The sequence below is a fragment of the Amyelois transitella genome, chromosome 20, assembly GCF_032362555.1.
Source record: "Amyelois transitella isolate CPQ chromosome 20, ilAmyTran1.1, whole genome shotgun sequence".
NCBI classification, from domain to species: domain Eukaryota; kingdom Metazoa; phylum Arthropoda; class Insecta; order Lepidoptera; family Pyralidae; genus Amyelois; species Amyelois transitella.
The window spans coordinates 9,253,966-9,375,861 of NC_083523.1; the positions used below are offsets into that span (position 1 = coordinate 9,253,966).

Here is a 121,896-nt window from a genome sequence, read left to right on the forward strand (position 1 = left end):
CAATCATCATTACAGATAAAGAATTGAGCTTGCAAATCAGGATATACCTCGCTTAAATCACTCATCAGTCTTTTAGCGACATATACATACATACAATGACATCTATATCTCTTACGGGGTAGACAGTGCCAACAGTCATGAAAAGACCGAAAGGCCGCGTTCAGCTGCATGGATTTATAATGTAATTGAGATTCAAATAGTGACAGGTTGCTAGCCCATCGCCTACAAGAGGAGGACTTTACAACATCCAAGAGTATCCAAGGTTTTGATTGGTTCCTGTTATTAACTAACTTCTTACTCTCTCATCTCCACAACTATGTTTCGGGGCTTTGGGTCCACTAATAAAACTATTTCTCTTCTTTTAATAGTCATGAATATAGATGAAGCAAAAGAAGTATGCAGGGATTGTTAAAATGGCAAGGTAAAATCTCCGCCTACCTCTTCGGTGAAAAGGGTATGTGTACCAGCAAAACACACAAGATATTATTCAGTAAGATTTTCTTTTTATTATAATACGTTTTAACCCGCGTTATTGATTGAGTGAACGAGCGAACCAACTGCAACGGGGCGCAAATACATTTTTGTGTGTTTGTAACACTATATAGCTTTCGAACCGTTGGTCTGTTAAAAATTCAAAACACTCTGTACATAAATCTATTTAAAATGGGCAATCCATGAAAAAAAAAATTTTTTATTTATTTTTAATATCTCATATAAATAAATTAATCTGAACAATGTATTCTCTCGTCCACATTCTATTCTAAGTTTGGATATTTGTGAAGTTGACGTTGTTGAAGAAAATGCTGCAGTGCAGTTTGTTACCGCTTCTTCTTAACTGACGTCTTGGAAGCAGCGGTAAACTTAGTTTTAAGTAATTTACTTGACGTCAGCCGATGTTGAGAAACCAAAATATTTGACATTTATTAAGCGATATGATAGAAACCTATAATAATGAATTAAAATTTTGAATTTGATACAATTTTGTAACAATCGTAAGTGTACGCGAGATCTAACATCGCGGCGAACTATATAAAAGACTGATACTATATCAAATGATTAAACTGAATGACGACGATCATGTAGGTGACACAGAAGCTAATGATCGAGGCGGGAAGACTGAGGTCGACGTAGAAGAAACGCCACACGCGTTGCTTCAGCGGCCGGGCGTCCATGTACCGGAGGAAACTGACTATTTGCTTCTCCGTGTCAGCATCTGAAGTGATGATAAATGAAATATCAGTATAAAATTACATTACATTGAAACAATAGAGATATTTGAGATATGAATGGAACGTACGACAAACGCAGAAGTATTCTGAGAAAAGAAAAAAACAACTAAGAGCAGGAAAGAGAATGAAAAACCGACGAAATTATCAGACCAGTCTTGATGGAAAATTAATAGAAAGAAAGGCAGACCAAAGAATTCATTTGATCAAATAAAAGTGAAACTAAAAGTACAAACATACCAGCAAACAAAACACAATAGAAGAATAAAGTAAGTGGAGCACGCTCCACCAAACCTACTGACAAGAGCTGGTTCTTAAAAATTAAAGAAAGAAGTTAAAACAAAGTAATTTCAATTTCTAAATATAATCGTATCTCATGATTGATGATTGAATCTCTGATATTAACGCAATGTTTAAAGGCTAATTCAATTTTCTTAACGCATTCTATACCTTTACCTGATATTAAGCTATTATGAAGATGAAGTTTTATAGTTTCCACTTCACTGTCAAGCAATTCTCCAAATATTGACAGCGCTCCCACTTTAACTATTGAGTGACTTACATATACTATATGAGATACGGTTGCTAATGTTTCTATTACCTGTAATTTAAAATTTTATAACACATTATATTTTTGGAGATCATGTTGCCAATATTGTAAGTCAACTTTATTGGTCTTTCTGGTTAAATATAACTGAAGTAAAAAGAAATAACACATTCTTCGTAATATTAAACCATGGAATACTCACATTTGTTTTCAAATACACTAACAAATTTATGATCAACAACATTATTTTACCGACATTTGTCACAATTTGCAGAATTATCTGAAAATGTAAAAAAAATAGATTTAATCACCAAGTGTTCTGATTTTAAGTTAATAATTATTTGTGTTTTTTTTTACAGAATTAAAACTAAATAAATTCCTAAATAATTTTAAATACAACTCACCAATAAATGATATGAAGGTTTAATTCGATCAAAAGATTCAGCCATTTTTACATATTGTTTCTTAGCTGCTATTATATTATTCTGGTCCATCACCATTACTCTTAGTCCTCTTGAACATGAGTACATCAAAAAAGATATAATTATAGTTGCAACACTCAACAAATCAACTCCTGCGCCGGCGATATGATGAACATAGTCCGGTAAAACAGTCAAATTGCAAAGATCTTGATAAATTTCACAAGCACCCACAGCCAAACCAACCTTCATGATAAAATAAACAAAAAAATAAAGGGAACTTAAAATGCCTATGTAATCATATCTGATGTCCCTGTTGAAATTAAAACATTTAATGTCAATCATGAAATTGCAAAGGTTATATTTACAGACACAGCTGTACAAAAAGAAGACTACGTAGCTGATAGCATCGCAACCGAAATATATCGAGTTCGAAAGGAAACCCCTAGCCATGATAGAGAATAAAATGCCAACCATTAACAATAATGCTCCATGACTGATATATCTCAAGATTGGGCGGATTTTTTTGTTACAAAACATCATGAAACCAAAACTGAGTCCAAAACAACATTCAACTATTATGAAAAATATAATTAGAATTTTCGAAATTTCCGCTTTTTTCATTTTGGGCATGTTTGAAGATGATTGAAGTTTAGTAATTACAATCATTTTGGAAATGCTTCGTGTCGTATTAAGAGTGGAGACAATGTGACTTCACTTGTTTCCAAGGAATTTAATTTGTTGAGTCTTATCGATTGTTTAACGTAATAATAGAAGCCATTAACAGATATCCATTACCTTTTAACATAATGAATGGGTAAAATCTTGGTTTAGAAGTACATACTTACATATAATCCCTTGCAGGGTAGACAGAGCCAACAGTCTTGGAAAAACTGATAGGCCACGTTCAGCTGTTTGGCTTAATGATAGAATTGAGATTCAAATAGTGACAGGTTGCTAACCCATCACCTAAAAGAAGAATCCCAAGTCCTATTATTTTTTTTATTGGTACCAGGAACCACACTACTACACACTTCATCTAAATTTAGAAGTACTTTTAAAATTAATGATTTTTTAATTCAGTTTTTTTGAACCTCAAGTGAAAGCATACTAACTTGAGGTTTTACAATTAATAATATTATGAAAAAGGTTTGAAAGTAAGAAATAAAAATATCATAATATTTTCAAACTATAATATAAAGTTCCCACGCATCAATTTTATTTTATTTCATCAATTACTTAAAACGCTGTAACAATGACGCAATACCATCAATATTTATATCTTATCTGACCATCTCAGCCTTTTTCAATACACCGCATGCATTTCATTGCATTATTGTTCAAAGATTCCAATGAAAAAGTTTTAAAAAAATGTGGACGCGCGCTAAGAAATATTATCATTACGAGAACCTCTACAAAATATTTATGTTATTTCGATTGTTTTTAGGATTTTATTACCGTGTGAGCGCTTCAGTCGTAATGCAAATTTGTCTCAAAAGTTATTGCGCTTCAATAGTAATATTATCATTCTATTATGTGTATGACATGAACCCGTACCAGTTTAACATAACGTTCTCGTACTACGAACATATTTGTAATGCAATATTCGCTATCTTTACCACCGGTAATTTAGATATGAAGTTTTTGACAACAATCAAGAAAGCCGAGAAGAAAAATAACATATTCAACGCAAGATTCGACGTTTTAAAAAGACGTTTCATCATTTACTTTATAGTTATTCTTCTGAATAAAACATTAAACACCCTTATTATACAATTTATGCATAAGATTGTTGATAAAAGTATTGTATTTTCTTTAATTGCAAATGATACTAATTGCATAAGGCTATTCTTTTTGTTTTACGTTCTTTATGATCGGGTGAAAAGTATTTCAAGTTTTTTTGATAAATCCATAACGTCGGTTGTAATAATTGGTACAGACCAAACTGTCGCCACGATAAAGAACTACAAAAGATATTTACAGTATTACAATGATTTGCTAAATAGCATTGACTTTTTTGGTAACGAAGTGCCTTTTATGGTAAATATTGCATTGTCTCGTACACATTTCTATTCTAAGTTCGGATAGTTGTGAAGTTGGCGTTGTTGAAGCAAAATGCTGCAGTGCAGTTTGTTACCGTTTCTTCTGCACCGACGCTTTGGAAGCGGCAGTAGACTTTGTTTTAAGTAATTTAGTTGACGTCAACCAATGTTGTTAAACCAAACGATATGGCAATAATTAAGTGATATGTAGTGTCCTATAATAATGAATAAAAAATTTGAATTTTGAATTGTATATATAGAAATTCTTTATGGCTTTTATCAACAGTAATGTTTGTTGTCTATTAAATACTGGTAACATTAATCTCATCTCATGTCTTTTTTCAGCTCTTAGTATCACTTATAAGCAATTTATTGAGGATTTCCATCACTTGCTACAAGCTTAGTAAGGTAAGTTTGAAAAGAGGCTAGCATTTCTAATAAGAGTTCATAAAAACTTTTGTTTACGCAGGTGACAGAACAAACGAAATTAATATGAATACTCTCAAATGTCTTAACGCTGCATGTCATACTATAAATAATATTAATGACAACTGACAACAAACTTAATCTACTTATAAAAAAGATGATGATTACAAACAAATATTTCATTTACAAATCGTATAGTCCTTGCATAGTGTCAAACTGCGCGAGCGCAATTAATTACATTCAAAATCTTACTCCATTACTTGGTCAGTATTTCTTTCATTCTAATTCATAATTTTATCTAGTTTTAACATGTCATTTGCTTTACGTAAGAGATAGATGAAGAATAAGAAGTGATTGAATTCTCCGTCACGCTTTTAAATGCAACTACTCACACGGCGCATTAGTTTCTTATCAATGTTTTCTAAACTATTGTTACAGAACAAAGTGATCGATCTTACCACTTTCCTCATATTATTTGAAGTATTACAATCACTCGCACTCCGATTTTCACTTGGAATTTTGGTGGATTTGATTATAAATGAAGTGGAAAAGATAAAAACGATTCTATCCAAACAATTAGACAAATGTACAGGTAAAACTTGGTGATCTTACAATGAGTTCTCTTACATACATACATACATATAGTTATAGTCACTATTTCCACGACAGTCATCAAAAGACTATAGGCCACGTTCGGCTGTTTGGCTTAATGATAGAATTGAGATTCAAATAGTGACAGGTTATTCGACTACCGTGTGGTTCCCGACACCAATAAAAAAAAATAGGATCTCACTCCATCTCTTTCCCATGGAAGTCGTAAAAGGTGATATACTTGGGATCCTATGAAAATGCTGCAGTGTAGTTTGTTCCGCCGCTTCTTCTACACATGCGCTTTGGAAGCGGTAGTAGTTATAATTAGATTTAAGTTATGTGACGTCAATAAGTGATACCTTGTATCCAATTTTGAAAATAAATCTATTCTATTCTATTCTATTCTATTCTATTCTATTCTATTCTATTCTATTCTATTCCTCTTTTGTCCTCTTTGGGAATCTTGTCACTATTTCAGACTCAATTCCATCATTAAGCCATACACCTGATCGTGGCCTTTCAGTCTTTTCAAGATAAATGGCCCTGTTTACCCCCCAAAGGATATAGACGAGACTATATGTTTTTATGTATGTTACATACATACATACATATAGTCACGTCTATATCCCTTGCAGGTTAGACAGAGCCAACAATCTTGAAAAGACTGAATGGCCACGTTCAGCTATTTGGCTTAATGATAGAATTGAGATTCAAATAGTGACAGGTTGCTAGCCCATCGCCTAAAGAAGAATCCCAAGTTTGTAAGCATATCCCTTAGTCGCCTTTTACGACATCCATGGGAAAGAGATGGAGTGGTTCTATACTTTTTTATATTGGTGCCGGGAATCACAAACACATTTATGTATGTTATATAACAGATTGTACGAATAATCAATTAAAGATGTTTGGTCTTCTTGACTCCATTACAGATCAACGTTTACGCCTACAAATTAGGATCTGTCACACCTTCGTCAGTCACCAGCCCTTCAGCTACAGCATCTGGAGGGTATTTCCTGTCAACGTACACACATCGATGTCAGTCATCACATTCTTCATCACTTATCTTTTTGTCGTCATACATAATCAATACTTTTAACAGTAAGCGTTAAGTGAATGAGTGAAATGTGGAAATTGTTTAGTTAAATTTGTATTTTGTAAAAATTGTGTTTTAAATAAATTTATGTCTATGTGTTGTCATTGCTACGGTGGCTTTAGTTATACCTCCTTATTACTTACTTAAAGAATTGAGACTTTCTTTTTATTTAAAACTTCATTGTACAAAATAAAATGTATTATATATTCTTCTAAGTCCAATAACTGTTTTGTAATTTGTTATAATTATTATTATGTGCAATAAAGAGTTTACAAACAAAATGTTCAAAAATGCTGACTTAATGCCGTTTGGTATTCTCTACCAGTCTTTTTTAACATACTCGTATAAACTGAAAATTTCAGAAAATATACATATGAAACTTGACATTGAGATTAACAAACATTGATTAATTTTTAAGAGTTCCCGATCATCACCGAATTCTCGATCAAAAATCATAAATTATTTTTTTTGAAAATTAATGCCAATGGCCATCTTTTATATTTGTTAGAAATATATTGTTTTAAATTCAATATTTCGTCAATAAGAATCCTTATATAAACCCAATCAGCTAAAAGCAATAAGCTTAAGTGTGCCTTGATGATAATTATTAAAAACATGTTTCTATGTCATTCACACAAAACTTGTTCATGTGCATGGTACCATTTGTTTTTCATGAATTCAGTTAGAAAATCACCACAAAAATTAAAGACAATGAATTTTCAATATAATACAGCAACGCTCCTCAATTTACCAATAATATTCATGGCAGTGGCCTTAGGTTTAGATTTAGGATATATCAGATGGAAATCAAATATAACGAGGTACATAATGAACATGTTTCATCTAATCCAAGTATCCGCTATATCGGTACTGTTATATTTTTATTCTGGTGTTTTAAATGATCGAGGAATACTATCTATTTGTTGGTATGTGACCAATAACATACAATACTTGACTTGTACATTTGTATCGAGATATTCAAACAAACAATATAAATTCGTCACGTTTCAAGAAAATTTGAAATCTTTAGACGAAAAATTGGGTTTGCCCAGCGACGCTTACAATTTGGAATTGAAACTTTTCATCGCTTACATGACAATTTTGTGTTACGAAGTTGGCGTCATCATTTATTTTTGTGTATTTTACACTGATTATTGTGACCTACCTTATTATTATATATTGTTTTTCAACACTCCCATACTGGTAGCGGACGCATTTTTTGTGGTGTTCACTTTTCTATTTTATTCAGTTCATTGTCGCATGAGAACTTTGTCGAATTTGGTTAGAAATTGTTCTAACGACTACACTTTTTGCTTCGATTTGTATCAGAGACTGGCTGATATAACAGACAAGGGGCGAGCTAATTTCAGCTGCATGGTATGTTAATTTGAAAATATTACAACTTTTCATGTTTTCATTTGACGGCCTCAGTGGCGCAGCGGTAGTACGCTTGTCTGTGACACCAGAGGTCCCGGGTTCGAATCCCGGCCAAGGCATGATGAGAAAAGAACTTTCTCTGATTGGTCTGGGTCTTGGATATTTATTTATTTAAGTATTCATTATAAAATATAGTATTGTTGAGTTAGTATCTCGTAACACAAGTCTCGCACTTACTTCGAGGCTAACTCAATCTGTGTAATTTGTCCCGTATATATTTATTTATTTATATTATATATTTAAATTGCTTTTATAGTTGTTACTTGTAAGCATACCTTAACATAACATAACGTTCGCTATTGGACTAAGACCTCCCCAGAAATGGGGGGATTTTACACATAGTCTCCACACTAGACAGACTAGGTTGGTGACCGACTATGTTGTCATATCAGCGTAGAAGGCCCTGCTGCCCACCTCCCACAATCCCTCAATCGCCTCTTACGGTACCCATGGAAAGATACGGTGCTTTTCTACTCCGACGGCACAACGCGGCCAAACTTAATACATTTACTTTAATATTTTTTTTTTAATATGTCATTCGTCATACTTGATTTTATTTATTAAATGTTTTCTATTTCTTTTACAGTTTTTCTGGTGTTTAATGTTTTACATATCAGAAACGATGATATCTGTATTTTATCCACTCATGAAAATGAATTATTTTGTAAGTATATATTATGTTCTTTGTAAAGGCACCAACTAAATATGTCCGTCATCTAAGGAAATTACATAATTTATTTTAGTTCATTATTATCCCAAAGAATATTAATATAAATGCGAAAATAAGTTTGTTTGTTTGTTGTCTCTTCACGCGTTATCTACTGAACATATCATCTTGAAATATTACGTATACTCGTATATAATTAAGAGTCTGAAGAAAGACATAGACTTTTCATCCCGGTCAAAACTGTAGATCCCATGGGACTTGCGAAAGCCCTGTATCCTTTTGTACATACCTACATACATACATACATACATACATATGGTCACGTCTATATCCCTTGCGGAGTATACAGAGCCAACAGTCTTGAAAAGACTGAATGGCCACGTTCAGCTATTTGGCTTAATGATAGAATTGAGATTCAAATAGTGACAGGTTGCCAGCCCATCGCCTAAAAAAGAATCCCACGTTTGTAAGCCTAACCCTTAGTCGCTTTTTACGACATCCATGGGAAAGAGATGGAGTGGTCCTATTCTTTTTTGTATTGGTGCCGGTACCCACACGGCACTTTTTTGTATTGGTGACAGGAACCACACGGCACCTTTTGTATGTGTATGTGTATGTGTATGTGTATGTGTATGTGTATGTGTATGTGTATGTGTATGTGTCAAATTACTGTCAAATGTCCTTACTAGCACTCAACTTGACATAACGATTTGGTGTTGCTATATAAAAATCAGAATTATCACCCTCTATGGCAAGTTTACTATATTTCTACCCGCTAAGTATGGACACGCGGCGCGCGCGCAGAAAACTATCGCTGTCCCGTTTCACATCATAATAAAAAGCGAAACAGCGATAGCTTTTCGCGTAGTAAAAATGGCGTCGCGCGTGTCATGCTAAGGAGGCTGGTCGAGCTTTACATACACCACAGACATTACAATACAATACAAATTATCTTTATAAAAAATACATACGTATGTAGTAGATAGAAACTACATTAGTTCTACATTCATTCATGTTTTTTTTTAATGTAGACAATGTGCATTTAGATTTAAGAGATCTATATTTGTAAATTGACGTCCGATGAAAATGCTGCAGTGTAGTTCGTTCCGCCGCTCCTTCTACACATGCGCTTCGGAAGCGTTAGTAGTTATAATTAGTTTTAAGGGATGTGACGTCAATAAGTGATACCTTGTATCAATTTTTGCAAATAAATCTATTCTATTCGAAACATACATTATAAATATGTTGAGCAAAAGCGGACTTATCGCTAAGCAATCTCTTCCAATCAACCATTGGGTAGTGAAAGGTAAAATTATACTCCACAGAAACATTTCCAAGACTTCATATCATCGAACATCACCGTGATTCCATCACTACTCATCATCTTCGCTCCGGTGTTCACCGCCAGCATGCTGACGTCAAATGTCAATGAGATGAGACTGATGTTGTACGAGAGACTGATTCATGACAGAGGTGGGTTCCAATTTAGTCTCGTTCTGGTGTAAATTCCGAATAACTTAAATCCTTACTCTGGAGAGGAGCCCGGAATCCGCAATTTGACCTTTATTTTTAAAAATCGTAAAGATCAGATCTTTTGTACCTTTACATACATATGATCACGTCTATATCCCTCGCGGGGTAGACAGAGCCAACAGTCTTGAAAAGACTGATATGGCCACGTTCAACTATTTGGCTTAATATTGTTGGCTCTTTCTACCCTACAAGGGATATAGACGTGACCATATGTATGTATGTATGTATGTGTAACTAGTAATAAATAAAAGTGAGATACATATTAAGGGATATATATTAAGGGATATATATTAAGGGATAGGCTTACAAACTTGGGATTCTTTTTAGGCGATGGGCTAGCAACCTGTCACTATTCGAATCTCAATTCTATCATTAAGCCGAACAGCTGAACGTAGCCTATCAGTCTTCTCAAGACTGTTGGCTCTGTCTACCCCACAAGTATAGACGTGACCATATGTATGTGTAACTAGTAAGGAATAAAAGTGAGATACACCTATTTTCAGATAAACCCGTTTGTTTGTATGTACATACATATGTATGTGTAACTATTACTTTTGAGCCGGGTGCAGTGCGGGGTGATATTTTGATTAAATGTATTTGTTTGTTTGGTGATTGTTTCTATTATGTGTAACTAGTAATGAATAAAAGTGAGATACATCTATTTTCAGATAAACCCCACTACGGCTCTCTGAAGAAGCTTATCGGCTACATCGAAGCCCGGCCCTTCAGGTTCACGATCGCTGGCATTATTCCACTAGACTGGTCGCTAGTGGCCATTGTTCTAAATCTTATCATAACTTACATCATTGTACTGCTGCAGATGACTTCGAGAACTTAGTCGTCCAGGAGTTAGTCCCTGGGTCACTTCTCAGGAACCCGGGGTCCGCTTGTGACCACGACTCTGGATTGGCGAAGTCAAGTTGTAACACGAAGCGACTCTGATTTTCTATTTTGATTTGAACTTTTAGGTAGGACTATTAACTTATTAAAAAAACCTGTTAAATTATAATAATTAGTCATTTAACTGAATGTGTAATTTGGAAGGAATAAATAAAAAAAAAATGCTACGATTGCTGTTGAAACTAATTAAAATTTCTTTCTTTTATTCTAAATCGGACAAAAAAAATATTTGAAAAAAAATTAAATAATATTTGTTTACAAAATCATTATCAGTACTTTTATTTGTTTCAATTTTATATAAAGGTAATGACAGGCTTCAATAATTACAATCATTATCAATCAAAATCATGCTTATTAATACAAAGAATATCTATTATAATAAATATGATAAATGTTAAAGTAAGTTTATTTGTTTTTTTTTGTTTCCCTTCACGGGTTATTTACTGAATTATTCTTATTAAAATATCACGCATATATAATTAATTTTTCAACTGCAAAAATTAAGGCAAATCTAAAATTCTTTAAAAATTAAAAAAATAAGATCATAAATTCAAAAGTTTTATTCATTATTATAGGATAATTCATATCGTTTAATAACTATCAAATCATTTGGCTTCACAACATTGGTTGACGTCAAATAAATTACTCGTACTTAAAACTAAGTTTACTGCCGCTTCCAAGGCTTCAGTGCAGAAGAATCGGTAACAAACTGCGCTGCAGCATTTTCTTTAAAACTTTATAACCTATCAGAAACAAGGGCTTTCAGCCTAAAATTTTACAATACGGTTGTTCTAACGGAAGGAAGGTATTTACAATTTTTTTACAGACAAATAGGAAATAAAATAGTTGATCACTCTCCGACCAAAAAGTAGTTTATTTATTATTTCATATCTTTTTATTGTTTCTACTATAATTAAGGTTTTTTTTCATGAAAATAATAAGAATTTAAAATCCACATCATATATCCTCTTTTATACTCATAAACGCTGTAATATTTACAGATTGCAATTCCTAGCCAAGACTGTCTGTAATTTTTCAACGTCGCAACCCGTCAGAGCGTAGTTTAAATGAAAACTAATTTTAATATTAATGCCCTTTTCTTATTAAACAAAATTATTCGTGCAATTTATTCTACGTAGACGACCTTCTTGCAAACTCCTATTTATTTTTTGCACACCACTGCATTTATTTATTTATTCTTTATTATAACAATACAATTTGTAAAATACAATAGGCGGACTTAATGCTAATAGCGTTATCTAACAGTCTATCATTGGGTTAAGCGGAGAACCTTTGTGTGGGTGATAATAATAATGTGTACATTCTGCAGATTGCATTCTGAACTGTTATAAATAATAAAATCAATACAATATTATCCATTCCATATCCATGATAGTGTAGCGGGAGCGATGATTCCACCGCCACCAAAGAGAAGATCTTCCGCCAGGCTAGATGCTATGCCTAAGGAACCGCGGCTCCGACGAAGTTGAGACGGAGGTTGTATTTATGCTTCAATCCATCAAATCTTTGTTTGCGCGATTTAGATTCTTCGCTGCTATTGGCTGAGCGCGTCAATTTCTTCAGTATTATTGACAGTTGTTGTGTGACATTAGCGATGGCGCCACAATAATAATAAAAATGCGAATGTACTTCTGTTACACTTTGACATAACCTGTCTTTGGACCTATTTTAATGAAATTTTGTAATAATGTACATTAACTGGTTAATTGTCCAAATTTGATAATAAGTCAGCCTGTTACAATGAATGGTTCATTCGACCGACCTTCCAGACCCTCGGCCCGTTCAAGTATGTTAATTGAATTTTCAGAATAAACAGTTATTAGTTATTCGAAATTTTCTAAGAAAATGGCGTCTACACACGCGCACTAACTGTACCTAATCCGACATAAATTTGTTTACACACGATTAACCGCTTCAAATATTTAAAGGTGGTTATAAACTGCGCACTAAAACAATCGTAAAAATCCGATTGAAGTCTTTAGTCGTAAAATTTAAAAATTTTCCAACGTGCTTCGTCCTATTCGAAATTTTATGGATATTTATACGTTCCCTTGTTTATTTTATGCGGGTATTGTGAAATTGCTAATGTGTGTTTATAGCTTTAGATGTATAGATTTGAGAGCTATCGATTTTGGTTTATTTACTTACTAGAATTTCCGTGGGCTTCTAACGACGCTCCCAAATGGATGCCTATATCGTTTTCACTATCTATTTAATTTATTTTATTTATTTAACAATTCTATCATTAAGCCAAATAGCTGAATGTGGCCATTCAGTCTTTTCAAGACTGTTGGCTCTGTCCCCGCAAGGGACATAGACGTGACCATATGTATGTATGTATGTTTAATTTATTACAGTAAATTTCCGTGAATTTCCATTCGCGTCTGATTTTCGGGGAATTCTTTCTTAGAACTAGGTTTATACCGAATTTGAAATCTGTCGACTCAGCGGTTCAGACTGTTCCTTGATTGACCCAGCGAATGTGGGTCTACCAATCAAATTGGGGTAAAATGACATATTTTGCATGTATGTTTGTAACACGATAACTTTCAAAGCGTTTGTCTGATTGTAAAAAAAATTTACATGTATGTAGTAAGGGATAGGCTTATAAAATTGCGATCCATTTTTTAGGCGATTAAGCCGAGCAGCTGAACGTGGCCATTCAGTCTTTTCGGGACTACTGGCTCTGTCTACCCCGTAAGGGATATAGACGTGACTATATGTATGTATGTATGTATGTAGTATCTGTCAATATAATTTTCAAGTTCGTGGAGAATGAAAATCGATTAAGTTGTTTTTTGAGATATTTTCAATTTTTTAAAATTGAAAGTTTTTGCGAGGTTAAAATTCTTGGCAAACTGTCAGTTAATTCGGTTTTTTTTTATTTTATAGGTATATTAGGTAAATTAATAAAATATGATTATACAAAAATAACTGATGAATTAACAACGAGCTTTCCGAAACAAAAAATAAATCGCCTATTAAAGTATTTTTTGTGAGAAATTTTTTTATTTTTTTTTTAATTTATCCCCGGAAGCAGGTATGCAAAAGCGCTATAAATAATGTATGTTCCGATGACGTGTCGCATGATATATGTATTTGCGTTCGCTTTGTGCCTTCTACGCGACCTCTCAAACGTGAAACTGAACGCTACAGGATGTATGATTTTGTATATTCATTCTGTATTAATAATACATATATACATATGGTCACGTCTATATCCCTTGCGGGGTAGACAGAGCCAACAGTTTTGAGAAGACTGAATGGCCACGTTCAGCTTTTGGGCTTTACGATAGAATTGAGATTCAAATAGTGACAGGTTGCTAGCCTATTATTAAACAATTGTTAATTATTATTTACTTTAACAAATCTAGACATACTTACTCAGGTCCCATGGCGATTTCTTAATGTAAAAACAGCCTAAAGGTAAACACTAAACCTTTTTTACATACATACACATACATATGATCACGTCTATATCCCCAGCGGGGTAGACAGAGCCACCAGTCTTGAAAAGACTGATAGGCCACGCTCAACTGTTAGGCTTAGTGATAGAACTGAGATTCAAATAGTGACAGGTTGCTAGCCCATCTCCTAAAAGAGGAATCCCAAGTTTATAAGCCTATCCCTTAATCGCCTTTTACGACATCCGTGGGAAAGAGATGGAGTGGTCCTATTCTTTTTTGTAATGGTGCCGGGAACCACACGGCACATAACCTTTTTTCTTTGTAAATTGCATGAATGTAAAGTCACGCTGTATATACAAGGTAGACTTTCGCTGACAAAAAGCTGTGTTCGAATCCACGTCGCCTCGGGCGCCGCCTAATATGCTAATAACGATGACTGTGCTACGTAAATAAACACGATTCGAAGTTAGATATTAATAAAAAAAAAAAACCACTCAACAACAACTCTTTCAAAATTAGCTTAATTTTGAAAGAGATATACTATACTATATTTATTAGGAAAGGGCTCAATTCTGGTCAGTTTGAAATGAATTTCATTAAAAAACTAATTAAAAAAATTATTTCACTTCATCGTCAAAAAATCATATTTCATTGCTAAATCATTGGTCCTTAAATTAATTAGTAGCGAAATATCAACATTGTTAAAAATTGCTAATGAACTACAACTACAATTTATTTATGTAATATAAAAAAAAATATGTAATTTTTAATAGCACAACATAACACAATCTTTTCACTGTAACATTATATTAAAATAACAAAATTCGAGGCCTGCAAATTTACATCCTACGGCCCAGACCCTCCCCTTCAAATCCGCATAACAAAGCGAGATAATGTGGAGCTGCAGATGAAACGCAATACTGAAGCACCCATTGCTACTTAAGTGACAAACGATACGCCTATTTTTATTTTATGTCTATCTAGCTTTTGCCCGCGGCTTCGTCCGCGTGAAAAGCATGCCCTACTTCGTACTTCACACCCTATACATACATACATATGATCACGTCTAGATCCCTTGTGGGATATACAGAGCTAACAGTCTTGAAAAGACTGATAATTCACAGTGATAGAATTGAGATTCAAATAGTGACAGGTTGCTAACCCATCGCCTAAAAAATAATCCCAAGTTTGTAAGCATATCCTTTAGTCGCTTTTACGACATCCATAGGATAGAGATGGAGTGGTCCTATTCTTTATTATATTGGTGCCGGGAACCACACGGCAATACTTTTAAGATTTCGCGTTGCATATATTATTATAAGAGTACCCGAAACCGCCGAGCTTGCATGAAGAGAGTTATGAATGTGGATGAAGCGAAACAAGTATGCAGAGATCGTGGTAAGATGTAGTCTCTAAAACCTAACCCATATTGAGTCCATAGTAACACATCAATTTACCTCATTGTGCAGATTTCTTCACGATGTTTTCGCTCACACTAAAAGCATCGGTTAGCATTCAAACTAATGTACATAACTTTGAAACTAGTCATTGTTATATTGCCGAGCTGGGATTTGAACTTGTCTTTCTGCGCATCACGCATTTTAACCGGGCAACTTACCGATTCTGCCACCGACTCTCAACGACACATATGTATATACAGCCAATTTGACATAACGAGCCGTGTGGTTCCCGGCACCAATACAAAAAAGAATAGGACCACTTCATCTCCTTCCCATGGATGTCGTAAAAGGCGACTAAGGGATAGGCTTACAAACTTGGTATTCTTTTTTAGGCGATGGGCTAGCAACCTGTCACTATTTGAATTTAAAAAAAAAAAAAAAAAAAAAATTCAAAATTTTTTATTCTTTATTATAGGATATTATTATATCGCTTAATAATTGTCGTATGGTTTAACAACTTGGTTGACGTCAAATAAATTACTTAAAAACTAAGTTTACTGCCGCTTCCAAGGCGTCAGTGCAGGAGAAGCGGTAACAAACTGCATCTCAATTCTATCATTAAGCTGAACGTGGCCATTCAGTCTTTTCAAGACTGTTGGCTCTGTCAAGCCCGCAAGGGATATAGAAGTGACCATATGTATATGTATGTATGTAATTTGACATATTTCAATAAGAAAAATTACATCAATGCATCACAACCTACAGGTAAGTTTTATTACATCTAAAACACATAAAAATAAATAAGGCGGTGTCAAAGGCCCCATATCTATTATTTGAGGATCGGCAGTAAAAAAGATATTAATATTGAGTTATTGTCTTACCTATAAGGGTCGTGGACTAAGACCAACAATATTTTATTGTTTTTGCCAGTTTAAGTCTTCCAGTGCACTTTCGCAAAATATATTAGACAATGTTAGTAAGAGAAAGCCGCCTGCGCTGGTACGGCCACGTAATGAGAAGGGATGATGACCATATGACTAAGAAAGTTCTGAGTATGGAGGAAGGCAGAAGACCCCGCGGAAGACCTCCAATGACCTGGATACAGACAATAAAGAATGACCTGAAGAGTACATGCATTAACAAACAGACAACCCACAACCGTGTGGTGTGGCGCAGAAATACTAGGAGGGCTGACCCCAAATAAATTGGGACTATAGCCAGGAGAAAGAAAGAAGATATTAGAGAATGTTAGTGCTGTGTGGTTCACAGAACTTTAGAATAGTACCACTTACAACTTTCCCATGGGTGTCGTACAGACGACTAAGGGAAATGCTACTAAACTTGGAATTTCAGGTTTGGCAACCATTTGAATCTCAATTTCAATAGTAAGCCATGAACATGGCCTTTTAGTCTTATTAAGACTTTTGGCTTTATCTACCCCGCACGAGATATAGACGTGATTTAATGTATCTTTATCACAATATCACAATGTCATAGCCTACCTTAAACCATGCAAGAACTATGGAAATTACTAATTATTTTATTTTATATTTTGTGTAGTTATAAATATATTTATTTAGTTTGACCCCACATAAAGTTCTCTGTCAGACCCAATGGTTGACTGGTAGATAATGCTTCTAGCATTAAGTCGGCCAATTGTGCTAAACATTTGTATTTTGCGCGATGAACTTTAAATAAATTAATTAAATACATACATACATACATAAAATCACGCCTCTTTCCCGGGGGGGTAGGCATAGACTACCTCTTTCCACTTGCCACGATCTCTGCATACTTCCTTCGCTTCATCCACATTCATAACTCTCTTCATACAAGCTCGGCGGTTTCGGGTACTTTTGACCTGACCCTTTACCAGGACGTCCTTAATTTGATCAAGATACGTTCGTCTAGGTCTTCCCACTCCGACCTTTGCCTCCACACTCTCCTTGTATTAATTAAATAATTACAATTAATGTAGCGACCCGTTAAATAACCGGCTGCCTGGGTAATTGGCTTGTAATATCTTTGACTAATTGAGCGAAAGCATATACCTGATCTTGTATATATTAGGATTGAATCACATGCTCAATGATTTGACCTGGTAATACATATGTCACTATAGAAGCTCGTATATAGCTTAATCTTAGGTTAATCCTTCGATTTCTTGTTAATATAAATAAAACATACATACATACATATAATCACGTCTATATACGGGGTAGATAGAGCCAATAGTCGGAAAAGACTGATAGGCCACGTTTAACTGTTTGGCTTAAAGATAAAATTGTGATTCAAATAGTGACAGGTTTCTAGCCCATCGCCTTAAAGAAAATCCCAAGTATAATTTAAATAATACAGGTATTAAACGCGCACGTAACGTGTAGAGTAGATCATGATAACATAATTCGTAACGTCCGAGATAAAAACAGAGGTACATCACGTGCGCGTTTAATACCCGTATTATTTTTAAATAGTAATAATACAGGTATTTATCGCGCGCGTAATCGTATAATACGAAAGAATAGAATAGAATTTATTTTTAAAATTGGATACAAGCTATCACTTTTTGACGTCACTTCACTATATATAAATCTATAACTACTACCGCTTCCAAAGCGCAGTAGTAGAATGCACATTGTCAACATAAAAAAAAACATGAATAAAAGTTAAAATGAATAAAGTTTAAAATCAATTAATTTCTGTAAAATCTAAATAACTAATGGACTAAATACTCGTATATAATGTTTCATACGAACTTAAAGCCACTATATTCATAAAACAAAAAGGAGTACCACGGAGGTCGTAAAACTGTGCAATAGGAGCAATCGGGCTGAAAATCCGCACTTTACGATTTCAACACTCAATAGCGTTTATGGTTCTCGCTTGTTAAGCTCGGCTCGTTATAGATAGGGATTCACTGAGTGCGCGAACCAATCATTTGAAGCTTTTTACTTAAACTAACTAACTAACTAACTAGATGATATAAATTTAACTGTGACTGAAAAGCAATTTAGTAATAATTTGTTTACAAAACCCTCTTAACTAATTTTAATTAAAATAAGGAAATGTTGTGATGTGAATGAAGATGTAGTTACAGGAATAGAAAAGGGTAGGTTAAGATGGTTTGGTCATGTGGAGAGGATGAATGAGAGCAGGTTGACTAAGCAGATATACAAGAAGAGTGTAGAGGGAAAGGTCGGAGTGGGAAGACCTAGACGAACGTATCTTGATCAAATTAAGGACGTCCTGGTAAAGGGTCAGGTCAAGAGTACCCGAAACCGCACTTTACGATTTAAACACTCAACACAACAGCTTTTATGGTTCTCGCTTGTTAAGCTCGGCTCGTTATAGATACGGATTCACTGAGTGCGCGAACCAATCATTTGAAGCTTTTTACTTAAACTAACTAACTAACTAGATGAAATAAATTTAACTGTGACTGAAAAGCAATTTTCAAATTCAAAATTTTTATTCATTATTATAGGATACTTCATATCGCTTAATAATTCAAATCTTTTGGTCTCACAACATTGGTTGAGGTCAAATAAATTACTTAGAAGTAAGTTTACTGCCGCTTCCAAAGCGTCAGTGCAGAAGAAGCGGTAAGTAACAACTCTAGTAGTAATTTGTTTAAAAAACACTCTTAACTAATTTTAATTGCCGTGTGGTTCCCGGCACCAATACAAAAAAGAATAGGACCACTCCATCTCTTTCCCATTTATGTCGTAAAAGGCGACTAAGGAATAGGCTTACAAACTTGGGATTCTTTTTAGGCGATGGGCTAGCAACCTGTCACTATTTGAATCTCAATTCTATCATTAAGCCAAATAGCTGAAAGTGGCCATTCAGTCTTTTCAAGACTATTGGCTCTGTCTACCCCGCATGGGATATAGACGTGACCATATGTATGTATGTATGTACTAATTTTAATTACATTTTCGGTTCGCGTGTAAGGTTGGGATTGCAGATTCGATTCCTAACTACATGTACTATTGTGTTTCTTGTTTATTTTACAAGAAAAACAAAAAAATCCGTTCAACTAGTTTCTTTAATTTTTGATAAGGAATGAATCTAATAATAGCATAATTAAGCATTCTGTGTTCAGACAGACGTCTTGGTAACATTAAAATAATTTACATATCCAAGTAGTGAAACTACATTACCCTCTCGCTACGTAGTCGGGTAACTCGCATGCAAACTACACTTCAATTTGGCTAAGTTAAAATATTACGTTTCCACTTGAACAAGAACAAGCAAGGCATTGTTCACATTGGGCCAGTTGATACAACAAGTCATGTGGCGAGTCGACTATCTTGCTTTTTATGTAGTTACGTTTTTTTCATCGAAAGTAAGAGCACTAGCAGTAGACAAAATTACCTGAATAGACTAGAATAGAAAAGAAAGCAGCAATAACTTCTTAATTTTTAAATTTCTGCCTGTCTATCCAATTCGCGCCGTCCAGTTCAGAAAAACTTGACAATGGAAAGCTCGTTAAACATAAATATAAATACAAAATCTTTTTTTGTTTTATTACGTAAGTAAACTTCTTATAAACCTTAAAAAAGAAATTGAATACTTACCTAAATTAAATAATAAATAAAATACTTTACTACGGTAGCCATTTTTCAAATTAAGTTTTAATTCCTTCTAACAAATCTATTTCTCTGAACGAAATACTACATTTTTATGTACTAAGTTGGATTAAATAAGATCCTGTCTCACCAATACCCAGTGACTTAACCAATGTGAAATGTAAGTCTTAGTTTCAGAGATCAAATGCGAGCCCGGGGCGATAATTCCCGTAATGTTCTGAAAACCGCAACTAATGTAATGGAATAACTTAAAAGGGTCAAATTAATTGAATATCATATTACTATAACGGTTTAGGGGTTTGTGTAAACAATAAATTTATTGAATTACTAGCCGTCCCCGCGACTTCGTCCGCGTGAAATAGTTATTTTGGGCATCATTGAAGCAAGAATGAATAATTTTTCCCGTTTTTTTAAACTCTTTCTTCACTCCTCCCTCACTCACTCTCCGTGTGGTTCCCGTCACCAATACAAAAAAGAATAGGACCACTCCATTTCTTTCCCATGGATGTCGCAAAAGGCGACTAAGGGATAGGCTTACATACTTGTGATTCATTTTTTAGGCGATGGGCTAGCAACCTGTCACTATTTGGTTATTTAATCTCAATTCCATTATTAAGCCGAGCAGCTGAATGTGGCCATTCAGTCCTTTCAAGACCGTTGGCTCTGCCCCGCAAGGGATATAGACGTGAACATATGTATGTATGTATGTATGTATTAATTTATTATTTATTAATATGTAACATGGGACAAATTACACAGATTGAGTTAGCCTCGAAGTATGTTCGAGACTTGTGTTACGAGATACTAACTCAACGATACTATATTTTATAATAAATACTTAAATAGATAAAGACCCAGGATAATCAGAGTGCTTTTCTCATCATGCCTTGGCCGGGATTCGAACCCGGGACCTCCGGTGTCACAGACAAGCGCACTACCGCTGCGCCACAGAAGCCTGAACATATCCATGGTAACCGAGCGACCGAAAAAGTTCGAAATTCAAAAATTCAAAATTCATTTATTCCTTAAAAATATGTGTACATAGAGGTGGTCAATAAAATATGGTGTCAAACATACTTTGCCATCTGAGGCGTAGGAAATAACATTATGTCAAATATAAATTAATAGATTTAGTTCACACATTGTCAATTAATAATATTTTGTACAGTTGGCCTATAGGAACTCCTTAACACTATAATAACATTCCTTCAGTAAATATTCATGAACTGCATTTTTGAATCTTCGGTATGGCAAACATTTTATTGCTTCAGGTAACTTATTATAAAGCTTTATACACATTCCGTAACAATTATTGAAATACATTTTTGCCCGCGGTACGTGACCGTGTACTAGTCTATCTCCACGTCTTGTGTTACGGGGATATATGTCAGATGCCTTCTGAAAAAGTGACAAATTCAGTTTAACAAATTTCACTATCTCTAAAATATATATACATGGCCGTGGAAGTATTTTAAATTTTTGAAAAAGAGGTTTACATGATATAAATGGAGCCACAGTTCGAGTTGAAATAATAGTATTTAGCTTTTGTAAGAATTTTTAAAATCTGGAAAGGCAAGCGAAGCGTAAGGTCACTACCTTTTCTCGAATGGTTTCGTCGTTCTTTTGACAGAAGCCTCTGTTTTGCCCGAGACATAAGATATGAAATATTGTGAAAACGCAAATAAATAACTGTGCTGATGTATCCAGACGGAAATAAATAATTTGGTTACACGTGTGAAATATGAACGGAAATTTGTTTGGTATAAATAGAGTACGTTGATAAAGAAGAAATGGATGTGGCAGTTTAATGTGCAGCTTTGCAGTGAAGTTATCCCGACATTAGTCCCGGCTCCGTTGAGAGACGCCCAAAGTCCTTCTTAGATCTAGAAAGAAGTCAGGAAGGTAAGTCATTTCTGACCTCAAAAGTATATACCTCAAAAGTAAGTAAAGCTGATTGAACTGGATTATACTTAGTAATATTTCCCTATGATTTCAACGTAAAAGTGCGTCCCTACAAAAAGTAGCAATGAAACTTAAATGAAGATATATTCAGACAGTAATATCTTTTTTTTCAATATAACATTACGCTCTTACGGTGCAGGAAAACATCGCAAGAACCTGCACATTCAGGCAACTGGACGTGTAACCATGGTCGATCCAATACAAGCGGTTCCCCTGCAAAATGGCAGTCGCATCGTTAAAAAACCCGACTCACCCAATCCAGGATCCATGGTCAAAAGGCATCACACAGGTTCCTCTCTGGAGTAGCGAGGATGCAACCAGGACAAAAATCCAGGAGGAAGCAGAAGTCATATCTTTTTTTATATAAAAATCTGTTATATATAAAAAGTGTCGTGTGATTTCCAGCACCATTAGAAAAGAAAGAATAGGACCACTCCATCACTTTCCCATGGATGTCGTAAAAGGCGACTAAGGATAGGCGATAGGCTTATTAACTTGGGATTCTTCTTTTAGGCGACAGACTAGCAACCTGTCACTATTTGAATCTCAATTCTATCATTAAGCCAAACAGCTAAACGTGGCCTATCAGTCTTTTTAAGACTGTTGGCTCTGTCTACCCTGCAAGGGATATGGACGTGATTATATGTATATAAAAAGTAATGTTTGAACCAATCTTGATAGTTTGTTAACGAAAATCCTTTTTTGTCTTAATGTGACTTAACTATTTCTGTATTTGTACATCTCTAAATCTCCATTACCTTATTAAGACATCCATTTAATCAAAAACGTAAGGGATAAAGATATAGTTGGCCCGGCAGAGCTGTTTACAAATCATTTTAATGCCACATCTATATATAGTTATTCCATGTCTCAGCGCTGTGGAATGGAATTGAACCCGTGTGCAAATGTGATGATGCACATTAGGCCCTCATTGACAGTGGGGGGTTAGGACTGATCGTGCGCATTTGTCAGACTCCACAGACACTCGTCTCTATCGACTTATTACGAATTTACAACATCTATTTTATTATGATGAATACGCGTTTGCAGAAAGTATTGTGATAATAGAGAAATATATTTTGTTAGATAATAAATTGAAAACGTTTTGCAATTCGCCGGATTATATCGTCAATGTGAAATGTGTCAGCTTGTTATATTTTAATATATTGTTTGAATGCTTACTAAAATGAGTCGATTATCATCTATTTTACTACGAGTTTATTGAATGTGCGTTTGGAAAAAGTATTGCAATTAATTGAGAAAACATTTTGTTAATCAATTGAAGATGTTTTTGTCTCAACCTCACAATGATCCAGAGTGTTAGTCTCGTATTTAGCTATATTTAAAAAAAATGCTTACTATTATATAGGAATAATTTCTGTAGCTCATTCAAGGATATAGATCTAATTTTTAATTTTGAACATTTGCGATGCATTTCAATATTAAATAGAATACTCTGTTAGAACACAGCGAATTAAGAAAAGGAATTCAAGCATTTCCTTAGTACTAGTATTATATTATCTATACTTACTATCTTTTTAAATGGATGTCACATATAATTCACCAACTTAAAGTTTTTCTGTCAGCTCAGTAGGTAGACTCGTAGAAAGTGCCAAACGGCATTAAGTCCGCCTTTTATACAATTTTTTTTTGCATTAAAAGTTTAAATAAATAAATAATTCAGAGATAACAACTTTATTTTAACGCTGTAGAAAACGACCAAGAAAACAAAAACTGAACTTCCAAAACCGTTATATTTAAACTATTATTTAAATGTAAAGCTTCTTAGTCAAATTCAATTTTACCTAGCAAACCTAACATAAAACAAATTAAATCAGATCCTTCACTCAAAACAAAAAGTATACTATGAATTTTAAACCCCCGTTCGGAATTGCACCTGCGCCATTTTGTTTTACCGCCATCTTGTTTAGCATACGTCTGACGGATTACTCTTCGTTGTAATAAAATATTTCCCTGTAGAATTCACGGTCATTAGTTGATGAGGGTAATTAAGCACGGAGGCAGGATTATGTTCTAATTAGGGATATTTTTGTCTATGCCATTTAGCGGAGTAGCTTTTATATTTTCCTTTTTGAGTTGATTACTTAATTTGGATCTGTTGAAATTTTAATTTTTTGCTTGGAACGAAATTATTCTTGCATTTTTTATCGAATGGTCGAACGGTTAAGATATCCAAATAAAAAGCATGATAAACAGGTTCCAATCTTACCTTGGTTTTCATTATATTATATACCTACATAAGTTTGAGCGCAAACCGATGTTCTTTAGCTGAGGAAAAATATCGCTGGGATACCTGCACATTCAGCCAACTGGATGTGTGATGATCCAATAGCTATTGGTTAGTTTCCCCTGCCAAAATGACGTGGTTTCAGAGGTCATAATTATTATAAGAGACTCTTCGTGGAAAAACCCAATCACCAGAAAGGTAAAAACATATTTTTTTGTTAGTTGGCTCTTCTGTTCTGTGGTAAACAAGAATATAAGTTTATTCCCTCACTTGATAAAGTGAGGGAATAAACGCAACAATAAAGGCAACAGTTGATCTGTCATAACTCACTCCGCCCGGGGGCGCCATGAAATCGAGAAACGCTAGATAACAGTTTCAGCTTTCGAGTAAAACTCGAGTTAACTGCTACCATGGAACATATTTTTAGCATTTATTTAGTTTAACTTGATCAAATCGGGAATGTCCTAACGAAAGATTACACTTAACGGACGAGCTTGCGTAGAGAGAGCGTTGAATGTTGATAAAGCGAAAGAAATAAAGATGTGGACTCTGCCTACCCCTACGGGAAAGAGGGAAGATCTAAATTACATTTTAGCATAAATGTGTCCACATGGCATATAAGTAATAGCTTAGTTCAATCATAATAAATGAATATACGTGACAAATTACATAAATTGAGTTAACCTCGACGTAAGTTCGAGAATTCTGTACGAGAAACTAACTCTACCTACGAGAACTATTTCTTTTTTTACATGCAAAAATGATCTACCTGCCAGAAATAAACAAATAATTATTAAAAAAAAAGGTTTTGAAAGTTAGAATTATTTGAAAAAATTAATTTCTTAACACTGGCCACTTATAAGTGTCTATTTAAAGACGAAAAAGACTAATAATTGTCGTTCCATATCTATTTCAAAATTAACATAATGCCCGTCTCTAAAATATATTTTTAACAAATAACACAGTTTGAGTCGCTTCGAAGTAAGTTCGAGACTTGCCTTACGAGATACAAGCATACCCTGTTTTTTCGCTAACCAATTGCGAAATTCAGGTAACTGCAAACAACAGTGACAATGCTTCGAGAATTTTCTAGAACAATAGTAGAACCCAGCGAGCTGCAGGCGGAACATGCATTATGTATAAGTTTTTACAAGGCGCCTCAGAAAATGCAATTTGAAACAAAGTATCAAGTTAATGCGATCCAGATTAAAAGCGGATCCCTAGCTCCGAGCTAGTCATGGCTGGAAATTGCTTTATTGAATCACCTTTACACTAGCGCTTAATCTGTAAATTTCTTTGAGTAATAGTCTATGTTTTCATACATACATACTATCAAGTTTTTATCCCTTGCGGGTCAAACAGAGCCTTCATCAGTCTTGAAAACATAGAAAGGCCGCGTTCAGCTGTATGGCTTAGTGATGGAATTGAGATTCTATTAGTGACAGGTTGCTAGCCCATCGCCCATAAGAATAATCCCTAGTTTACAAGCCTATCCTTATGACTTATGTACCTGTGGAATATTTAACGGGTCAAGTATCAGTAGTACCGTAGTTCCCTCCCCATGTCTTGGGGGCTTGTCTGATAGTATGCCGGAGAGTGTCGGTGTTGATATGTGTAGCCCCCAGAACACAGTCATTTTTTCAGACAGCATAGGACGCAACATGGGTAAACTGTTTAGTGAGAATTTATCAAATATAATAAATTATTGTCTACCCAATTCCAACTACTCACAAATTATTAATTGTATAAAAAACACACAATTGAGCAACACATCTACAATTGTTATAATGGTTGGAAACAGTTTAAATATTAGTAAACAAGACCTTATTCAGGGTCTAGGTACTCTGAATAATTTAAATGTAGGTAAAATAATTTTTTGTGCTTTTCCCTATTTAAGTTGTCAGACGCCAAAGAAGAATAAATTTATTCATTTGATGAACAATATTGTTCATAATATGTCATGTCGTCATGACAAGTTTGTATTTTTTGATACAAATTTGTTCATAAAAAATTGTTTTTTGACTAAAGATAATATTTATCTTTCTAGACTTTATAAAAAAAGAATTGCTACTTTGATAGCAAATAACATAAAAGAATGGACGAGTTTACATTGTGGTAAACTACATTGTTTACAAAATCTGACAAAATCTACAGAATCATCAAATTTTTGTAATGATGATTCTGTGGACGCTTCATGTGGTTTAAACTAAACCACAGGACAAAAGGAAGGACAAATGAATTAAAAATTGTACACCAAAATATACAGGGCCTTCCTGGCAAAGAACTTATTATTGATCTATTTAATGAAAAAATGGATGTTAATATGGTGTGTTTGACTGAGCATTGGATCTTGGAGGGTGAGCTGATGCCCAGTCTTAACAATTTTAATGCGGTGAGCTGCTTCAGGAGAGGGTCTGCAATCAGAGGCGGTTCTGTAATATATGTTAAAAATGGTCATCGCTGTAAGGAGCGCCATGACATAGTCAGACTTTCTCTTGAGCGCTGTGTTGAGGTATCTTGTGCCGAGCTTGAGGAACACATTGTTATTTGTATTTATAGTCCACCCAACAGTAGTATTATGGATTTCCTGAATGTAATGGAGGAAGTTCTAATAGTAGCTACAAAAAGTAATAAGAAAGTAATTGTTTGCGGTGATTTTAACATTGACATATTAGTTAGCTCCACAGTGACAATACAGTTTCTTAACCTATTTAAATGTTTTAACTTAGATAATGCCTTCTTGGAACCAACCCGCTTCACTGCCACATCTGCTAAATGTATTGATAATGTTTTTAGTGAACAAAAACCAAATAATAAAAATGTATTTAGTAAATTACCCTCTGACCACTGCGGTCAATTAGTTACCTTTTCCACTAAACATAGTACATGTGATGGATTAATTATGTGCAGACCTATCACAGCCCATAAAATCAATAAATTTACAAGTTCTTTAGAGAATAAAATTTGCGCAGTAACTTACACGGGCAGCGATCCTAATGGTCATTATAATAAGTTATTTACTACCATTTCAGACGCGTACTCTAAAACATTTATACAAAAGAAACGGAAATGCAATAATAACTTTAAATTCAATGAATGGGCTACTGTTGGCATCTACAAAAGTAGAAAGACTTTGTACGATTTATATGCCCAAAAACAGTATCGATTTGAAAGCGGCTTCGTAGACCATGTTAGGAATTATTCAAAAATTTTCAAAAAAGTATGTCTACATGCAAAATCTTTGTTCATTAAAAACAAAATAAGTAATGCTCCTAACAAAACAAAGGAAACCTGGAGTGTTATAAACAAGGAAACTGGTAGAAGTAATTTTAAAGAAAATATTAATGAAATTAAATTTAATGATAGGAAAATTACCTCTACAACAGAAATAGTAAATTTATTTGAACATTTTTTTTACAAATATACCGTTGGAATTAACTTCTAATATTGACTCATGCCCTAATGAAGCTGAAATACTACTTAAAAATAATGTCAGCATTTGCAGTTCCAAATTTAAATTCTTAAATATTGACCCTACTGACATTATTAATACCTTTAAAGAACTTAATCTGAAAAAGTCTGAGGATTATTGGGGTATGTCGGCTGTTGTGATATGTCATATTATAAATATTATAGCTGGGGACTTAGCATATATATTCAATAATTGTGTTGACCAAGGGATATTTCCAAATTTAATGAAGTATAGTAAACTAATTCCATTATTCAAGAAAGGTGAAAAATCAGATCCTGGTAATTATAGACCAATCTCAATTTTACCAATTTTGAGCAAGGTGTTCGAGAGAATCATGCTTAATCAAATGCAGCGTTACTTTAAGTCTAATAAATTATTTCATAGTCAGCAATACGGCTTTACTGAGGGGAAATGTACAACAGATGCAGGTGTGGCTCTTGTCACTCATATTCTCAATGCATGGGAAGACTCACAGGATGCCATCGGAGTGTTTTGCGATCTGACCAAAGCATTTGATTGCGTAGATCATAGAACTCTTCTGCTCAAGCTCGCTCATTACGGGTTCGATACTGCTGCCGTTGAACTAATTAAATCATATCTTAGTAATAGATTACAGACGGTAGATTTAAATAATACAAAATCGAAAGGAGCGACGGTAAAAATTGGGGTACCGCAAGGTTCCATTTTGGGACCTTTTCTCTTTCTGATATATATCAACGACCTGCCTTGCATGATTGAGAAACAGACTGGCATCGTGTTGTTTGCAGATGATACGTCACTAATTTTTAAAATGAACCGCCGTAGCGAAATCTGTGATGATGTGAATAGCACTTTAGCCGCCATCTCTAACTGGTTTACAATCAACAACTTACTGTTAAATGCAAATAAGACCCAATGCATTAAGTTTACACTTCCCAATGTGCGGCAGGCAAATGTGGATATTAGTATAAGTAGTAAAAGATTAGATTTTGTTGATAGTACTACTTTCTTAGGAATAACATTAGATTCAAATTTGAAATGGCATGCTCACATTTTAAAACTTTCTAAAAGGCTTAGTTCTGCAGCATACGCTATTCGTCGTATTAGGCATTTGACGGATGTGGCAACTGCTAAGCTAGTATATTTTAGTTATTTTCATAGTTTAATGTCATATGGTCTACTGCTTTGGGGATCAGCAGCAGACATACAAACTATTTTCATTTTACAAAAAAGGGCAATTCGATATATCTACGGTCTTAAACAAAGAGATTCCCTTAGAGATTTTTTCAAAAAGCTAAATATTTTAACTTTGCCCTCCCAATACATATTCGATAACATCATGCATGTTAGGAAAAACTTAGACTCTTTCAAAAAAGTAGGTGAATGTACTAGTAGATCACTGCGGAACAATTACAAGTTGTCGATCCCAGCACATCGGCTGGCTAAGGTAGGGAAATCATTTCTGATTAATTGTATAAGATTTTATAATAAATTACCAAAAAGTGTTCTTGAAATGAATGACAGAAAATTCAAACAGTATATTAAAGTTGAGCTTTGTAGGAAAGCCTATTACAGCACGGATGATTATATTAATGATAAACATGTGTGGCCCGAGCTGGACATAATGGCCTCTTAAATGCTTGTGTATTTTTGACATGATCTTGACATAATTTGTACAGTATGTACATATTTTATTTTATATTTATTTTATTTGACGAAATATTCATATTGACATAATCAGTTCTACATTCATACATGTTTTTTAATGTAGACAATGTGCATTCGTCCACGATTTAGATTTAAGAGATCTATATTTGTAAATTGACGTCCTATGAAAATGCTGCAGTGTAGTTTGTTCCGCCGCTTCTTCTACACATGCGCTTTGGAAGCGGTAGTAGTTATAATTAGATTTAAGTTATGTGACGTCAATAAGTGGTACCTTGTATCCAATTTTGAAAATAAATCTATTCTATTCTATTCTATTCTATCCCTTAGTCGCCTTTTACGACATCCTCGGGAAAGATCTGGAACGGTCTTATTCTAAAATGACGGAAACCGCACGGCGTAATTAATGAAACTTCATGCAAATCCCATATTTTTTTAAATTTAGCGCTCTACAGAATTGAAGTAATTAAACACCATCATTAATTAATTCTCCTTGCAAATAAACCTCACATGAATGTAAATCTGGCCTAAGTAAATACTTACCAAAGCACCGAATTATTACTAATTCACGAAAAAGCTGTTAGTCCACTCACATCTGTCGGCGTAATAAAAAGGTTTTAGTTTTAATAAATTATGAATTTTATTCATTTGATAACCATGACACAGGATTTGTTAAATTACCTTTTATCTAAGTATCAAAAATGGATAGTAACTGACTTATTGACGGATATTTATAACAACGAAACAGGGAGAATGTAACCGGAACTATGGTCAGGAGGAAGATTAACTTAAACATTATACATACATACATACATACATATCATCACGTCTATATCCCCTGCGAGGTAGACAGAGCCAACAGTCTTGAAAAGACTGAAAGGCCCCGTTCAGCTGTTTGGCTTATTGACAGAATTGAGATTCAAATAGTGACGGGTATTGCTAGCCCATCGCCTAAAAGAAGAATCCAAAGTTTATAAACCAATCCCTCAGTCGCCTTTTACGACATTCACCATTATAATTATATATGTATATGCACATAGGAAGCGGTAGTAGTTATAATTACATTTCAGTGATGTGACGTCAATAAGTGCTACCTTGTATCCAATTTTGAAAATAATTCTAAAACATACCTATGCATGTTTTAGAATGTAATACCTATCGAATCGAATAAATATCGAAGTTATAGCTAAATAAATAATAAATATCGAACTTATACCTATAACTTCGTCTATTCTATGCAGAATATAATATACCAAACCTATAACTTCGTCCGACATATATTGAGGAATACCATAGCACTTTATTGTCCAATTAAGCATGGACTGTATGTCTGTCTGTGCGTCTGTTGACTGAGTGGCCGTGTAATAATGCCCCCAGGTTATAATCCCGGTAGTTATTACAGACAGACAAACACGCGTTGTATATGTGGAAATGTGATTTCAGGATAGGTATAAATATATATCATTAGCTGTCCCCGCGATTTCGTCCGCGTGGAATAGTTATTTTGGGCATCATTGAAGGTTGCTAGCCCATCGCCTAAAAGAAAGATCCCAAGTTTATAAACAATCCCTCAGTCGCCTTTTACGACATTCACCATTATAATTATATACGTATATGCACATAGGAAGCGGTAGTAGTTATAATTAGATTTAAGTGATGTGACGTCAATAAGTGATACCTTGTATCCAATTTTTTAAAAATAAATCTATTCTATTCTAAAACATACCTATGCATGTTTTAGAATATAATACCTATCGAATCGAATAAATATCGAAGTTATAGCTAAATAAGTAATAAATATCGAAGTTATACCTATAACTTCGTCTATTCTATGCAGAATATAATATACCGAACCTATAACTTCGTCCGACAGATATTGAGGAATACCATAGCACTTTATTGTCCAATTAAGCATGGACTGTATGTCTGTCTGTGCGTCTGTTGTCTGAGTGTCCGTGTAATTATGCCCCCAGGTTATAATCCCGGTAGTTATTACAGACAGACAAACACGCGTTGTATATGTGGGAATGTGATTTCAGGGTAGGTATAAATATATATCACTAGCTGTCCCCGCGATTTCGTCCGCGTGGAATAGTTATTTTAGGCATCATTGAAGCCCTCAAGTATGAATTTTCCCCGTTTTTTTTTCACATTTTCCATTATTTCTTTGCTTATAGTTGCAGCGTGATGTTATATGGCCCAAATTCTTTTCAACGCAAAAGTTTTTCAATTTGAAACAGTAGTTCCTGAGATTAGCGCGTTCAAACAACAAACTCTTCAGCTTTGTAATATTAGTATAGATTTATTTATTTATTTTATTTCATATATTTGGATGACCAACAGCAAGTTATACCTACTAGGGTAGACAGAGCCAACAGTCTTGTAAAAAATGATGAATAGGCCACATTCCGCCGTTTGGCTAAATGATATACTTGTATGATAATTCACAAAACAAACTATATTATTTTAGACGGCTCAAATGGTAGTTCATAAATAAAAATATATCATGAAAGTAGTGGAGTCAGCCATGATAGTAAGTCCGCCAGGTTTTATGGGCCCATCCGTCACAACCCTATGCGATATTAAGCAAATGTTATCGAATCTATCAAATGTTTTGTTATTTTTCAATATTGGTCGCCATTAGTTACCTACTCTCTGTTTTTTTTTCTTCGGTCTTGCAATGAAACTTCTTCATGAGTTTATTTTTGCCAGTGTCGAGTAAAATAGTAATAAGACAGTTCTAAATCATCAAATCTAGTAGTTCTTGATCTCCGTCTGCCCCGCGATTGATAAAAACTTGTTTATATTTAAAGTTTTTCTCCGTCGACATTTGTAGCCGACATTAAAAGTTAAAGTTTTTTATCTTGGATTTATAACATACATACATACATAAAATCACGCCTCTTTCCCGGAGGGGTAGGCAGAGACTACCTCTTTCCACTTGGATTTATAACTCCCAGTCGAAAGCCCAATAAGGGTTGTTTAAACACAGACTCTTAAATATATAAAATACTAATGCAAAATTTCAAAAAGATTGGTTCACTAGATAACAAACAAACTGACTTTCGCATGTATTAGTTGGAATAATTTATTTCTTTTTTAAAAATATAATCACATTATAACACACTCTAATCCCTCTTCGTTTTATTCATATCTTTCTTTGAGTAACACAATTTCACTGCTATCTTCTTTACCACATACAAGACCGATAAGACTAAAGCTATAAGATCCAGGTACAGTTTCTGATAGAGTGGCACGTCCAGGGCTGGTGAGCGGAGGTGGGGGGCGCCTCGTGTCTTCACCACGTGTTCCACCCAATGCACCATCTCCTTGGCCGGGTGGACGGGACGGTCGTGATAGACCAGCGATAGCTCTTTCGCTTTTTCTGCATAACTAAAAACAAAAATTTATAGAGCCAATATTTCGATAAGAAATCATGGGACAAGGCTATAATTATAAATTTATTTATGTAAACTTTATTGTACATACATAAATTTACATACAAATGTATAGCACAACACAGTTGTTTTAATGCTAGAAGCATTATCTTGTCAACCATTAGGGTTTGTCAGAACCTTAGTTGGTGTCAAACTAATTAAATTTATTTATACTCACACAATAACAAAATAATATAATTATAATATAATAAACAGACATATAATTATAATATAAAAACTTTATCTGTATACCTGCGATTTGAAACGACAACGACTTGAGGATGTTCTGATATCACGGGTATATACAGGCTAAATTTAGATATTCCCAAAATAGGTCTGCTAGCTTGCTATTAGATTATTAAGAATTTTTGATTGTATGGTCTATTCAGTAACTCAACTTTTGATTTAATTATCTTACCTTTTATTAATTAGCAAATCATCAATAGCAGCTTTCAATTTATCTTTCATGTCATATGCTAGATTCACTTTCTTGGCGAAACCCTTCTTAACAGCTCTGTAGACGTTATTAAATTGGTCTCCAAAGACCGGGATACCTATAATTGGTTTGCCAAAGTGGACAGCCTCAGTGGTAGACAGTAGACCACCGTGACTAATGAAAAAGATGCAATTAGGATGGGCTGGAAATGATAAATTTTATGTTATGTTGATTCATTATGCGTGGTTCAAATAAAAAATATTTTTATTGATAAATCACGTAATATTTTTATGTTTTAACTACGTTTGTATTTAAATGGGTAAAATGTAAAACAGCTAGCATTATCAGTCTCATTGGCGTAAAAATCATGATGGTATTAAATTGTCAATTATAATATGCATACATACATACATATATTCACGTCTATATCTATGTAGACAGAGCCAAGAGTCTTGAAAAGACTGATAGGCTACGTTCAGCTGTTTGGCTTTATGATGGAATTGGAATTGAGATTCAAATAGTGACAGGTTGCTAGCCAATCGCCTAAAAGAAGAATCTCAAGTTAATAAGCCTATTCCTTAGTCGCCTTTTACGACATCCATGGGAACGAGATGGAGTGGTCCTATGCTTTTTTTTATTTAGCCGGGAATCACACGGCACATGTTTGTACCTAATATACTTTGCTGAGGCGCCCAATGCACAATGTGGACATTTGATGGCAGATTCGGTAGAACCTCTTCGAACTTCCAAAGTACTGTTTGCTTCAAGCTACCAAACAAATCCAGCAAATCTTTCTTGATTGACGCTGGCAGATACTTGCTCTTCAAATTGGAGCCCATGCTGAAGTAAATTAAACCGTCCTTCGCATTGTCTAAGAGGTTCTTCAAATCCTGTAATATAGTGTTGTATTAATCAGTGAGTCTTCATGTTAAACCAACATACATACATACATATGGTCACGTCTATATATCTTGCGGGGTAGACAGAGCCAAGAGTCTTGAAAAGACTAAATGGCCACGTTCAGCTATTTGGCTTAACGATAGAATTGAGATTCAACTAGTGACAGTTTGTAAGCCTATCCCTTCGTCGCCTGTTACGACATCCATGGGAAAGAGATGGAGTGGTCCTATTCTTTCTTGTATTGGTGACCGATCTCGTCAACTTTATTATCAGTAATTCACTTTATTGACCTATTTTGGGAGTACCACAAGGTTGCATTCTTGGACCTCTTCTATATTTTGGAACCAATGGGTTTGACAACCAAGTTTGTAGGCTAGTCGCTAGTCCAAGCCATACGTGAGAATTGTCCCGAACAGACGCTATTGGTTGGAGTACCACAAGGCTGCAACTTAAGACCTATTCTATTATACATACATACATACATTATGGTCACGTCTATATACCTTGTGGGGTAGACAGGGCCAATAGTCTTGAAAAGACTGATAGGCCACGCTCAGCTATTTGGCTTAATGATAGAATTGTGATTCAAACAGTGACAGGTTGCTAGCCCATCGCCTAAAAGAAGAATCCCCCTAGTTTTTCTTGGGAAAGAGATGGAGTGGTCCTATTCTTTTTTGTACTGGTGCCGGGAACCACACGGCATATTCTATTATAATCTTGATAAATTGCAATTTTATATGGTAGTAGTTATAATTAGATTTAAGTTATGTGACGTCAATAAGTGATACCTTGTGTCCAATTTTGAAAATAAATCTATTCTATTCTATTCTTTTAAAGAGTCAACTTACGTCCGGCAGCGGTTTGACCACGGTATCTATATGGTAACCTCCGATGGGTTTGTAGGCTTGTGGCAGCCTGGTCGCAAGTCCTAGTGACACGTGTGAGTTGCCCAGAACTAAAGAAGCATTGTACTTTAATACATCAAGAGGGACCACGTCTCTTCCTCTTTTGATAATGTGAGGAACAAGCAACTCTTCGTAAGCTTTGGTTTGATAACCATTGAGAAAGCTGCAATTTAATGAAAGCTTTTTTAATTCGTTTGCTTCGGACACTAAGTTGTGTTTTCGACAGATGAACAGTCAAATATGGACATATAACTATACATATAATATATAAATATATTGACATTTACATATAATATTTGCTTTGTAAATTAAATTTTAGTTTGCGATCATCTTTTTTTTTCTTTCTTTTTTATATTTCGACGGCCTCTGTGGCGCAGCGGTAGTACGCTTGTCTGTGTCACCGGAGGTCCCGGGTTCGAATCCCGGTCAGGGCATGATGAGAAAAGAACTTTGTCTGATTGGCCTGGGTCTTGGATGTTTATCTATATAAGTATTTATTATAAAATAAAGTATCGATGAGTTAGTATCTCGTAACACAAGTCTCGAACTTACTTCGAGGCTAACTCAATCTGTGTAATTTGTCCTGCATATATTTATTTTATTTATTTATTTATAAGTAGTTTTTAGTTTTACTAAGGCCGTTGGTATTTAAGTTTGTCAATCAATAAAAAAATATATATGGACATATATAAAATATGGACAGTCAAATGTATTCACCTCTTCTTTGGTCACCCTGGTTATATTCTCAGATGACATAATAATTAATTTTATTATTTTTCCGAATATAAACCTGGTAAGTATAATTTGGGTGGGAACAATATAACCTACATATCCTGCAGCCTCTAAATAAGAGTCTTCTTAATTAGTCCAGACTCAATTGAACTCTTAAACTTGAAGTCTTAGGAAACAGAATAATGAAATAAGAGAAGAGAGTCATGAATGTGTATGAAGCCCAAGAAGTATGCAGGGATCGTGACAAGTAAAAAGATATAGCTTAACCCTCCGCGAAGTATGTGTAATTTTAAACATACATACATACATACATATGGTCACGTCCCTTGCGGGGTAGACAGAGCCAACAGTCTTGAAAAGACTGAATGGCCACGTTCAGCTATTTGGCTTGACGATAGAATTGAGATTCAAATAGTGAGGTTGCTAGCCCATCGCCTAAAAAAGAATTCCAAGTTTGTAAGCCTATCCCTTAGTCGCCTTTTACGACATCCATGTGAAAGAGATGGAGTGGTCCTATTCTTTTTTGTGTATTGGTGCCGGGAACCACACGGCATTATGTACATAAGTATGTAATAAATTAAGCATGATAAGCACTTACAAAAATTTCAATGCCATTCCGAAGATTTGCGTGAACAGTTCCTTAATCCGCATGGTGAAGGTAAAAGGCGGTATGTTGGCCGACATCATATCAGGGACGTAGGCGGGGTGGGTGTTCTCATCGATGAGGTTCATCACCATCCAGTGAGGTTCTACGGTGGACAACCAGATGAAGGGACAGTTGAACAAATGCCCCAAGCTGTAATAGGAAATAAGACTGATAAAGATGATAAAGATTGATATATATATGGGACAAAATAAATACACAGACTGAGTTAGCCTCGAAGTAAGTTCGAAACTTGTGTTACGAGAAACTAACTCAACGATACTATATACTTTTGATTTATGTTGTGAAAGGCGTCTAAGAATGGGGATAGGCTTATAAACTTGGATAAAATTATTTATCTTTTAGGCGATGGGCTAGCAACCTTTTACTATTTGAATCTCAACTCCATTCACACAGCTGAACGTATCCTTTCAATTTTCTCGAGACTGTCTACCTATAGATATAGACGTGACTATATGTATACAGATTTTTAAACACACAAGCAGAAACTTGTTCTTTTTGATTCAACACAGTTTCTTAGACCTTACCCAGAATAAATGTCACTAAACATCCACAAGCCTATAACAGCGTCGAAATTCTTCGTCTTATCACCCATCAGCTCAACGAACTGAGGACTCAGGAACACCGCCCTGTTCAGGGATTCTATCATCTCCATGATAGTTTCATATCCAACCTTCGACTTGCCCTCCAACAAGTCTTCAAGGTGTAACAATTTGTCTGGAAAGATGTATTATAACATTATTACGAGTATACAAATCTTTAAGTACTAATATTATAAAGCTGAAGAGTTTGTTTGTTTGAACGCGCTAATCTCAGGAACTACTGGGTCGAATTGAAAAATTCTTTTTGCGTTGAATAGACCGTTTATCGAGGAAGGCTTTAGGCTATATAACATCACGCTGCAACTATTAGGAGCGAAGAAATAATGGATTATGTGAAAAAACTGAGAAAATTATTCATCCTTGAGGGCTTCAATGATGCCCAAAAGAACTATTCCACGCGGACGAAGTCGCGGGCACAGCTAGTCTAGATATTAACTTAATAAAGATACGAGCTTTTACCCGCCACCTCGCGTGGATTAAGCGTCACCTCTAAAAAGTGACGAATTTAACGCCATCTAAAATGAACGATAAAATTTAACGTCACCTACAAAAAGCAATGAATTTAGCGCCACTAACAAAAGAATCAAGGTTCTTCGCAAATCCCACGGGAATTGTAGTTAAGGTACCTTACATCCTTCTCCAGACTCTTAATTATACATACGTGATATTTCGAGAAGATCATAATCATTTATTCCTTGAATATGGTTGCAATGAAGGTCTTAGTATTTAGGTACAGTTTCTGTAAACACATATTCTCTCAAGGCGTCGGAATTATATAAATATATTTTAAATAAGCAGCATACATTCAGTCAGAAAAGTATCGGGAATGGATTATTTATTTATGGTTCCAAATTCAAATTTTTGTTTTTTTTGTTGTTGTTAGATTGGCACAACTGTTTTCCATTTTGGCGCGGAGTTTGAGTTGCATCTGTTGTTTACATTAAATATGTACACATTACACAGCGTTTAAAAAATGTTTTGATGATTGGATTATTCGTTGGCGTAAGTGTATCGTTTCTAAAGGAGCATATTTTGAAGGTGATAAAATAAATTTGGATGAATAACAAACAGTTTGTGTATTATTGATCTTTTCCTGCTACTTTCTTGACAGAGTAGTATATCAATTCAGTAGATAACGCGTGAAGAGGTAACAAACGAACAAATAAACTTACCTTCGCATTTATAGTATTAGTTGAAATTGATAAGATCTTTATTTTTAATTCACGACATTTCTAATCATCAGCAACATCATATTTTTATTTTTCTTCATCACATTTAGACTTTCCAACACCATTGGCTCTGTCTGCCCCGCAAGGAATACATACGTGACTATATGTGTGTTTGTGTATTATTAACTGCATACATACATACATATGGTCACGTCTATATCCCTTGCGGGGTAGACAGAGCCAACAGTCTTGAAAAGACTGAATGGCCACGTTCAGCTATTTGGCTTAACGATAGAATTGAGATTCAACTAGTGACAGGTTGCTAGCCCATCGCCTAAAAAGAATCCCAAGTTTGTAAGCCTATCCCTTAGTCGCCTTTTACGACATCCATGGGAAAGAGATGGAGTGGTCCTATTCTTTTTTGTATTGGTGCCGGGAGCCACACGGCATTATTAACTGACCTCTATTTTTATCTTCATTAGCATTTGAGACATCGACTTGGTGCAAATTAGGCGGCGGATGCTTTTTTAACTTGCCTGTTACGTAGGTTACCTGAAAATTGATTAAAATTTATTAGATAAATACATCTATACTAATATTATAAAGCTGAAGAGTTTGTTTGTTTGAACGCGCTAATCTCAGGAACTACTGGTTCGAATTGAAAAATTATTTTTGTATTATATAGACCATTTATCGGGGAAGGCTTTAGGCTATATAACATCACGCTACAACTTTTAGGAGCGAGGATATAATGGAAAATGTGAAACGGGGAAAATTATTCATCCTTGAGGGCTTCAATGATGCCTTTAATACGTCAATAATTGATACCTTGTATCCAATTTAGGTTTAGGTTCAAAGACCTTTATTCTTATAAAGACATATTTTACATCACTTACATGAGAACATAAAAAACAAAAAAAAAATAAAAAAAATACATAAGTTCATTGTCACACTAATAAACGAAATATAACTGTAAAAGTTCAGTAAATTGAGATTATGTGCTCGGCTAATTGTCTCTTGAATACATCGGACGAGGTAATATTTTTGACTAGCTGTGCCCGCGACTTCGTCCGCGTGGAATAGTTATTTCGAACTTCATTGAAGCCCTCAAGAAAGAATAATTTCCCCCGTTTTTTTCACATTTTCCATTTTATCTTCGCTCCTAAAAGTTGCAGCTTGATGTTATATAAAGCCTAAAGCCTTCCTCGATAAATGGTTTTTTCAACACAAAAATAATTTTTCAATTCGAACCAGTAGTTCCTAAGATTAGCGCGTTCAAATAAGCAAGCAAACAAACTCCTCAGCTTTATAATATTAAGTATAGTTATCAGAGGGTATCTTGTTAAAAATGCGTGCACTTTCGCGTTATTGTCGTTATTGTCGACTGGCAATAATATTTTGAATCTTAATTGAAATCTTAATCAATTTAAAAAAATGAAAATTAATCTATTTTATTCTATCTATTTCATTCTGTCAGGTCAAAAGTACCCGAAACCGCCGACCTTGCATGAAGAGAGTTATGAATGTGGATGAAGCGAAGGAAGTATGCAGAGATCGTGGCAAGTGGAAAGAGGTAGTCTCTGCCTACCCCTCCGTTACGTTATGTTATGTTATGTTACATTACGTTACGTTACGTTATGTTATTCTATCTTACCTCATGGCCTGCCTGTAGCAAATTGTTCACAATCCCATCTCCCAATATTCCCGCGCTGCCCGTTGCTATTGGCATCAGTACCATTATCTTATATCCATCACATAAAGTAGTGAGAAATAAGGCAGCTATCAAGCACACTGTCAGACTAGACATCGTCTGAAATACAAAAAAAAACAATCCCAAGTTTTTAAGTTTATCCCTTAGTCGCATTTTACGACGTCCGTGGGAAAGAGGCGGACCGGTCCTATTCTTTGTCCTAAAGCCGGTAACCACACGGCATATCAGTGAATATTTTATTTATTTACCAATTTATGTACACAGAAAACTTATAAATATAAGAAACGATAGTTCTGCTTATTCTTACAAAAATCTCTTCCAGCAGACTCGAGACAGGAGACATGAAGAAAAGGGTGACAGGCGTGTCCACACAATTCTTTACAAACAAATATATTAATGATATTATTAAATACATATTTATAAATAAACTTACACACAAATAAATACAGTAAGTTATACGCTTATTCGCAAGGCCAAAATAAACTAGATTTAAAAAAAATAATAATTTACACACGTGCATAAAATCACGCGTCTTTTATTACATACTATATTTCCACTTGCCACGATCCTTGCATACTTCTTTCGCTTCATCCACATTCATAACTCTTTTCATGAAAGCTCGCATGTCCGTCTTGTCTAATTCCATCATCGGACGTCATTGTTGAGCAGAGATTCCATCAATATGTAGCCGAAACCTTTCGATTCGCGAAATATTAACTTTTAATAAATAAATATATTCCTACAAATTACACAAATTGAGTTAGCCTTGAAGTAAGTTCGAAAGTTGTGTAAAAATTGAAATGAAAGAATTTTAATAAAATTGAAATGTTATGTCATGGTGGGCGGAGTTGAGTAAAAAGGACTAATGTTGTCCTTGGTGGGCGGAATGTATAAGTTTTAAAAACTGTTCGTTATAAGTTTAGTTCCTTAACCTGTTATTAGATGGCGTTGTTTGTTATTATTTTTAGTTAGATCGCGTTATTGTTTCTCTTTAATTATTTACTACACTTAAGTGTTTTTTCATGCAATAGATTCTCTCAAACCATTATCACTAGTTCTTTTATTTCGACACCAGAGGAACTAGCGTCTCAAAGCTAAGTATTGGATTGTACAAGCAGCTGATAGTATAAATCACTCCATATCGATTATTTGCGATATGTTTCAAGTACAGATATCAGGCACTTACAATTTGATTTGATTTTGGTTTGTCATGTCAATGTCGTGTGGTTCCCGGCACCAATACAAAAAAAGAATAGAACCACTCCATCTCTTTCCCATGGATGTCGTAAAAGGCGACTAAGGGATAGGCTTACAAACTTGGGATTCTTTTTTAGGCGATGGGCTAGCAACCTGTCACTATTTGAATCTCAATTCTATCATTAAGCCAAATAGCTGAACGTGGCCATTCAGTCTTTTCAAGACTGTTGGCTCTGTCTACCCCGCAAGGGATATAGACGTGACCATATGTATGTATGTATGTCAATGTCACCCAATGTCATTAATTGTATAATTGGATCATGTCTAGCTTGCCACTAGAGTCATGAATTTCCGAGACTCTGTTAGCCACGAAGGTTTGCCATTTACTTGGGTGTTGGTTCAGCCAAGCTAAAACTACCACTGAATCGGTCCACGCTCTTATATTAGTTTTGGAAATACCTAACACCTCTGCTACTTCTACTAAAAGCCGAGTAACAAGTACAGCACCACACAGCTCTAGCCTTGGTATGGAGACTTGTTTAATTGGTGCCACTTTAGTTTTGGCAGTGACGAGTGTGACGCATATATTTCCATTACTATCGATCAAACGAATATAAACTGCTGCTACGTTTGCAGTTTTTGATGCATCTGAAAATCCGTGTAATTCTGCATTACATACTTTCATGTTCATACCAAACCACCTAGGTATTTTTATGTCAGCTAGCTTCGGCTTTCTTCGGTAAGTGTTCCATTCTATTATTAAATTGATTTGTACATAGTCATTTCATCCTACGCCTGATATCCAAAGTTTTAGAATTAATCTTTTTGCTATAATTGCACTGCACATTAATGCGGCTAGCCAGCATAAGGGGTCATATAATTTTGCTATTTCGGAAATAATTTTTCTTTTTATAACAGGTCCAGATTTCAGCGGCAGAGCTACAGTGTAACGGAAGACATCCATAGAACGAATCCAAGTAAGTCCTAACAACTTTACTACTTCATCTAATCTTAAGTATAGTTCTTCTTTAACTTCATTCATTTCCTTGTATATAATAATTCCTTCTTTTCCAAAGTCACAAGACGTCAACAAATCATCCATGTAGAAGTTTTTTTTTTACAATTTCAGCTGCTTTAGGAAAATTCTTCCCTTCATCAATAGAAACCTGTTGCAACGTTTTCCATCCATCCATCCATACTTGAACTGTCTAACCAAACCAGACGTTGGAAATCAGTATCTTGATCCGTTACTTTAAACCGTCGATACATACCTACATAAAATCACGCCTCTTTCCCGGAGGGATAGGCAGAGACTTCCTCTTTCCACTTGCCACGATCTCTGCATATTTCCTTCGCTTCATCCACATTCATAACTCTCTTCATGCAAGCTCGGCGGTTTCGGGTACTTTTGACGTGACCCTTTACCAGGACGTCCTTAATTTGATCAAGATATGTTCGTCTGGGTCTTCCCACTCCGATCTTTCCCTCCACACTCTCCTTGTATATCTACTTAGTCAACATGTCGATACATTTTTACGGTATATCAGCAGCTAAACATATTTTAGATACTCTCCATCGCATTAACAAATATCGTAATTCTGATTGAATTGTTGGACCAATCATTAAAGAATCGTTCAAAGACATCCATCCATTTTCATTTTTTGCAGAAGCATGAAATACAACACGAACTTGCGTTGTCTTTCTATCATTTTTCATAACTGCGTGATGAGGTAAGTAACAATTTGTTTTATTATCTATTTCCTCTTTAATTATTAAAGTTAAGCAAGAATAACAAATTGACAAGAGTCCATATAATAAAGTTCAAATTAGCTTGATGATCTAGCACTTTTCAAAGTTTCTTTATTCTTGAACATAAGGTTCAAATTTGCTTGAATACATACTCGTAGTATAAACAAATGTATTCACAGTAAACCGCGGATTCACTCACACCGTGTTACACAACACTTGAAGACACAGATGGAAGGTATTCCACCCTCACACTCCTTGCCTGCACTCCTGACGTCATTGGATTCTCGTTTAAGTCTTCAGGTCTGCTATCTCACTCACTCCTTCTGGGTCAGCAGCACCCTGATGAATACCCGAGCAGCAGCGATCCACTGCCCCTACTGGGTTTTCTTCTTCACCGGCTTGGTAACCACTGAAGATCACTTCGTTCGTCTCGAAAGGACCAAATGTACAATGCAATGCTTAGCTTTGAGACGCTAGTAGCTCTGGTGTCGAAATAAAACAACCAGTGAAATTGGATCGAGTGAATATATTGTATGAAAAAACACTTAAGTATAGTAAATAATTAAAGAGAAGCCATAGCGCAATCTAAATAAAAATAATAACGAACAACGCCATCTAATGACAGGTTGAGAAACTAAACTTATAAGGAACAATTTTTAAAACTTATGCATATATAATTTATTGTCTGTATAATTGTACTAAACGAAAACTCATATACAAATACTCATACTTGCAGTTTCCCAAATAAATTTGGTTCGGTCCAACTCACAAAATTCCAAACTAAAATTTGCAACACAAATGTTTAGTAATCATTTTTACTCACTTGAAATTCGAATAAAGTTATCCCCAATCTATTTAACTTGTATTTATAATTATTAATTAAGCCAAATAAAACTTATATATACTTTCATAAGTTGCATCCACGAAGTACTATACAACACTATTGTATACTCATTATTTGATACTGAATTTAAGCTTCAAATTGTTGATAACATGTTGGTTAACTCATTAGATTGAATGACTGACCAACATCATCATGTCATCATTATAATCCAGTAAAATCTAAAAATAATCGTGTCATTGTTAAAAAAAAATACAAAAATAACAATTCATCGTTTATCAGCAAAAATTGTTATCGTTTTTAGATAAGTGCGTATGTTGTCAAATAATGGTTTAAATGAGATTTCATATCTAATCTGAAGCAGTACATTAAAATCTATCGAGTCATTCTTTACGAGTAAATAAATTAACTTACACAATGCCTGCTTCTTTAGTTTCTAAGCAGGCTTCTTAGAAATACATACATACATAGAATCACGTCTATATACCTTGCCGGGTAGACAGAGACAACAGTTTTGAAAAGACTGATAGGCCACGTTCAGCTATTTGGCTTAATGAAAGAATTGAGATTCAAATAGTGACAGGTTGCTAGCCCATCGCCCAAAAGAATCCCAAGTTAAAATCCTATCCCTCAGTCGCCTTTTACGACATCTATGGGAACGAGATGGAGTGGTCCTATTCTTTTTTTTATATTGGTGCCGGGAACCACACGGCACTTGTAATTTAATTGAAAAATTCTAATGAAAACACTCTCACATAGAGCTTATTACTTTAGTCTTATTATAAAGCTGAAGAGTTTGTTTGTTTGAACGCGCTCTCAGGAACTACTGGTTCGAATTAAAAAAATATTTTTGCGTTAAATAGACAATTTATCGAGGAAGGCTTTAGGTTATATAACATCACGCTGCAACTATAAGGAGCAAAGAAATAATGAATTATGTGAAAAAACAGGAAAAATTATTCATCCTTGAGGGCTTCAATGATGCCCAAAATAACTATTCCACGCGGACGAAGTCGCGGACACACGCTAGTATATTATATATCTCACTCCTTATTGTCGCATTATTAGCTCTGTTTACTTATTAATGCTATTGTCTGTGAAGCAATATGAGGGCAAAGCTTACTTTTTAAGAAGTTGCACAGATGAAATAGCGAAAGATGAACTGAAAGTGGTTACGAAATAAATAAAGCGCGTTATTGTGCTAAGTGTTCGAGGAACAAGCAAGCATGCGTTTCGCGTCAAGTTGATATTCAGACTGGCCGCCGCGCCGGTAGGAATGTGAAAATAATAATCGATTATGGAAATAATCGATAAAAATCGATTTTTTTAAAGTATAAATCGATTTTAATACGTGATTTTTGAAATTAATAATCTGTCAATATAATAAAAATAATAATTTATCAATATAATAAAATCGATTATTTATTAATCGATTTTTCATACTTAAGAAATAAACCGATTAGATAATTATCGATTTTTTATCAGCAATGTCACATCCCTAGCCGCCGGCCGGCCAGAGACGGTTGAGGGGCATGCGTGTGCGCGGGAGCGACTGCCTACCGGTCAAACCGGTAGCGGTTACGCAATCAAATCTCATGTCACAGCTAAACAGAAAATTTCTTATGCTACGGTACAACATGGTCTGTTTGTTTGTCGGTCTGCTTGTTTCTCGATAACACATTTATTAACTTTATATGACAACTATATAACACACTTTATATATTGCATCTTGTGTATAATTTATTAGGCTACTTAAATTAATGTTACATGTAAATATGTATATAAATGTAAGGGTAAATTCATCATAGCACATAGGTAAGTTATATAATGCAATGTATTTATTGACAAGATATTATCAGTTCTAAAATAATAAGTTAGTACAGTTGTATATAAAAATAAACAAGTTTGTAAATAAAACTAAAAACAATATTGTAAACAAAAATAAGACAAGTTTGAACATTAATCTGAACAATTGATGTATCTAAAAATCTATGTAAATATTTATTTTGTAAAAGAAAGTTTTGTATAATAAATGTAAAACTTTTGTTAATAATAAAACCAAATAGATAAAATTAAATCGATAAAATGATTAAAGTCACTACAGCTATATCTTTATATATATATAGCTTATAAACTTGGGATTCTTCTTTTAGGCGATGGGCTAGCAACCTATCACTATTTGAATCTCAATTTTATCTCAAAGCCAAATAGCTGAGCGTGGCTATGAGTTTTTTCAAGACTGTTTGGGTCTGTTTACCCCGCAAGGGATATAGGCGTAATATATGTATATATTACGCCTATATATATTATATGTATGTTTAATTATTACATATAGTATTTAGGTAACAATCAAAGTACGACCTTGGCTTTTTATTCGACTCCATAATTCCGGATTTCAATTAATAAACATAGTATACATAGTAGATGACATGTTATTACTAAATTACATTATTATAATTACTTTCCTCACCAACAACTATTATTGATTTATTAATAAATAGCAATTACCCGCTGCTTCGCTCGCGCGAATTTAGCGACACCTACAAAATAAAAGAGGTTTTTCGCAAATTCCACGCGAAGTGTAGTTATAATTATACATACATACATACATATTGTCACGTCTATATCCCTTGCGGGGTAGACAGAGCCAACAGTCTTGAAAAGACAGAATGGCCACGTTCAGCTATTTGGCTTTATGATAGAACTGAGATTCAAATAGTGGCAGGTTGCTAGCCCATCGCCTAAAAAAAGAATCCCAATTTTGTAAGCCTATCCCTTAGTCGCCTTTTACGACATCCATGGGAAAGAGATGGAGTGGTCCTATTCTTTTTTCATTGGTGCCGGGAACCACACGGCAATAATTATAACCATCATGAAACGTACCCTCTGTCCTTCTCCAGACTCTGAATTATATATACGCAAAATTTCACGAATATTAGTTCAGTAGATAACGCGTGATGAAGTACCAAACAAACAAATAAACTTACTTTTACATATAACATCAGTTGGGATAGTTCTATGCTTTGTCACAATGACAACGTTTAATTATTACATGAAGAGAGTTATGAATGTGGATGAAGCAAAGGAAGTATGCAGAGATCGTAACAAGTGGAAAGATGTAGTCTCTGCCTACCCCTCCGGGAAAAAGGCGTGATTTTATGTATGTACTAGCTATTTATTGCCCGCGACTTCCTTCGCGTAAATTTCGAATTTTTCCACGTAAACTTATTTGCAGGTAAACTCATGCATTAAATTCATTCAAACGACGATAACTTTTTTTAAGTGAACCGATATTGATGAAACAAACTTTAAATGTTTTTCTGAGTTAAAACAAAGCAATCGGTGAAAGTTTTAAGTAAATCGGTTCAGTACTTTCGGAGATAAGCGTGATCATTCATACAGACAGACAGAAAGACAGACAGACAAAAATAAAAAATAAAATTTTTGCTTTCTATTATTCATTCTAAGTGTCCCTCTATCCATTTCAGTCAAAAATACTAAATGTACAGACAAAATATTTTTACTGTTTTATTATATATCTACATGTACCTACCTATAGATGATTAATTATTACATGCTCAAATCGAAGGATTAAACTGTAAAATGACTATCAGATATGTAACAATCACGTTTAATATAACGACGGGGAATGTCCAATCGACTTTCAGAATTTTGCAAATCGTGAATTTGAATGGACGAGCTTCTATGTAGCGAACTAGTTCCGTCATGGCCTGATATTGTGTGTTATCTGAAATTATATTAAAAATATTAATTAAAAATTCAAGCGGCTGGAAAATATAAATAATAAATAAATAAATTTTATTTATTTATTTCAGAAGCTTAATTTTATCTTTACAGTTTGCACCAATGCAATAGAGAAGCAATACATTTTAATTATTATTATTACTGTAGCATACAATAAATAAATACGGGACACAAATTACACAGATCGAGTTTGCCTCGAAGTGAGTTCAAAACTTTTTGTGTTGAATAGACCATTTATCGAGGAAGGCTTTAGGCTATATAACATCACGCTGCGACTTTAAGGAGCAAAGAAATAATGGAATATGTGAAAAAAACGGGGAAAATTATTCATCCTTAAGGTCTTCAATGATGCTCAAAATAAATATTCCACGAGGACGAAGTCACGGGCACAGCTAAAAATAATAAATAAATAAATACGGGACTCAAATTAGGTACACAGATCGAGATAGCCTCGAAGCAAGTTTGAAACTTGTGTTACGAGATAATAACTCAACGATACTATATTTTATAATGAATACTTATATAGATAAACATCCACGATACAGGGCAATTAGTAAAATTTCGTTTCTCATCATGCCCTGACCGGGATTCGAACCCGGGACCTCTGGTGTCACAGACAAGCGCACTACCGCTAAATAGCAAGATAAGATGTCTCCAGAGACTCTTCTCCTTCCACATATGACCTCAAGGAGCTGAGAGTCTATACCCTTATCATGTTGGGTCATGTCACAAGCAGAAGAGGTCAGACAGGAGCACTGCCGTGCCGTGTGGTTCCCGGCACCAATACAAAAAAGAATAGGACCACTCCATCTCTTTCCCATGGATGTCGTAAAAGGCGACTAAGGTATAGGCTTACAAACTTGGGATTCTTTTCTAAGCGATGGGCTAGCAACCTGTCACTATTTGAATCTCAATTCTATCATTAAGCCAAATAGCTGAATGTGGCCATTCAGCCTTTTCAAGACTGTTGGCTCTGTCTACCCCGCAAGGGATATAGACGTGACCATATGTATGTATGGATAAAGAAGTGATTATATGTATGTATGTAGAACTCCTTTTGAGGCTGTCTGTTTGACTTCGTCCTATTTTATTTATGTTTATTTCTGAACTGAATTTCAGAGGTAAAAACAAACCACGTCGCTAAACAGTTCTTTACGAAATAAACATAAAAGATTTACACTTCAGACACGCTACAGAACTTTGTATGTTATGTTATCAAATCCTTATATTATGCAAGTTTCTACAATAACCTATACCTTTTTTATTATTCAAGTTTCTACAATAACCTGTACCTTTTTTATTATTCAAGTTTCTACAATAACCTGTACCTTTTTTATTATTCAAGTTTCTACAATAACCTGTACCTTTTTTATTATTCAAGTTTCTACAATATCCTGTACCTTTTTCGTCGACCAATCGGTCGTACAATAAAGATTTTAATGTTTCCACTCGTGACGTCACGAAGCCAGCAGCTATCGCCGGGGCGAAGAACAGAACTAGTATGTGAATCGTGGAGGACACAGCTAACCAACTGCCAAACACGTTCACTGAACTCTGAAATTAAAACTATACATACATATATTCACGTCTATATCCCTTGCGGGGTAGACAGAGCCAACAGTCTTGAAAAGACTGATCAGCCACGTTCAGCTGTTTGGCTAAATGATACATACATACATATAATCACGTTTATATCCCTCCCGGGGTAGACAGAGCTAACAGCCAAAAACAAGACAGATAGACGAGTGGTTAACCACAGTGCCGTGTGGTTCCCGGCTTGCCGTTCCAGGTTGTCGTCGGTCCATCTCGCTGGGAGCCATCCTAAGCTGCGTTTCCCGTTACGTGGTCTCCACTCGAGAACTTTTTGACCCTATCAGCCTTCAGCTCTTTGTGAAATATGACCTGCCCATTGCCACATCATTTTGTTGGCCCGAGCTGCTCGGTACTCTTCTGAATTACGCACATCAGTTTGAGGGTTAACCGGGACTAACGCTAAATGGATGATGGTAACAAACTCACGTTTATATCACTGCATTCTATGTCAGAAATACTAAAAAAATTACCTGATTTCTGGGCCCTTGTTGCAACTCTTTGATGGAAGAATATATAGACGTTAATACATTTGGCGTTGTGAACAAGAGGGCGACCAAAAACTGAAAAACACAATCGTTCAAAAAGAAATTACAATACAGACACAGATTTCTAATTAAATTGATGAGCCGCGGAATTTAGTTGAAAAAACCTTTCGAATCATTATTTCGTATTTGTATAAGAAATCAATGTGCCGTGTGGTTCCCGGCACCAATACAAAAAAGAATAGGATAGATGTCGTAAAAGGCGACTAAGGGATAGGCTTACAAACTTGGGATTCTTTTTTGGGCGATGGGCTAGCAACCTGTCACTAGTTGAATCTCAATTGCACCATTAAGCCAAATAGCTGAACGTGGCCATTCGGTCTTTTCAAGACTGTTGGTTCTGTCTACCCCGCAAGGGATATAGACGTGACCATATGTATGTATGTATAAGAAATCAAACAATCTGGTGGAGTTTATCAAGTAAAGGCTCATTAACTTGGGATTCTTCTGATAGGCGATGGGCTAACAACCTGTCACTATTTGAATCACAATTCTATCATTATACCATACAGCTCAACGCGACCTTTCAGTCTTTTCGAAACTGCTGGTTCTATAATAAAAGGGATAGGCTGATAAACTTGGGATTCTTCTTTTAGGCGATGGGCTAGCAACCTTTAACTATTTAAATCTCAATTCTATCATTATACCATACAGCTCAACGCGACCTTTCAGTCTTTTCGAAACTGCTGGTTCTATAATAAAAGGGATAGGCTGATAAACTTGGGATTCTTCTTTTAGGCGATGGGCTAGCAACCTTTAACTATTTAAATCTCAATTCTATCATTATACCATACAGCTCAACGCGACCTTTCAGTCTTTTCGAAACTGCTGGTTCTATAATAAAAGGGATAGGCTGATAAACTTGGGATTCTTCTTTAAGGCGATGGGCTAGCAACCTGTCACTATTTGAATCTCAATTCTATCATTATACCATACAGCTCAACGTAGCCTTTCAGTCTTTTCGAGACTATTGGTTCTGTCTTCCCAGAAAGGAATAAACATGATTAAATGTATGTAATAATAAAACAATGCAAAACCGATTAACTTACCACTCTGTTAAAAGTTACCAAAACTTTTTCTGCAGATATCAATAGACATCTGTAAATCGACTGTGAAGAACTGATACTTAACATATTATTTTCAATTGAATCAACAAGTGTTCTTACACGGCAATATATTGAATAGAAGACGAAGAAATAAACAATTAGTACAACATCTATAGACCACAAGGGCACAATAAAGAATATTGTACCTAACAGAAGATTGATACAGTTCTCTGGCAACAAGCTACAGTAAACGATTGAAAATACGACCCTGTATAAGACACAAAACGTCGTGTACAAAATTAATTTGACATCAATTCTGTGAATCTTTGTGGTAATCCCCATTTGGGTGTCAATAGCAATCAAATCATTTAGCAACGCCCAAAATGTATTCTCATTAGAAAGCACCAACATAAGAACTTGCGTCAGGTAAGTGAACACGTATGAAGAATACCATGCAATTTGCAATGGGCTTAAGTAGAACAAAAACACAAACACACAAATAGAACTGAAGAATATGGCGTAGAGTAATGTGGACAGTTTCGATATAATCCATCTAGTGCTTTGAAATTTCATAAAACCGAAATCCAGGCCTAAGCAAATGTGAATTAATTTAAAGTAAACGATCATTGGCTTTGGCATAGTATTTGTGATGGGTTTCTTGAAAGCAATCACTTTGTTTTTGTTCTTATATATCATGTTTTCTTAAAGCGGTACACGTAAATAATTCAACCCGTGAAGCGACTGGTAAACGCAATGTTATAATGACAATTATAAATGGTCACAATACCAAAAGACATGATCTAAATAAATAATGTCCAATCATTTTAATAGCATTTCATTCAATCTCATTAGTAATTAATGAACATCGAACTATATCATGAGTCATATTTGATGTACAATGACAATACGTATTGTTTATCTATATCTATCTCTTATCATATAATCACTACACAGCTGAAATTACAACGGATTTCGTAACATCGGACTCAGCTTATCAACTTTACCAAAACTATTTGTAAAGGTTAAAATACACAAATAAAAATACACCTTTATTCTCTTTAAAACTTTGGCGACATCATTATTATTACACTTTATACATTTCACAATCAATCTCTCACAATTTGAACAAAGTGTACAATTTATTTCTCTCTTCACATTCATTGTAAATTCGATTTATTGTAAAATTAACAGTATTTTTATTGTACTCATAATAATGACGATTTATTAATCTAACGTTATGACAAGATTTCTCTTTTTTTATGCTTAAATTGGTCCTACGTTTCACAAAATTTGACAACATTAGCTACCCTGTAACATACAAGGACGGAAAGTCATGTATATTTGTACTCATAAATAGCCTTGTAAAAATTGGATTACTTAACAAACTTGAACAAAATCTAAACGAGTTATAAACAACATTAATGTCTCGTTAATTAATAAAAAAATATAATAAAAATTCAGTATTGATTATTATGTACAAAAAATACTTGCGGAATAAACCTCTGCACATTTACTACAAATTTCATAAAACCACTTCTATCTTTTAATTCCTCTTCTTCTTCTTGTCCACTGGCTTTCTCGAGCAGCACACCTTTACTATAATCTTCTTCACCACATACAAGACCAATAAGACTAAAGCTATTAGATCCAGGTATAGTTTCTGATAGAGTGGCACGTCCAGGGCTGGTGAGCGGAGGTGGGGCGCGCCTCGTGTCTTCACCACGTGTTCTATCCAGTGAACCATTTCTTTGGCCGGGTGAACTGGACGGTCGTGATAAACCACCGACAGTTCTCGAGCTTTTACGGTGAAACTGTTGACAGAAATTAACAGTTAAAAATCTATCGCACTTCGTGTTCACTATATCGACGTGTAATAACGATTGCTACAAGAATTTTATGGACTGTATTAATCATATGACTAAAAGGTAACAATCAAGTGTGGATCATTCTAACTGCATGTTAATTTTTATTTGCTCTTTACAAATGAAATAAATTTCAAATGTTTAATAAACATTAGATGAAAGACGGAGAAGATAACGTCCAAAATTCCATTAAAAATGGAACTACGTCTCTTCCTAATAAATTTACTAACTCTCAAGATTTTTATAACTATTATTGTAACTTCCAGTAACTTTATAATAAAAAAGACATAATTTACCTTTTATCATGTAAAAGATCATCAATAGCCGCTCTCAGGTCATTCTTCATGACATAAGAGAGGTCCACTCTCTTAGCGAAACCCTTCCTCACAGCTCTGTCTATGTTGTTAAACTGATCACCAAACACAGGAATTCCAATGATGGGTTTGCCGAAGTGGACGGCTTCGGTGGTGGAGAGGAGACCACCGTGGGTGATGAAGAGTATGCAGTTAGGGTGGGCTGGAAAGTAGGAGAAAAGAAATCAAGAATGGTTGACTGGAAGAAATCCCAATTGGAATCCGCCATTGTACATATTCTAAATCCAATGACTGTTTTTTTAATTTGTTATATTTCTTTTTATGTGCAATATAGAGTTTACAAACAGACAAAGAATATTACTAAACACAATGTCTTTTTTTATATAGAACGAAGAGACTAAATCTTTCCACTTGTCATGATCCTTGCATACTTTTTTCGCTTCGTCCACATGCATATCTCTCTACTTGCTTGCTCGTCGTTATTACAACTTTGTACACAAATTAAAATTCCTAAATGAGTCGACAAATAAATGTCCAGTTTGTTGAGTGAGTAAGTGGGCCTTGGGTGACAGGGAAGCGAACTTGCCAGAATGATATTTTGATGACAATAAGACATTTTGAACACCCATAACACTTAGGTTGGAAGTTACTTAAAAACACATTAGATGGCCGTTCCAAGCGTCAAAAAACAAAAGAACCTCCAGTAAAAAGACAAGTCAACAATTTAAATAGTTTAATAAAGCCTACCTAAGATACTTTGTTGTGGCGCCCAATTTACAATATGCACATTCGACGGCAGATTCGGCAGAACCTCTTCAAACTTCCAGAGAACTGTTTGCTTCAGTCCCCCGAATACTTCCAGCAAATCCTTCTTGATCGACTCCGGCAGGTCCTTACTCTTCAAATTGGAACCCATGCTGAAGTAAATTAAACCATTCTTTGCATTGTCTAAAAGTTTCTTCAAATCCTGCAATCGAAATTATTTTTTTTGAATATTATGAAATCTTTCAAGTTGGAGCACCGCAAGGCTTTAACTCTGGCCCTATGCTATTTATGAATGATCGACTAAATAATCTCCATTTTAATTTCTCTTTTAATCGTGTTCGAAATTAATACGTTTTAAAAGCCCTTCCCAACAAACATTTAGGCGACGATTAGAGCTTACCCAACAAACATTTAGGCGACGATTAGAGCTTATTTTGTTACTTAGTGGGCTAGAAAGGCATTACAGTAGCAGCACTTATGACTTTTGGCGATAAAGTGGCGTAAGCGAGTAACGTATATCACTTCTACTTATAATACAGAGTTACAAGCGCGACAATTAGGCGAGCTTAAAGGTTATGGATGTATCATGGCAAATCTTAACACTGTTGTACATGCACAGCATTTTGTGTTATAGCTTTAAGTGAATCTTAGAACTCTAAGATCTTAAATAAGAATAAGAATTAGCTACTACTTCCAAAAGTGCTATGCAGGTGATATTAAACTCTTTACAAGAACCTAAAGTTGCACAATAGCGTTAATAAGCGCTACCAGCCTTACAATGGTGTTTATTTAATCTTATATAGAACCAAATGCTTGAAGTTATACAAAACTCTCTAGCATTACCTTAAGTCAAATAAGAGTATAATTTTTCGCTAAAACAGATCCTCTAGCGACTATTGTTACTTTTTTGTGACTAAAGGTAAAGTAATAGCGCTTAAGGTCACTACTGTATTTCTTATATTGACTACTTGTTTTTGACAATGGCGTCGCAACCAAAAAAAGGGGACAAGTCAAAATTCAAAAAATTCAAAATTCAAAATTTTTATTCATTATTATAGGATATTATTATATCGCTTAATAATTGTCGTATGGTTTAACAACTTGGTTGACGTCAAATAAATTACTTAAAAACTAAGTTTACTGCCGCTTCCAAGGCGTCAGTGCAGAAGAAGCGGTAACAAACTGCACTGCAGCATTTTCATCAACAACGTCAACTTCACAATATTAAATTATACTTAGAATAGAATGTGGACGGGAGAATACATTGTTCACGGGAGATTTATATATTTATGAGATTTAATATTGAAAAAAGAAAAATATATATATATACTATGGATTGCCAATTTTAAAAAGATTTATGTACAGAGTGTACTGAAATTTTGATTTAAGTTCAAATTAAACTACAATTAATTACGAGGTTCCTGTGCCAAGCTCGAGCCAGATGTTTTTATCATTAAGGTAATCATCAGTCCTATAATAAGCCTTCCCACAAAGTACTTTCTTTACATACTCTTTGAATTTTCGGTTGGGCATATCAAGAACAGACTCCGGCAACCTATTATAAAATCGTATACAGTTCCCCATAAATGATTTACTGACTTTGCTAAGCCTATGAAACGGCATGACTAATTTATGTTTATTACGTAAATTTCTATCAGTTGTGGCACTAACATTTTGAAAAAAAGAGGTATTTTTCCTAACATACATTATAAGATCAAAAATGTACTGGGACGCTACTGTAGGTATGTTTATTTTCTTAAAGAGTTGTCTTAACGAGTCTCTTGGTCCTAAGCCGTAAATTGCGCGAACGGCCCTTTTCTGAATTATAAAAATAGTTTGTATATCAGCCGCGCTACCCCATAAAAGTAAACCATAAGATAACAAGCTATGAAAATAGCTAAAATAAACAAGCCTAGCTGTAGCTACATCTGTCAATTGTCGGATCCTCCTAACAGCATAAGCGGCAGAGCTAAGTCTATTGGATAGTTTAGAAATATGAGCACCCCACTGTAGCTTTGCATCAATTATAATTCCTAAAAACTTTGTATTTTCAACAAATTCTAATTTCTGGCCTTCCAGTGTTATGTCAGTATTGGCCTGCCTTACGTTTGGAAGGGTAAATTTAATGCATTGGGTCTTATTAGCATTTAAAAGAAGATTGTTGGTTGAGAACCAGATAGATATGGCCGACAGTATATTATTAACCGAACTTACATTTTCGCTATGGCGATCTAATTTAAATATTAAAGAAGTGTCATCGGCAAACAGCACTATACCCGCCTGTTTTTCCACCATAAAAGGCAGGTCATTGACATATACCAAGAAGAGGAATGGTCCTAAAATTGAGCCCTGAGGAACACCCATTGAGACGCTTGATCCGCTTGACTTTACTCCATTAATATCTACAGTTTGAAGCCTATCAGTCAAATAGGATGCCATTAGTTTAGTTGATGAAGTGCGAGTTGAACTCGCGTGAAGAGGGTTCCGTACGATGTTACCTATCATGTTTTTTTAAATCTGACCCAAATTTGTTTGTGGTAACTAAAAAAAATGTAAGTTGGGTCGCACAATATTGAGTGATTTACCATGTTATTTTAATATCATGGACTTCTTATAAGTTTTCCTTTATCGTCTAAATCAAAAGATAAATACTGTCTCATGAAAGATAATGATATTGTAGAAATTAAAGAAATTCAGTCATTGTCACCATTTAATGTTATTGATATTCATGGCTATAAAATGAAGAACAAGCTCGATATTTTTGTGCTTCCCATGAAGTCATCATATCTAAATATGTATTTAGTTGAAGACAATGCTGTTCTAGTTGATCGTGTTCAGCACTTCTGAAATGCTGCTGGTCTGCGCTGGAACTTGCCTCATTTTCAATATTGTTATTTTCTACTCTCTGTTCATCTGCTTGTACTTTTGGGTTTAAATTTTTTTTGCGTTTTTTGTTAGTTTTATACGCTTTCGTCTTATCTGTAAACAAACACGATATTTAATAGTCTTATAGTCAGGTTCATAAACCTAATATTGTATTTAAATCATAATATAATATTAATTGTTAAAACAATATAATAATTTATATCGACCTACTTATTTGTATTCTACTCGTCCAAAACAGTTAACAGGTGAAAAATAACATCAATACATGGTTTAAAGTTTTGAGCACTACGGATCCCTAAATTCGTTTGCTCGCCATGTTGAGATAATGAAATATTAGATTATGGTTATAAAAACAAATATTTACAAGGTTTCCATGAAGTATTTTGCTTTAGTATGTATTTATATTACTAGTACAGTATTATAAGATCAATAAGGCAATATTTTAGAACTTTTTTACAAGAAAAATGTGTCACTCCATATTAGACAAAACATTTGTTTTCAGTAAATAGACAACAGACATCGGGCGCTCGAATTATTTGCCAATAAATATGTAACATATTCACAGTGTACTCACCTTCGCAGCAAAAATACGCTTCCTTTCGCACCATAAAACAATTTCACTTTTTCTTGTTTAATATAAACATCATTAGGATTATTTTAGCCATTGAAAATAGTATTATTTATTAGATCGCAAAACTAGTAATCAATATATTTTCCGGGTATCAAAACCTCGTGCGGGAAAGACCTTTATCCCCTTTGTGGATCTTGAATAGCGTTCAGACCGTTACAAAACACCTATTTACCTCCCTTTTAGCGCTTGAAAATATAATTAACGCCTTTGTATCTCTACTGTACCGCTTAAGGAGTCAGTTGACGCCCACCTATAGCCCGCTTAGCACCCATAGAGGTAATTATAAAACCATTTTTGCCATTTTACCGCTAACAGAGTTAGTTTTCGCTTATTTACCCCTCTAGTATCGCTAAGAGATCCTGTTACCGCTATTATAACTTTCTTATAGCATTGATTGTACCTCTTAGCCATTTACCATAACTCTTGTATACCGTCATTATACAACCTTAAGTAATATAAAAATTGTGCCTAATTCGGGGGTAAAGTAGGGTTAGAGCGCGCTCTAACACTAATTTGTTACACCCATAAACCACTTTAGAATCTAGTTAGCGCTTTTATAGACTTATTATAAATCTTACTTTAGCGCCTAATTGTTACTTGGGTTACTAATTACTTATCAGATAACAGAAATTAAATATCATTATTTTGCACATCCACGCTAATAATATTACGAATTCGAATCTATTATTATAAGTTTTTAACCAATTAACTCATAAACTATACGAGCGCTTTTGAACAGACATATACCTACATATTTTTTTTTTAAATTAGACTTACCTCCGGCAGAGGTTTTACCACGGTGTCTATATGGTATCCCGCGATGGGTTTGTAAGCCTGTGGCAGCCTTGTGGCTTGACCCAGAGACACGTGGGAGTTACCCAGGACCAGCGATCCGTTGTACTTCACTTCGTCGAAAGATATCAGAGGTCTACCCCTCTTGATGATGTGGGGGCCTAGCAGCTCCGTAAAAAATTGTCTCTGGTAACCGTCGAGGTAGCTGAAAAAAGTTATCAATATTTTTGTCATTTTAATGTTCCGATTAGATTATTCTTCTTACTAGCGTTGGTTCATAACCTGTCCCGCTTACATCCTGCCCCCTTTGGAGAGGAACCCGGGGTACGCCTTAATAATCATTTCAGCTGTTTTAACATTTCCCCAGGAATGTATCCTAGTATAGAAATTATACAAAACCCCAGAAATAAATAAAAAAATATTCCAATTCCTATTGAAACTTACAATCTGATTTATGGTATCTCTGGTTAATATCGTGTCATCAAAATTGTTATTTTTCTCAATTACAACCTTCAAGAGATCATATTCCTCCTCACCTCAATCTTACCTTTCCAAGCCAGGTGGGCCTTGTAATTGATCCTGGATTTATTAACTCATGTATTAACACGAAGTGACAACCTATGCAGGGGAATTCCCATACCTTATTGTACACTTTTCCATACAAAATTATCCCTTCCCGCAAGATCATCAGTTAAATAAATAAAGATAGTGAAACCTGTGATAAACATATGTTAAATAATTAAATCACTCACAATAAATTAAGAGCCGACCCGAAAGTCTGCATAAACAGTTCCTTCACCCTGGCTGTTAAGTCAAAAGGTGGGACGTTAATAAATAAAGATAGTGAAACCTGTGATAAACATATGTTAAATAATTAAATCACTCACAATAAATTTACAGCCACCCCGAAAGTCTGCATAAACAGTTCCTTCACCCTGGCTGTAAAGTCGAAAGGCGGGACGTTATTGGACATGCTATCAGGAACGTATGCTGGGTGGGTGTTCTCATCAATCAGGCGGAGGATGGCCCAATGGGGCTCGATGGTGGAAACCCAGATTAAGGGGCAGTTGAACAAGTAGCTTAACCTGGAAGGATAGGTGAAAACTGAGTGATTTTTTTAAGATAAATGTCACAAGGTTGAGGAAAAGTATGGGTAATCACTGGTTTAAGATAGACATTTTACAACAATTTCAGAACTAGTTTTGATACTTTGAATACATACATTAAATCACGCCTCTTTCCCGGAGGGGTAGGCAGAGACTACCTCTTCCCACTCACCACGATCTCTGCATACTTCCTTCGCTTCATCTACATAATTTCATATATCCACATACTTTGAATAATTGTGTAGATTTGCAAAGAGAATTATATCCTATTGCTGCTTAGCTGATTAATTTAGTTGTGTCGGTACTATTTGCGTTTTATAAGAATCTTCAAAAAATCTTTCTTACTTTATGTCTGTCAGTATTAGTACGAACTATGAGTATGAGGGAATAATCTTTGGAAGTAGAAATCTATAGTCTCTGCTTACTCCTTGTGGGAAATAAGCGGGATGGTTTGCATGTTTGGATGTGAATTTATACGAGTATATAATTATCAACATTCATACATACAAATAGTCACGTCTATATTTCTTACGGGGTAGACAAAGCCACAGTCTTGAAAAACTCACAGGCCACGTTCAACTTTTGAATTTGAATTTGAATCGCAATTCTATCGTTTGGTTTATCTAATGATAGAATTGAGATTTAAATCATTATCTTCATGCTAAGTTTTAACATCCGTTTAGTTTGTATTGACAGATAAACTTATCGACTATACACATACAGATGAAATGACAAAAAATGAGTCTTATAGACTCTTACCCAGAGTAAACATCACTGAACATCCATTCAGCAATAACAACATCGAAATTCTTTGTGGTGTCGCTCATCAGTTTGACCAAGTTTGGATTGGTCAATACATCTCTATTCATCGACAGCATGAATTGTAACATCGAAGCAAAATCTAGGCTCACTGTCCCTTCTAGCAGAGCTGTCACGTTCAGAATTTGGCCTGAAAAAAATTTTAACATCATCATTATTATTTAGGTTTTTTATACATATTTAAATCACACAGATTGAGTGTACATACATACATACATATGGTCCAAATCACACAGATTGAGTGTACATTCATGTGTATACATACATAATTATGGTCACGTCTATATCCCTTGCGGGGTAGACAAAGCCAACAGTCTTAAAAAGACTGAATGGCCACGTTCAGCTATTTGGCTTAATGTTAGAATTGAGATTCAAATAGTGACAAGTTGCTAACACATCGCCTAAAAAGAATCTCTTTATCTTGTAGTTAGATTATTATTAAGGAAATAAGTAGTAATCCATAAATACATACATTGATAAAAAAAATCTAGGTCCGTGAAGATATCTATACTAATATTATAAAGGTGAAGAGTTTGTTTGTTTGAACGCGCTAATATCGGGAACTACTAGTTCGAATTGAAAATTTATTTTTGCGTTGAATAAACCATTTATCTAGGAAGGCTTTAGGCTATATAACATCAAGCTGCAACTAGGTATAAGGAGCAAAGAAATAATGGAAAATGTAAAAAAACGGGGAAAAATATTCATCCTTGAGGGCTTCAATGATGCCCAAAATAACTATTCCACGCGGACGAAGTCGCGGGCACAGCCAGTTATAAATATTTTACCACCTGATACCAGCCGCCTTCATTTGGGTGATGTCTTAGGAAAAACTTATCCCAAGGACTAAGGTCTTGTAAACAAACGTACATACATACATACATACACAAAATCACGCCTCTTTCCCGGAGGGGTAGGCAGAGACTACCTCTTTCCACTTGCCACGATCTTTGCATACTAAACAAACGTATTATTCAATATGACAAAAATCATAAAGGAAACTTACTATTCTTCTCGAATTCTTCAGGGTTGCTAACGTCCACTTGATGCAGGTTTTTTGGAGGATTCTCCTCCGGAAATGGTGTAATATACGTCACCTAGAAACGGGCAAAATAATTAAAAGTAAAATAATAAGTATTACATACATACATATGGTCACGTCTATATCCCTTGCGGGGTAGACAGAGCCAACAGTCTTGAAAAGACTGAATGGCCAAGTTCAGCTATTTGGCTTAGTGATAGAATTGAGATTCAAATAGTGACAATATTGAGATTCAAATAATAAGTATTACTTAAATAAATCACCTTTTAATTATAACAGGGATGTTAGAAGTACCCGTAATCGTCGAATATGCATGAAAAGAGTAATGAGTATGCAAGGGATATAGTCGTGACCGTATGTTTGCATTTACCTACCTATTTTTGACGACCTCTGTGGCACTGTGGCGCAGCGGTAACACGCTTGTCTGTGACACTGGAGGTCCCGGGTTCGAATCCCAGTCAGGGCATGATGAGAAACGACCTTTCTCTGATTGGTCTGGGTCTTGTATCTTATCTATCTAAGTATTATTATAAAATATAGTATCGTTGAGTTAGTATCTCGTAACACAGTTTCGAACTCACTTCGAGGCTAACTCAATGAGTAAATTATTTTATTTATTTACCTATATACCTAATTATGGCGATGCATCACGCCGCGTTCCTAGAGAGGTAGACAGAGATTACATACTTCAACATGCCATGACCCTTGTAATCTTCTTTCGCTTCATCCACATTCATAACTCTCTTCATGCCAGCTCGTCAGCTGAGGATGCTCCTGACCTGATCTTTCGCCAGGATATCCCCGAATTTTCATTACATGCCGTGTGGTTCCCGGCACCAATCCAAAAAAGAATAGAACCACTCCATCTCTTTCCCATGGATGTCGTAAAAGACGACTAAGGGATAGGCTAATAAACATTGGATTCTTTTCACTGAACCTGTCACTATTTGAATCTCAACTCTTATTATTAAGCCACACAGCTGAACGCGGCCAATCAGTCTTGTTAATACTGTTGGCTCTGTCTACCCCTCAAGGGAAATAGACGTGACTATATGTATGTATGTGTAATGTGTATATGTATTTATTGTGTTAAATTAGTAACTTTAAATGAGACTGACCGCAGTCAAACTGTGAAAACAGTTTTGCGGAATATTGTTTAAGTTCATAATGAATATTGTGTAATAAAAAAAAAATAATTAAATTAAAAAAATAAAATGTTCATATCATAAATACGCTCATACACACCTCATGTCCAGCTTGTAGCAAATGGCGCACCACTCCTTTACCCAGGATTCCGTGACTCTTGCCGGCCAGGGGGAACATCACCAGGACTTTATAGCCGTCACACACGTGTGACAAGGCCAAGGCGGCTATAAGCAGCCACGTCAAACTAGACATCTTCTGGAAATAAAAATATGTTTGATATCTAAAATTAGCTAATAACCACGTCATAAATAAATAATAATGAATCATATTTAAATAATAATGTTTTTAGTACGTAAATTTAAAATTTTTTTTATTATTAAATAATTAATATATATTATTTAATTAGATATATTAATTATTAGTACAGTTCAGAAATTGTAATAGTCACATTTTATTTAAATAAATGTATTTAAAGGAACATCATAAATATATTTCACAATAAAAAAAAGTTTAAATTTTTATAAGGAGCAGACAGAGCCATCTGACTTGCAAATACTGAAAGGCAACGTATTCGAGTCTATTATCTTTCATCCATATTGCATCAGGCAGCTATAAATATTACACGGTATATTACACTACACATATCGAGTTAGCGTCGAAATAAATTCGAGACTTGTGTTACGAGATACTAACTCGACAATAGTTACAATAACGCATAGCACTTCCAGGTGTATAGAGACATATATGTATAGGTAGGCTTTGAGAAAGCGTGTCCGGCCAATAGAATAGAATAGAATACATTTATTTTCAAAATTGGATACAAGGTATCACTTATTGACGTCACATCACTTAAATCTAATTATAACTACTACCGCTTCCAAAGCGCATGTGTAGAAGAAGCGGCGGAACAAACTATACTGCAGCATTTTCATCGGACGTCAATATACAAATATAGATCTCTTAAATGACTCTCAATCTAAGAGATCTATATTTGTATATTATCTCAATAAAACCGGTGTCCGGCCTGTCTGGATTTTTACATTTCGCTAACGTGATTATTTTACCGAATGTGGCCGAGTGCACGCGGCGATTGCCGAATGTCGGATTTTACGTAAAAAAAATTGTCCTACTTATTAATATTGAAACAAAATCCTCAATGTCGGGTGTCCGGACTTTCTACCCAAATGTCCGGCCTTAGAATAGAATAGAATAAAATATTTACTTGCTTTTGACTAGCTGGTCTGTCCAGCTTTTAGGTTTTACGACCTGCCAAACCTAATGACGCAACATTTGCTTTTTTTCCGAATTTTTAAGAGATAAATGAAAACGACAGTAAAAATGAAGTGTTTGTATATTAAATATTTTTTCAAAAATATGATAGCGGGCGATTAAGGACTAATTACACGGAATCAAAAAGAACTATTTTTGAAGTTTTCTGTCTGAATGTTTGGCACGTTATAACTTCGAAACTATTCAACGGATTTTGACGCGGTCTTTACAGGTAGATTAAACATAACGTTGTCAACTTTGTTCCTTAAAAATCGGTTAACAGAAAAAGAAGTTACAGTCAAATTGATAGTTTTAGCACTGCTTTAAAACTATTAAACAAATTTGAATGCGGTTTACATAATAGTTTGTATGTTATCATTTTCAGTTTAATAACCTAGCAATTTAATCGCTACGGCACGGAAATAGAATACTATAGAATAAACTATAAGTCTATTATAGGTCTGTATAATTGTAGTTTCCAGTTTTTGCACGAAAAACGACCTCCGCGCGGTTCCGGCCGTGTAAAATACTCACGTCACGTTCCAAATTTATAATATCTGTGTCACAATTACACTACAAAACTAAAATGATCAATTATTATATACTGTTGTGATTTCAATGTGGATTCTACATATATAATACTGATAAAATTATAAGATTATATCTGATAAAATTATAAGCTAGGTATCCACTATCGGGCATTAGAGTAAGTTTTCATTAGTATTTCGTCATAGTGTTTTCGGAGATCGGTACGAGTGGTAGTTATGTCCATAATTTTATTGCATTTATCACGTCTTTATCCCTTACGGAGTAGATAGAGACATCAGCCTTGAAGACTGGAAAGCCTCGTTCAGCTGAATGGGTCGATGATGCAATCGACATTCAGATATAGTAATAGTCTAATACCGTTGGCTCTGTCTACCCCACCAGGGATATAGATTTCACTATATGTATGTATTTATAGTAATAGTCGACTTTTACAATCTGCGCGATAAAAGAAACAGCTGACATACATTTAAGAATAAGGATTTTATCCTAGTACAAAAAAATATTATAATGATAAGGCGGTGGTATTTAATTTATATAATTATTAAGGTAATTGTTGCTAAGGCCATTCTCATGTGAATTTCGGAAACTAAGTAAATGTTGCGTCATTAGGGTTGCCAGGTTGTAAAACAGCCGGACAGTCGAGCACGTTTAGCCGGACACTTGAGTAGTAAGGCCGGACACCGTACATTATTGGGGATTTTGTCTCAGTATTTAAAGGTGCGACGGAAATACCTTCTTCCTCCTAGCTTTGGTCCCGGTTGCATCCTCACCTCTCTAGAGAGAAGCCCGGGGTATGCCTTTGACCATGGATCCTAGATTGGGTGAGTCTGGTTTTTACATGAAACGACTCCCATCTGACCTCCGCAACCTATGCCGGTAAACTTAACCCGTATTGGATCCATGGTTACACATCCAGTTGCCTGAATGTGCAGGTTTTCTCACAATGCTTATCCTCACCGTAAGAGCATCCGTTAGTATTGAAACTAATGTACATAACTTTGAAGATAGTCATTGGTACATACATGACGGAGATGGGATTAGAACCTGTGCCATTCTGCGCATCACGCATTTTAACCAGGCACCTTACTAATTCGACCGCCGAAGATCTAAATAAAATAATAATCAAAATTGTATTGTAAGGTGGCGTGTGGTTCCCGGCACCAATATAAAAAAGAATAGGACCACCCATCTTTCCCGTGGATGTCGTAAAGGCAACTAAGGGACAGGCTTATTAATTTGGGATTCATCTTCTAGGCGATGAGCTAGCAATCTATTTGAATCTCAATTCTATTATTAAGCCAAATAGCTGAGCGTGGCCTATCAGTCCTTTCAAGACTGTTGAATCTCATTTCATTTAGCCATATGCTATTAGGCTGGTTTCATAGTGGTAAACTTGAATAAAATTAGTTAACTAATTCATTAATTCATAACATAGTTGAATAAAACATAACGTTGTACCTACTTGAAGGTATATCGCGCCTCGAAACAATTGAAGATCGGTTTTTTTTAATGCGTAATACTCGCGTCAGTTCACCACACTCGGGTCGGGTGTCGGGATATGATACCTACATATTCCGCTCCTCTATCGCTCGGGGAATTCCCGCGTTCCATTTCGTTTCTAGACTCAAAATTATTTTCAATAATTCAATGACTCAAGATCGGCTTTCCGCCTTTGCTATTTTATCAATAGAAAATGACGAAGCTCATTCCTTAGATTATTGTGATTGAATTAAAGAAAGAAAACTCGAAAAAATCAATTTTTAAATTTATCATCTCTCTATTTGTTAAATGTTAATCATAAATAAATGTAAAATATTTTTAAACTAAATTTTTATTTATTTGTATAACTATAGTACCTACCTACTTATTTCTCATTCATTGACAAATGCCTAAATCAGACCTAAATACTTTCACATCGCATACTTTTCACGAAAGACAAAGCCTCGCAAAGGCCGCCCGGAGCCTAGCAATCAATCAAAATCAAATCAATATTTATTTATTTATTTCAGAAGCTTAAATCTATCTTCACAGTTTGCATCAATGCGAGCAAAGCATTTTAATTATTATATTGGTACACATATAAAATGTGCTCGGGCCTATTATTGTAGCATACAATATTTAACGCTGTTGTTATGAATTCGCTCAGAGAACATGCAAACAGGTAAATTTTTTCGGAAATCTGATTGACATTACGAATCGCAGCGCCCGCGCAGCATATAGGCGCAATATAAGTTTGAAATCATCACGGCTTATGACGTCATATAAGGAAACGGGCCACTAATTTTCGTTGTCGTTATATTGGAGGTCAAGAGCACATACCTATGATTAGGGCCATCGTTGGTAAAGCAATATAATATTTTACTAGTACAGTCGACGACATAAATAAGTACCTACTTAGGTATACAGAACAAAAAATATAAGGACGATTTAATCCAAGATATATCAGAATTTAATATTCTGATTAGTTTTCATATTTATTAATTAAATTAAAAACTTAATTAACTTTACCTATTAAAAAGAAATATCAATTAATAAATAAATGTAATACTTACGAGACATAATTAATATAACACAGATTGAGTTAGCCTCGAAGTACGATCGCGTTCATATCTGCAGTCATAGTTTTAAAATTCTTACGGGTTAAAATAGCGTGCACTGTGGTTCCACTAGATACACACACACATGCATATTTAAAAAGAATAAATATTCCTTCAAATGAATACGGTCTTTAATACCAATGATTACTAAGTAAAACAGTTTATTATTCTATGACATATAACATAACAAAACAGAAAGAGACGGTTATCAACGATGTCCGAACTGGGCCCGATAATTGTCGATCGAGATATCGTCGTCTCTCATTATTTGCATAAGATTTGCCTATAGAGGGAAGCCTGCGACTGCCAGACTTATGTCATTTCAATAAAGTTGAAAGTTTGTCTGCACACGACCCTAACATAGGTAGTGGTTCCTTAGAAAGTTATTGGGTAGCAATTTTATTACTTCGTTTGTGCAAGTGAGATCTAAGATATACTAGATAATCTCGCTTGCTCACACTCGCTTGTTCTAGTTACTAGCGGATTCCGAAGTTATTCAAGGAATTTCTGTCTATTAAAAAAAATATATATTGTTACTGACAATTTTTAATGTTTCAAGGTGCCATTTGAACTAAGTAACTGACTGACTAACTAACTGACTGATATCTAAGAATTACGATACCCGTGTCTTCAAACACGGAAATCAGTAAGAAATATTAAACAAGAGGGAGCAAAATAAAACACTCAATAATTAAAATTAGTAAATTTTATTGAAACAGTTTACCTATAGTTTTGTTTACATATTGATGATTATATAAAGGTATACATACAGCATATTACACTAATTTACCTATCTCCTGTTATTAAGGTTACAGCTTAATTATTCGTTTTCATAAAGAAAAGATATTGAAGCTGTCCTTAAAATACTATCTAAGTAGTAGTTTTAATATAAACTGGCAGAACCTTTCACGCACTATATGGACTCGATACACAGGGTAGTTTTCTTGCACAAATGATATTGCATATCATCAATCGGATAAATACACCGCACAGTTGGTAACATGGTTTCTTGCAGCACTTGCACATAATGAGCAGCTGTAGCGCATCCTGCTATCTACACCTGTTCCCCAGGTCCAGCAGCACTCATCCAGCCCCACATATTTACAGATATGCGTCCAGACTCCATATTTGGCACAATATTTTTTTCTTCATACCGAGTTGCATTTCTTCGCCATAAATGAAGCCTACCGTGTTGCGATGACGTAAACGAACTTTTTGTCCGTAAATATCGCCGTGTTCCAGTCAAAATCCAAATACTGCCGAGCAAATTCTAAATGTTTTTGCTTATTTATTTCGGATAAATACGGCTTTCTTGCTGGCTGTCTGTGGAATAGTCCCTCACGGTGCAAACTCGACGAACAGTAACCACTGATGTGTCGAACTGTTCCGCAAATGTTCTGGTCGGTATGAAGCCATTATTTTCGTACTGTTCCACCATGGATCTTCGCTGTGTGGCGTGTCGCTGTGTTGATTAGCGGACGACGGTCGCTGAGCGGTCGACTTTTTACACTACCCTCTTCTTGATGGCGCGTTACCCAACGCTTAACCGCTTGTTGTTTATTGTGTTATTTGTGTGAATGTGTGAGTGACAGCGGTGACTGCAAGCTATAAAGTTTTGCGAACTATGACTGCAATTATGAACGCGACCGTACCTTAGTTCGAAACTTGTGTTACGAGATACTAACTCAACAATACTATATTTTATAGCAAATACATTTACCTTCATAAACATCCAAGACCCAGGCCAATCAGAGAAAGTTCTTTTCTCATCATGCTCTGACTGGGATTCGAACCTAGGATCTCTGGTGTCACAGACAAAGGCCGTCAAATATTAATTGTCAAGTAGGTACCTATATGAATCTTAATTCCTATTAGATTCACATTTAATTTTTATTTTATAATATTGTTAGTAGATAATTTATGACCTTTAACTAAATAACGGAAATATACCTACACGGAATCTTTTACACATTAAAAAGCTTAAAGTGACAACAAATATTTGAGACGCGATCAAAATTCGTAAACAAGATTACAAGGTCAAGTTCACAACAAAACGATGCTCGAATTCACTCTTTTATCTATCTCAGTTATCTATAATATGTAAATAAAGATACATTTACCTACCTTAACAATGAACTCGTTTTAATACACTTATCTTTTTAACACTACACAATATAATTTCATATTTTTCACGACAATAAAGAAGACACTACCAGTGACAACCACGATCAAACGCAGTATGATGTAATGTGTTTGAGTCGGTTAAAGCTTAACCCTCATTTCATCACATTTTATCAGACTCCAAACTGAGGTAGGTGTTATGGTATGCTGTGTCGTTTTTTGTGTAAGGTAGGTCCTACCTACCTACTGTTTTTTTAACAACATACATACATATAGTCACGTCTATATCCCTTGCGGGGTAGACGGAGCCTTGTCTTGAATAGACTGAATGGCCACGTTCAGCTATTTGGCTTAATGATAGAATTGCGATTCAATAAATGATAGTAGGTTTCAAAGGTTTTCAAAAAATGATATAGGTTTTAGGTAGGTAGATTCAAAATATAATAAGTAGGTAAATATAATAAAATAAATACATTATGTATTATCTTAAGTTATTATGAAAGAATGCTTAATTATTTGTCTCTTCACGCTACTTGAGCAAACTAAATGAAATTTTTGATATTTGAAAAAAAAAAACAATTTGCGTTTGCAAAAATGAACGAGAGCGAAGCCTCACGCATAGAAAATTATTTAACTAAATTATTCGGTGCCTAGTTAGATTTTGGTATATTAGTTTAATTTAATTAGATTTATTATTAGTCATATTTGTACCTATTTGTTTTCATAAAAAAAATATTACAGAGTGCCGTGTGGTTCCCGGCACCAATACAAAAAAGGGAAGGGAATACAAAAAAGGAACACTCCATCTCTTTACCATGGATGTCGTAGAGAGTGTCGTGTCAGAGTGAAAATTAGTCACAGTGAAAATTTGTCAGAGTGAAACTTAGTCAGAGTAAAACTTAGAGTGAAACTTAGTCAGAGTGGAAAACGTCAGCAACAAGCAATCTGTCATTTATAAATTTTCAAATGAAAAAAATTTAAGCTTACGAATTCAATTCTCAAACAAAAAGTCAAACTCAAAATATATTATCCTTACTGACTTCAAACTTATAGCACCCCGTCGTTTTAGCTAAAGGTTAAGAAAAACAATAAAGTTATTTTGTATACATTTTTATTCCACATACCGACCAACACTAACAAGTAACAAATTGTCCTACTTAAAATAAAATTACATTACAATTATCACTAAGTACTTAGGTAATTATACTTTTCTAGGGTTGCCATTACTTAATCCGTATAAAACTTTCTTTGATTATTTTGATTTTTTATTTTTATATTTTGATGCTTGTGTTACAAAAAGGAATATCCACACAAAGTCATTCATTCTGCGTCATACTTTTACATTTTAAAAGAATAGTTCGCTTAAGTGGTACAATTTGTATGAATGATAATTTTTTTAAGGTTCTCAACTCATCGTTCATAAGTCCACAATAGTAAATTTATGTTTTATGATTGAAATAGTAATTATATATTTTCTTGTATAAACACAAAATTACAAAAAACCAATAATAGTAGGTAGAAACGCTCAAAATATTTATTTGTAGTTGGCAACCCCATGCTGCAGATAAAAAATCGAAAACATTCGTAAAAAAAACATGGACGTTTGTTTTTCAATGCCTATACAGAAATTGCATTGAATTTGACGCTTATAATATAGTTATATATACAATGTTAGGTTAAGGCTTTACATAACTAATTAACCCTTTTTTTTTATTTACTCAAACATTATTTATTTATGTGCACATAAATTATTAAGAAAAAAACCCTGATTTATACATATAGTCTTTTATTATAAAAATACGATTTTTGTGGGTTCAGGGATGGGCCGCTTTAGATTCATTATCATATCAGCATGTTCACATTTTTCTAATAAAGATTCCGGTTTTTTTATATATATATAAAAAAGTTATGTAAAGCCTTCAAAATAAGTATTTACGTGGCAATAAACCAGAAATAAAAAAAATAACAACTTAAAAGTATAGTAATAATGCCGATAATATTATTACAATTTATTGTATATTATTATTTACACTAACAATTATACATCAGACTTGACGCGTTACAATTAGTTATTGTATTATTTCAACTTGAATTGAACTAAGTGTATAATAATAAGTAACAATGATCCAATTTGAGTAAGGTTCCCCTACAAAGGTTGCGGAGGTCAGACGGGAATGTTTATTCCCGATGTCCCCCACTTTTTGTAGATACATAAATAAAATCACGCCTCTTTCCCGGAGGGGTAGACAGAGACTACCTCTTTCCACTTGCCACGATCTCTGCACACTTCCTTCGCTTCGTCAGCGTACTTGCGGAGTTTGTTACTCTTTCACGCAAAAACTACTGGACAGATTTTGATAAAATTTTGTACATGGGTAGAATATAGCCTAGAATAACACATAGAGTCGTTTTTATCCCGAAATTCTCACGGGAGCGAAGCCCCGGGGCGCAGCTAGTTAAATATAAATGAAAATAGCCGGCCAAGTAAAAAAAGCGAACTACTGGACCGATTAACTTGAAATTTGATATGAAGGTACCTTACATACTCAGTAACATATTAGATATATTTTATCCCGGTCAATGGTCAGGTTCCCGTAGGATAGTAAAAAAAATTGACAACTGGGCCGATATACTTGAAATTTGGTATGAAGGTACTTTATATACCGGGCTAACATCTTATATACATTTTATTATTATTCCGATGTTATAAAATCACAAATTTTGCTCAGGATGTGGAGCAGGAGAGTGTGTTTTCATTCCACGAATACCGCTCATCCCAAATAATTAGGTTTTAAACGTGTTCAGTTCCAAGTAAGTGTAAGTTTTTGTATGACAATTAACAAAGCTCAGAAATACTAAAACTGTATACATACCAAATTTCATCAAAATCGGTTTAGTGGTTCGGCCGTGAAAGAGGAACAGACAGACAGACAGACTTTCGCATTTACAATATTAGTACGGATGTAGGCATGAAATATTAATTTTGTTTAATTATTTGTAATTATAGACTGTTGTATTCACGATTTACAATAATTAGTCCAGCCCCGCTTTATAAAATATAAAAAATTGGAGCTTTTATAGGTAACTAAAATTGGATCCATATCATATGTTCTTCAAAATTTTTCTAGCATTTTGTATAATTTTTTTTAGTATAATCATACTTTTTCATAAAGTATCATATTCAAGTATCATATTCGTAGTCTCTGCCTACCCCTCCGGGAAAGAGGCGTGATTTTATGTATCTATGTATGTATCATATTCAATAAGTTATGCAAAATGATTTTTATACCAAAAAATTATACGTAACGATAATTATGCCAAAAAAAAATTATGCAAAACAATGATAACGACATTAAACTTGGTGGAACCCGCCATAATATGTATACCTTACATAAAATCCTAGCCACCTAATTTATATTACACAAATACACCACAATCACACTGCACCTACATATCACACGTTTTGGCAGTTTTTTTTTTACATAATTTTGTGCGAATTCATAATTTTATAACAAATATTTTAATGGCAGTTTCCAACATTACCTAGATTTGTAATTTTCACTGATTCTGGTATTAATTCAATACAATAAGAAACGTCAATTAAATTAATATCTCGTATATTAATTTTATTAAATTATATTTTATTAAATTATATACGAGATATTAATTTTATTGACGTTTCTTATTGTATTGAATTAATTCCAGAATCAGTAAAAATTACAAATCTATCTATCATAATCTATCCTATATTGAAAATAAATATTTCGACAATAAACCGATTGAAACTGCCCAGGCAGTGTTTGTCTCGTCGAATTAAAAAAATGTAATGGTTGGTAGTTTAAAAGGTCTACCGATGGTAAGTTGTTACCATTTCCTTATCTCTTCTTTACGAGGACCTCGTTACGACCCTCTAGAGTCTGAATAGGGTTTGAAAATGGAATAACACGTGGCGGCTGCGTCTGCTCCCGCGCAGATTTTAAATTAAGGTCAACAAAGGTCACGAAATGTCAATCAAGGAACCGGTTTATGAAATGTGTTTAAGGCAAGCAACCGGCCTTTGTATCATACTTCCAGCGCAAAACTATTCAGCTAAACATTATGGTTTTAGACTCTAGTACCTAGATAGGTAGGAGAGTAGTGTAGAGAGTAGGAAAGGAGATCCTTTCTCTCATTCTATTCTCTTCACACAGGTTCAAAGCCAGGGACACCAGTTAATTATAATCTTCATTATTATCTTGCTGCCTACTGCTCTCAGCCTGGTTCCCTCTCGCTCGAGACAAGTCCAAAACGGGCAATCTAACCACGTAGTCATTGGCATCCCATGACCTGAAAATCACAGAGAAAAAATATTTTTTCGTTTTAACGAATAAAATACCTATGTAGCTTTACTTGATAACTCAAAAAATTAATATTTTTAAATAACAAGCTGAATATACATTTTGAAAATACTGTCGAATTGAAAATCCATTCATTTTTGAAGTCGGTTAAAAATGTTATTTTAATTTAATCCCGAAACAGGTTTAAACAAATCTGGAGCTCTGACAGTCAGTCTGATTTTGATGAAATTTTAAATGCATGTAGAAGTTTTTAAGGTAGTAGGGTATCAAAATCGGGCAAGTGATTTTCGCGATATTCACAATTTCGTAAAAAATAAAAAGGTAATGTCTAACTATATATAACCAAACTAAGAAACAATTTTTTTTTTAATTTTATTGATAACGATTAAAAAATCCACATCACACCCTTCTTTCACGCAACAGACGCAACAGCTATACAGAAATGTAAGTCAAAAAACACACCTGTCTATATGTAATCTGGCCCTTTCATTCCACGCCACCGTTCTGAGGTCGTTATTTTGGTGGTTCTGGTGGTTCTGCCCGCTCTGGTGGTTGTAGAGTCTCGGCAAGCGGTCGGCGATGCTGCGCAGGCGCGAGTTCTCGCCGCGCTCCGGCACCGAGTTCTGTGTCTGTTCAAAATTCAAATTCAAAATTTTTATTCATTATTATAGGATACTATATATCGCTTAATAATTGTCAAAACGTACATGGTTTAACAACATTGGTTGACGTCAAATAAATTACTTGAAACTAAGTTCACTGCCGCTTCCAAGGCGTCAGTGCAGAAGAAGCGGTAACAAACTGCACTGCAGCATTTTCTTCAACAACGTCAACTTCACAATTATCCAAACTTAGAATAGAATGTGGACGAGAGATTACATTGTTTGTTACATACACACATATATGTTGCCACGACTATATCATTTGCGGGGTGGACAGAGCCATCAATCTTAAAAAGACTGAAAGGCCACGTTCAGCTGTACGGCTTAAAGATATAATTGAGATTCAAATAGTCATGTCGCTAGTCCATCACCTACAAATGGAATCCCAAGTTTACAAGCATATCCCTTAGTCGCCTTTTAGGACACCCATGTAAAAAAACTCCATCTCTTTCAGTTGGTCCTAGACATTTTCTACTGGTGCCGGGAACCACACGGGTTTGTAATCGGTATCGCTTATTGACGTCCAAAAAAAAACAACTTGTGTATTATAATTTTAACTCTTTCTAACCGCTTCAGAAGCAGCGGAACAAACTGAACTGCAGCATTTACAAACAAATATAAACTATAAAATACGTGCCGTGTGGTTCCCGGCACTATTACAAAAAAGAATAGGACCACTCCATCTCTTTCCCATGAATGTCGTAAAAGGCGACTAAGGGATAGGCTTATAAACTTAGGATTCCTCTTTTAGGCGATGGGCTAGCAACCTGTCACTATTTGAATCTCGGTTCTATCATTAAGCCAAATAGCTGAACGTGGCCATTCAGTCTTTTCAGGACTGTTGGCTCTGTCTACCCCGCAAGGGATATAGACGTGATCATATGTATGTATGTATGTATGAAATACATACCTCTGTCCGCCTCGTTTGTTCCGTTCTCTGATTATTTGTGAACATATGTTGATATCTGGCAAAAAAAAAAAAACAATTTTTACATTAATAATACTCAGTACCTGGGTGACCGAGCGGCGCTCGGTGAACGACGGACAAACCGTAAAAAGTAGTAAAAACAAATTATAATCCTGGTATCCTGGATGTGATATCCAGCTCGATCTTTTTACATTTCAAATTTTAAAGAAATCTTTAGATCCATTTATGCTATTCCACAAGGTAGGTGGTCAAGCATCCGTGGCACACGATTAAAATCCGTCATTAACTATGTTAATATAAAAATTTTTGGGAGGCCACTTTTTCCACATTTATCAGCAGGCTGACCTGGCTGTAGCCTAGGGCGGCGGATTAGATGGGGCGGCAAATTCAGCCCCAAAAAATTTTTATACTACAAAAAAAAAAAATACCTACTCAAATAAAAGACTTTTTAATATAAAATTTGACATTTGTTTTCCACCTTATTTTCTCCGTGTGGGGTATCGAAATTCAGAGATCACATAACCTTCTTCTTACAGATCGTATAACGTCCAATTTCGTAACTTCCGTGTCTCTTGAGACTATGACATTGGCAGAATCACCGAAAGTCCGATGGAAGCCATAATATAGAAAAGAAAGAAAGGGGCGGCAAAGTTTGAACAGCCTACTACTACTACAATACTACTCCTACAGTACTACCACTACAGTACTACCACTACAGTACTACCACTACAGTACTACCACTACAGTACTACCACTACAGTACTACCACTACAGTACTACCACTACAGTACTACCACTACAGTACTACCACTACAGTACTACCACTACAGTACTACCACTACAGTACTACCACTACAGTACTACCACTACAGTACTACCACTACAGTACTACCACTACAGTACTACCACTACAGTACTACCACTACAGTACTACCACTACAGTACTACCACTACAGTACTACCACTACAGTACTACCACTACAGTACTACCACTACAGTACTTCCACTACAGTACTACCACTACAGTACTACCACTACAGTACTACCACTACAGTACTACCACTACAGTACTACCACTACAGTACTACCACTACAGTACTTCCACTACAGTACTACCACTACAGTACTACCACTACAGTACTACCACTACAGTACTACCACTACAGTACTACCACTACAGTACTACCGCTACAGTACTACTACTACAGTACTACTACTACTACTACTACACTACTACTACTACTACAGTACTACTACTACTACAGTACTACTACTACTACTAACGGCAAATGTGTTAATCCGCCACTGCCCGTAAAACTGACCTGGCAATTTCACACGGCATTAGGGGTCTAGCGTCTCTGCCTATCCTCTGCAACGTGATCTGCCTACTGCTGGGGGTCACGGAATCGCTGGTGGCGTTCTGTCTCGGCGTAGAGAAGTTCATCGCTAGGAAATCAGGCAACGGAACGCAGAATAAGCCTAATTCCTCCTGTGAAAGAAGAAAATGTTGCAGTGCAGTTTGTCACCGCTCCTTCTGCACTGGCGCTTTGGAAGCGGCAGTTAACTTATTTTAAGTAAGATGTCTCTGTTATAGATCGAGATTTCGTTGTACTGTTTTACATTTACACATAATCACGTCTCTATCCCATACGAGGTAGACAGAATCAACAGTTTCGCAAAGACTAAAAGGCCACGTGGCTCAATGATGGAATTGGGATTCAAATAGTGACAGGTTGCTAGCCCATCGCCTTAAAGAAGAATCCCAAGTTATTAAGCCAATTCCTTGGCGGCATTCCCTTTTTGGACATCCATTGAAAAGTTCATCCATTCTTTTTTATATTGGTGCCGGGAACCGCACGGCATATTTGTACACAAATATAAATAAAACTATTGTTTTGTTTCAGCGATGGCAATTCCGCGCAAGTGTCCGACAATAAGGTGTTCCTGATTCAGCGACTCCTCGTTAAGGACCCTAAACACAGGCTGTTGGCCGGCGAGGTGAACATACATATTATTACACTAGCTGTGCCCGCGACTTCGTCCGCGTGGAATAGTTATTCTGGGTTTCATTTATGAAAAATGAGAAAAAACGGGGAACTTTATTCATCTTTGAGGGCTTCAATGATGCCCAAAAAAAACAATTCCACGCGGACGAAGTCGCGGGCACATCTAGTTAGCTATAAATAAAACAGGAACGACAACGACTCACATTAGAACTGGGCGACCTCTCCCCGCCGTTGTCGGGAACGTTGAACAGAGGCTTCCTGTCGGCTGCACTGGATGCTGGAGACTCCTCCTGGTGCTGCTGCAGCGCCACGTCGGGCACCACCTGCAGCTCCTCGCCGGCGCCGGGGATGGACACGTAGCCCGCGATGATGCTGGACAGCTGGTCCAGGACCTGGGTAAACGTACGTATACTAGAATAGAATAGATTTATTCTCAAAATTGGATACAAGGTATCACTTATTGACGTCACATAACTCAAATCTAATTACAACTGCTGCCGCTACCGAAGCGCATGTGTAGAAGAAGCGGCGGGACAAACTACACTGCAGCATTTTCATAGGACGTCAATTTGCAAATATAGATCTCTTAAATCTAAATCGTCTCTTAATACTAAATACGTACATACATATGGTCACGTCTATATCCCTTGCCGGGTAGACAGAGCCAACAGTGTTGAAAAGACTGAATGGCCACGTTCAGCTGTTTGGCTTAATGATAGAATTGAGATTCAAGTAGTGACAGGTTGCTAGCCCATCGCCTAGAAAAGAATCCCAAATTTGTAAGCCCATTTGTATGCTGAATAATTTGTACGTAATTCGGATGTGGACTGTACTCAATTTGAGCCACGAAAAGGTAGTTTCAATAGTACAGGTCGCGCGGTGGTTTAAGAACGCTCGGCAAAAGTAGAAGGGGCATGCGCAGTGATCAAATTTTAGGTCTATTAGGTGCGACGAGGAGAGAGGGGGGGCGGGTGTGCGCCGGCGGCGACACGTATTCGTGGATTAGTCACTCTTTACTTCCCGCGTCCCGTGTCTCTTGGGTACTGTTGCGTACAGATTGTTTTATCGTATTAATTAATAGTAAGTCGTAATGGGAAAAAATGCCAAAAAATAAAATTTACACATACACACTTTCGCATTTATAATATAAGTAAGGATTATAAGTATTTATAAGGCACAAAATCCATACTAATATTATAAGTCTATTATAAGATATGGATATAGTTAAATAACTGAGTTAAAACATAGGCTACTTTTTTTTGGAAAATCACGCGGGCGAAATTGCGGGACAACAGCTAGTATTAAATAAATAAAAAAAAAACATTTCCCTTAGCATTTTTGAGCGCGAATGTACACATGCGCCGATTGCCCCCACTATTTTTGCCGAGCGTTCTATAACCACCGCGCGACCTGTACTAGAATAGAATAGATTTATTTTCAAAATTGGATACAAGGTATCACTTATTGACGTCACATAACTCAAATCTAATTACAACTGCTGCCGCTTCCGAAGCGCATGTGTAGAAGAAGCGGCGGGACAAACTACACTGCAGCATTTTCATAGGACATCAATATACAAATATAGATCTCTTAAATCTAAATCGTCTCTTAATACTAAATACATACATACATATGGTCACGTCTATATCCCTTGCCGGGTAGACAGAGCCAACAGTGTTGAAAAGACCGAATGGCCACGTTCAGCTGTTTGGCTTAATGATAGAATTGAGATTCAAATAGTGACAGGTTGCTTGTCCATCGCCTAGAAAAGAATCCCAAATTGGTAAGCCCATTTGTATACTAAATAATTTGTACGTAATTCGGATGTGGACTGTACTCAATTTGAGTATAAAATTTTGCCACGGAAAGGTAGTTTCAATAGTAAATAAATATTAAAAAAACACAATATTTTCCTCAATAAACAAGGGATTATCTTTTTATTTAATAAAATGTAATTAAATATTTCACTCTCAAGTCACGTGACGATGAACACCATTGAATATGCGTGACGTCACTTGTTGCCAAACAAGAATTTTCGCTGTCAAGTAGGTTAAAATAAGTGTACATATTCGTAGAATTTCATTTGTAGGTCATTGTGAAGTAGAAGTTAACTCGTATCGTAACGTTGGGGAGAGAGAAGCTGTTAGGTTCTCGACACTTGAGAATGGGACCACTCCAGCCCTTTGCCTCATGTATGTCTTAAAAAGCGACTAGGGGATAGGCTGGGCTTTTTCTTTTACCTACCTATTTGAAACTAAATTCCATCGTGAAGCCATACAGCCGAATGTGGCCTTCCAATCTTTTCAAGAGTCTACTCCCTTAAGTGAAATATAGAGATAATAATATATATGTATCTATACTAATATTATTAAGCTGAAGAATTTGTTTGTTTGTTTGAACGCGCTTATTTCAGGAACTACTGGTTCGAATTGAAAAATTATTTCTGTGTTGAATAGACCATTTATCTAGAAAGGCTTTAGGCTATATAACATCACGCTGCAACTTTAAGCAGCGAAGAAATAATGGAAAATGTGAAAAAAACGGCGAAAATTATTCATCCTTGAGGGCTTCAATGATGCCCAAAATAACTATTCCACGCGGACGAAGTCGCGGGCACAGCTAGTGTAATAATATGTATATTCACCTCGCCGGCCAGCAACCTATGTTTAGGGTCCTTAACGAGGAGCCGCTGAATCAGGAACACCGTATTGTCGGACACTTGCACGGAATTGCCATCGCTGAAACAAAATAATAATACATACATACATACATATCGTCACGTCTATATCCCTTGCGGGGTAGACAGAGCCAACAATCTTGAAAAGACTGAATGGCCACGTTCAGCTATTTGGCTTAATGATAGAATTGAGATTCAAATAGTGACAGGTTGCTGGCCCATCGCTTAAAAAAGAATCTCAAGTATGTAAGCCTATCCCTTAGTCGCCTTTTACGACATCCATGGGAAAGAGATGGAGTGGCCCCATTCTTTTTTTGTATTGGTGCCGGGAACCACACGGCACAAAATAATAATAGTTTTATTTATTTGTGTACAAGTATGCCGTGTGGTTTCAGGCACAAATAGAAAAAAGACGAGGACCACTCCATCTCTTTCCCATGGATGTCGAAAAAGGGAATGCCGCTAAGGGATTGGCTTATAAACTTGGGATTCTTCTTTTAGGCGATGGGCTAGCAACCTGTCACTATTTGAAACTCTGAAGCCGAACGGCTGAGCGTGACCTTTCAGTCTTATCAAGACTGTTGGCTCTGTCTGCCCCGAAAGGAATATTGACAGGGCTAACAGTTGGAAAAGACTAGGATACAGCAGGAAATGGAAAAGATAGGCCATGTTCAGCTGTTCGGCTTAATGATAGAATTGAGATTCAAATAGTGACAGGTTGCTATCCCGTCGCCTAAAAGATGAATTCCAAATTTGTAAGCCTATCCTTTAGCCGCCTTTTATTACATCCATGGGAAAGAGATGGATTGCTCCTATTCTTTTTTCTATTTATGCTGGTTAACATACACCACACCACACTCTCCATTCAATCATAAAAAAAAACATTCAATCATTTTGAAATCGCCTAATCTGTTTGTGAACTAGATGCAGACACACAGACACGTCAAGCTTATACCCCCCTCCCCCCGTCGGGGGTGTACAGCAGCACGCCCAGCGCCCACATGTCTAACACCCCCCCTTTAGCGTCGGGGGTCAACAACACTCACGGAGGTATGTTATAGTTGGCCTGCTGTATCCTGGTGAACAGCTGCGCGAGGCTGGTGTCGCAGAAGGGGAACTGTCCGTACAGCATGGTGTACAGCAGCACGCCCAGCGCCCACATGTCTAACACCCCCCCTTTAGCGTCGGGGGTCAACAACACTCACGGAGGTATGTTATAGTTGGCCTGCTGTATCCTGGTGAACAGCTGCGCGAGGCTGGTGTCGCAGAAGGGGAACTGTCCGTACAGCATGGTGTACAGCAGCACGCCCAGCGCCCACATGTCTAACACCCCCCCTTTAGCGTCGGGGGTCAACAACACTCACGGAGGTATGTTATAGTTGGCCTGCTGTATCCTGGTGAACAGCTGCGCGAGGCTGGTGTCGCAGAAGGGGAACTGTCCGTACAGCATGGTGTACAGCAGCACGCCCACATGTCTAACACCCCCCCTTTAGCGTCGGGGGTCAACAACACTCACGGAGGTATGTTATAGTTGGCCTGCTGTATCCTGGTGAACAGCTGCGCGAGGCTGGTGTCGCAGAAGGGGAACTGTCCGTACAGCATGGTGTACAGCAGCACGCCCAGCGCCCACATGTCTAACACCCCCCCTTTAGCGTCGGGGGTCAACAACACTCACGGAGGTATGTTATAGTTGGCCTGCTGTATCCTGGTGAACAGCTGCGCGAGGCTGGTGTCGCAGAAGGGGAACTGTCCGTACAGCATGGTGTACAGCAGCACGCCCAGCGCCCACATGTCTAACACCCCCCCTTTAGCGTCGGGGGTCAACAACACTCACGGAGGTATGTTATAGTTGGCCTGCTGTATCCTGGTGAACAGCTGCGCGAGGCTGGTGTCGCAGAAGGGGAACTGTCCGTACAGCATGGTGTACAGCAGCACGCCCAGCGCCCACATGTCTAACACCCCCCCTTTAGCGTCGGGGGTCAACAACACTCACGGAGGTATGTTATAGTTGGCCTGCTGTATCCTGGTGAACAGCTGCGCGAGGCTGGTGTCGCAGAAGGGGAACTGTCCGTACAGCATGGTGTACAGCAGCACGCCCAGCGCCCACATGTCTAACACCCCCCCTTTAGCGTCGGGGGTCAACAACACTCACGGAGGTATGTTATAGTTGGCCTGCTGTATCCTGGTGAACAGCTGCGCGAGGCTGGTGTCGCAGAAGGGGAACTGTCCGTACAGCATGGTGTACAGCAGCACGCCCAGCGCCCACATGTCTAACACCCCCCCTTTAGCGTCGGGGGTCAACAACACTCACGGAGGTATGTTATAGTTGGCCTGCTGTATCCTGGTGAACAGCTGCGCGAGGCTGGTGTCGCAGAAGGGGAACTGTCCGTACAGCATGGTGTACAGCAGCACGCCCAGCGCCCACATGTCTAACACCCCCCCTTTAGCGTCGGGGGTCAACAACACTCACGGAGGTATGTTATAGTTGGCCTGCTGTATCCTGGTGAACAGCTGCGCGAGGCTGGTGTCGCAGAAGGGGAACTGTCCGTACAGCATGGTGTACAGCAGCACGCCCAGCGCCCACATGTCTAACACCCCCCCTTTAGCGTCGGGGGTCAACAACACTCACGGAGGTATGTTATAGTTGGCCTGCTGTATCCTGGTGAACAGCTGCGCGAGGCTGGTGTCGCAGAAGGGGAACTGTCCGTACAGCATGGTGTACAGCAGCACGCCCAGCGCCCACATGTCTAACACCCCCCCTTTAGCGTCGGGGGTCAACAACACTCACGGAGGTATGTTATAGTTGGCCTGCTGTATCCTGGTGAACAGCTGCGCGAGGCTGGTGTCGCAGAAGGGGAACTGTCCGTACAGCATGGTGTACAGCAGCACTCCCAGAGCCCACATGTCCGAGGGCTTGCCCAGGTACGGCTTGCACATCAGGACGTCCGGGGATATGTATGCGGGGGATCCTGGAATGGTCGAACATATAAAATATACTTTTACGGGATGGCCAAACCCGTCCCCAGAAATGGGAGGATTTTACCCAATAATCAGAACACTTTACAGGCGAGTTGCTGACCGCAGTGTCTTTTGACTCTGGACTATGTTGTCAAACACGAGAGACACAGCTGTCCACCTCCCTCTTAATCCCTCAGTCGCCTCTTACTACCCACGCGAACATATGGGGTCGTACTATTCTAGTCTTAGCCTTAGCCTTGGTCTCAGCCTTTATTAAAATGAAGTTTTAAATTTTTGCTACAAGATTACAACTCCTTTATAAGTTTAAAACTTGAGTTAGGGATAAACACTATTTAAATAATAAGGCTTTCTCAATGCATGTCTATACTATCACTTGTATGGTTTAAAAATTTACCTCTCTGGTCTTTGAGCAAGTCCCTGTCGCTTCCAAGATGTGTACCGAGACAGAAATTGGTAATTATCACTCTCCCCGTCCTTTGGTTTAATACTATGTTGCCTAACTTTATATCTCTATGTACTATGTTCCTCTGAAAAAGAAAATTTATGTTAGGACTCATTTAATTTGACATTCATGAGATAAGTCCACAATTGCAAGTGATTTATTTTCTTTTATAACTCTTTTTCTTGTAATTGGGTTAATTTCTGGGCAATAAAGATATTAAGAAACAAACTTGGCACAACTTATTCCTTGGGAAAAGATACAGGCTGCTTTTTATTGCCAAAAATAAAAGAGTAGGAGAAGAACAGAAATTTAACTCAGGAGCTATAGCGAAAGATGAAACTAGCTGTGCCCGCGACTTCGTCTGCGTGGAATAGTTATTTTGGGCATCATTGATAGCTAATTATCCCTATTAGGTATTATCACTATTAGGTAATTTGTCCCGTTTTTTTCACATTTTCTATTATTTCTTTGCTCCTAATAGTTGCAGCGCGATGTAATATAGACTAAAGCCTTCCTCGATAAATGGTCTATTTACACAAAAAGAATTTTTCAATTCGAACCAGTAGTTTCTGAGATTAGCGCGTTCAAACAAACAAACTCTTCAGCTTTATAATATTAGTATAGATATTGGTTGGATTACATACCTTATGCAAATTGGCAACTACCCTAACTATATCATAAAATATCAGTATAGCCTCCTTCTCCGGAACTTTTTTGACTTTGGTCACATATTGCTGCAGATTTATCAGCTCGGAACACTTCTCGCTGAACTGATGAGAGGTCACGCAGTCCAGAACTAGGAATAACCTCTGTCGGACCCGGCCTGTGTATATGAACCCTGGGCCTGTGGGGTTGGGGATTTCTTCTAGAGCGTGGTCCTGGAATTTGGGGATTTTGGGTGTATGTATTTAAATAAACTAAGCAACTGGTCGGTCATTCCGTGACAACATAACATGAATTGAAATGTCCGAGACAAACAAATTTGATACCTGTTTTATTTATTAATAGTACAAGACAATGTGAAAGCTTAAAATCAGTTCCAGCTATGATGCTTACAAGACCTCTTGCACATTTTTTTCTATAAAGCAGTAAATCAATTGTTAATTTTCTTATAAAGCCTTTTTTGTATTTAAAACCAGGTTACTTTTTGTTTGCCTTTGTAGCCAGTCATGCGCTTGTCTGTGACACAGTAGGTCCTAGGGCCTAATCAGACAAGTTGTTCGAATTGGTCTCGGTCTTGGATGTTTATGTCAGTATTTATTATAGAATATAGTATTTTTGAGTTAGTATCTCCGAACACAAGTCTCATACATAGTTTGAAGCTAACTCAACCTGTTCCTTTAAGGATAGGAGGATTACGCCTTCTTCAAAGCTCACCTTAAACAAGCCGTGGTGGTGTATGACTCCCTCCTGATCTTTCAGCAGGGACAGTAACGAGTACTCAGTGTGCAATAACATCTTGCCTTGCCGGTCGTCCTGCGTCTCCGGCTGGCCTTCATTCTTTAAAGTTAATATTTTTACCTGTTGACAAACAATATTTAAATGGTTATAAAAATATTTGAAATTATTTCAAATGCCAAATTTTAATAAAAATGATTGAGTATGGGACATTTCATAGATCACTTATTAATTGTTATATATTTTGGTTTCACAACATTGGTTGATATCGAATATATTACTTAAAACTGAGTTTATTTCAACATTTTCTACAATAATGTCAACTTCAGAATTATCCAAACTTAGAATTAAAAATGTGGATAAGGGAATACTTTGCTTATCATAATATATTTTGTTTTTATTTTTTCTAGCTTAATGACTGCTACTCCTGCCCTCCTTTCTTCACAAATTTCTGTCATCCATTAGCAGAATTCTGCCAACCACTGGTTAAAAAACAGTGTCTTTAAAATCTGGCCATATATAAATTTGCTAACTTCAGAACCAATTTTAATGACATTTGGCATATGAAGTATGCAAAGATAGTAGCAAGTGGAAAGATGTAGTCTCTGCCTACCCCTCTGGGAAAAAGGCGTGATTTTTTATGTATGGCATTGCTACCTTCAGGACTAAATAGACTAATTATATTAAAATTCTTATGGGAGAAAAGCTTTTGGAAAGTCTTATATGAATAGAACCTGATAAATAGAATCTATTAAACTCTCTCATCTTTGCACATTCCCTGATACATCCACATATAGGCACTTTGTTTTGTGGACAATGGTCTTTAACCATTCTATCACATATTCCATTACAAGTAAGAATCAGTCTAAACTTTATTCACAACAGTAACATACTTGGTAAAAATCATCAGTTTTCTCTTTCCTTGCGAGACACTGCACTATACTTTTCACTGGACTAGGGCCTAATTTAGGACCTAGCAAGAAAGGCCCCGCCTTTCTAACATATTTATCAGGCACAGGAGTCCCTGGGGCGGGCACATCACTCTTATTATAAGTCACATTACACTTCTTAGGAGAATTTGGTGATAACTTCTTAGAACTTTTTGGAACCCCACTGGAAGTGGAGCTGGCGTATGCGGAGACCCTCGCGATCTTCGGACTTGGCTGCAGGAGCAAAGGTCGCGTCCTCTTCCCGGGATTTGTACTACTTTCAGGTCTCTGTTGGTCCATAACGTTTCGAAACTAAAATGGAATCTCGATTTGCCTCCACAGGCCGTATCTGCGAAAGGAAGACACGTTTGACGTGAGGGATCATGAATTAATTAATGATACTGTCTAAACCACAAAAATCGGGATTAATTCGTAAAAAAGGAAATTTTTATCCATATTTACCTGTGAAACTTGAAAATGTCTGTCTGAATTTCGTTCAGAAATTGAATAAAAATATAGTTTGCGTTATATTGACAACATTGACAACCTACAGAACATAAGTTGACACTTTAGAAATTAATGAAAAGGGCGCGCCTAGTGTGCTGAAGTTAAGAATTAAGGAACTTAACTTGTTAAAAATTATTTTTTATCAAGTTCAGTTCCTTATAAATTAATTAAAATTTAATTTAATTTTAAATGAAATTTATCAAAAAAAAAGAATGTGCTTATTTTGCTAAATCTGAAAACATTAGATTTGGCTCAACTTTATCTCGAGATTTTATTACTTTTAAAGATAATCAAGCACTGAAATTTCATTTCTCTTCGCATTAGGTAAGCTGACAAAACTTGAGCTTATTGATTTATTACCTTTTCTTATTAGACAGTGTCTAAAATATGAAATAAGTGATGAGAGAAACGGCTCATATCTCGTGTTCAGGAGGTTCTAAACTTGTACAAAAGATAGCGGATGCCATTCAGCGCGGGAATGCAATCTGTGTTCTTGACGCCCATGCCGCAAGAGCACTAAATTTTTTTCGATTATTAATTATTATAATATAATTTTCCTTTTTTAGATCAATTTTAATTATAATCAGGTTAAGTTTATTTTTATTAAATTACATCAGCTAAATGTCGTTTATCTGGAGCGTTCCTACACACGCTATTTAATATATTTGTTATATAGTTGTCTTCAAACACATGGCTAATTGAAAGAAAATAAATTATTTTATTGGTTCACAAAATACTAATAAACTTAAAATCTTATTATATAGAACATAAATAGGCTACCAAAAGATTCCACGTACCTAGCTTATGCCATGACGCTGGTTTCACTGAAAACATACGTCCCAAAACTGACTATTTTGTAAATTGAAAATCCATTCTAAATCTCGATCAAATCGTGATAAAATTATGAACGTAATGACCAATGTGAATGTCAAAAAAATTGACATTATTACATCTGTCTTTTGACAAGAATTTTATAACCAAACCATGTTTCTGTCATGATTTCTCGATAGATTTTCGTGATTCAATTTGTTGAGCGGTTGTGCAACATTCATTAAAAACATTAAAATATATCATTAAATATAAAGTGAAGTCAATCAGCATGTGGAAAGGTCTTAGATTAACGCAATCTCAGTTATCGAAACTCCATTTCAATGGGCATAAACTTCAGCCTGTCGGTGTGCCAGCCTTAGATTCAGTGTTAAATCAGTGGTACGAATTCTGTAAAAAGCCACCGAAGGGTTTCGAGAAGTATTTCCAGCCGGGAACGAGTCAGAAACAGCCTAAAATTCCGGACAAGGAGGGTTCACCCGGTCCGTCTAAAAGTGCCTCACCGTCTCCAAAACCTAGTAGTTCGGACAAATGGAACATAAATATGTTTTCAAACACAGGCGGTGGCCGCGGCGGTGGTGGAAGAGGAGGCTACGAAGGCCAGGACCGAGAGAAATGGATGATGTTCAGTGCAATGGGCGTAATGACATTGCTTGCCTCATTTGCGTATTTTGAAATGAGATACAAGGAAATAAGTTGGCGCGACTTCGTTAATTTATACCTAAACAAAGGCACAGTTGAAAAACTCGAAGTTATTAATAAGAAATGGGTGCGTGTGAAGTTGCAACCTGGGTCAGCCTTGGAGAACAAGATTATTTGGTTTGCTATCGGCAGTGTGGACTCTTTTGAGAGGAATTTGGAGAATGCACAGACGGAAATAAGTGTTGATCCTCCAAATTTTGTTCCTGTAATTTATAGGACTGAAGTAGAAGCTGCTAGTTTGACTGGATTGCTTCCGACATTGCTTATTATAGGATTTTTGATTTATATGATGAGAAGATCTGCTGACATGATGGGACGTGGCGGTAGGAAAGGAGGTGGTCTGTTTGGAGGTGTCATGGAATCGACAGCTAAGCTTATAAACCCTACAGACATTGGTGTAAAATTCCAAGATGTAGCTGGCTGCGAAGAGGCCAAAATAGAAATAATGGAGTTTGTCAACTTTCTGAAGAATCCACAGCAGTACATTGACCTCGGAGCCAAGATTCCCAAAGGAGCTTTGCTAACAGGACCGCCTGGTACTGGTAAAACGCTTTTAGCAAAGGCAACAGCCGGAGAAGCAAATGTTCCTTTCATAACTGTATCTGGATCTGAATTCTTAGAGATGTTCGTTGGTGTCGGTCCTTCCAGAGTGCGTGACATGTTTTCAATGGCCCGTAAACATGCTCCGTGTATTCTATTCATAGATGAAATTGATGCTGTTGGCAGAAAGAGGGGAGGCCGTAGTTTCGGAGGTCATTCGGAGCAGGAGAATACTTTAAATCAACTTCTAGTTGAAATGGATGGTTTTAACACAACAACAAATGTAGTAGTGCTAGCGGCGACGAACAGAGTTGATATTTTGGATAAAGCTCTACTCAGACCGGGAAGATTTGACCGACAGATATTTGTGCCCGCCCCAGATATTAAAGGAAGAGCTTCCATTTTCAAAGTGCACTTAGGCCCACTCAAGACTAGTTTGAATAAAGAAAATCTGGCGAGGAAAATGGCTGCTTTAACACCAGGTACATTTATTTGGAGCACTTTCCTATCAGTCATGTTATTTAACCTGCCATCTTTAGGCAGAGTTCAATGAAAGTCAGGTAGGTAAAGTAACATAACATACATACACATATATAATCATGGCTATATCCCATGCCAGGTACACAGCTAAGAGTTTTGAAAAGACTGAGGCCTGTTTGAGCGAATGGGCCTAAAGGTAATGATAATAAATATAAAATCGATGTGTCTGTTTGTCGCATCATAGCTCACAAACGGATGAAGCGATTTCAATTTAGTTTTTTTAAGGTGATTTACGTGCAATTGTTCTTATGTAAAAAGAGAACTACCTCCAATCAATATCCACCTTTTAGAAGTCAGTTAGATTTCTAAAACCTCCCTAAGTTCCCTGAAAATCCCATATGGATGTCGTTAAGGCGACTAAGGGATCCCTCTTGTTAGATGTGCTAGCAATCTATGTGACCCTTAATTCTCTTTTGCCATACAACTAAACGTGGCCTTTCAGTCTTTCCGAAATTGTTGTCTCTGTCTACCCCGCAAGGAATATAGACTGAAAGCACACGATTAGCTGTTCAGCTTAAGATGGAATTGAGATTCAAGCCAAAAGAGAGCCTTTTCCTTAGTCGCCTTTAACAACATCCGTGGGAAACCACACGGCACAATCGCCAAAAAGTTCAAGGTATTTGGGCCTATCAGAGCGCGCCATTTGAAGCTGCGAACTGAATGGTCCGCTATTTTCCCGTCATACAAAATTTAACTTCTGCTCAGATAAATTGGTGTTACTTCAGTAGTAAGTCGGTAAGTAAGTTGTCCCTGCCGAAGACTTAACCGCTGAACAACAATAAAATAAATAAATAAGTATATACGGGACAAATTACACATATTGAGTTAGCCTCGAAGTTAGTTCGAGACTTGTGTTACAAGATACTAACTCAACAATACTATATTTTATAATTAAATAAAGACTTATATAGATAAACATCCAAGACCCAGGCCAATCAGAAAAAGTTGCATGCCTTGCCGGGATTCGAACCCGGGACCTCAGGTATCACAGACAAGCGTACTACAGCTGCGCCACAGAGGCCGTCAATACCAATAAGAATACTTACATACATACATACATATGATCACGTCTTTATCCCTTACGGGGTAGACAGAGCCAACAGTCTTGAAAAGACTGATAGGCCACGTTCAGCTGTTTGGCTTAATGATAGGATTGAGATTCAAATAGAGACGGGTTGCTAGCCCATCGCCTAAAAGAAGAATCCCAAGCTTATAAAGCCTATCCCTTAGTCGCCTTTTACGACATCCATGGGAACGAGATGGAGTGGTCCTATTCTTTTTTTTTTTTATTGGTGCCGGGAACCACACGCCACAACAATACTTGATAGTTACAAATTGAATCCCAATTGTTCCAGGCTTCACCGGCGCTGACATAGCGAACGTGTGCAACGAAGCCGCCCTCATCGCAGCCAGGGAGCTGGCCACGGGGATCACGATGAAGAACTTTGAGCAAGCCATCGAGCGGGTCGTCGCCGGCATGGAGAAGAAGTCCAACGTTCTCCAACCGGACGAACGCAAGATTGTCGCTTACCACGAAGCAGGACACGCCGTGGCCGGGTGGTTCCTGCAACATGCCGACCCGCTACTCAAAGTCTCCATCATACCGAGAGGCAAAGGGTTAGGGTACGCACAGTACCTGCCGAAAGAACAGTATTTGTACAGCAAGGAACAGCTGTTCGATAGAATGTGCATGACGCTCGGTGGGAGGGTGAGCGAGGAGTTGTTCTTCGGAAGGATCACCACAGGAGCTCAGGACGATTTGAAGAAGATAACGCAGAGCGCGTACGCACAAATAGTACACTACGGCATGAACCCGAAAGTCGGTAATGTGTCATTCGAAATGCCACAGCCGGGAGAAATGGTTATAGATAAACCTTATTCGGAAAAAACAGCGGAGTTGATCGATTCTGAAGTGAGAGATTTGATTTCGACTGCGCATAGGCACACGACTGATTTGCTGACGAAGCACAAAGATAATATAACTAAAGTAGCGGAGAGATTATTGAAACAGGAGATTTTGAGTCGAGATGACATGATTGAACTGTTGGGGCCTAGGCCGTTCCCGGAGAAGAGTACTTATGAGGAGTTTGTTGAAGGCACAGGGTCTTTGGAAGAAGATACGTCATTACCTGAAGGTTTGAAAGATTGGAATAAAGAGAAGCAGCCGACGAATCCGCCAGCGGAGAGCATACCGACGGGCGCAAGTAGTAAAAATTAAGTAGGAATATTGTTAGGTTGATGTACGAAAAAGGTGGATGATTCAATACTGAAGACGAATTTACTTTGTGGAATTATACAGTCGCTTGTAGATAAGATGTAGTAGGTATTATGAACCCAATCTTCTAAAATATTAGGTTCTAAACGCGAATGTAAATGATACTCAACACTCTGTGAAAAGGCCCAATAAACTATTATATGATAATACTTTGGTCCATAACAAAGTTATTTTACAGAGCTGTGAATATTTGGGATAAGTAAAGGGAATTTTGAGACTCATTTCCGTGAATTTCCGGAACGTGCATTTATTGAAAATGTTCATGGGCAAGTTAAGAATTATTCTTTTTATTATCTAGCCGCTTCAAAATAAGATTTCTATCATTGCATAATATAATGGTCACAACACAACATACGCAGAATGGATACAACTTTATTCAGATGCCATGTAGACAAGAAAATACATTGATTGATTTATCGTACAAATATAATTTGTAAAGCACAATGTGCGGATTTAATGCTAAAAGCGTCATCTTGTTTTCGTTGCGACAATTTAAGTACTCGACAACTGTTAAACAAATTTGGAAGACAAAAAGGGGTATTTTAATAGGATTTCGCTCTTTCGAGCAAAGAATAAGATAGAACCTTTGTGTTAGAGGCAAGATCTTTGCCACTGCGGCAAGGTGCCACCAATGTATGTAGCTGACCTAATTAATAACTTTTATAATGAGCATGCGTGTTTGCAAAACTTTTGCCAGTAACGTGAATGATATAGTCCACCTTTATTGTACGTCAATTGATTGTTGATCAACTTGTGAATTTACCTATAAGAGGTTTGTTTGTTTTGTTAATGTTTATGTGTAGAAAGTGTTAGATTATTTTGTTGCAACTGGCAATACAGTATTTTTTTAGTCTGGTAGCCCGAAACGAAATCAAGAACAAAATTAGGGCTGCTCGCATTTCTTAACGTGTAATATAGCCTCCGTTGTGTAATACGCTTTTTGTAACATAAATAAATTCTAGTTAAATATTTTTCGCATTCGTTTTATTTTTACTGCTAGATACTTGCTGATGAAAGCTGTTAGAAAAGCTGCCGGCCTTCAATTGTCACTTTATTATTTTTTTTTAATAGCTACTACTTGAATCTTAAACGAAATCTGAAAATAGGGACCCTTGTATTGCCCCTTAAAGGGGTGAGTGGGGGGAGAAGTTTTTGTGTACTTACCAGTTTTTATGTAAGACCAAACTATGCCTAACACTTCCGATAATACCGCATTCGGCGCAGTAGCATATTTTTTTTAATAAGTTCTTTTCATTTCCTCTTTATAATAAGTGTATGTTTAACCTGTCTGTAAGTACCTACGCACCTATTTATTTAAACTTTATTGTACAAAATATAAATGTTTAGCACAATTGGCGGACTTAATGCTTGAAGTATTATCTACCAGTCAACCAATGGACTTACATATTTTTCGTATTTATATTTATGTACGCCTGTTATTTGGCCGTGTGGTTCCCGGCAGCAATACAAAAAAGAATAGGACCACTCCATCTCTTTCCCATGGATGTTGTAAAAGGCGACTTAGGGAAAGGCTTACAAACTTGGGATTCTTTTTTAGGCGATGGGCTAGCAACCTGTCACTATTTGAATCTCAATTCTATCATTAAGCCAAATAGCTAAGTGTGGCCAGTCAGTCTTTTAAAGACTGTTGGCTCTGTCTACCCCGCAAGGGATATAGACGTGACCATATGTATGTATGTAGGCATGTTATTTGATAGGTGGCTTTCACTAAATATTCTCCTACTAGCCCGCAACAAATTCTTAACAAACGAAATATTGTTGTTGTTGGCCGCCTTTTGTACGTTCTGCATAGTTACTTCTTTCGCTTCATTCACATTTTCGGGTACTCTTGACCCTTTATTTGATCAAGATACGTGAAATTTTATATGCAATAAAGTGTATTCTATCTATCTATCTATCCTGTGAAAATATACTTAGATCTTCCATGCTGGTCTGGAAGAGAATAAAAACATATCGTGTTCCAGTTGCTTACATGGGAATTTATTGGGTATTTTCCCAATTTGCCTTAAATGCCGGAGCATTGACGGCCTCTGTTGCGCAGCGGTAATACGCTTGTCTGTGACACCGGAGGTCCCGGGTTCGAATCCCGGCCAGGGCATGATGAGAAAAGAACTTTTTCTGATTGGCCTGGGTCTTGAATGTTTATCTATATAAGTATTTATTATAAAATATGTATTACGAGATACTAACTCAACGATATTCGTTGAGTTAGTATCTCGTAACACAAGTCTCGAACTTATTTCGAGGCTAACTCAATCTGCGTAATTTGTCCCGTATATATTTATTTATTTGTCCATCTCTACGCGTGTTCACGTTGCGGAGACCGGATTATTGAATGTGTTCCCGTCTCGATGCGTGAACCGTACGTACGGCTTAGTCGCTCTAAAGCGGGTCCTGCGCCTGCGTCCGTTACTATCAGACTTATATGGATAACTAAGATGCATCGGTACAGCCTACCGCACGTCAAGTTACCCTAACTTAAATGTTATGCTGTTGACTGTACATGATAACCGTAAGATTCAAAGTTAAACTACCTACACCATAACCATTTTTTCCTAATAAGTTTGAGTTCCCAGGGGAACTATTCCACTTTATGTAGTTAACTACGAATAGGATTTTTATAGGCTCAATCAACCTTCTCTCAGGGCCTTCTTTAAAAGCTGTTTGCCTAACAAACTAACATAGCTTAAAATAATGAGGTAAATAACGGACTACATTTTCAAGTACCAATATATTTAATTGGCCACTGGCTGAAATCAAATTTACATTTGCCTTCCTCCACTTATTTAATGCATTAGGGCGGGCACACTCTCAAATATGTAGTTAACCGGCGAAATGTGAAAGCATGGTATACCACCATTTTTCAAACCTAGCAACGGAAAAACATGGCGGTCCAGTATAACATTTACATTTGGCCGGTAATAGTGCTTTAGTTCATTAAAAAAAATATACCACGCAAATTAGAGGCAGTGCTAGCCCTGTACATGAAGGAACAACTTCAACAAAAAAAAAAACAGGGTTATATTAAAATTATAATATGAAAATATTCAAATAATAGCTGAAAATACATCCAGCCTTCTTTCTGTTTATTTAAATATTCACTACATTAACTTTATACATCACCAATATCTTAAGTAAATTCAGTTTTTGTACAATATAAAAAGAATCTTATAATATTATATCTATGTCCGCGAGCTGTACGCCCGCAACTTGATCTGACGAGCGAACGACGAATAAGTGAAATCGTAACAAAATATTTTAAAATTATGGTAATTATTACAAGTAACTACACTATTTATGTTCAACATTTTATGTCAATATTCAATCATTATCTATACTTAAGCCTAGCCTACGATATAACATTATAAATGATGAAAACATTTCTCGATATCATTCAACAATAATCCATAACAATCGCGCCTCGGAATTGCAACTAAATTAATCTCAACAACAAGACATCAGTGGGCCTCTCGCGACCGCTCTCCTTTGGGTTTTCTGCCGCGTTTCTTCCCAGACTGAGTGACTCCCGCGAGGGCCATCCCCGCTCGCTTCGTCACACAAGTTTTGCAAAACCAATCTTCTGTAGAACTAGGTTCTTCTCTGATCCCCACGCATATCCAGTGATACCAGAAGTCACAGCCGTCGCAGCCGATCATCGGCGAGCCGTTATCGGGCCGGCCACAAGGCGGGCAAATCCAGATCTGATTGCCCTGCTCGTCTACATAATACGGCGTGGGTAATGGCTTCTCCGTCGCCACTGGTGCGGGCGTCGGGGGCAACGGTTCTTCCGATATCGATACGTCGTCATCGAAACTCTCAACGTTGCCTTTCTTCGACAGCGGCTTTATCAGAATCCTCTTGTACTTCGAATGGCTAGAAGGCGGGTGATTCTTTCTCGTGGGTGAACTACCGCCCGCCGGCGGCGACGCTTGCCCCTCGGTTTCCGAGACGTGATTGTGTTTCGAGTGTTTCGGTTTCGGCGGCCGCGTCACCAGCGCCGATATCTGCGCGAGTTCCGGCGACCGGCTGTGCTCACGAGAAACGATCTCCTGCTTCGGCGAACTCACATCTTCGTCCTTTTTGACGATCGGTTTGATGTTCAGTTTGAAGATGTCGGGCGAGCTCGGCGGCATCGGGGAGTTGGAGTTGGACGAGTTCAGTTTCAACGTGAGCTTCGGCACCAAGCCGTCGGCGGCTTTCTCTCGTTTCTTCTCCTTTTTCTCTTTCTTAATTTTATCCTTCAGCTCTTTCATCTCGGATTTCTCCTCCTTTTCCCGTTTCTTCTCTGACTTTTCCTTACTCTTATCCTTTTTATCTTTCTTCTTCTTGATTTTGATTCCATCTTTGTCCTTCTTTTCCTTTTTATGTGACTTATCTTTCTTTCTTTCTGTTTCTGGATCTTTGTCTTGTTCAGGTTCTGGCGCGGGTTCTACTTTAACAGGTTCTGGTTTGGGTTCTGGCGCGGGAGGAGGCTCAGGTGTTCTGACGCGGACCGGCACTGGCATCGGTCGTGGCGGCGACGACCTCACTGGCTCGCTCTTAGGAGGGTTTAACTCTATCGTTATATCAGGTTGAACGATAGGCATTTTGAATAGATTCGATTTATGTTCTTTATGCGATTTCTTGTGTTTCTGCAAGATATTTGGAATGGTAAGAGATTTGTGTTTATCGTGGCGATCTTTCTCTCGCGAGTTTTGAGACTTGTGCATCCCCCGGTCTTCGTCGTTATCGACAGGAATTACCTCTAAGCTCGGGCGCCGTAGCATTGAAGGGATTTTCATCGATCTCGAACTATGAGGAAAGTTGCCCATGGGCATGAGAGGGTTGGGCAAACCTTGTCCCAAATTTCCTGGTAAGAAAGCTGGATTTGAAAGCCCACCTAAAGCAAATGGATTTGACAATAAATTGGGTGGCGCTAGGCCCCGTAATGCAGGATTATTGGCTAAGCCGTAGAAGTCTGCTCCAGGTATGAGGCCAGGGTTAGGTATTAACCCAGGCCCAGGCATCAAGCCTCTATTAGGGGCCATGCCTGGAAAGAATGGAAATCCAGGTGGAAACTGTGGTAATTTTTCCTTTTTGCTCTTTGAAGGTTTACTATTAGGTATTTTTACATTTTGCTTCTCCATTTGGGCCATCTCTAGCGCTAGTTGCTGTTGCTGTTTCTTCAACAGCTTGGCTTCGAGTTTAGCAGCTTTATCCTTCTTATCTTTGTGCTTCTTTTCTTTCTTTATTTTTGGACTCACACTAGCTATTTCTTTGGGGAAAGGTACTTGCAAAGATTTGTTTATTGATATACTAGGGCGAGGTTCCGAGTGCGTTTTGTTTTGGTGCGCGTGCGTGGGCGGGACTAAGTCCATAGAGTCTTCATCAATGCTTATTACTTCATTAGTTCTTAAATCCATAACTTTAGACAAATCTACAGCACTATTATCATTATTATTAACAACTAAATCTGATTTCACTCTTATACTTTCATGGGATCTATTATCGATAGAATTTTCGTGTGCAGAATTTTGCAACCTTGAGATCATGGGGTCAGACTGTGATTTGTCTGCAACAACCTCTGGAGTGCTTCTATCTTCTTTTGATTTGTTCGATATTCTTTTAAATATATTAATTTTTGATCTATCTGGTTGAGAAGCTAACTTCTCTTCTTCGTCAATAACCTCTTTCTTGATTTCTGTTTCAGGCATTAATGGGTTTTTATGAAGGGGCGCTGAGACAAGTGGTGATTTTGATATTGGTATTTTTCGTGGAACAGGTATAGAATCTTCTGCCATAAAACTTCTAGATGACACAGGGGATGGTGGATCCAACGGCTCCTGCTTAATGACTGGCCTGATAGGTTCTGGAACTGGCAATGGTCTTGATGGAGGAGGCATTGTATTCTTTACAGGTGGCGGCATCACAGGCTTGGGCAGGTGTGCCAAGGGTTTTGGCGCCGGCATTGTTACATGATTATGATGTGTCGGATGAACATCTCTGCCCTTCATTGGATATCCAGGTGGATGCTTATTAATTATTTTACTATCCTTAGACTTACTACTTTCACTCTTATGACTTTTATCTTTTCGTTTACTCTTCATAATTTTACCATTCAATAACTTTTTCTTCTTAGATTTCTTATCACTTTTGTCTAATATTGGTTCTTTCATAGGATTAGAATGATGCGAGTTTGGTTTGTGTTTGTCGATGTGTTTCTCTGAAACAATTGTTGGTGGACGAGCCTCTGGCAGCTTGCCCTCCCGGGCAGGGGACAGGAAGCCAGACATGGTCATCATTACACTACTAATTTCTCTTGTTCTTTCCTCCTCGTCCAAGCGTATCTTCGGTCTCTTGCTATTTGGTAATGACACAGGGTCAATGGGCCTTTTGAATATATCTTTTTGTTTCTCTGGACTGTCAGTGACTGATATCTCCGGGCTTGCGCATGTGTTGTGGTTGTCAATGCCATTTTGTTGGATTTCGACCGTCCCTGCAACAGCAGGTGTGTCTCTTTCCTTCTCCGGGTACATAGGAGGGAGATGTTCATGAACATGCATTGGCCTTGTGACAACTTCATGACTGCCAGGTTTGAGGAAATTCAAATTAGATTCCTTGGGTTTGGGAAACTTCTCTGTAGTGACGGGCGGCGGCACCGGCGGCACACAACGCGTGTACTCTGCGAGCTCGGGCAACTGAACTTGTAAATCACGAAATACTAATCCTAAATCATGTAAATTTGGTTCAGTCCTATTAAATTGTTCGGCGTATCTACTAGCTTGTGTACCAAGTGACTGAATGTACTTTTCCAACACATGCACCAAAATGTCCAAAGGTGTGGAGTTTATACCGTTCCATCCTATTGTTTGGCATATTTGCGCAACATTCCTTCGAAGTATCTCTCGGGCGTACGCCTCTGACATTATTACACCAAAGTTATCTGGAACAAACATAATACACCATCAGAAAGACATCCAATTCCATTTAAATGAGTAGGCGAAATGTAAAAATTCGAGATGAACACTCTCACATATCCACTGGATCATGTTACCAGCGATAGCATAGCTAAAACAGCAATTCTCATGATTTTCATACCTGCAAGTGTCTAGTAGTACAGAGACGTGAATACGAACAGGTGGAAACTTCGAACTTGGAACACACATGTATGCGTTAATCGATTCTTTAAGAGTCACAGGTAATTTATATAAACACAAAAATCAGTTTCCGTGCAAAATAATGATGTGTTTACGTAAAAACTTCTTAGCATTCTAAAAACACAGTACCCCGTGCGCCATGATTGCATTTTGGGTTGTCAATGTTCAGTGTTGCCAACTAATACCGTAGAATGGCGGTATCCACGGGTTGCGTTCAGAAAGATAAATATGTATCATTAACAAACTATTTTATTATAAAGTAAGAAAACTTTTTAAACTGAACTTAAATTTGTGTGGTTCCCGGCACCAATACAAAAAGAATAGGACCATTACATCTCTTTCCCATGGATGTCGGAAAAGGCGACTAAGGGATAGGCTTACAAACTTGGAATTCTTTTTAGGCGATGGGTTAGCAACCTGTCATTATTTGAATCTCAATTCTATCATTAAGCCAAATAGCTGAACGTGGCCATTCAGTCTTTTCAGGACTGTTGGCTCTGTCTACCCCGCAAGGGATATAGACGTGACCATATGTATGTACCTATGTTTGTACTTAAATTTGGGCCGGATATTTTTTTTAATTTTTAATTTAATTTGCATTTGATGTTTATTATACTAACATAATATTAATATGTATATTCTTGTCGAAAATTTGTACTAATTTATCAATCCATCAATATTCTCTTTCAGTGAACTGACACATACATCCACACACACAGACACACAAACACATTTGTAACTTATCTCCCTTTTACATCGAGGGTTAAGCTAAGAATACTCTCGATTAAACTATTATTATTCTTTATCAATAATCTTCTTGAGTATATTCGCCGAAATTCGATATTCTTTTACCAATTTCTATACGCACCATTTTTAAATGGCTCAACCCCAAACATATTAATTATAAAGCAGTCAAGACATATTTTTGTATGTGTTTATCTCGTGATAATATACACTTTATCACTTTAACTCTTAAGACATTTTTGTATGTTCTACTTTTTACCATTACGCTTGATTTAACAAAGTAGAAGGTAGATTAAATTATTACTTGTAGAAGCCAAAAGGTACCATATTCGTAAATAAAAACCGATATAAGAGTAGGTTTAAACATCACTACGTAGATTTTGACAGTTTGTCAAAACTGCAAATGGATGTCGGTCAGCGATGTGCTTTTTTTGCAGAAAGAATTTCAAGATTCACGCGTTTTGTACAAAAATGAAATGATTTTAGCTCGTCAACGCCAATTAAACGACAATATATTCTCAAATAAAAAGTATAAAGTGATTATTGAGTAGTTTTCTCTTTCTGTGATATCTGAAGTTGGGACTTGGAAGTAACTTTGTATTGCCTTACCGTTTGTGGTGTTGTTTGGAAATATTTAAAATGACGACGTCTTCAGAGGACGTTCTGCTAAGCGTAGGTCATGTTAGGTACAAGAAGGGTGATGGAACTTTATATGTTATGAACCAGAGATTAGCATGGATGCTTGAGAATCGAGATACAGTGGCTGTTTCCCACAAATATGCGGACATCAAAAGTAAGTTCACTTAAAAACGTTTTCTGACTATTACCATACAACACACACTACAACACTTGTCTCAATATTGTTATTACATTGCTTATACAATTTTATGTTGAGCGACTTCTAAACTTAGTATATTTTATATCTCTAAAAACCAGTGTAATTGTGGCTCTCACTGCAAACTATAGCACATTCTGCTATCGTGCCCAAGGAACTCAAGCATCAGCTCCATAGTAAACCAACTCATACATGGCTATCTGAGTCAGTCAAATATATCTATTGACAAAAAGGAGAAGATAAAACCTTCAGACCATGTTCAAATTCTTAAAGGCGCTTCATTCTTAAGGTTAAGCATAAAATTGAGTGATTGAGAGATCATTTGGCTAAGAGTCAGTTCATGTTAGATATTAAAGCAAGACTTAGAACCAGGACTAAAAAATAACGGTTCTATACCAATATTTTAAAGTTCTTTTGATTTTGTTACCTGGGTACCTGTTCTAGATAAGTTACGGTACCTCATTAAGGTACATTAATAGAGGTCACTAGACATAAAGTTCAGTCATAAAATAGAACAACATAGCTTTGTAAATCTTTGTGAATAATGACAAAATAATATGGCGGCCTCTGTGGTGCAGCGGTAATACGCTTGTCTGTGACACCGGAGGTCCCGGGTTCGAATTCCGGCCAGGGCATGATGAGAAACAAACTTTCTCTGATTGGACTGAGTCTGGGATGTTTATCAATCTAAGTATGTATTATAAATATAGTATCGTTGAGTTAGTATCTCATTACACAAGTAACAAACTTACTTCGAGGCTAACTCAATCTGTGTAATTAATCCCGTATATATTTACTAGAGGCCGCCCGCGACTTCGTCCGCATGGAAACCCTATCAATCCCGCGGGAACTCTGGGATAAAAAGTAGCCTATGTGTTATTCTGGGTCTTCAGCTACCTACATACCAAATTTCATGGTAATCGGTTCAGTAGTTTTTGCATGAAAGAGTAACAAACATCCATACAAACTTTCGCCTTTATAATAGTAGTAGGATATCGACGGTCCCAGTATGCTTGTCTGGTACGTACTGATAGTACATCTGGTATTACATAATGTTTAATGGTACAGGTATAAAAAATATCAGCATTGTATAAAAGGAAGTTTTAAGATTGTAGTACTTCATACTTTCAATTGCCTTAATGTGTTTGTTTTCTTTCACTGCTAGAGTTTTAGTTGGCCAATCAAACCAATTTATTTGAAGAGCAATTGATACATGGCTGTGGAAGCCATTGTATGTAAGATGATTGTAATCCATAAGTTTCTTTTTCGACACAGCGCAAAAGATCTCACCAGCTGGTAAACCAAAGGTCCAGTTACAAGTAGTCCTCCATGACGGGACATGTTCCACGTTTCACTTCGTCAACCCAGCCGGTGCAGAAGCCCAGGCTAAAGACAGAGATCAGGTGAAGATGTTGCTACAGGATCTCTTGCCGAAGTTCAAGAGGCAAATTGATGGAGAATTAGAAATGAAATCTAGGTGAGGGGTTTGTCTTTGATTTATCTACCATTTTGCTAAAGGTTAAATAAATTTAGAAAAAGAAATTTATTTAGGTTAAAGAATAAATGCAGTGGAAATGAGAGCGTTAAGGAGTATGATGGGTGTGAAATTGAGTGACAGGATAAGGAACAGCGTGATAAGGGAATGTTGTGATGTGAAAGAAGATGTAGTTACAGGAATAGAAAAGGGTATGTTAAGATGGTTCGGTCATGTGGAGAGGATGAATGAAAGCAGGTTGACTAAGCAGATATACAAGGAGAGTGTGGAGGGAAAGTTCGGAGTGGGAAGACCTAGACGAACGTATCTTGATCAAATTAAGGACGTCCTGGTAAAGGGTCAGGTCAAAAGTACCCGAAACCGCCGAGCTTGTATGAAGAGAGTTATGAATGTGGACGAAGCGAAAGAAGTATGCAGAGATCGTGGCAAGTGGAAAGAGGTAGTCTCTGCCTACCCCTCCGGGAAAGAGGCGTGATTTTATGTATGTATGTATGTATGTATGTTGCTAAAGGTTCTCTTTTTACAAAAGTAATCATTCAATAACTTTTGTTTGCCAGTCAGCCAAGGCCTCCATCTTTTCCATTCCTTCGGCCCTCTGCACCATATTGTTATATTTATTTTTATAAATAGGTTTGAAGGAAATTAAAGGTAACCAGAGATCATTCCTACATATCTAATATATGAATACAAAAATCGTAACAGACCACAATACTATGATTTTTGTTCTGTATACATACATATAGTCATGTCTACATCCTTTGCATGGTAGATAGAGCCAACAGTCTGGAAATGACTGAAGGCCAAATTCAGTTGTATGGCTTAATAGTGGAATTGAGATTCAAATAATGACAGGTTGCTAGCCCGTCGCCTAATAGGAGAGCCCAAGTTTATTAGCCTATCCATTAGTCTTCTATGAAAAAGATGGAGTGGCGGTGGATTTCTGTAAAATATAACTTTTCTACGGTCTGCACCGGTTTTTGTAAAATTGAATCTGTTACATGGAAGGCCCTTCCATTCGCAAATGTAATTTTCCTATGAATTTTTTAAGTGGGAAACTCAGACCTGCTTATATAGGAAATTAAAGTTTCTTCACTCATTATATATTTCTCGTTTTGATTACAGGTTATTATCCCTTCACCCATCATTGAAGCATTTATATGAAGACTTGGTGATATCCAAGGTGATAAGTAGTGAGGAATATTGGAATACACCCACGCTTAAACAATATACAGACTCCAATAATATTAAACAGGAAGCAGGTATTATTATACATTGACTAAATAAGCTATTAATTTAATTAATTTATACAGGACAAATTACCAGAAGGAATGGCTTGACCCATTCTCATGAAATTTTGTGAGCATATTGAGTAGGTCTGAGAATCGGCCAACATCTATTTTCCTTACCCCTTAGTGATAAGGGTTGTCCACCCTTTTTTTCTTTTTTTAGTAGAAATTACTTAAAATTATATGGCAAAACAACGTTTGCCAGGAGAGCTACTATAATACATAAGTGACAAATAACACAGTTTGAGTTAGCCTCGAAGTAAGTTCGAGACTTGTGTTACAGATACGAACTCAACGATACTATATTTTTTAATAAATACTTGTATACAGATAAACATCCAAAACCCAGGCCAATCAGAAAAAGTTCTTTTCTCTTCATGCCCTGGCCGGGATTCGGGACCCGGGATCTCCGGTGTCATAGACAAGCGTACTACCGCTGCGCCACAGACGCCGTCAAAATATTAATTCTATTATTAAAAGGCAAAAAAAAAAAAAGTATAGGACCACTTCATCTTGTTCCCATAGATGTCGTAAAAGGCAACTAAAGAATAGGCTTATAAACTTGGGATTCTTCTTTTAGGCGATGGGCTAGCGACTCGTCACTATTTGAATCTCAATTCTATCATTAAGCCAAACAGCTGAACGTGGCCTATCAGTCTTTTCAAGACTGTTACCTCTGTCTACCCCGTAAGGGATAAAGACGTGATCATATGTATGTATGTAACAGTTTTAACCAAATTTCCCAGGTGTATCAGGAGCGTTTTTAGCCGACATCCAACCTCAAACGGATGGCTGCAACGGTCTCAAATACAACCTGACTCAGGACATAATAGATGCTATATTCAAAACGTATCCGGCTGTGAGGAAGAAACACATAGACTACGTGCCCAGTAAGATGACAGAAGCTGAGTTCTGGACCAAATTCTTTCAGTCACATTATTTTCACAGGTATTATTCTATCATTAAACCAAACAGCTGAACGTGGCCTATCAGCCTTTCAAGATAGTTGGCTCTGTCTAGCCTGCAAGGGATATAGACGTGATTATATTATGTGCCGTTTGGTTCCCGGCACCAATAAAAAAAGAATAGGACCACTCCATCTCGTTCCCATGGATGTTGTAAAAGGCGACTAAAGCGATAGGCTTATAAACTTGGGATTCTTCTTTTAGGCGATGGGCTAGTAACCCGTCACTATTTGAATCTCAATTCTATCATTATGCCAGACAGCTGAACGTGGCCTATCAGAATTTTCAAGACTGTTGGCTCTGTCTACCCCGTAAAGGATAAAGACGTGATCATATGTATGTATGTTATATGGATCGATAATTCGGCTGGACCGCCACCAAAGGGAAGATCTTCCACCAGGCTAGGTGTGATGCCTGGGGAACCGCGCGACCTACAATGTTGTGTTGAGGGTTATATATACGCTCAAATCCGTGAAATCTTTGCTTGCGCGATTAAGGCTCTTCGCTGTTTTTGGCTGATGATTTTTTGTTGCTATTTGTAGCGTACAGATGTCGCCACACATGTATAATTATAATTAGAATAGATTTATTTTCAAAATTTGGTTACAACATATCACTTTTTGACGTCACAACACTTATATCTCATCATAACTACTGCCGCTTCCAAAGCGCACGTGTGCAACAAGAAGTAGCGGCGGAACAAACTACACTGCAGCATTGCACCGCAATAATGTTTGTTGCAGAGACCGCATAGCCTCCTCTTCGAGTAAGGACCTTTTCGGGGAGTGCGCCAAGATGGACGACCACGCCATTGCGTCCGCCATGAGGCACACCACTTTGGATCTGTCAGTGAGTGAAATACATATAAATAAATAAATATAAATATATACGGGACAAATTACACTGATTGAGTTAGCCTCGAAGTAAGTTCGAAACTTGTGTTACGAGATACTATATTTTTATAATAAATACTTATATAGATAAACATCCAAGACCCAGGCCAATCAGAAAAAGTTCTTTTCTCATCATGCCCTCGCCGGGATTCGAACCCGGGACCTCCGGTATCGCAGACAAGCGTACTACCGCTGAACCACAGAGGCCGTCGACATACATACATATGGTCACGACTATATCCCTTGCGGGGTAGACAGAGCCGACTGTCTTGAAAAGACTGTGGAATGGCCGCGTTCAGCTGTTTGGCTTAATGATAGAATTGAGATTCAAATAGTGACAGGTTGATAGCCCATCGCCTAAAAAAGAATCTCAAGTTTGTAAGCCTATCCCTTAGTCGCCTTTTACGACATACATGGGAAAGGGATGGAGTGGTCCTATTATTTTTTCTATTGGTGCCGGGAACCACACGGCACAAATCCAAATATGTATAAACATAAATATACATACATACATATGGTCACGTCTATATCCCTTGCGGGGTAGACAGAGCCAACAGTCTTGAATAGACTAAGTGGCCGCGTTCAGTTGTTTGGCTTAATGATAGAATTGAGATTCAAATAGTGACAGGTTGATAGCCCATCGCCTAAAAAAGAACCCCAAGAAATATATCACATACATACATACATAAAATCACGCCTCTTTCCCGAAGGTGTAGGCAGAGACTACCTCTTTCCACTTGCCACGATCTCTGCATACTTCCTTCGCTTCATCCACATTCATAACTCTCTTCATGCAAGCTCGGCGGTTTCGGGTACTCTTGACCTGACCCTTTACCAGGACGTCCTTAATTTGATCAAGATACGTTCGTCTAGGTCTTCCCACTCCAATCTTTCCCTCCACACAAATAATATATACCTATCACATACAAATCATAATTATTATTTTCAGGTAGATTTACCTCAGTTCAGCGAAACTATACCTCTACAGGAAGAGGAAACGGTGGAGCGCGACAAAACGGATAACAACTCCATACATCGCAATATGATTAAGCGGTTTAACCAACACTCCATTATGGTATGTCATAAATATAAATAGTAAATAAATAAATCTATACTAACATTATAAAGCTGAAGAGTTTGTTGGTTTGAACGCGCTTATCTCAGGAACTACGGGTTCGAATCGAAATAGACAATTTATCGAGAAAGGCTTTAGGCTATATAACGTTATACTGCAACTACAAGGAGCAAAGAAATAATGGAAAATGTGAAAAAACCACGCGGACGAAGTCGCCGGCACTACTGGTAAATATATACGTGTCAAATTACACTGATTGAGTTAGCCTCAAAGTAAGTTCGAGACTTGTGTTATGAGATACTAACTCAACGATACTATATTTTATAATGAATACTTATATAGATAAACATCCAAGACCCAGGCCAATCAGATCGTTTCTCATCATGCCCTGGCCGGGATTCGAACCCGGTACCTCCGGTGTCACAGACAAGCGCACTACCGCTGCGCCACACAGGTCGTCAAATAAAATTCTCGTGTCACAATGTTGGTTCCCGTACTCCTCCGAAACGGCTTGACAGATTCTCATGAAATTTTGTGAGCATATTGAATAGGTCTGAGAATCGGCCAACATCTATTTTTCATAGAGGGTTGTCTACACTCAACATTTTTTTAACAAGAAATTACTTTAAAAAAATATTTATATGGCAAAACAACGTTTGCCGTTGACAGCTAGTAAAATATATAAGTGACAAATTACACAGATTGAGTTAGCCTCGAAGTAAGTTCGAGACTTGTGTTACGAGATACTAACTTAACGATACTATATTTCTTAATGATAATATGATAATTAATAATAAAGTGCCGTGTGGTTACCGGCACCAATAAAAAAAAAGAATAGGACTACTCCATCTCTTTCCCATGGATGTCGTTTAATGCGACTAAGGGATAGGCTTATAAACTTGGAATTCTTCTTTTAGGCGATTGACTAGCAACCTGTCACTATTTGAATCTCAATTCTATCATTAAGCCGGACAGATGAACGTGGCCTATCAGTCTTTTCAAGATTGTTGGCTCTGTCTACCCCGCAAGGTATATAGACGTGATTATATGTATGTATGTATTATATTATTAAGCCAAACAGCTGAACGCGGCCTTTGTCTTTTCAAGACTGTTGGCTCTGTCTACCCCGCAAGGAATATAGACGTGATTGTACGAGTATGTATGTTTGTATGTATTTATATTCATTTCAGGTGCTCAAAGCTAGTCAAAAAACAAATAGTAATAATAATAACACGAACAACAATAGCAGTAAGACAAACAATAACAAAGTGATCGAGAACGGCGTCAAACAAACGAACGGAGAAAACAAAGAACACGGGGAACCGCCGCCGGAGAAGAAGCGCAGGATACTGGAGAAGATACATTACGAAGATCTAGTGGAAAGCGGCGAGGATCGAGATGTGCAAGAGTTGAAATTGTCCAAAGTGAGTGATTTTTATGTTACATTTATTTGTTTTTATCTGCCGTGCGGTTCCCGGCACCGTTACAAAAAAGAATAGGATCACTCCCATCTCTTTCCCACGGATGTCGTAAAATGCGACTAAGGGATGGGCTTATAAACTTGGGATTCCTCTTTTAGGCGATGGGCCAGCAACCTGTCACTATTTGAAACTCAATTCTATCACTAAGCCAAACAGCTGAGCGTGGCCTATCAGTCTTTTCTAGACTGGTGGCTCTGTCTACCCCGCTGGGGATATAGACGTAATCATATGTATGTATGTTTATTTATCTCTATTCTGTCATTAGGCATTTAACAGCTGAACGCGGCCTGCCAGTCTTTAAAAGACTGCTGGCTCTGTCTACTCCGCAAGTGGTATAGATGAGATTGTGCGAATGAATGAGGGAACACGCAAAGGTGTATTCTCTCGTCCAGATTTCTATCCTAAGTTTGGATAATTGTGAAGTTGATGTTGTTGAAGAAAATGCTGCAGTGCGGTTTGTTACCGCTGCCTTTGCACTGACGCTTTGGAGGCGGCAGTAAACTTTGCTTTAAGTATTTTTTTTGACGTCAACCAATGTTATGAAACCAAAAGTTATGACAACTATTAAGTGATGTTTGAAATGTTCCTTAATGTACCTATAATAGTTTAAAAGTGGTACAGCTGGCCACAAAGAAAATAAAAAAGAACAAAAAAATAGAATTAAAAAAAAAAATAGAATCTTAAAAAAATTGAATTTAAAAAAAAACCGCGCATGTTACAATGTATCTAATTTAGTTCACTTTTTAAAATGTCATACATGTTATACCTTATATTTAAAATACTAAATACTAAAAATAGAAGTTCAGTGATTTATTTCAGAAAGTGCAGTTTTAATTTAAATCTAAACAAGTTCCGACAAAGATCAACAAATAGTTCTGTATTAAGCAAATAATGAGAATAAAAATTTAGAATTTGAATTCATATTAAAAAAATATATTCATTACTAGCTGTGCCCGCGACTCCGTCCGCGTGGAATAGTTATTTTGGGCATCATTGAAGCCCTCAAGGATGAATAATTTTCCCCGCTTTTTTCACATATTCCATTATTTCTTCGCTCCTAAAAGTTGCAGCGTGATGTTACATAGCCTAAATCCTCGATAAATGGTCTATTCAACGCAAATATTTTTTCAATTCGAACCAGTAGTTCCTGAGATAAGCGCGTTCAAACAAACAAACAGCTTCAGCTTTACAATATTAGTATTATACAGTTTTCATATCTTTTTGTTTCACAACATTGGTTGACGTTGAATGAATGACTTAAAATTAACATTGTGCCGTGTGGTTCCCGGCACCATTACAAAAAAGAATAGGACCACTCCATCTCTTTCCCACGGATGTCGTAAAAGGCGACTAAGGGATAGGCTTATAAACTTGGGATTCCTCTTTTAGGCGATGGGCTAGCAACCTGTCACTATTTGAATCTCAATTCTGTCTTAAGGCCAAATAGCAGCTGAACGTGGCCTATCAGTCTTTACAAGACTGTTGGCTCTGTCTACCCCGCAAGGGATATAGACGTGATTATATGTATGTAAATTAACATTACTAATCAATTTCGCTCGTCAGGTAGAGAGATATCTGCTGGGCCCCTCGTCTCAGGTGAGCCAGAGCAGCGCCCAGCTCAACAATCAGCCGCCGCTGTCTGCGCTCGCCTCTATATGTCAGGTGAATATAATGTGAACATAGTTTAGTTCTGCGCCGTGTGGTTCCCGGCACCAATACAAAAAAAGAATAGGACCACTCCCATCTCTTTCTCATGGATGTCGTAAAGGCGTAGGCTTACAAACTTGGGATTCTTTTTAGGCGTTGGGTTAGGTTAGGATAGGTTAGCAACCCCGCAAGGGATATAGACGTGACCATATGTATGTATGTATATATTCTAAATAGGATAAAAGGTAGGCAATAGATGAATCTACACAAGATATGAATACTAATTGATATTATTAACGTGAAAAGTTAGTTTATTTATTTGTAAGCTTTTCAAGGATTATCTATTGAATTAATCTTCTTGAAATATAAAGTACCTATGTATCATTAGGAGTCTGGAGAAGGACATAGGGTAACTTTCATATGGGTAAAAGCTATAGTTTTTTTTTAAACCTGTATTCTTTTGTAAGTGGCGCTAAATTCGTCGCTTTTTGTAGATGGCGCTAAGCGGGTAATAAATTATCTGCATATTGTTTTTATTAATTATTAAAAGTCGATTTTGGAAATGTTACAGCATATAATATTATGATGTGTGAGTTCCCGCTAAAAAGTAGTGACAACTTTTCCGCGATAAGATTGATCGCTTTATGTTTCCTCACGCGTTTTACTCCATATATTTCTCATGAGTATCGTAAAAGGGATATAGACGTGACTATTATGTATGTATGATAGGCCTCTTAAATGATTGTGCATTTTTGGCTTGATGTTGACGTAAGTTTTATCTTTATTTATTTGACGAAATATTCGTATTGAAATCGTTAGTTTTACATTCATTCATGTTTTTTAACGTAGACAATGTGCATTCGTCCACGATTTAGATTTAAGACATCTATATTTGTCAATTGACACATAAATATATATAGTCACGTCTATAACCCTTGCGGGCTAGACAGAGCCAACAGTCTTGAAAAGACTGACAGGCCACGTTCGGCTTTTTGGCTCGATGATAGAATTGAGATTCAAATAGTGAGAGGTTGCTAGTTCATCGCCTATAATAAGAATCCCAAGTTTATAAGCCTATCTCTTAGTCGCCTTATACGATATCCATGGGAACGAGATGGAGTGGTCCTATTTTTTATATTGGGGCTGGGAACCACACAGCACATTGTAAATTGACGTCCGGTGAAAATGCCGCAGTGTAGTTTGTTCCGCCGCTTCTTGTACACATGCGCTTTGGAAGCGGTAGTAGTTATGATTAGATTGAAGTGATGCGACGTCTATAAGTAATACCTTGTGAAAATAAATGTATCGTATTGTATCGTGGTTTTATGTATGAATTTATGTATGTATTAGTCTAAGAGCTAGTGAACTCTCCGAGTAATGGTGTTAATCGGAGAGTTTACTAGCTCTCCAACTATATGTTTGTATGTGTGTGTATGTCGCCGCGGCAGGCGTGGAGCGGCGGTTAGTCTAGGAGCTAGTGAACCCTCCTAGTAACTGTGTTCACTAGCTCTCCAACTATGTGTGTATGTGTGCGCGGCAGGCGTGGAGCGGCGGTTAGTCTAAGAGCTAGTGAACCCTCCTAGTAACGGTGTTCACTAGCTCTCCAACTATATGTGTGTATCGTATGGTGCCGCGCAGGAGTGGAGCGGCGGTTAGTCTAAGAGCTAGTGAACCCTCCGAGCTCTCCAACTACATGTGTGTGTGTATGTCGCCGCGCAGGCGTGGAGCGGCGGTTAGTCTAAGAGCTAGTGAACACTCCGAGCTCTCCAACTATATGTGTGTGTGCGCGTGCGCAGGCGTGGAGCGGCGGTTAGTCTAAGAGCTAGTGAACACTCCGAGCTCTCCAACTATATGTGTGTGTGCGCGTGCGCAGGCGTGGAGCGGCGGTTAGTCTAAGAGCTAGCGAACCCTCCGAGCTCTCCAACTATATGTGTGTGTATGCGTGTGCGCAGGCGTGGAGCGGCGGTTAGTCTAAGAGCTAGCGAACCCTCCGAGCTCTCCAACTATATGTGTGTGTATGCGTGTGCGCAGGCGTGGAGCGGCGGTTAGTCTAAGAGCTAGCGAACCCTCCGAGCTCTCCAACTATATGTGTGTGTATGCGTGTGCGCAGGCGTGGAGCGGCGGTTAGTCTAAGAGCTAGCGAACCCTCCGAGCTCTCCAACTATATGTGTGTGTATGCGTGTGCGCAGGCGTGGAGCGGCGGTTAGTCTAAGAGCTAGCGAACCCTCCGAGCTCTCCAACTATATGTGTGTGTATGCGTGTGCGCAGGCGTGGAGCGGCGGGCAGGGCTGCGCGCGGCCGGCGCGCGCGGGCGCGGGCGCGGCCGTGGCGGCGCTGGGCGAGCTCAGCCCCGGCGGCGCGCTCATGCGGCACCACGCGGCCGCTAGCATGGCGCGTGAGTATGCTTCCGCGCCCCACAGATGGCGCTGTGCGGTTTTAGAACGCGCTATGGGGATTTTTACTGGCGAAGTTATATAGATAAATGCGATACCGTGTCTAGAGAATAAGCTGCCACCCACCCCAACCCCCTGGTGGTCCAGGCCGCAAACTACACACCAAGACCAGACGCCCCGTTGCGCCGCCGACGCCCGAGGAGTGTCCTCCACGATCCGGACGACCCCATCACGGTTGCCAACCGCCCCCCCGATAACCCTGCGCCCGCCAGGAGGCAAGGTTATCGATACCGTCCCCATCGCGCCCACCGGAACAGGGCGCGAAGAAGTAGGAACAGTAGCTCTTTTTCCAGGTACCGCAATGTACCAGGGCGCTTCACGCCGACACGTTAGGCCCCTAAGGCAGGCTAGTCAAGATTAGAACCCATAAGGTTGAGCGTTGCATCCGCTCGCGAGTTTGCATTGCTCGCATTGCTCAAAGGCAAAGTCCAAGGCCGAGGTTCGTCCCAACTGGGAGCCCCTTGCGCGCTTTTGCCGAAAAGGCTGTTAGGAGGAGCGTCAAGCCCTCGCCTAAAAACGTCCCGCTGTAATAGTGAATGCCCCTCAGGCAAATTATGTTCTCATAGCCAAAAAAAAAACCGTGTCTTGACCTGGTGTTTTATTTAAGGTTGTCTCTGATTGGAAAACCTTGTGTTTACATATATTTATACTAGCGACCCGCCCCGACTTCGCACGGGTGCAAAATAATAAATGTTATTATACATAAAAACCTTCCTCTTGAATCAATTTACCTGTTACAAAAAACCGCATCAAAATCCGTTGCGTAATTTTAAAGATTTAAGCATACAGACAAACAGACTAAAATAGCGACTTTGTTTTATACTATATAGTACTAGCTTTCCGCCCGCGGCTTCGCCCACGTGTAATTCGGTTATATATAGCGTTTTTTAATGATCTCGACAGGGCTTTTTCTTCCACAGGCTGAAATCTTGTTACAACTGGAATTAAATATAGCCTGTGTTACTCAGGGATGATGTAGCTTTCTAATGGTGAATGTTTGAAATCGATTCAGTAGTTTCGGAGTTTATCGATTACATGTGTAAACAAACAAACATATAAAAAAATAGAGGGAAATCAAGGGCAAACCTCAAATTTACAGGCAATTACGTTTTTGACAATTTCATAGATCTGTTTAAGTATTTGCGTCTGATAGTCATCATCCCATGTGAATGAGCTGATGATGGAAGGTACAACTCCTCAACGGTTAGGAGTTGAAAGAAAATTCTTACGAAGTTATACGTACATGTGAGGCTATTAGGTTGACCTGATAATAAAAAGTAAATCTCATTAACGTTAAGAATTTAGGTGAAAATGGATGCGGACAAATTTCATCTCTTCACTTGTTTCCTTTTAGCTGTTTGTATGGGTAGTGTTAACACAAAATAGGGATTTAAAGGCGTAATGTTATTAATGTTATGCATGTATGTACATAATTATGTATGTTAAAGAGACGACTGAAAGTTGTCATACAAAGTCTTTTTTTTTAAGGATGGGAAATCATCAAATGACCTCTCCCGCTCTGGGTGGAACGGAAGGGAGTGTCAGACTTTTACTGACTAAAACCCACCTCGTTCCTTCAGTTGCCCTTTGCGTTCCGGGGCCACGGTATCTCGTTAGAACTTTCCCGCAGCCCCGGCTCAGTTTATCCCGTTTCCCCCCCTTGGGGGTTGACATTTCAAAAATCCCTTCTTAGTGCTCACTTTTGTTACTAAAGGAACCTCTGTTCAAAATCTCAGACTCCTATACCGAGCGGTTTCGGCTGTGCGTTAATAAATCAGTCACCCAATCGCACCCCCTAAATCACGATTGGAGGGTAGTTTGAAAAAACTTATAATGTCAAACATATTTACTTGCCTATGTACGTGTTCATGCCAAGTTTCAAGTTTATAAACCCAAGGAATAAGATTTTTCATAGAAACGTTTTTACCCCTTTTCCCCCCCTTGGGGGTTGAATTTCCAAAAATCCTTTCTTAGTGCTCCCCTACATATCCCAAGGAACCTACATTCCAAATTTCAGCTGTCTACGACCAGTAGTTTCGACTGTGCGTTGTCTGTCAGTCAGTCACTCAGTAACGGAAGAGTTTTATATATATAGATAGTATAGTACTTAGTATACATATGTCGCGCGAGCTACACCGCCTCTACTTATCGTGCGGGGAGTTGCTGCGGGGTCTTGTAAAGACTGATAGACTACAGTCTTTTTAAGACTGTTGTCCCTGTCTACCCCGCAAGAGATATAGATGTGATTATATGTATGTACTAGCTTTCCCCCGCGACTCCGTCCGCGCGGATGTCGGTCTTCGCGTAGATGGTTTATTTCTCCATTTTATTTTCAGTCCGGTCAATTTAGACCAAAAAATAGGAATGAAGCTACATTAATTCCCTTCAAGCTGAAAATGAGTATAATTGTTTAAAACACAATCAAAAGCATTATTTCAAAATTCCCCATGATTCCGGTTTAAGGAAAAAAATTACCCAAGGTCAAAGGTAAGAAAATGGGATTTTCACGATTTTCTTCAAAACGGTAAGTTTTATAGGAAAATTACCTCAGACATAGATTGTAGATCATAAAGATATCTATAAAAAGGAATCAATATTTTTTTTCAATAAAGCTACCGTTTCTGAGATATTACCATGCAAAAAGTTGCAAGCGTCATAATATGCATAAGCACGTCTCGTATATACTCTATGTAGCAGTAATATAAGTAAAAATATTGTTCTGTCGGTAATTTTAACTTGAATTCAAAATATAAAATATACATAAGTATAATGAAACCCAGTCCCTTCATTTATACTGTAGTGAAACCTTGAGACAACATCTGTCTCTCTGTTTAATTGTGTACGTGGCTAGGGTCGTATAGCTGCTTTATCTCAGAATGCTCAACACATGAAATACCGTTAGTCTTTAATAATAGTTGTCCTTGCGGGGATACCGTTGTCGGCTATGGACACCACGGCCTCTCATGCCCTAGGAGTGCCGGCCGTTTAGGGCGCCATGCCGCCCTAAATGATACAATCCTCCGTGCTCTTGCCACCATCCATGTTCCAGCCGTTCTAGAACCAAACGGTCTGGCTCGGGATGATGCCAAGAGACCGGATGGTATGACTTTGGTACCCTGGAGATTGGGGCGGCCTTTGGTGTGGGATGCTACTTGTGTCGACACACTTGCGCCGTCTCATCTTCAGGTTACTAAACCTAAGGCCGTTCTGATTCAAATGAGGCAAAAAACCACAAAAGGCGCAAATATGTAGTTATCGGGATCAAAGTTTACAACAGATGGCAAGTGTGATAGTGATATTGAAAGGAGAGTGAACGCGGGGAACATGGTGAATGGAGCTTTGCATGCCTTTATGAGCAGTCAGAAACTATCCAAACAGGCTCGACTGGCGGTGCACAGGGGCGTGTTGGTCCCGACATTAATGTATGGGAGTGAAAGTTGGGTATGGCAAAAGAAGCACGAAAGCAGAATAAATGCAGTGGAAATGAGAGCGTTAAGGAGTATGTTGGGTGTGAAATTGAGTGACCGGATAAGGAACAGTGTGATAAGGGAATGTTGTGATGTGAAAGAAGATGTAGTTACAGGAATAGAAAAGGGTATGTTGAGATGGTTCGGTCATGTGGAGAGGATGAATGAAAACAGGTTGACTAAGCAGATATACATGGAGAGTGTGGAGGGAAAGGTCGGGGTGGGAAGACCTAGACGAACATATCTTGATCAAATTAAGGACGTCCTGGTAAAGGGTCAGGTCAAAAGTACCCGAAACCGCCGAGCTTGCATGAAGAGAGTTATGAATGTAGATGAAGCAAAGGAAGTATGCAGGGATCGTGGCAAGTGGAAAGAGGTAGTCTCTGCCTACCCCTCCGGGAAAGAGGCGTGATTTTATGTATGTATGTATGTAGTTATCGGTAATATCTATACTTTTGAACCTTTTGGGGTAGAAACTCTGGGACCGGGGGGCCTATCTGCCCATCAGCTTTTCCGACAATTGTCTAAAAAGCTAATTGAGGTATCTCTTGACCGGAGGGCTGGAAATTATCTGGCTCAGAGAATCAGCATTGCCATTCGAATTGGCAATGCGGCCAGCCTACTGGGCACATTCCCGCATGTTGATGCTATGCAAGGACTGTACAATTTATAAATTAAATTTTAGTTTGTAGTCATCTTTTTTCTTTCTTTTTATAAGTAGTTTTAGTTTTAATTTGATTATTGCATTGAATTTGATAATTATAATCTCTATTATTGTCCTAAGATGATTTTCTTCACTTAGGGTTATTCTATTTTTTTAAATAATAAATGCGAAAGTTAGTCTTGAGTGCCACTGCGTAGTGAAAACACGTGTTTATTTTAACCTATTTCAGACTTTTTCAAGTTTAATAATAAAAATTTAAAAAAAAAACGCGCTAATAGTACACTACCTCAGAGGTGAGAAGGAAACGGATGCATATTATGACGCTTGCAACTTTTTGCATCGTTATATCACAGAAACGGTAGCTTTGTTGAAAAAAATTATTGATACCTTTTTTATAGATAACTTTATGATCTACAATTTATGTCTGAGGTAATTTTCCGATTTGAAAAACTTACCGTTTTAAAGAAAATTGCGATACACCCATTTTTTACCTTTGACCGTGAGTAATTTTTTTTCCTTAAACCGGAATCATGGGGAATTTTGAAATAATGCTTTTGATTGTGTTTTAAATAATTATACTCATTTTCAGCTTGATTGGAATTAATGTAGCTATGAAGTATTTTTTTCATAGTAATTAGTAGCGGCCCGCTTGTGCAGCAAACGGTTCAAGCCAAAGCCGACTTTAGGCGCTACAGGTTACGGCGCTAAATCCACTGCGGGTAACGCAACGTGTGTTCGCGGTTCTACAGAACAACGTCTATGTATAAACTGAAAAATTAAGATTTTTTTTTTCTTAGTATTTTTTCGGGATAAAAAGTATCCTATTTTACGCCCAGGATAATAAGGTATAATTATACCAAGTTTCATCAAAATCGAACCGTTAGTTTTCACGTGATGCCTGAACATACAGACAGACAGACAAAAATTTTTTTAATCACATTTTTGTGTTTGGTATCGATCCAGTAACACCCCCTGCTATTTATTTTTTCAATATTTTCAATGTACAGAATTGACCTTTCTACAGATTTATTATATGTATAGAAGATTTATCGCTCCGTCCAGAACTGATCCCCCCGGACGTGTCGCGCGAACTACACCGCCTCTACCTATCCTGCGGGGAGTTACTGTGGAGTAGACAGAGCCAACAGTCTTGTAAAGACTGATAGGCTACAGTCTTTACAACACTGTTGCCTCTGTCTACCCCGCAAGGGATATAGACGTGACCATATGTATGTATGTATGTGGTACTTAGTAGCCATGTTACGAGAATTCGATTCGTATGTATTAGTACTCTCTACCCAAGGGATATAGACGTGACCATATGTATTTCCCACTCCGTTCAGAACTAATCCCCCCGGACGTGTCTCGCGAATTACACCGCCTCTACCTATCGTGCGGGGAGCTGCTCCGCTCGCTGTGGCGCGCGCTGCCGCCGCCCGGCGCGGCCGAGGACGGCGCGCGCGCAGCTCTCTTCTACGAGGCGCTGCTGCGGTTCCGCAACGTCAAGCTGAGGCCTTTCGAGGTTGGTTTATTTATTTAAACTTTAATGCACAAAAAACAAAAATGTACAAAAGGCGGACTTAATGCCGTTTGGCATTCTCTACCAGTCAACCAGCTGACCAAACAGAAAAAACTTTTGGTTGGTGGTGCGATAAAGTGCACATGCATAGGTACTGACAAAATACATACATTACAAAAAAAATGCGTAAATACATACAAGATATACATACATAATATACACTATAAATACATATACATACATAAAATATATCATTAATCTGCCGAAGAAAGAACCCCTTCACAGCATGTTTGAACGCAGAGCGACTAGGAGCTCTCCTAATCATTTCAGGAAGAGCATTTCAGAGCCTTATAGCCTGAACCTGGAAAGATTTCTCCAAAAAAGTAGACAGAGGAGTACGCAAAGTCAGGTTGTCTGAAGAGCGAAGAGAACGGGAATGGGTGGAACTCAGAAGCGGGAATTTAGATTTTAAGTAAAGAGGAGAGTGAGCATCATTGAGTAGAGAGTACAACAAACAAAGAATTGGATTTGGTTGTGGATGATGTATACAACTGCCGTGGTGTATAACTAAAATGCCGTTATCTGATTTACATCAGGATTTTTCACCTTTTTTACCAGTAGTAGCGAAGGAAATATGCAGAGATCGTGGTGGATAGAGGTAGTCTCTGCCTACCCCTCCGGGGAAGAGGCGTGATTTTACGTATACATACATAAATACATATGATCCGTCTTTATCCCTTACGGGGTAGACAGAGCCAACAGTCTTGAAAAGACTGATAGGCCACGTTTTTATGTATGTATGTATGTTTACTAGTAGAATAAGAAAAAAATCTCTTTCGATCTGTATGTATATATACGACTTTTTGGTACCTTTAAGTCATGAATAGGCGTTCTCATTGATGAATGGCATCAGTTTAAATTTTTTACCGCATTTCTGACGTTTTACTTAAAACAAGGATTTGGCAGATAACGGCATTTTAGTTATGCCAGGGCAGCAGAATAGAATAGAATAAATTTATTTTCAAAATTGGATACAAGGTATCACTTATTGACGTCACATAACTTAAATCTAATTATAACTACTAGTATAGGTATAGGTATCTGTGTGTGTGTATGTGCCGGCGCCGATAGAGAAGAGGATAGCTCCATGTGTTTCCCGTGGATGTTGTTAGAGGAGACTAAGGGATGGGATTATTTTTTTTTCATTATTAGAGGATACTTCATATCGCTTGATAATTGTGAAATCTTTTGGTTTCACAACATTGGTTGACGTCAAATAAATTACTTAAATCTAATAAGTTTACTGCCGCTTCCAAGGCATCAGTGCAGAAGAAGCGGTAACAAAGCACTGTAGCATTTATTTTTCTTATATAATTGGGATTCCACTTTTAGGCGATGGGCTGGCAACCTGTCACTGTTTGAATGTCAATTTTAATGCATTAAGCCAGGTGGCTGAACTTGGCCTTTTAGTCTTTGATGACTGTTGACTCTGTCTACCCGTAGGGGATGGAGACGTGATTATATGCTACGACGGAGTCGAAAAACATCTACTAATATAATCCAAACAGAAAGTCGGTTCAGTAACAGAATCAGGTTGCTAGTGAATGCCCTTCATCAAAATGAAATATCTAACTCGACAATCGTCTTATTATCTACAGGAGAAAATGCTACGCGATTTGACACCGTTAGCGGCGACACTCACCCGCCATTTGAATCAAATGATAGACACGGCATGCAACAAATACGCGATGTGGCAACAGAGGCACGCCAAACTCAGGTAGTACCCGCCCATAAACAATGTAGACTTGACATAGACAATCGTGATGAACATTTGTGGTTTATTGTTGTGCAGTTGAAATGATGCTAATGTGCGAAATAATGCGTTCTGGCGCGAAGATATTTGATTTTTTGTGAGTTGAAGTGAATTATACTTGAAATCCCTTATATTCCATAGACAATTCGGTTGATAAGACATTGTAATTGTTAATTATTTGTTAACATAATTGAAAAAATACGCTTTGAATCATTTATACCAAATGATGGATAAGGCGTGCAACAAATACGCGATGTGGCAATAGAGGTACGCCAAACTCAGGTAAAACACGCCCATAACCAATGTAGACGTCACATAGACAATCGTGATGAACATTTAAGCAATTAGAATGATACCGAAGTGAATAATACTTTGATATACTCTTTATTGCAATAAAAATCTTTGATTTGCAGTCTCCACAGACATTTCAGGTAACATTTGTGATAAATGTGCAGTTAAAATGTTACTTGTAATATTTAAAATAGACATTTTTGTTCATTAATTATAGGTAAATGGTAAATGAGGTGAATTATCTGTTAACAATACTATAAAAATACTCTTTCCGCCATTCAGACCAGATCACATTAACATGCAGTAACAAAAACTCAAGGAGTGTAAAAATCATAGTCAACTTTCCGTAGACTTTATTTTGCTGAAATAAATTACTTATAATGAAAAATACGCTTTAAGGCATAAAATATCTCATTCTGAATTGCTGTATTATAATGAAATTAGTTTAGTTATGCAAAATAACAGTGCAGTTCAAATACTATTCTCGATGTTAATTATCTGTAAAATTTACAAATACGGCTATTTATGGCATAACGAATATGGTTAAATTCATATCGAGTTCCATAGACATTGTGAAGAGTTCTTGTGCACTTAAAATGTTGTAGAACTGAGTTATTAATTCAGAATACAAAAATACAAAAAGACGCCTTTTCCTTTAATAGTTTTGAGACCAATTAAAAATGTTGTTGTACTGGATTATCTCATGATATAAACGATGTATAAAAATGAAATACGCTTTTTGACATACCTACCAAGTTTTTCAAGTTGTTTTCATAATCGAGTATGGATTTTTTCGATCACATTTGTAGTACATAGTGCAGTTCATATGGTTTGTTTGTTTGTAAACTCTTTATTGCACATAAAAATAAATAAAACAAATTACAAAACAGTTATTGGATTTAGAAGAATATGTACAATGGCGGACTTATCCCCAATGGGATTTCTTCCAGTCAACCAAAATATGGTATACTTGAATTGAAATATCTTTGTCATGATATAATTCGATTTTTGTCAATGTATTCTAAGTATTGAAAAGTTATTTGTCATGATTTATAAAATATAGTTAAATCAAAAATATTATATACGGCTTACTTAACTATTTTAGTGTTAAAACGTATATCGATTATCCATATCTCTTTGTGATACAAATTTATGTTAAATAATCACCAATTGATATATTTCTTGAGAGGCTTGCAATAAAAAATACACAATTTGGCAACGAGGTAAATAAAGATATGCCAATATTAACTATCAATAATAAAAATGGTTATTTTATGTCCTGTAAAAGAAAAGTGGAGTTGTATTTGATTTGAAATATGATTTATAAGTAGGTACAGTCAACCGCATATCAAATTATTTAGCATGGAACCCTATGGAACCCTATGTCGCGGTAGTAGAGGTGAATTTGCAGTAAATTTGGATAGGTTGATATCCTTAATCAATTTGAGGCAACATCGTTCGTATTGGGAAATGTTTGAAAGATAAAGATTTGGTGCTTAAGTGGCAATAATGATTTGAAGTGTATGTTACTATCACGAGCATTAATATGTACAGTCGCATGTATAGTAACATGCCCCTATCTTAATACAAACAAAAAGAATAGGTCAAGTTTATGTGCAAAATTTATGCTTCGTTGTTATACTGATGCTTGTGAGTGTACAGTAGGCCACGTAGAAAAGTATACAGCCTATAATAAAAAATAATAAACTTTTCTATGCGGTACACTGTACATTATTTTAAGAAGTGTCATTTAGCCATTGGGCGGAACGGATAGAGGCACGGAATTAATAGAAATATCACAAATGAATTGTACTCGTTAAAGTCCTATTTATTTCAACTCTCTAAAAACCCAAAGAGGTTATATAACGGACTGTTAAAGGCGGCCATTTTGTGAACGATATCAAAATGGCGCCCACTTAGATAAGCTAATAATTAAATAAATTACTATCTTATGTTTCGATGTAAAAATTGTAAATAATGTCCACTGTACAATATGCGTCTGTGAATATGATTATTGATAAATAAATTTTAGTTAAGCAATTAATGCATTTTATAAACCAAATCTAACTGAATGTGTGTGAAACAGGAGTTTTTTCAGATTGCAGTACTGTCATTTGACGGATTAATCATTTGAAATGAAATATTATTCCATCATTAAGCCATCCAGCTAAACGTGGTCTTTTCGGGACATCTCTGTCTACCCCGTATGGTAAAAAGACGTCATTTTTGTATGTATGTTTAATTTTATAACAATACTCATCGGGCCATTAAGAAAGTTGGTGGTAAATTAGTTTACGTATCAAACTCGTGAGTTTAAATTTAGTCTGGTTTGAATCTAACTCTGACCAAGTTCCAAAGACTCCTTTTTAACCAACTTCAACAAGGCAGAGGATTTCTTTTAGGCGGTGAAAGTTGTCGCAACTTATTTGAAACCCTAACACGTAAGAGGAATAAGGTTCAATTTATGATAACATTTTTCTATTCTTAAAATAACAGCACTGCTTTTTGAAGTATACCCAAGATTTAGCCTTAAGTTTTTCTATCTACAGTCGTGTACATAAGTGTTTCTTGAAATTAAAATGAATTGAAGAAATTCCATAAATATGCGAATATTTGTTCCCTAATACCTAAGTTAATGTTAACTTGTGAAAGTTATTTCTAAAATCACTTGAATAATTTTTCTTTTTAACGACTTATTTATTTTTAGGCCGTGAGTTTGAAACAGTTTCTCAGCAGTAATATAAAAAAGATTAAAAAAAATACGAAATGTAACCTTTTTCGGCTTTTATCTAACCAAATAATAGGAAAAGAAAAAGGACTTAGACCAACTAAGAAAGATGGATAGACCAATTAAAATAAAATGTTAATAAAAAAAACAAAATCCATTTAATTTCAATTCCAAAACTGATATTGCGAGTGGTACTGGAAAATTATAATAATAACTTGTTCGTTCCTTATAATATAATAAATAAAAAAAGTAATTTAAGAAAAAAGGCGACAATAATCGCATTAAATATAGTTTTGTAAGTTATTCAAAAATTTTACGTTACCACTTTTGATTTGTTTATTAAGAAATGTAAAAAAAATTAAGGTTATGTTTAAATTTGTTGGATCGATTTAGTTGAGTGGTACTCATGGCAATAATATAAGAATTTTGATTTTTAATGTAAATTACTGTTAAATAGACTGAATTATCCAGTCTGACAGCAGTAAAAATGGTTTTATTCAAATCTTAAATTTGTAATTTGCATAGTTTGATTGTAAACCTTTAATTTTGTTCACTTTTTTTGTCATCGAATGCTGCATCTATAACTAATTATAAAAAAGATGAGACACGAAATAATTTCAGGCATTTGACTGTGTATGTCAGGGTCTAAAACCGATATTAAATCAATTAAAATTTCTTAAATGACAGATACTCAAACCATGTCATCAGCATTTATCTAAGCGATATGACTTACATAAGGTTCAATATTCAATAGCCATTTATTTTGTTTCACAGAGTCGTATCGTTTTTTTTGTATTGTAGTATAATAGTTACTTCAC

At 36.8% G+C, this 121,896-nt stretch overlaps 7 protein-coding genes and 1 non-coding gene across 14 annotated transcripts; 2 read left to right on the forward strand and 6 right to left on the reverse strand.

The window, feature by feature from the left end:
• Positions 1-32,733: 32,733 nt before the first annotated feature.
• On the reverse strand, positions 32,734-71,335 carry LOC106131557 (UDP-glucosyltransferase 2-like). Of its 3 annotated transcripts, none has more exons than XM_060949899.1 (9): positions 71,331-71,335; positions 40,127-40,282; positions 38,934-39,024; positions 37,229-37,418; positions 36,636-36,833; positions 35,249-35,468; positions 34,171-34,390; positions 33,483-33,702; positions 32,734-33,020 (listed from the first exon to the last, which is right to left on the reverse strand). In XM_060949899.1, the coding sequence occupies exons 2-9, from the start codon at positions 40,277-40,279 to the stop codon at positions 32,756-32,758; spliced, it is 1,557 nt and encodes a 518-aa protein (XP_060805882.1). In that variant the 5' UTR covers positions 40,280-40,282; positions 71,331-71,335; the 3' UTR covers positions 32,734-32,755. The 3 variants fall into 3 exon arrangements, with proteins under 3 accessions (XP_060805882.1, XP_060805881.1, XP_060805880.1); XM_060949898.1 differs by lacking the exon at positions 71,331-71,335 and adding an exon at positions 45,094-45,219; XM_060949897.1 differs by lacking the exon at positions 71,331-71,335 and adding an exon at positions 43,953-44,097.
• LOC132902927 (uncharacterized) lies at positions 47,261-51,645 on the reverse strand. 2 transcript variants are annotated; one of them, XM_060949901.1, is made up of 4 exons: positions 50,920-51,645; positions 49,799-49,888; positions 49,136-49,289; positions 47,261-47,718 (listed from the first exon to the last, which is right to left on the reverse strand). In XM_060949901.1, exons 1-4 carry the CDS (start codon positions 51,610-51,612, stop codon positions 47,549-47,551), a joined length of 1,107 nt encoding a protein of 368 aa, XP_060805884.1. In that variant the 5' UTR covers positions 51,613-51,645; the 3' UTR covers positions 47,261-47,548. The 2 variants fall into 2 exon arrangements, with proteins under 2 accessions (XP_060805884.1, XP_060805883.1); XM_060949900.1 differs by lacking the exon at positions 47,261-47,718 and having other exon boundaries at positions 47,727-49,289; positions 50,920-51,614.
• Positions 51,953-68,949, reverse strand: LOC106131558 (UDP-glucosyltransferase 2). Of its 3 annotated transcripts, none has more exons than XM_060949895.1 (9): positions 68,819-68,949; positions 62,379-62,534; positions 61,098-61,188; positions 60,032-60,221; positions 59,054-59,251; positions 58,152-58,371; positions 53,840-54,059; positions 53,075-53,294; positions 51,953-52,727 (listed from the first exon to the last, which is right to left on the reverse strand). In XM_060949895.1, the coding sequence occupies exons 2-9, from the start codon at positions 62,529-62,531 to the stop codon at positions 52,460-52,462; spliced, it is 1,560 nt and encodes a 519-aa protein (XP_060805878.1). In that variant the 5' UTR covers positions 62,532-62,534; positions 68,819-68,949; the 3' UTR covers positions 51,953-52,459. The 3 variants fall into 3 exon arrangements, with proteins under 3 accessions (XP_060805878.1, XP_060805877.1, XP_060805879.1); XM_060949894.1 differs by lacking the exon at positions 68,819-68,949 and adding an exon at positions 64,083-64,229; XM_060949896.1 differs by lacking the exon at positions 68,819-68,949 and adding an exon at positions 64,083-64,194 and having other exon boundaries at positions 62,379-62,531.
• A 1,142-nt stretch (positions 71,336-72,477) lies between the features above and the next one.
• On the reverse strand, positions 72,478-85,708 carry LOC106131695 (serine/threonine-protein kinase 40). The gene is made up of 12 exons (XM_060949902.1): positions 85,636-85,708; positions 85,138-85,522; positions 84,224-84,367; positions 83,491-83,724; positions 82,799-82,931; positions 82,214-82,394; positions 79,393-79,486; positions 76,952-77,140; positions 76,065-76,231; positions 74,725-74,779; positions 73,615-73,781; positions 72,478-73,141 (listed from the first exon to the last, which is right to left on the reverse strand). Exons 2-12 carry the CDS (start codon positions 85,471-85,473, stop codon positions 73,027-73,029), a joined length of 1,815 nt encoding a protein of 604 aa, XP_060805885.1. The 5' UTR covers positions 85,474-85,522; positions 85,636-85,708; the 3' UTR covers positions 72,478-73,026.
• A 909-nt stretch (positions 85,709-86,617) lies between these two features.
• Positions 86,618-91,539, forward strand: LOC106131678 (AFG3-like protein 2). The gene is made up of 2 exons (XM_013330849.2): positions 86,618-88,232; positions 89,646-91,539. Exons 1-2 carry the CDS (start codon positions 86,780-86,782, stop codon positions 90,506-90,508), a joined length of 2,316 nt encoding a protein of 771 aa, XP_013186303.2. The 5' UTR covers positions 86,618-86,779; the 3' UTR covers positions 90,509-91,539.
• Positions 91,540-93,330: 1,791 nt separating this feature from the next.
• Positions 93,331-97,877, reverse strand: LOC106131681 (transcription initiation factor TFIID subunit 3). Its single transcript, XM_013330853.2, has 2 exons — positions 97,664-97,877; positions 93,331-97,508 (listed from the first exon to the last, which is right to left on the reverse strand). Exon 2 carries the CDS (start codon positions 97,489-97,491, stop codon positions 94,045-94,047), a length of 3,447 nt encoding a protein of 1,148 aa, XP_013186307.2. The 5' UTR covers positions 97,492-97,508; positions 97,664-97,877; the 3' UTR covers positions 93,331-94,044.
• A 992-nt stretch (positions 97,878-98,869) lies between these two features.
• Positions 98,870-119,296, forward strand: LOC106131530 (general transcription factor IIH subunit 1). 2 transcript variants are annotated; one of them, XM_060949942.1, is made up of 11 exons: positions 98,870-99,259; positions 100,577-100,778; positions 101,919-102,055; positions 102,829-103,030; positions 103,791-103,896; positions 104,890-105,015; positions 106,206-106,439; positions 108,060-108,158; positions 110,412-110,538; positions 116,071-116,249; positions 117,905-119,296. In XM_060949942.1, the coding sequence occupies exons 1-11, from the start codon at positions 99,106-99,108 to the stop codon at positions 118,025-118,027; spliced, it is 1,689 nt and encodes a 562-aa protein (XP_060805925.1). In that variant the 5' UTR covers positions 98,870-99,105; the 3' UTR covers positions 118,028-119,296. The 2 variants fall into 2 exon arrangements, with proteins under 2 accessions (XP_060805925.1, XP_060805926.1); XM_060949943.1 differs by lacking the exons at positions 116,071-116,249; positions 117,905-119,296 and adding an exon at positions 115,790-116,054.
• Positions 104,076-104,147, reverse strand: Trnar-gcg (transfer RNA arginine (anticodon GCG)). Its single transcript has one exon. It is a non-coding gene; the product is annotated as a tRNA-Arg (tRNA).
• Positions 119,297-121,896: the final 2,600 nt, after the last annotated feature.

Bases quoted from the DNA above. Each gene is read 5' to 3' on its own strand.
- LOC106131678 (XM_013330849.2), top strand. From the start codon at position 86,780: ATGTGGAAAGGTCTTAGATTAACGCAATCTCAGTTATCGAAACTCCAT. The intron at 88,233-89,645 runs GTACATTTATTT...CAATTGTTCCAG, and splicing joins AATGGCTGCTTTAACACCAG to GCTTCACCGGCGCTGACATA.
- LOC106131695 (XM_060949902.1), bottom strand. From the start codon at position 85,473: ATGGACCAACAGAGACCTGAAAGTAGTACAAATCCCGGGAAGAGGACG. The intron at 82,395-82,798 runs GTAAATTTTTAA...CGACCATTCCAG, and splicing joins CTTGCTCAAAGACCAGAGAG to GATCCCCCGCATACATATCC. The intron at 79,487-82,213 runs GTGAGTGTTGTT...ATTTTGTTTCAG, and splicing joins GCCAACTATAACATACCTCC to CGATGGCAATTCCGTGCAAG.
- LOC106131557 (XM_060949899.1), bottom strand. From the start codon at position 40,279: ATGTCTAGTCTGACAGTGTGCTTGATAGCTGCCTTATTTCTCACTACT. The intron at 37,419-38,933 runs GTCAGTTAATAA...ACATCTTTCCAG, and splicing joins TAATGAAGATAAAAATAGAG to ACAAATTGTTACACCTTGAA. The intron at 33,021-33,482 runs GTAAGATAATTA...TTTTGTTTTTAG, and splicing joins GATTTGCTAATTAATAAAAG to TTATGCAGAAAAAGCGAAAG.
- LOC106131558 (XM_060949895.1), bottom strand. From the start codon at position 62,531: ATGTCTAGTTTGACGTGGCTGCTTATAGCCGCCTTGGCCTTGTCACAC. The intron at 60,222-61,097 runs GTAAGTTTCCTT...AATTTTTTTCAG, and splicing joins TGAAGAATTCGAGAAGAATA to GCCAAATTCTGAACGTGACA. The intron at 53,295-53,839 runs GTAGGCTTTATT...CCTACTTTCCAG, and splicing joins GCCACAACAAAGTATCTTAG to CCCACCCTAACTGCATACTC.
- LOC106131681 (XM_013330853.2), bottom strand. From the start codon at position 97,491: ATGTCAGAGGCGTACGCCCGAGAGATACTTCGAAGGAATGTTGCGCAA.
- LOC132902927 (XM_060949900.1), bottom strand. From the start codon at position 51,612: ATGATATATAAGAACAAAAACAAAGTGATTGCTTTCAAGAAACCCATC. The intron at 49,889-50,919 runs GTAAGTTAATCG...TGTGTTTTTCAG, and splicing joins TGGTAACTTTTAACAGAGTG to TTTTTGGTCGCCCTCTTGTT. The intron at 49,290-49,798 runs GTAATTTTTTTA...TTTTAATTTCAG, and splicing joins AACAAGGGCCCAGAAATCAG to AGTTCAGTGAACGTGTTTGG.
- LOC106131530 (XM_060949942.1), top strand. From the start codon at position 99,106: ATGACGACGTCTTCAGAGGACGTTCTGCTAAGCGTAGGTCATGTTAGG. The intron at 100,779-101,918 runs GTGAGGGGTTTG...TTTTGATTACAG, and splicing joins GAATTAGAAATGAAATCTAG to GTTATTATCCCTTCACCCAT. The intron at 116,250-117,904 runs GTTGGTTTATTT...TATTATCTACAG, and splicing joins TCAAGCTGAGGCCTTTCGAG to GAGAAAATGCTACGCGATTT.